Source organism: Orcinus orca, chromosome 11 (assembly GCF_937001465.1).
Source record: "Orcinus orca chromosome 11, mOrcOrc1.1, whole genome shotgun sequence".
NCBI lineage: Eukaryota > Metazoa > Chordata > Mammalia > Artiodactyla > Delphinidae > Orcinus > Orcinus orca.
The window spans coordinates 37554512-37675760 of NC_064569.1; the positions used below are offsets into that span (position 1 = coordinate 37554512).

The 121249-nt window shown below is 39.3% G+C and overlaps 1 long non-coding RNA gene across 3 annotated transcripts; it reads left to right on the top strand.

Annotated features, from left to right (window-relative positions):
• The first annotated feature begins 17847 nt into the window (after positions 1-17847).
• LOC117203022 (uncharacterized) lies at positions 17848-100514 on the top strand. 3 transcript variants are annotated; one of them, XR_007470016.1, is made up of 4 exons: positions 17848-19091; positions 21911-21961; positions 49262-49398; positions 91414-100514. It is a non-coding gene; the product is annotated as an uncharacterized LOC117203022 (long non-coding RNA). The 3 variants fall into 3 exon arrangements; XR_007470014.1 differs by lacking the exons at positions 49262-49398; positions 91414-100514 and adding exons at positions 23339-23508; positions 30924-33736; XR_007470015.1 differs by lacking the exons at positions 49262-49398; positions 91414-100514 and adding an exon at positions 30924-33736.
• The last annotated feature ends 20735 nt before the right edge of the window (positions 100515-121249 follow it).

Consider the following 121249-nt stretch of genomic DNA (forward strand, 5'->3'; position numbering starts at 1 on the left):
TGTTTGATTGCTATGGCTAGGACCTTCAATATTATATTGAACAAAGTTACAGGGAGTGGGCATCTTTATCTTGTTCCTGATCTTAGGGGAAAAGTTTTCAGCTTTTCACCATTGAGTATGATGCTGGCCATGGGTTTTGCATACAGCCTTTATTATGTTGAGGTATGTTCCCTCTACACCCACTTTGGGAGACTTTTTATGATAAATGAGTGTTGAATTTAGTCAAAGGCTTTTTCTGCATCTATTGAGATATCATATGATTTTTCTTCTTCAATTAGTTAATGTGGTATGTAACATTGATTGATTTGTGAATACTGAACCATGCTTGCGTCCCTGGGAGAAATCCCACTTGATCATGGTGTATGATCCTTTTAATGCAATGCTGAGTTTGTTTTGCTACTATTTTGTTGAGGCTTTTTGCATCTATATTCACCAGAGATATCGGCTTGTCATTTTCTTTTTTTGTGGTGTCTTTGTCTGGTTTTGGTATCATGGTGATGCTGGCTTCCTAGAGTGAGTTCAGAAGTGTTCCTTTCTCTTCAATTTTTTGGGATAGTTTGAGTGGATAATGTTAACTCTTCTTTAAATGTTTTGTAGAATTCATCTGTGAAGACATCCTGGACTTTCATTTGTTCAGAGTTTTAAAATTGCCAGTTCAATTTCATTAACTGGTAATCAGTCTGTTAATATTTTCTATTTCTTCCTGATTCAGTCTTGGGAGACTGTAGCTTTCTAGGAATTTATTCATTTCTTGTAGGTTGTCCACTTTATTGTTGCATAATTATTATTCATGGTAATCTCTTATGATCCTCTGTATCTCTGTAGTGTCGGTTGTAACTTCTCCTCTTTCATTTTTGATTTTATTAATTTGAGTCCTCTCTCTTTTTTTCTTGACGAAAGTTTTATCAATTTTGTCTGTCTTTTCAAAGAACCAGCTCTTAGTTTCACTGATCTTTTCTGTTGTTCTTTTAGTCTCTATTTCTTTTACTTCTGCTCTAATCTTTATGATTTCTTTCTTTCTACTAACTTTAGGGTTTATTTGTTCTTTTTTTTCTGGTTTAGACATAAGGTTATGACAACCAAAATTATTTCCAGACATTGCCAAATATTCCCTGGGTGGGGAGGGCGGGGTGTGAAATCTTCCCTGGTTGAGAACTATCCTTGAGAGTCTAAAATAGTGTTTGTGGAGGCATCCACTAAGATGTTGCTTTGTACATGTTCTAAGGTGCTTTTCTTAGGTTTAAAGATTATTTTTCCAAACAGATCACACAAAACTTATCTGACCTTACTTTGGTGCATAATGTGTATATAGTGTTCTGTGCATGGTGAGAGGTCAATAATTGCTGTTTACTTTTTCAGTTCTAATTTTCACCACCCCCAGCTTTCCTAGGCTGTTAGTTCACAAAGTAGAAGGGGTTGTTCATCACGCCTCACTCTTTCCAAATCTTGGAATTTGGCCATCACTGTCAACAGTGTTGTTTTTATATACGTAGGCAGTGCTTTGAGTCAATTAATCATACCAGACTTATTGCCAGGGACAAAGTCTGCAAAACTGTCAGTATATTAACGTCTGAGGAAGTGCTGAACAACAGCCGGGACCCCTGCAATAGCCCAAAGATACTATAATAGAAGCTCACTAATTTTGGAAGAAATGATTTTCATTTTGGTCACAGCTGTTGGCATTCCAAAGGGCTCGCATTCTATCTGTTGAAATGAGGAGGCTCTGTTTGAGATTTTGTTCTGTCAGAGGATTTGGTGATATTGTTTAGAGAATTACTAGGCTGTCAGTGAATATGTTTTATGTACAGTGACTATTTAAAACTGGTTTATAAAGATAGGGATGGGATTCTAAAAGCTGGCCAGGAGTGGGTTCTCAGAGAAAAATGCATCATTTATGAGAGAAGTTCCCTAAACTGAAGGAGGGGAGATTGCTCTTCTGGAGAACATTCAACATCACTGGCCCCTCATGTATAAAAATCTACTGAGGGCTGCAGCAAGACTTGTTGGCCCCATAGCTATACCTCTGACCCTTTCCTTCATGCCTCGAATTTCAAGCATTTGAGTAACTTGGTAACAATTTATATAGTTATAGTGGTGGCATTTCTTTTGAAACCATGGCTATGATACGGTTAAGATAAGTTGTATCTTATCTTAATGGCTAAGATACGGCTAAGATACAGTTGTATCTTAAGAAACCTCTCCATCCACTGCCACAAACTTTGTAGATCTCACTATTTGCAGGGGCCCTAGCAGTTCTGTCTCATATTGGACAGTGGGTCAATTTCTATCCTACATTCTGGCTGAACTCCAGATATGCTTAGAAACCACTCTGAATGGGGACTGTGGTCACTGACTATTTGTTTATCATCATCAAGTCTGTGGGTAACTGTACTTGAACTTAGTTAGATTTAGCTCATATTTTAATAAAAAAGAATTTTCTACTCTCTGAAAGGGGAGCATTGCTTGGATTACTAGATATTTCTTCTAAAATGTATGCTAGTTTCCTTTTTGTTAATTTGAAATCTGGATTTGTTAGGCCAATATTCACTACCAGGGCTTTAAGTATGGCTGTTTAATTGTTGACCCCTGTCATGTACTTTGTTACCATGTAGAGAAAATTGTTTAGGAGAAATTCTACTCAGAATGCAATCTTTTTGGTTTAGAACCTAGAAATTGGAGAGTTCCAAATCAGGTCACACCTAAAAGTTGTTCTTTCGGTTATGATCTTAAATGATTAGTGTACCTATTTCTGCCAATAGTATGAGTGCAGTAAGCGAAGGAACCATGTCTTCAGGAATAGAGCATGCTCAAAAATGTTTCAAGTAAATATTTTGATGTATCAGAAGGCAATAAGTTTTCCATGGTATTGGAAAGGGAGAGAAACTAGATACATCATGGATTCAAAATATTCTACTTCCTAGACTTGTTGATAATAAACCGTATTGCCATCACTCAGACCTGACTTTTAACAAAAATAGAAAGCAAAATAGCAAGACTTACCCACTTGCCTCAAGTCTAATTAGGGTACTTGAATTTACCACCTGGGTTTGTGTCTTTTTTAAAAAAATAAATCTCAGAAATGAAGTTCTGACTTGAGCCCCTCCCACCCTCAAAAAAGAAAGAAAGAAAGAAAGAAAAGAAAAAAGCCCAAAACAACAACAACCCACTCATACCCTGTCCTCTCCCCAAGAAACAATGGTCATCATTGCTCTCTGAGCATTTAGAAACCATCACTGGAAAACAGTGAGACCGGGAAATTTAATCAAGTTTAGTGTCAGGCATTCTACAAATTGGCTACGGTCTAAACTTGGACACAAATCCACTTGCATTTGGAAGTCACTTATACTTGGCTACATAAAATACAATTTTGTGTAATTTGAATGTTTTGGCCGATATTAATCTGTAACTGCCAATATCAATTTAAATAATAGGGTTACACCAAATTTCAGGGGCCACAAAGTACTGTTTTACTCTAAATTTTAGTAAATCATAGAGTATCCTTTTTTGAGCAAGCAAATAAGATAAACAGTAATAGAAGTAACCGCCTTATTTTGACCACTCTATTTTGATTCTATCATTTTTCTCAGTCCTCAAATTCCACAAAATTGTTTATAAAAACTGTGCTTGCTCAAAGAGAGATTTATTTATCAAATGTGCCTACTGAGTGCAAAGTACATCCAGGTTTTTTCAACTCTGATTGCCTGAGCCACAGCCTCTTGCTTTGCCTTAAACTCTGTTTTGTACTGTTTTGCTTTATACTGCAGTGAGTCACTTCATAGGTGTAAGTTTTATTTTCATTCCACCTCCGTGGCTAACCAAGATTATAATACACCAGAAGATCAATGCCCAGTAGCTTTTATATAGTTTGTATTCCCTACGGCACTGAAAAGATCATTCTAAGCCCATAACAGGCCCAATGATCTTGAATTGCCAATGTTAATTTCATAAAGACAGGGATTTTCATTGGATTTGTTCCCTGGTAAATCTTTGATGCTTTTATAACAGTACCTGACATATTATAAGTGCTCAGCAAATATTTTTTTTGAATGCGTAAATGAATTAACCCACAGTGGTCATTTATACTAGTTAAACCTTTCTTTAAAATGCAGAGGATAGTTCATTCTGGCACTATTGGCAAGTATTATTGGATTTTTGAGCATTATTCACTTCTTTTTATCACACTGATTTAGTGGGCTTTTTAGATCAATACTATGTAAATTATTTGAGAAACCTCATGTTTATTTTTGCATTAGGCTGGACCCGGCCTTAGAATCCTCACTCCGTAGAACATTGCAGTCAAAGAAAGAAAAAGGAAACATCCCACCACCAGAGGCAGTCAGACAATAAGCACTCAGTCAGGAGAGGCACCAGAAAGGAAGACAGGCACCAGCTCTAAGTAAAAGGAATCCCATATTTCTTGATGTGAGAATGAGAGATAATTCCCTCCCTAAGCTCTAGTGGGTGAAAGAAAGCTGGTTTAGATATTTTCTTTCTTATCTATCAATTGTCTATCTATCATCTAATCTATCTATCTATCTACCTACCTACCTATCTCATCTTTTTATCAAAAAAGGACCAAAGATTGAACTGGTTCATTGGTTGCAATGATTGCTCTTTATACACACCTGGTGTGTGTTCAACTTTGTTCATGCCACTCATATAATCATAGCTAAATTTATTGAATTCTTTCTACCATTTTGACCTACATGGAAAAATATCTCTTTAACTCTTCAAACAATTCATGAAGTAGGTACTATTTTTTATCACCTCTATTTCACAGGTGAGGAAACTGAGGCTCTGAGCAGTCAATATATGTGGCCCAAGGTCCAGAGACCAATACATGACCAAAGTGGGATTTAAAGCTGGGAGGTATGACACCACTGTGTGAACTTTTAATGCTAGGATAAAATGCCTCAACAGTGCTTCTATTGTTGTTTGTGTTTCTCTTACTTGATTGTGAGAGTCTTGAGGGCACGACTGGGTTTTGTCCATCTTTATATTCCTCACAATACCTTTCAACAGATCAGCACCTTGAACATAGTGATACCCAGTAAATGTATCAGATGGAAGACAATGCTGTTACCCTTGAAATTTGGAAACCTACGTGCAGTTAACAAATGACCTTGTCACTCTGAATCTCACTGGTTTAGAGTATTTATGCATATATTTTTAATTTTTTAATTAAAAAAAACAAAAATAGGGCTTCCCTGGTGGCGCAGTGGTTGAGAGTCCGCCTGCCGATGCAGGGGACACGGGTTCGTGCCCCGGTCCGGGAAGATCCCACGTGCCGCAGAGCGGCTGGGCCCGTGAGCCATGGCCGCTGAGCCTGCGCGTCCAGAGCCTGTGCTCCACAACGGGAGAGGCCACAACAGTGAGAGGCCCGCATACCACAAAATAAATAAATAAATAAAAATAAAAAGAAGAAAAGAACCAGCACACTCAAAAATTCAGTGATTCAGTTTTAATCTATCATCTTAATCAATTTCCCTCTTGCTTCTGGTCTTCTTTTCTTCATAACATGGACTGTGAAACCCGCTTGTGAGTCGTGGTTTTCCAGGAACATTTAGAAAAGCATGTGGGCTTTGTTTGCTTTTGACTTGGAGAATTGCATGTTCTCCTGGAAGATAAGCTTTGACTTGGGGGTATTCACAGGGAAAGTATAGTGTGGCTGCTGTTCCAGAGGTGGTGAAAATATCCTATAAAAACTTTGGATGAGCTGGACTTGGGAACATTTTCCCCTTCACGCTGGAATCAGATAGGTAGGAATTGGCCAAGAAGGTTTGTGCTCAGTGGCCTTCTCCGATCTGGGCCTCTGCCAGTGAGGTCCTGAGGCAGTTTTAAGTTCTTATATTGATTTCAGATTTCCCATATCATGTACCCTAGTCAACATTAATATGGCTCTAACACAGAATCAGTAGCAGCAACTGCACAAGGTGATAACGAAGGAGCCACTAAAGTGATTGCTTAGAGTTCAAAACATTGACTAAGGCGTGTTCACTGGTAGGACCACTGCAGTAAAAGGCACTGCATATTCAAGCACGCTCTCCTATTCTGCCTCTGCTCTTACATCTCTGGGTTACTGAGTGAAGACAAGTCTTCTGTAAAGATTCACTCTCTTTCACTGTCTTTCTGAACATGCTGGTTTACAGATTTTCATTTATAATGGGAAATAGGGTACTCTATTTTGGCCTGCTAAGTTAGATCCCCCCAAATCTATGACTGAAAGTTATTTCTTGGCATTGAAGGCCCTTGATCAGCTTTTAGTAGCACGGGGTTCATGCAGTATATGTTTTCTCAGAAGCATGCAAGAAAGAGGGATGTTTGGTAGAACAGGATTTGGCGTTTTGGGATTCCTGGTTATCATGCTATCTAAAATGCTGAAATCCTATCTAACCTCTACCAACATTGTCAAAGTTTATAACATTATCCTGACATTTCAGGATTAATAAAATACAGATAGTTTCTATCTTAACACATGTTGGTAAGCAATGGTGGGAGTTATGTAATCACACGATGGTAGTTTGGCAAGTACAGGCTATAAATAAATAGGTTTTTGGTGGATGGGTTTATAGAAACAGAATTCATTTGTTGTATAGACCAAGGACATTTTTCCTCCATTCCTGAAGGTCTGGTTAAGGGAAATAGGTAGAAAGGTTCCCAGTATAAGATGCATTTTAGATTGGAATTCTGCATGGATTACAGAATGTGGTGAGGTGAAAAGAGAACAGGTTTGACAGCCAAAGAACCTGGGTTTCTCTCATCAACTCATCTTGTGAATTGGAACAAGGGACCATATTTGGGGGCTTCAGGGTCCCCATATGCAGGGTGGAGAAATTGGCCATGGTTTCTATATTGCTTTCCCCTTCAAGTACTCTATGCCCGAACTGCCCCTGTTTGAAGGGGAGCATGTCTTAGACTGAAATATACCTGCTGGGGAAAAGATTGTATTTCAGAAATGGAAAATTTTTTTATTGTTCCTGACATTCCTTCATCCCTCCTTCTTCCTCCCTCTTGGTGAAACTTGGATGCACACATAGTAAGGAAACTGTCATTTAAGAAATGAATGTCCTTAGCTTTATGGAAATCTTTTCTCTTTTTCTTCCCCTGGTCAGCTGAAAGTTAGGGCCATTAGCTCGTTTATCCCACTGCCCCCTTCCATTCCTTAGCCTTTCCCTGTATTAAGGTCTCAGTGATAAGCTAGCTATCTTTTAATATTTAAAAAAAAATCCCAGAAATGTTAGATGTAACACCATGCATGGGTGACAATGATAGGTCCAAGGGCTTGTTCCCAGGGCCCAGGAGTCATGATGGAGGGAATGCATTCCTGGAATGAGGCCCAATACAACACGGACAGAAAAATGTTAAGTGTATGTTCGGTTTGAGGCATGGAAGTCTCTCCAGAAATAAGTACATGTGGCTGGCTTTAACTAGGTGTGTGCTTCTGAGGTTGTGGGAGCACCTAGGTGGAAATGCTGGACACTTTAAGAGCCTGAGCCCCTATATCCTGCCTCTTTCCTCTCTCATTCTGCGAGTAAAAATAGCCTTGAGACCTGGCCGTGATCTTAGTCAGTCCTTGCTTGTCCTTTCTCTCCTTCTATGAGCTATTGTTTATTCTGTAGGATTTTTAAAAAGACTCTTGTAAACAGGGTACCTAATGACATTTTATTTTAGAACTACCACACAGACAAACTTTACAGGAATTTGTCCACATTTAAATCTGGCCCAGCACATCCCCCCCCTCCCAGTACAGCAGAGATGACCCAATCCTTCTTCTGTTATGTTAGTACGAGAAGAAAACTCCTGGCTTGTTTTCTGGCAGCATGGCATGCAAGTACACTTAACATCTTCAGTTTTGGTAAAGTTGGATCTTCTGATTTATTTTTTACTTAGAAACAAGCTAACAAATCAAAACACACAGATTTTTTGTTTTATTTCATGAGAAGAGGGTGTTGAAATGAGAGGATTATTTTTTCTTTTCCCAGATCCCTACAGAATAGAGTGTTCCACCTCAATGAGATTTTAAATTCTGTGGAGGAATCAATCATGTTTTCCAGTTTGTTGGTCATGTGGTCCTGTGACGACTCCAAGGATGATGTTCCACTTTGTGACACAACTTCAGTGGACGGTCACAAGCACATCCGGCTCGAGACTTAGGCACACAAGTCTTTTGGAGGTTTGGGGGAGCAGCAAAACCACAGTCGAAAGCACATAACAGTGAGAAAGACCTGGAGAGTCTCTAGACAGCTAAATATTTATAATGTGCCTTTCTGGATATGGTGTCAGGCTTGCTGCAAAGTAAATACCTCAAGGCCAGGCTTGCACCAACCTGAACGAGTGGAACATTTTCCTGGTGATTCAGTTCAGTTCAACAAGGATTTATTGAGCTTCAGAACACTGTTTGCTATGGAAAATACAAAAGAAGTCCAGCAATTGAGGGCATGATTGCAGCCCTTAAGCAAATTTTGATCTGCTTGGGAAGACAAAATTTAACAATGAAAAGTGCAACACAATATTTAATTAACTTTGAAGGCCAGATACCTTTCAACTTCTTAACATTTTTCACATCATGATACACATAGACAAAATATTTAAATAGTATATGAATAGATTTGGAAGTAACTGAGGGTTACATATATGGGATTTGGTAAAAAAAAAAAGCTTAAACACTTTTATAATGTATAATTGTGATAAGAAAAATGTAACATGAAGTATTAGAGGATATATTAAGTATTGAATGTATGAGAAACTTCCAAGAAATATTTTCAAATATTTTAAGGAGAAACTTGAAATTGCTTTTATTTTTATTTATTTTTAAAATTTATTTATTTATTTCTTTGGCTGCGTTGGGTCTTTGTTGCTGCGCGCAGGCTTTCTCTAGTTGTGGCGAGCAGGCTTCGTTGCGGTGTGTGGGCTTCTCATTGCAGTGGCTTCTCTTGTTGCAGAGCATGGGCTCTAGGCGCACGGGCTTCAGTAGTTGTGGCACGTGGGCTTCAGTAGTTGTGGCTTGCGGGCTCTAGAGTGCAGGCTCAATTCTTGTGGCACACGAGCTTAGTTGCTCCGTGACATGTGGGATCTTCCCAGACCAGGGCTCGAACCCATGGCCCCTGCATTGGCAGGCGGACTCTTAACCACTGCGCCACCAGGGACGTCCTGAAATTGCTTTTATAAACATAATTTTTTTTTTCTATACAAGTAAGTTTGAAATGGCTACATGCAATTCCTGATCAAGATATTCTACTTTTTTTTAAACAACTTTATTGGAGTATAATTGCTTTACAATGGTGTGTTAGTTTCTGCTTTATAACAAAGTGAATCAGTTATACATATATCCCCATATCTCTTCCCTCTTGCGTCTCCCTCCCTCCCACCCTCCCTATCCCACCCCTCCAGGCGGTCACAAAGCACCGAGCCGATATCCCTGTGCCATGCGGCTGCTTCCCACTAGCTATCTACCTTACGTTTTTTAGTGCCTCTCTCTCGCCCTGTCACAGCTCACCCTTCCCCCTCCCCATATCCTCAAGTCTGTTCTCCAGTAGGTCTGTGTCTTTATTCCTGTCTTACCCCTAGGTTCTTCATGACATTTTTTTTTCTTCAATTCCATATATATGTGTTAGCATACGGTATTTGTCTTTCTCTTTCTGACTTACTTCACTCTGTATGACAGACTCTAGGTCTATTAACCTCATTACAAATAGCTCAATTTCATTTCTTTTTATGGCTGAGTAATATTCCATTGTATATATGTGCCACATCTTCTTTATCCATTCATCCGATGATGGGCACTTAGGTTGTTTCCATCTCCGGAAATATTCCATGAACATTTTGGCACATGACTCTTTATGAATTTTGGTTTTCTCAGGGTATATGCCCAGTAGTGGGATTGCTGGGTCATATGGTAGTTCTTTTTGTAGTTTTTTAAGGAATCTCCATACTGTTCTCCATAGTGGCTGAACCAATTCACATTCCCACCAGCAGTGCAAGGATGTTCCCTTTTCTCCACACCCTCTCCAGCATTTATTGGTTCTAGATTTTTTGATGATGGCCATTCTGACTGGTGTGAGATGACATCTCATTGTAGTTTTGATTTGCATTTCCCTAATGATTAATGATGTTGAGCATTCTTTCATGTGTTTGTTGGCAGTCTGTATATCTTCTTTGGAGAAATGTCTATTTAGGTCTTCTGCCCATTCTTGGATTGGGTTGTTTGTTTTTTGATATTGAGCTGCTTGTAAATTTTTGAGATTAATCCTTTGTCAGTTGCTTCATTTGCAAATATTTTCTCCCATTCTGAGGGTTGTCTTTTGGTCTTGTTTATGGTTTCCTTTGCTGTGCAAAAGCTTTGAAGTTTCATTAGGTCCCATTTGTTTATTTTTGTTTTTATTTCCATTTCTCTAGGAGCTGGGTCAAAAAGGATCTTGCTGTGATTTATTTTTATTTATCAAACTCCAAGAGTTTGATAGTGTCTGGCCTTACATTTAGGTCTTTAATCCATTTTGAGTTTATTTTTGTGTATGGTGTTATGGAGTGTTCTAATTTCATTCTTTTCCATGTAGCTGTCCAGTTTTCCCAGCACCACTTATTGAAGAGGTTGTCTTTTCTCCATTGTATATTCTTGCCTCCTTTATCAAAGATAAGGTGACCATATGTGCGTGGGGTTATCTCTGGGCTTTCTGTCCTGTTCCATTGATCTATATTTCTGTTTTTGTGCCAGTACCACACTGTCTTGATTACTGTAGCTTTGTAGTATAGTCTGAAGTCAGGGAGCCTGATTCCTCCAGCTCCGTTTTTCTTTCTCAAGAGTGCTTTGGCTATTCGGGGTCTTTTGTGTTTCCATAAAAATTGTGAAATGTTTTGTTCTAGTTCTGTGAAAATTGCCACTAGTAATTTGATACGGATTGCATTGAATCTGTAGATTGCTTTGGTAGTAGAGTCCTTTTCACAATGTTGATTCTTCTAGTCCAAGAACATGGTATATCTCTCCATCTGTTTGTGTCATATTTAATTTCCTTCATCAGTGTCTTATAATTTTCTGCATATAGGTCTTTTGTCTCCCTCAGTAGGTTTATTCCTAGGTATTTTATTCTTTTTGTTGCAATGGTCAATGGGAGTGTTTCCTTAATTTCACTTTCAGACTTTTCATCATTAGCGTATAGGAATGCCAGAGATTTCTGTGCATTAATGTTGTATCCTGCTACTTGACCAAATTCATTGATTAGCTCTAGTAGTTTTCTGGTAGCATCTTTAGGATTCTCTATGTAGAGTATCATGTCATCTTAAAACAGTGACAGCTTTACTTTTTCTTTTCCGATTTGGATTCCTTTTATTTCGTTTTCTTCTCTGATTGCTGTGGCTAAAACTTCCAAAACTATGTTGAATAACAGTGGTGAGAGTGGGCAATCTTGTCTTGTTCCTGATCTTAATGGAAATAGTTTCAGTTTTTCACCATTGAGGACGATGTTGGCTATGGGTTTGCCATATATGGCCTTTATTTTGTTGAGGTAAGTTCCCTCTATACCTACTTTCTGGAGGGTTTTTATATAAATGGATGTTGACTTTTGTCGAAAGCTTTCTCTGCATCTATTGAGATGATCATATGGTTTTTCTCCTTCACTTTGTTAATATGGTGTATCACATTATTTGATTTGTGTATTTTCAAGAATCCTTCCATTCCTGGGATAAACCCCACTTATTCATGGTGCATGATCATTTTAATGTGCTGTTGGATTCTGTTTGCTAGTATTTGGTTGAGGATTTTTGCATCTATGTTCATCAGTGATATTGGCTTGTAGTTTTGTTTCTTTGTGACATCTTTCTCTGGTTTTGGTATCAGGGTGATGGTGGACTCATAGAATGAGTTTGGGAGTGTTCCTCCCTCTGATATAGTTTGAAAGAGTTTGAGAAGGATAGGTGTTAGCTCTTCTCTAAATGTTTGATAGAATTCATCTTTGAAGCAGTCTGGTCCTGGGCTTTTGTTTGCTGGAAGATTTTTTTTTTCTTATGAAGTTTTTTTTTTTTTTTTACATCTTTATTGGAGTATAATTGCTTTACAATAGTGTGTTAGTTTCTGCTTTATAACAAAGTGAATCAGTTATACATATGTTCCCATATCTCTTCCCTCTTGCATCTCCCTCCCTCCCACCCTCTCTGTCCCACCCCTCTAGGTGGTCACAAAGCACTGAGCTGATCTCCCTGTGCTATGCGGCTGCTTCCCACTAGCTATCTATTTTACGGTTGGTAGTGTATATATGTCCATGCCACTATCTCGCTTTGTCACAGCTTATCCTTCCCCCTCCCCATATCCTCAGGTCCATTCTCTAGTAGGTCTGTGTCTTTATTCCTGTCTTACCCCTAGGTTCCGCATGACATTTTTTTTTCTTCAATTCCATGTATATGTGTTAGCATACGGTATTTGTCTTTCTCTTTCTGACTTACTTCACTCTGTATGACAGACTCTAGGTCCATCCACCTCATTACAAATAGCTCAATTCGTTTCTTTTTATGGCTGAGTAATATTCCATTGTATATATGTGCCACATCTTCTTTATCCATTCATCCGATGATGGACACTTAGATTGTTTCCATCTCCGGGCTATTGTAAATAGAGCTGCAATGAACATTTTGGTACATGACTATTTTTGAGTTATGGTTTTCTCAGGGTATATGCCCAGTAGTGGGATTGCTGGGTCATATGGTAGTTCTACTTATAGTTTTTTAAGGAACTTCCATACTGTTCTCCATAGTGGCTGTACCAATTCACATTCCCACCAGCAGTGCAAGGGTTTTCCCTTTTCTCCACATCCTCTCCAGCATTTATTGTTTGTAGATTTTTTGCTGATGGCCATTCTGACTGGCGTGAGATGATACCTCATTGTAGTTTTGATTTGCATTTCTCTAATGATTAATGATGTTGAGCATTCTTTCATGTGTTTGTTGGCAGTCTGTATATCTTTTTTGGAGAAATGTCTTTTTAAGTCTTCTGCCCATTTTTGGATTGGGTTGTTTGATTTTTGGTTATTGAGCTGCATGAGCTGCTTATAAATTTTTGAGATTAATCCTTTGTCAGTTGCTTCATTTGCAAATATTTTCTCCTATTCTGAGGATTTTCTTTTGGACTTGTATATGGTTTCCTTTGCTGTGCAAAAGCTTTGAAGTTTCATTAGGTCCCATTTGTTTATTTTTATTTCCATTTCTCTAGGAGCTGGGTCAAAAAGGATCTTGCTGTGATTTATGTCATAGAGTGTTCTGCCTATGTTTTCCTCTAAGAGTTTGATAGTGTCTGGCCTTACATTTAGGTCTTTAATCCATTTTGAGCTTATTTTTGTGTATGGTGTTAGGAAGTGATCTAATCTCTTACATGTAGCTGTCCAGTTTTCCCAGCACCACTTATTGAAGAGGCTGTCCTTTCTCCACTTTACCTTCCTACCACCTTTATCAAAGATAAGGTGACCATATGTGCATGGGTTTATCTCTGGGCTTTCTATCCTGTTCCGTTGATATATCTTTCTGGTTTTGTGCCAGTACCATACTGTCTTGATTACTGTAGCTTTGTAGTAGTCTGAAGTCAGGGAGACTGATACACCCAGCCCCGTTTTTCGTTCTCAAGATTGCTTTGGCTATTCGGGGTCTTTTGTGTTTCCATACGAATTATGAAATTTTTTGTTCTAGTTCTGTGAAAAATGCCAGTGGTAGTTTGATAGGGATTGCATTGAATCTGTAGATTGCTTTGGGTAGTAGAGTCATTTCCACAATGTTAATTCTTCCAATCCAAGAACATGGTATATCTCTCCATCTATTTTTATCATCTTTAATTTCTTTCATCAGTGTCTTATAATTTTCTGCATATAGGTCTTTTGTATCCTTAGGTAGATTTATTCCTAGGTATTTTATTCTTTTTGTTGCAACGGTAAATGGGAGTGTTTTCTTGATTTCACTTTCAGATTTTTCATCATGAGTGTATAGGAATGCCAGAGATTTCTGTGCATTAATGTTGTATCCTGCTACTTTACCAAATTCATTGATTAGCTCTAGTAGTTTTCTGGTAGCATCTTTAGGATTCTCTACGTATTGTATCATGTCATCTTAAAACAGTGACAGCTTTACTTCTTCTTTTCCGATTTGGATTCCTTTTATTTCCTTTTCTTCTCTGATTGCTATGGCTAAAACTTCCAAAACTATGTTGAATAACAGTGGTGAGAGTGGGCAACCTTGTCTTGTTTCTGATCTTAGTGGAAATGCTTTCAGTTTTTCACCATTGAGGATGATGTTGGCTGTGTGTTTGTCATATATGGCCTTTATTATGTTGAGGAAAGTTCCCTCTATGCCTACTTTCTGCAGGGTTTTTTTTTTTATCATAAATCGGTTTTGAATTTTGTCAAATGCTTTCTCTGCATCTATTGAGATGATCATATGGTTTTTCTCTTTCAATTTGTTAATATGGTGTATCACGTTGATTGATTTGCATATATTGAAGAATCCTTGCATTCCTGGAATAAACCCCACTTGATCATGGTGTATGATCCTTTTAATGTGCTGCTCGATTCTGTTTGCTACTATTTTGTTGAGGATTTTTGCATCTATATTCATCAGTGATATTGGCCTGTAGTTTTGTTTCTATGTGACATCCTTGTCTGCTTTTGGTATCAGGTGATTGTGGCCTTGTAGAATGAGTTTAGGAGTGTTCCTCCCTCTGATATAGTCTGGAAGAGTTTGAGAAGGATAGGTGTTAGCTCTTCCCTAATGTTTGATAGAATTCACCTGTGAAGCCATCTGGTCTTGGGCTTTTGTTTATTGCAAGATTTTTAATCACAGTTTCAATTTCAGTTCTTGTGATTGGTGTATTCATATTTTCTATTTCTTCCTGATTCAGTCTTGGCAGGTTGTGCATTTCTAAGAATATGTCCATTTCTTCTAGGTTGTTCATTTTATTGGCATAGAGTTGCTTGTAGTAATCTCTCATGATCTTTTGTATGTCAGTTATTACTTTTCCTTTTTCATTTCTAATTCTATTGATTTGAGTCTTCTCCCTTTTTTTCTGGATGAGTCTGGCTCATGGTTTATCAATTTTGTTTAACTTCTCAAAGAACCAGCTTTAATTTTATTGATCTTTGCTATCATTTCCTTCATTTCTTTTTCATCTCTTTTTGGTCGGATTTTTATGATTTCTTTCCTTCTGCTAACTTTAGGGGTTTTTGTTCTTCTTTCTCTAATTGCTTTAGGTGCAAGGTTAGGTTGTTTATTCAAGATGTTTCCTGTTACTTAAGGTAGGAATGTATTGCTATAAACTTCCCTCTTAGAAGTGCTTTTGCTGCATCCCATAGGTTTTGGGTTGTCATGTCTCCATTGTCATTTGTTTCTAGGTACTTTTTGATTTCCTCTTTGATTTCTTCAGTGATCACTTCGTTATTAAGTAGTGTATTGTTTAGCCTCCATGTGTTTGTATTTTTTACAGATCTTTTCATGTAATTGATATCTAGTCTCATAGCATTGTGGTCAGAAAAGATACTTGATACAATTTCAGTTTTCTTAAATTTACCAAGGCTTGATTTGTGACCGAAGATATGATCTATTCTGGAGAATGTTCCATGAGCCCTTGAAAAAATGTGTATTCAGTTGTTTTGGGATGGAATGTCCTATAAATATCAATTAAGTCCATCTTGTTTAATGTATCATTTAAAGCTTGTGTTTCCTTATTTATTTTCATTTTGGATGATCTGTCCATTGGTGAAAGTTGGGTGTTAAAGTCCCCTACTATGAATTTGTTACTGTCAATTTCCCCTTTTATGGCTGTTAGTATTTGCCTTATATATTGAGGTGCTCCTATGTTGGGTGCATAAATATTTACAATTGTTATACCTTCTTCTTGGATTGATCCCTTGATCATTATGTAGTGTCCTTCTTTGTCTCTTCTAATAGTCTTTATTTTAAAGTCTATTTTGTCTGATATGAGAATTGCTACTCCAGCTTTCTTTTGGTTTCCATTTGCATGGAATATCTTTTTCCATCCCCTTGCTTTCAGTCTGTATGTGTCTCTAGGTCTGAAGTGGGTCTCTTGTAGACAGCATATATATGGGTCTTGGTTTTGTATCCATTCAGCCAATATGTATCTTTTGGTGGGAGCAGTTAGTCCATTTACATTTAAGGTTAATATTGATATGTATTTTCCTATTCCCATTTTCTTAATTGTTTTGGGTTCGTTATTGTAGGTCATTTCTTTCTCGTGTGTTTCCTGCCTAGAGAAGTTCCTTTAGCATTTGTTGTAAAGCTGGTTTGGTGGTGCTGAACTCTCTCAGCTTTTGCTTGTCTGTAAACATTTTAATTTCTCCATCAAATCTGAATGGGATCCTTGCTGGCTAGAGTAATGTTGTTTGCAGGTTCTTCTCCTTCATCACTTAAAATATGTCCCGCCACTCCCTTCTGGCTTGCAAAGTTTCTGCTAAAAGATCAGCAGTTAACCTTATGGGTATTCCCTTGTGTGTTATTTTTCCCTTGCTGCTCTTAATATGTTTTCTTTGTATTTAATTTTTGACAGTTTGATTAATATGTGTCTTGGCATATTTCTCCTTGGATTTATCCTGTATGGGACTCTCTGTGCTTCCTGGACTTGATTAACTATTTCCTTTCCCATATTAGGGAAGTTTTCAACTATAATCTCTTCAAATATTTTCTCAGTCCCTTTCTTTTTCTCTTCTTCTTCTGGAACCCCTATAATTCGAATGTTGGTGTGGTTAATGTTGTCCCAGAGGTCTCTGAGACTGTCCTCAGTTCTTTTCATTCTTTTTTCTTTATTCTGCTCTGCAGTAGTTATTTCCACTCTTTTATCTTCCAGGTCACTTCACTGTTCTTCTGCCTCAGTTATTCTTCTATTGATCCCATCTAGAGTATTTTTAATTTCATTTATTGTGTTATTCATCATTGCTTGTTTCATCTTTAGTTCTTCTAGGTCCTTGTTAAATGTTTCTTGCATTTTGTCTATTGTATTTCCAAGATTTTGGATCATCTTTAGTATCATTATTCTGAATTCTTTTTCAGGTAGACTGGCTATTTCCTCTTCGTTTGTTAGGTCTGGTGGGTTTTTATCTTGCTCCTTCATCAGCTGTGTGTTTTTCTGTCTTCTCATTTTGCTTATCTTACTGTGTTTGTGGTCTCCTTTTTGCAGGCTGCAGGTTCGTAGTTCCTGTTGTTTTTGGTGTCTGTCCCCAGTGGCTAAGGTTGGTTCAGTGGGTTGTGTAGGCTTCCTGGTGGAGGGGACTAGTCCCTGTGTTCTGGTGGATGAGGCTGGAGCTTGCCTTTCTGGTGGGCAGGTCCGTCTGGTGGTGTGTTTTGGGGTGTCTGTGTACTTATTATGATTTTAGGCAGCCTCTCTGTTAATGGGTGGGTTTGTGTTCCTGTCTCGTTAGTTGTTTGGCATAGGATGTCCAGCACTGTAGCTTCCTGGTCGTTGAGTGAAGCTGGGTGCTGGTGTTGAGATGGACATCTCTGGGAGATTTTTGCCATTTGATATTATGTGGAGCTGGGAGGTCTCTTGTGGACCAGTGTCCTGAATTTGGCTCTCCCACCTCAGAGGCCAGCACTGACTCCTGGCTGCAGCACCAAGAGCCTTTCATCCACATGGCTCAGAGTAAATGGGAGAAAAAGTAGAAAGAAGGAAAGAAAGAAAGAAAGAAAAAAGAAAGAAAGGAAGAAAGGAAGGAAGGAAGAAAGAAAGAAAGAAAGAAAGAAAGAAAGAAAGAAAGAAAGAAAGAAAGAAAGAAAGAAAGAAAAAGAAAGGAAGGAAGGAAGGAAGGAAGAAAGAAAGAAAGAAAGGAAGAAAGGAGGCAGGGAGAGAGGGAGGGAGGAAGGAAAGAAGGAAGGAAGGAAGGAGTGAAGGAAGGAAAGAAAGAATATAAAATAAAATAAAGGTAAAATAAAATGAAGTTATTAAAATAAAAAATAATTAGTTTAAAAAAATTAAAAAAGAAAAAGAAAAAAAAAGAACAGACAGATAGAACCCTAGGACAAATGGTGGAAGCAAAGCTATACAGACTAAATCTCACACAGGCATACACACACACACTCACAAAAAGAGGAAAAGGGGAAAAAATCATAAATCTTGCTCTCAAAGTCCACCTCCTCAATTTGGGATGATTCGTTGTCTATTCAGGTATTCCACAGGTGCAGGGTACATCAAGTTGATTGTGGAGATTTAATCCGCTGCTCCTGAGGCTTCTGGGAGGGATTTCCCTTTCTCTTCTTTGTTCTCACAGCTCCCGGGGCTCAGCTTTGGATTTGGCCCCACCTCTTCATGTAGGTCGCCGGAGGGCGTCTGTTCTTTGCTCAGACAGGACGGGGTTAAAGGAGCAGCTGATTCAGGGGCTCTGGCTCACTCAGGCCGGGGGGAAGGAGGGGTACGCAGTGCGGGGCGAGCCTGCGGCGGCAGAGGCCAGCATGACGTTGCACCAGCCTGAGGTGTGCCGTGTGTTCTCCTGGGGAAGTTGTCCCTGGATCACCGGACCCTGGCGGTGGCCGGCTGCACAGGCTCCCCGGAAGCGGGGGTGTGGATAGTGACCTGTGCTCACACACAGGCTTCTTGTTGGCGGCAGCAGCAGCCTTAGCATCTCATGCCTGTCTCTGGGGTCCGCGCTTTCAGCCGCGGCTCCCGCCCGTCTCTGGAGCTCCTTTAAGCAGCGTTCTTAATCCCCTCTCCTCGCGCACCAGGAGACAAAGAGTTAAGAAAAAGTCTCTTGCCTCTTCAGCAGGTCCAGACTTTTCCCGGGACTCCCTCCCGGCTAACCGTGGTGCACTAGCCCCTGCAGGCTGTGTTCATGCCGCCAACCCCAGTCCTCTCCCTGCGCTCCAACCGAAGCCCGAGCCTCAGCTCCCAGCCCCGCCCGCCCCGGCAGGTGAGCAGACAAGCCTCTCGGGCTGGTGAGTGCCAGTCGGCACCGATCCTCTGTGCGGGAATCTCTCCGCTTTGCCCTCTGCACCCCTGTGGCTGTGCTCTCCTCCGCGGCTGCAAAGCTTCCCCCCTCCGCCACCCACAGTCTCCACCCGCGAAGGGGCTTCCTAGAGTGTGGAAACCTTTCCTCCTTCACAGCTCCCTCCCACAGGTGCAGGTCCGTTCCTATCATTTTGTCTCTGTTTATTCTTTTTCCTTTCGCCCTATCCAGGTACGTGGTGACTTTCTTGCCTTTGGGGGGGGGTCTGAGGTCTTCTGCCAGTGTTCAGTAGGTGTTCTTTAGGAGTTGTTCCACGTGTAGATGTATTTCTGGTGTATCTGTGGAGAGGAAGGTGATCTCCACGTCTTACTCTTTTGCCATCTTCCCCCAAGAACCTGTTGGAAGATTTTTAACCACAGTTTCAATTTCAGTGCTTGTAATTCGTCTGTTCATATTTTCTAATTCTTCCTATTCCATCTCAGAAGGTTGTACATTTCTAAGAATGTTTCCATTTCTTCCAGGTTGTCCATTTTATTGGCATAGAGCTGCTTGTAGTAATCTCTCATCATTCTTTGTGTTTCTGCAGTGTCAGTTGTTACTTCTTTTTCACTTCTAATTTTATTGATTTGAGTCTTCTTCCTTTTTTTCTTGATGAGTCTGGCTAGTAGTTTATCAAATTTGTTTATCTTCTCAAAGAACCAGCTTTTAGTTTTATTGATCTTTGCTATCGTTTTCTTCATGTCTTTTTCACTTATTTCTCATCTGATCTTTATGATTTCCTTCCTTCTGCTAACTTTGGGGGTTTTTGTTCTTCTTTCTCTAATTGCTTTAGGTGTAAGTTTAGGTTGTGTATTTGAGTTGCTTCTTGTTTCTTAAGGTAGGAATGTATTGCTATAAACTTCCGTCTTAAAACTGCTTTTGCTGCATCCCATAGGTTTTGGGTTGTTGTGCTTTCATTGTCATTTGTCTCTAGGTATTTTTTGATTTCCTCTTTGATTTCTTCAGTGATCTCTTGGTTATGAAGTAGTGTATTGTTTAGCTTCCATGTGTTTGTATTTTTTACAGATTTTTTCCTGTAATTGATATCTAGCCTCATAGCATTGTGGTCAGGAAAGATACTTGATACGATTTCAGTTTTCTTAAATTTACCAAGGCTTGATTTGTGACCAAAGATATGATCTATCCTGGAGAATGTTCCATGAGCCCTTGAGAAGAAAGTGTATTCTGTTGTTTTTGGATGGAATGTCCTATAAATATCAATTAAGTCCATCTCATTTAATGTATCATTTAAAGCTTGTGTTTCCTTATTTATTTTCATTTTGGATGATCTGTCCACTGGTGAAACTGGCGTATTAAACTCCCCTACTATGTTTGTGTTACTGTCGATTTCCCCTTTTTTTTTTTTTTTTTTTTTGCCATACGTGGGCCTCTCACTGTTGTGGCCTCTTCCGTTGCGGAGCACAGGCTCCGGACGCGCAGGCTCAGTGGCCATGGCTCACGGGCCCAGCCGCTCCACGGCATGTGAGATCTTCCCGGACCAGGGCACGAACCCACGTCCCCTACATCGGCAGGCGGACTCTCAACCACTGCGCCACCAGGTAAGCCCCGATTTCCCCTTTTATGGCTGTTAGTATTTGCCTTATGTATTGAGGTGCTCCTATGTTGGGTGCATAAATATTTACAATTGTTATATCTTCTTCTTGGATTGATCCCTTGATCATTATGTAGTGTCCTTCTTTGTCTCTTCTAATAGTCTTTATTTTAAAGTCTATTTTGTCTGATATGAGAATTGCTACTCCAGCTTCTTTTGGTTTCCATTTGCATGGAATATCTTTTTCCATCCCCTCACTTTCAGTCTGTATGTGTCCCTAGGTCTGAAGTGGGTCTCTTGTAGACAGCATATATATGGGTCTTGTTTTTGTATCCATTCAGTGTGCCTGTGTCTTTTGGTTGGGGCATTTAATCCATTGACATTTAAGGTAATTATCGATATGTGTGTTCCTTTTACCATTTTCTTAACTGTTTTGGGTTTGTTATTGTAGGTTTTTTCTTTCTCGTGTGTTTCCTGCCTAGAGAAGTTCCTTTAGCATTTGTTGTAAAGCTTGTTTGGTGGTGCTGAATTCTCTTAGCTTTTGCTTGTCTGTAAAGCTTTTAATTTCTCCGTCAAATCTGAATGAGATCCTTGCTGGGTAGAATAATCTTGGATGTAGGTTTTTCCCTTTCATCACTTTAGATATGTCCTGCCACTCCCTTCTGGCTTGCAGAGTTTCTGCTGAAAGATCAGCTGTTAACCTTATGGGGATTCCATTGTACGTTATTTGTTGTTTTTCCCTTGCTGCTTTTAATATTTTTTCTTGTATTTAATTTTTGATAGCTTGATTAATATGCGTCTTGGCATGTTTCTTCTTGGATTTATCTTGTATGGGACTCTCTGTGCTTCCTGGACTTGATTAACTATTTCCTTTCCCATGTTAGGTAAGTTTTCAACTTTAATCTCTTCAAGTATTTCCTCAGTCCCTTTCTTTTTCTCTTCTTCTTCTGGGACCCCTATAATTCGAATGTTGGTGCATTTAATGTTGTCCCAGAGGTCTCTGAGACTGTCCTCAGTTCTTTTCATTCTTTTTTCTTTATTCTGCTCTGCAGTAGTTATTTCCACTATTTTATCTTCCAGGTCACTTATCCATTCTTCTGCCTCAGTTATTCTGCTATTGATCCCTTCTAGAGAATTTTTAGTTTCATTTATTGTGTGTTCATCATTGTTTGTTTGCTCTTTAATTCTTCTAGGTCCTTGTTAAACGTTTCTTGTATTTTCTTCATTCTATTTCCAAGATTTTGGATCATGTTTAGTATCATTATTCTGAATTCTTTTTCAGCTAGACTGCTTATTTCCTCATTTGTTAGGTCTAGTGAGTTTCTACCTTGATCCTTCATCTCCTTTTTTTTCTCTGTCTTCTCATTTTGCTTAACTTACTGTTTTTGTGGTCTCCTTTTTGCAGGCTGCAGGTTCAAAGTTCTTGTTGTTTTGGTGTCTGCCCCCAGTGACTAAGGTTGGTTCAGTGGGTTGTGTTGGCTTTCTGGTGGAGGGGACTGGTGCCTGTGTTCTGGTGGATGAGGCTGGATCTTGCCTTTCTGGTGGGCAGGTCCACATCTGGTGGTGTGTTTTGGGGTGTCTGTGACCCTGTTATGATTTTAGGTAGCCTCTCTGCTAATGGGTGGGGTTGTGCTCCTGTCTCGCTAGTTGTTTGGCATAGGGTGTCCAGCACTGTAGCTTGCTGGTCATTGAGTGGAGCTGGGTCTTGGTGTTGAGATGGAGATCTCTGGGAGATTTTCGCCATTTGATATTATGTGGAGCAGGGAGGTCTCTTGTGGACCAATGTCCTGAACTTGGATTTCCCACCATAGAGGCACAGCCCTGACACCTAGCTGGAGCACCAAGAGCCTTTCATCCATACGGCTCAGAATAAAAGGGAGAAAATAAAGAAAGAAAGAATGAAAAAGATAAAATAAAATAGAGTTATTAAAATAAAAAATAATTATTAAAAATATTTTTAAAGTAATTAAAAAAGAAACAAAGAAAAAAGAAAGCAACTAAAGCAAAAAAACAAATCCACCAATGATAACAAGTGCTAAAAACTATACTAAAGGAAATAAAACAAAAGAAAACGGACAGACAGAACCCTAGGACAAATGGTAAAAGCAAAGCCATGCAGACAAAATCACACACAGAAGCATACACATACACAGTCACAAAACGAGAAACAGAGGGAAAATATATATATATCGTTGCTCCCGAAGTACACCTCCTCAATTTGGGATGATTCGTTGTCTATTCAGGTATTCCACAGGTGCAGGGTACATCAAGTTGATTGTGGAGATTTAATCCGCTGTTCCTGAGGCTTCTGGGAGGGATTTCCCTTTCTCTTCTTTGTTCGCACAGCTCCCGTGGTTCAGCTTTGGATTTGGCCCCGCCTCTGCGTGTAGGTCGCCTGAGGGCGTCTGTTCTTCGCTCAGATAGGACTGGGTTAAAGAAGCCGCTGATTCGGGGGCTCTGGCTCACTCAGGCGGGGCGGAGGGAGGGGCATGGAGTGTGAGGCGGGCCTGCGGTGGCAGAGGCCAGCGTGACGTTGCACCAGCCTGAGGCGCGCCGTGTGATCTCCCGGGAGAGTTGTCCCTAGATCACAGGACCCTGGCAGTGGCGGGCTTCACAGGCTCCCAGGAAGCGGGGTGTGGATAGTGACCTGTGAACACAGGCTTCTTTGTGGCAGCAGCAGCAGCCTTAGCGTCTCATGCCCATCTCTGGGGTCCGCGCTGTTAGCCGCAGCTCGCGCCCGTCTCTGGAGCTCCTTTAAGCAGCGTTGTTAATCCCCTCTCCTCGCGCACCAGGAAACAAAGAGTTAAGAAAAAGTCTCTTGCCTCTTCCACAGCTCCAGACATTTTCCCGGACTCCCTCCCGGCTAGCCGTGGCGCACTAGCCCCCTTCAGGCTGTATTCACGCCGCCAACCCCAGTCCTCTCCCTGCGCTCCGACCGAGGCCCAAGCCTCAGCTCTCAACCCCGCCTGCTCCAGCGGGTGAGCAGACAAGCCTCTCGGGCTGGTGAGTGCCGGTCAGCACCGATCCTCTGTGCGGGAATCTCTCCGCTTTGCCCTCCACACCCCTGTGGCTGTGCTCTCCTCCGCGGCTCCGAAGCTTGCCCCCTCCACCACCAGCAGTCTCTGGCCGCGAAGGGGTTTCCTAGTGTGTGGAAACCTTTACTCCTTCACGGCTCCCTCCCACTGGTGCAGGTCCCGTCCCTATTCTTTTGTCTCTGTTTTTTCTTTTTTTTCTTTTGCCCTACCCAGGTACGTGGGGGGGTTCTTGCCTTTTGGGAGGTCTGAGGTCTTCTGCCAGCATTCAGTAGGTGTTCTGTAGGAGTTGTTCCACATGTAGTGCCGCGGACCAGCCGGAGAGAGAGGATCTCTCTGCCCAGGGTCAGAAGGGAAGGGGTAAGGAACTGAAATAGCACCGACGAATGGGGTCAGAAGGACCAAGACAACTGATGGTTGCAAGGCAAATTTTATTATGCTACAGTTGCAGGTTATATAGACTAGAAAAGGGAAGGTTGCCAGATGGTGGTTTACATTATCCAATGACTGTCTCGGCTCAAGGTTAACTTCCCTGGGAGAAAACCCATAAACCCAGAATCATCAAAAATAACCTGCATGTGCAGGGGGGAGACAGCTTTGCTTGTCTCATTTTACATTCTTTCTGATTTCTGGGCCCTGGTGATTTATCTCCCATGGAATGGAACAAGGAGGGGAACAAGTAGGGACAGTCCCTTCGAGCAGCGGCGGCATGCCTGGCATGTCCGCAGCCTGCTCTCAAGGCTGACTGCTTCCCACAATGTAGATGTATTTCTGATGTATTTGTGGGGAGGAAGGCGATCTCCGCGTCTTACTCTTCCGCCGTCTTGAAGCTCCTCCAAGACATTCTCCTGATAATCACTTCAAGATTATTGAGAACCAGCATCAGTGAGAAACCTTGTTCAAACATACATGATACAAAATACAAAGCAAATTTTAACACAACTGAGAAGTTTGCAGTAGTTGAAATTACATTTAAAGACTTTAACAGCTCTTTCTTTCCTTTTACTGACAAAGGAAATTAACTTTTCAAGTTTTTCAAATAATGGTGAAGCTCTAATTTTTAGAATTCAAGTGAACTTTTTCTTATCGAGGTGAAATTAACATAACACGTGATTAACCTTTTTAAAGTATACAATTAAGTGACATGTGTACATTCACAATATTGTGCAACAAATACCTCTCTCTAGTTTCAAAACCTTTTCATCACCCAGGAATAACACCTCATACTCATAAAGTAATCACTTTCCTTTCCCCTCTCCTTCCAGCTCTTGTCAACTACCAACCTGCTTTCTGTCTATTTGGATTTGCCTGTTCTGAATATTTCATATAAAAGGAATCACACAATATGTGATCTTTGTGTCTGGCTTCTTTCACTTAATGTTTTTGAAGTTCATTCAAGTTGTAGCATGTCACAATACTCCGTTTCATTTTATAGCCGAATAATATTCCACTGTATTTGTTTATCCATTCATCTGTTGTTGGCCATTTGTGTTGTTTTCACCTTTTGGCTACAGTGAATGTTATGAACATGCATGAACAAGTTTAGTTTGAGTGCCTATTTTCAGTTCTTTGGGGTATGTGCCTAAGAGTAGAATTTCAGGGTCATATGGTAATTCTACATTTAACTTTTTTGAGGAATTGCCAAACTGTTTCCACAGAAGCTGTACCATTTTACAGTCCCACCAACAATGCATGATGGTTCTTATTTCACCTCGTATTTGTCATAATGGCCATCATCAAAAAGACCACAGATAACAAATGCTGGTGAGAATGTGGAGGAAAGGGGACACTTGTACACTTTTGGTGGGAATTTATGGTGGAAATTTACCAATTTACGGTACAGCCACTGTGGAAAACAGTATAGAAGTTCCTTAAAAAACTAAAAATAAAACTACAATATGATCCAGCAATTCCACTCCTGGGTATATATCTGAAGAAAATGAAAACACTAATTTGAAAAGATACATGCTCCCCAATGTTCACAGCAGCTCTATTTACAATAGCCAAGACATAGAAGCAACACAAGTGTCTGTCAACAGCTGAACAGGGAAAGAAGATATGGTCTATATATACAATGGAATACTACTCAGCCATAAAAGAATGAAATTTTGTAATTTGCAACATGCTGGATTGACTCACAGATGCAGAGAACAAACTAGTGGTTACCAGTGGGGAGAGGGTGGAGGGAGGGGAAGACAGCAGTAGGAGATTAAGAGGTAGAAACAACTATGTAGAAAATAAATGGGCTACAAGGATGTATGGTATAGCACAAGGGATTTGGCTAATATTTTATAATAACTCTAAGTGAAGTATAATCTATAATATTTTGAATCACTATGTTGTACACCTGAAACCAATATAATATTATCAACTATACCCCAAGTGAAAAAAAAAACCATGAAAAATCTGAAATAAACAAACCAACTTTCCACCTCAAGGAACTACAAAAAGAATAAACAAAACCCAAAGTTAGTAAAAGGAAAGATATAACAAAGATTAGAGTAGTAATAAATGAAGTAGAGACTAAAAAGACAATAGAGAGGATCAATGAAGCTAATAGCTGATTCTTTGAAAAGATAAACAAAAATGACAAACTTTAGCGAGACTCCCTGAGAAAAGTAGAGAGGACTCAAATAGAATCAGAAATTAAAGAGCAGATATTACAACTGATACCACAGAAATACAAAGGTTCATAAGAGATTTCTATGAACAATTATACCCCAACAAAGTGGACAACCTAGAGGAAATGGATAAATTTCTATAAACATATAACCTATCGATACTTAATCATGAAGAAATAGAAAAATTTCAACAGACCAGTAAGGAGATTGAATAAGTAACCAAAAGCCTCTCAACAACAAAAGTCCAGGACCTGATGGCTTTGCTGGTGAATTCTACCAAACATTCAAAGAAGAAATAACACCAATCTCTCTCAAATTCTTCCAAAAAGTAGTAGAGGGAGGAACTCTTTCAAATGTATTTTACAAGTCCAGTATTCTCCTGATACCAAAACCAGACAAGGCTGCCTGCCACAAGAAAAGATAATTATTGGCCAATATCCCTGCTGAACATAGGTAAAAAAAAATCCTTAAAAAAATATGAGCAAATCAAATTCAACAATACATTAATGGGTCATACACCATGATCAGCTGGGATTTATTCCAGGGACCCAAAGATTGTTCAACATTTGTAGATCTGTCAGTGTGATACAGCACATGAACAAAATGAAGGATAAAAATCATGTAATCACTTCAACAGTTGCAGAAAAAGCACTTGACAAAATTCAACATCCACTTATGAAAAAAACTCTCAACAAAGTGGGTATAGAGGGAATGTACTTCAACATAACAAAGGCCATATATGACAAATCTATAGCCAATATCATACTCCATGGTAAAAAGCTGAAAGCTTTTCCTCTAAGACCAGGAGCAAGGCAAGGATGCCTACTCTCACCACTTTTTAAAAACAATTTATTTATTTATTTGGTTGTGCCGGGTCTTACTTGTGGCAGGCAGGCTCCTTAGTTGCAGCTCGTGGGCTCCTTCGATGTGGCTCCCCAGCTGTGGCATGCGGGCTATCCAGTTGTGGCATAGGAACTCCTAGCTGCATGCATGTGGGACCAGGAATAGAACCCAGGCCCTCTGCATTGGGAGCACAGAGTCCCAACCACTGTGCCCCACCAACCACGGAAGATCCTCACAAAAATGGGTAGAAGATCTGAATAGACATTTCCAAAGAAGACATACAGATAGCCAACAGATACATGAAAGGATACTCTACTGCATTAACAATCAGGAAAATGCAAATTCAAACCACAGTGAGACACCACCTCACACCTATTAGAATGGCTATTTTCAAAAAGACAACAAATAACAAATATTGGTGAGGATGTATAGAAATGGGAACACTCGTGCACTGTTGGTTGGATTGTAAATTGGTGTAGCCACTGTGGAAAACAGTACAGAGGTTTCTCAAAAATTAAAACTAGAACCACCATATGATCCAGCCTTTCCACTTCTGGTTATTTATCCAAAAAAAAAAAAGAAAAGAAAAGTAAAGAAAACACTATTTCAAAAAGATATATATACCCCATCCGCATTGCAGCATTATTTATAATAGCCAAGATATGGAAACAACCTAAGTGTCCATTGATGGATGAATGGATAAAGGTACACAATGGAATATTATTCAACCATAAAAAAGAATGAAATCTTGCCATTTGCGACCACATGGATGGACCTCAAGATCATTTTGCTATGTGAAATGAGTCAGACAGAGAAATATAAATACTGTATGATCTGTCTTACATGTGGACTCCAAAAGAAAATCTTGAAAACCAAGCTCATCTATATAAAGAACAAATTGATGGTTGCCAGAGGTGGAAAGTGGGGTTAGGAGGAATGGTTGTTTGTTTTTTTTTCAGTTTAAACAAATAGAATAAAATAATTAAAAAATATTTGGGGGGCTTTCCTGGTGGTGCAGTGGTTCAGAGTCCACCAGTCAAGGCAGGGGACACGGGTTCGAGCCCTGGTCCGGGAGGATCCCACATGACGCGGAGCAGCTGGGCCCGTGCGCCTGGAGCCGGTGCTCTGCAACAGGAGAAGCCACCGCAATGGGAAGCCCACGCGCCGTGGCGAGGAGTGATCTCTTCTCGCCGCAACTAGGGAAAGCCTGTGCGCAGGGACGAGGACTCAACGCAGCCAAAGATTAAATAAATAAATAAATTTATTAAAAAAAAATCGGGGCGGGGGCTTCCCTGGTGGCGCAGTGGTTGAGAGTCCGCCTGCCGATGCAGGGGACGCGGGTTCGTGCCCCGGTCCGGGAAGAGCCCACATGCCGCGGAGCGGCTGGGCCCGTGAGCCATGGCCGCTGAGCCTGCGCGTCCGGAGCCTGTGCTCCGCAACGGGAGAGGCCACAGCGGTGAGAAGCCCGCGTACCGCAAAAAAAAAAAAAAAAAAAAAAAAAAATCGGGGCAAGAGCAGTAAAGATGGAGCTTCATCATGTACAATCCTCAATCCACGTGGGTTGTTTTCAGCTAATGATGCTATCTCATAACATTTTTTTTTCCTCATCAAATAGATGTGTCTGTTCTTTAAACATGAAGTTCAAACAGTGGAGAGGAAAGTGCTCTGAGTACAGTCAGAGGACCAAGTTCTTGACCTGGCTGTGTGATCTGGGGCAATTCTTACTCTTCTATCATGACATTCCTTCTACATTCCCAAATTTAGCTCATCTTCTCAGAGTGACGGACCCAAGGCAGGCCTCAAATTTCTTTTGTTGATTCATTACTGGGTCCATTCATTATATTGCGCATAGTATTTTAACCCTTGGATGTGTGAAATATATTAGGGCCATCCAGGCTACAAACGAGAGCAACAGAATTAAAATTCTAAAATTTATTCCACTACTTTAAAATCACTACAAATGTTCCTCCTGTTTTGATAATCCATTGATTATCAAAAATAATGTTGGCACGGTTGGCAATTGAAGAGTCTACAAGTATACCAATTATTGTTTGCTTTAAAAGACACCATTCTTAATCCAAAAAATAACACAAATGAACTTATTTATGAAACAGAAACAGACGCACAGACATAGAAAAGAAACTTATGGTTACCAAAGGCGAAAGGAGGTAGGAGACAGATAAATTAGGAGTTTGGGGTTAGCGGATACACACTACTATATAAAAAATAGATAAAGAAAAAGGTCGTGCTGTATAGCACAGGGAACTCTATTCAATATCCTGTAATAAACCATAATGGGAAAGAATCTGAAAAAGAATATGTATATATATGTATAAGTGAATCACTTTGCTGTATACCTGAAACTAACACAACATTGTAAATCAACAATAGTTCATTTTTTAAAAAGACACCATTCTTAATCATTCAGGATATGAAAGTTTCTCTCGGAATTCTCTCGGGGTCTGAACTTTAAGTAGTCTCTTGGTGGGCTTCACCTCACCAAGAGTAGGGAATTTTCAGTATAGGGCAGTTGGAGAAATGACGGCTCTGGGAGTCCATTCTTTTTGTCTGTTGTTTTTGCTTTCTGTCTCCAAGGAGTGCAGCTCCGATGGACCAAGAGGCCTTATTCGCAATGGCGAAGGCATGGAGTAAAAGTAAATTGCTAGCAGGCCTAAGCTTTGGGAAAGTCCTGGCTCTGCTCCTTTTATTGCTCGTTTTAGGTGAATTAGGGTTGGAGTAGGAAACTGGGAAGAGTGGTTTTTTTTGTTGTGGTTTTGTTTTTGTTTTTTTTTGCGGTACACGGGCCTCTCACTGTTGTGGCCTCTCCCGTTGCGGAGCACAGGCTCTGGACGCGCAGGCTCAGCGGCCATGGCTCACGGGCCCAGCCGCTCCGCGGCATGTGGGATCTTCCCGGACCGGGGCACGAACCCGTGTCCCCTGCATTGGCAGGAGGACTCTTAACCACTGTGCCACCAGGGAAACCCAGAAGAGTGTGTTTAAACTAGAATCAGATGACAAAGGATAATTATTGCACACGCTTTCTCCAGTGAGGTGGAGTAGATTATACATGTGGTTTTAGGGACATCAGAACTTTCTAGAAATTGCTCAAAGCTCAGGATTTGCATATAACCACATGAAGGTTGCTGCTTGGGGAGCAAGAGAGTAGCTGATCCTCGGCTCCTTCAGAAGCGGGTAGCTGTTTCCCTCGATTGACTCAGCCATCGGAGTCTCCCTGCCATTCCCCTTGTGCTGGCTTTTGGATTTTTTATCTGCTTATTACCTCCTCTACTGAAGAGGACGGGTGGCCAGGGCTGGGGGGAGGGCCCGGAAAGCAACCCCTATTAAAGATTTTGTTTCTTGTTTTCAATTCTAGCCTAGGGGTCATGGTAAAAGAGGCTGATGTTCATAACCGTAGGATGTGGTTTGGGGGCTACACATAGATTTAATTTATCCATTCTGCCCTTCTCTCTCTCCTCCCTTTCCACATACAGCCATGAACTGACTGTATAGCAACACTCTTATGCTCTGGGAAAATGCAGTTTGAGAGTGTGTGTAGAGGGGGAAGAGGACAAATCTCCTTTTTTCTTTTCTACTCTTTAAGTGTGCAGTGTTCTCTCAACTGGGCTGAGTTATTATCAGAGGACCAGCAGCTTTCCTCTTTCATAATTGCAATGAAAACAGCTGCAGGGAGACAGTTTGCAGTTTGGAAATGTGTTGTTACTGAATTTAGTTGCAAAATGGTAGCAGCTTTAGGAGACGAAAAAGGTATTTACAACATTGGCCTTGTGTTGAACTTTGGCTCCTGACTTACGAGATATGACTTTGCCCCTGATCAGAGATGTTTATTTTCATTTCTGTCTATGGGAACTACCTTGTAAATGTTTTAATCAAAATATGTCTTCCTTTCTATTGATATCAACAGGTACATCCTGGTGACTTGGGGGTTTGTGGATAGATTGATGACTGAGTCACAACTTTGTAGATTCTATCTTCAAATATCACGCTAATGGTGATGACAATAATGAGGATGATGAAGATGAATGAAACCTACATTCTCACCCGTACAAATTCACCTGTCCCCGAAGTCTCCATTCAGTGGAAGCTATTGAACCTGAGGGAAGCAGAGAGTTATTGGCATCAGACAGACCGACGTAGCTATTTGCCATCTCTGTGACCTTGGGCAAGTCAGTTAACCTTGCTAAGCCTACGTTTCCTGATGTGAAAAATAGGGATTATAATAGTGGAGATATAATATTTAAAGTGGATGTTTGTCATTATTTTTGGCTGTCCAACACGTGGACTCTCCCTCCTATGTTTAAGGAATTCTTTCACAATATAATGCCACCTACTTGCTCTCCTAGCCTACCTTGCAACTAGGGTATAGGCACCTGCCCTAGAGGTGCAGGTCAAAAGGGAATTTTTACAGAGGATTGTGGCAGAAGGTGCCCCAATTTTCTGGGGCAGTGTGGTGGCAGATACGGCAGTGTCAGGGTACAGGTTGCACTGGCCACTTCCCAGGTCAGCGATAGTTGCCTCACCAAACTTGTTCAGTCATAAGATTTTAGGTGGTGTTTCTGCCTGTAGAACCTCAAAACTGGTGTTTCTGGTCAACAGATCTGAGATGCTGCGAACTTTTTAGGGAGAGATTTTGAAGGTAATTGCTGGAAGGAATCTATAGGTGCAAACTTGATTTTCATAGAATTGACGGGAAGAGACTGGACTTAGTCCAGCTTTTGCATTTACAGATGAGGAAGGCTCAGGGACATGAAGTGAATTACTCAGTGCCACCTGCTAGTGGCAGAGCTGAGCTAGAGCCTGAATTTTCTAAATTCTGAGCCTTTTGTTCTTTACCCCACACACTGCCTCATGCTATTTCTGTTTAAGTGTTTAACAAACATATGTGGCAGGTATGGCTTAGGTTCTATGACGAATTGTAAAATAACTATGGGTGATACTCTGGCTTGTTCAATGAAATAATCGAATATACACATAACCAGAACAAATAGAGACCAGAGGCGGAATATACACATCACCAGAAAGAATAGAGACCAGAGTAAAAGAGCACGGCACACACTTGTCCCTGTGGCTGTGGAACCACAGGGCAGGGCATTCTTCATGGGCTAAAGTCAGCGAAGGTCTCATGGAGAGAGTGAGAATTGAACTGGTTGTGTGGGTGCAGATTACTTTTTTTTTTTTTTTTGGCATGCACAACATGGCTTGCAGCACCTTAGCTCCCCAACCAGGAATTGAACTCATACCCTCAGCAATGAAAGCACGGAGTCCTAACCACTGGATTGCCAGGGAATTCTGCAGATTACTTTTTTAGAAGAGGGTTAAGGTGAAGCCAAAGTAAGATATTTACTTGTGGGTTTATTTTTTTGTTTTTGAGAGAGCATCAGGGTAGATCTTTTAAAAATACCATGGAAATGATAGGATATGAAGTATGATGCTTAAATAAAACAAAACTTTTAAATCTCTGCTATAAACGCTTAGAGGATGTCCTGTTGATTGTTTGTCTTAATCATCTTTGGACATTTAAGACGCATTCATAATAAATTGGAAATGTCAGTGAAAACATCTTTATGGCATTTTTATATCATTTGGTGGTTTTTAAGGTATATTTATGTGGGACTTCCCTGGTGGTCCTGTGGTTGAGAATCTGCCTTCCAATGCAGGGGACATGGGTTTGATCTCTGGCTGGGGAACTAAGATACCACATGCCAGGGGGCGACTATGCCCAAGCACTACAACTACTGAGCCCATGCGCCACAACTAGAGAGAAGCCTGTGCACTGCAATGAACAGCCTCCAGTATATTCAAGTCCAGGCACCTCCTAAGCGTTCAGTAAATACTTGCTGGTGGCTGTATTTTCTCTGTAATGTGGGATGCCTGTAGCCTCAGCTCTGTCATAGGGCAAGGTCATTACTCTGTCATTACCTCTTACCTCAGTTTCCATCTTCTCCTTCTTCACACTTCAGAGCAAGGGTCAGAGAACTTATGTTTTTGCAACAATATCAGAGACAAAATAAACTGAGAACTCATTGAAATAATCCATGATACACAATTTCTATCTTAGCTCAAAAGATGCAGGAAGGACAAGAGCAATTATGGTAGTTTTCATCTAAGCATACATACAGACACAGATAAACACATACACAATTATAGGTACACTTATGTGCACCATGAATAAACACATACATACACACACACACACACACACACACACACACACACACACATACACACTCTGTACCCAGTGCCTAATTCAATTCAGGCTTGGGACACAGTAAATATTTGTCGAATGAATGAATGAAACAATACCTTATCAGATTTGCACAAATTATTAGTTGCTTGTGTAACTCATTTGCAGGTCACCAGAAAATGAAATCAAAACAAAACAAATCTACTTTCTAGTTAAGATACATTCTTAAAGAATTCTTTTTCAAAATTATTCTAGGAAAACATTTATCCTCCCCAAATTCTTGGAGTCAAATAAGACTACACTTCTTGAATTCCACTTTCCTACTCTATACCTGTATACCTCCAGTTGCTATGGTCAGAGATAAGTATCCTTTTCTGCTTTATAGATTAGGAAACTGAGGCATAGTCAAGTCTTGTAGTTGAGACTTGAATTTAAGCTAGCAAAACTAAATTCAGAAAAAGGCAGGAAATGTCCTGTAATTCTGATTTTTCTTATCAGTAACATACCCCTCAGACTCACTGATATTGTAAAAAATTCACAGCCAAGACTATATATATATATATATATATATTTTATTATTTTTTTTTTTTGCGGTACGTGGGCCTCTCACTGTTGTGGCCTCTCCCGCTGCGGAGCACAGGCTCCGGACGCGCAGGCCCAGCGGCCATGGCTCACGGGCCCAGCCGCTCCGCGGCATGTGGGATCTTTCCAGACCGGGGCACGAACCCATGTCCCCTGCATCGGCAGGCGGACTCTCAACCACTGCGCCACCAGGGAAGCCCCAAGACAATATTTTTAAGAGTTCAATTCTCCCTAAATTGATCTATAGATTTAATACATCCTTTTTTTTTTTTTTTCTTTTTTGCGGTACGCGGGCCTCTCACTGTTGTGGCCTCTCCCGTTGCGGAGCACAGGCTCTGGACGCGCAGGCTCAGCGGCCATGGCTCACGGGCCCAGCCGCTCTGCGGCATGTGGGATCTTCCCGGACCGGGGCACGAACCCGTGTCCCCTGCATCGGCAGGCGGACTCTCAACCACTGCGCCACCAGGGAAGCCCGATTTAATACATTCTTAATCAAAATCTCAGCAGCCTGTATTGGCAGAAATTGAGGACCTGATTCTAAAATGTATATGAAAATGCAAATGACCCAGAATGACCGAAGCAATTTTAAAAATGAAGAACAAAGTTGGAGGTCCCATACTACCAAATTTCAAGACCTAATAAAGCTACAGTAATCGAGACAGTGTGGTATTAGTGAAAAGGTGGACATATAGATCAATGAAACAGAAAAGTTCAGAAATAGGCCCATATATTTATGATCTGTTGACTTTTTTTGAACAAAAATAGCAATTCAATGAGAAAAAATTTATTTTCAATGAATGGTGATGGAGAGATTGTAGATTTGTAAGAAAAAAAATGAACCTTGATTCTTACCTCACACCATATGTAAAATGGATTACAAACCTAAATTCTAGAAGAAAATATAGGAAAAGAAATCTTTATGTCATTGAGGTAGGCAGAGTTCTTAGATAGACATGAGAATCATGAACTATTAAGAAAAAATAATAAATCAGGCTATCAAAATTAAAAGCTTTTGCTCTTCAGAAGACACCCTGAGGAAAATGTAAAGGCAAGCCATAGAATGGGGGAAAATTTTTTGCATATTTGTTAGTTATCTATTGTTGCATAACTAATTACTCCAAAACTTAGCATCTTTAAAGGACAAACATTTATTATCAGTTTCCTGTGGCCGAGAATCTGGGAGGGTGCAGTTAAGCTGTTGGCTGGGGTTACAGTCATCTCCAGACTTGACTGGAGAAAGGTTCACTTCCAAGCCTACTTATATGGCTGTTGGCAGACGATCCACCAAGACTTCTCGGTTCCTAGTCACGTGAGACCCTCCATAGGCTGTTTATCAGTCCTCAGGACACAGAGCTGGCTTTTCCTAGAATGCGTATCGAGAGAGAGAGGGAGAGAGCACACCAAAACAGCGGCTACAGTCTTATTTATGACCTGCCTTCCAAAGTGATATCTCATAACTCTGTCATATTCTATTTGCTAAAAGTGAGTCCCTAGATGCAGCCCACCCTCAAGGGAAGTTGAACTAAACTCCATCTCTTGACAGGAGGAGTGTCCAAGAATTTTTGGACTAGCTTTAAAACTACCACAACATGCAGCTTACGCAGAATTTGTGTACAGAATATACAGAGAACACAAACTCTATAGTAAGGAAACAACTCTATAGAATATAAGTAAAAGAATTCAACAGACACCTTAAAAAAGACGATATTATAATGTCTAATAAGCACATGAAAGGATGTTTAACATCACTGGTCATCAGGGAAATGCGAGTGAACACCAGTATACACCAAGGGTGAAATTAAAAAGACTGGACATTTTGACTAAATGTTTGCAAGGGTGTGAAGACTCTGGGACATAACATTGCTGGTGGGAATGTGAAATAGTATAACCACTTTGGAAGACTGTCAGTTTCCTAAAAAGTGAAACATGCACATAACATACGGTCTAGGCATCCCACTGTGGCTACCCAAGAAAAACAAACAGATGACAGCATAAATGTTTGTACACATGTGTTCGCAGCAACTTTATTCACAATAGCTATAAGGACTGGAAATAACCCAAATGTCTATCAACATGTAACAGAGAAACAAAATGTGGCACATCCGTACCATGGAGTATAATTCAGCGACACAAAGGAACGAGCTACACGAAATACACAAAACAACATGGATGAATCTCAACATCATTATGCTAAGGGAAAGAATCCAGACACAAAGGGGTACACACTGTATGAATCCAATTGCATAAGATTCTAGGAAATGGAAACTAATCAACAGTGACCAGAGCAGATCAGTTTTGCCTTGGGCTGTGGGTCCAGGGAAGAAAAGCCGACAAGGGAGCACAAGGAACCTTTGGGGGGCAGGTGGAAATGTTCTGTATCGTGATCGCTGGGATGGATTTGAAAGTGTATACATCTGTCAAAGCTTATCAATTTGTATACCTTGAATGGATGAAGTCTCCTGAAAATGAATTCTATCTCAATAAAACTGACTTTAAAAAGATGAGTTTGGGGAGGATGTAAAAATCGATAATTTTGCATCTCTAAAACTGTTAAATATCACTTTGTACGAGTACATTCACCACTTGCATAACTTGTGGCTTGGCAAAGCATTCAATTATCTGAATTTCAATGTTCTTGTCTGTGAAATGTGTGTATTTGGCAGAGGTGAAGGCAGATGGACGGGGAGGGAACGTTTGCCCTGTTGGATTAAGTGATCTCTGAGGCTCCGTCCAGTTGTTGCAAAATCCTGTCTCCCTACAATGTGGACAAGAGCCCATGCCTTGGAATTCAACAGACCTGGATTCAATTCTGGCTCTGCTATTTCTAGCAATGTGACCATGGACCAGTTACTAAGTCTCAGTTTCCTCAGAGGTAAAATAAGGATAATATTACTTACGCTGAAATGAATTGACATATAAAACACCCAAGACACAAAGAAGAAGGCACAGAGAAGGCGTTTGATGAATATTCATTTTCTTCCTTCCCCTTCCAGAAAGGTCTTAACACAATCAAATTTGAAATTATGGGTCCTAAGGAAATTAGGACAATTTTCAAGAGCATTAAGATGTCAGCAGAATCTGTACCTTTTGACTGTGCAAAGTATAATGGCAAACTGAAGAATAAAAATACATCTAAGGAGGAAAGTAAAATAAGAATGAAATCTTTGTTTCAAATCAGTACTTCAAATTCCAAAGAGATACAAGTCACTTCTTCAAAACAGGAAAATGCATTGTAAGTAACATATATATATCACCACACTTATTAACAAGCCTAACTTGAAAAATGGAAGTAGTTGTTGGAAGTGGATAGTTGATGATAAGTACCCTCACCCACGAAGCGTTACAAGAAAACCTAAAGCATATGCCCATTGCTAAGCTCCAAATAAAACAGACGCATGATTTATTGAGTGATTTATTTATGATTTATTTATGATTTATAAGTGTGTTATACTGTCTACTTTACCTCCATGAATGTTTTCAGTTTTGTTTCGTTTTGTTTTTTTGCCAAATTGGTGAATATTATCTATTACTTTCCTGGTCTAAAGTCAGTATGAGCTATATAATGTTTATATCAGAAAAGCAAGTATTGCATATTGGGTACAGAGTGAGAAATGCAAGAAAAAATACTTTTAAAAATGGAAAGGTAGTATCTCCTGATTTAAAAGAGGGGGTCAAGAAAATAGTTAAATTGATTGTAAGTATTTGAATTCTTTTAATGGTTTTTATTGCAATTTGTTCAATATTTCACTCAGGAATTTCAAATGTTAATGAGGAATGCTGTTCTTTCGTCTCATCCATCACGGCATGAAGCCAGGAGTTTGTTTTTGGTAGTTGGTGCAATAGTTTATTGTCAGTTATGTTAAGACTCATTTAAACCAGCTAAACGGGAGTAAATGCTCCTTAAAACAAATGGAGCTTTCAGAAAATAATTGAACTCATGAAGTAGCTACTGAATGCCTATTTTGTGGGACTGTAGTGACGATGTCTCCCGGTTTCTGTTCTACCACTTCTTTCTCATGTCATTTCCTTTTGTTCTACTTTTCTTTCTTTCTTTCTTTCTTTTTTTTTGGTATGCGGGCCTCTCACTGCTGTGGCCTCTCCCATTGCGGAGCACAGGCTCCGGATGCGCAGGCTCAGCGGCCATGGCTCACGGGCCCAGCCGCTCCGTGGTATGTGAGATCCTCCCGGACCAGGGCACGAACCCGCGTCCCCTGCATCGGCAGGCGGACTCTCAACCACTGTGCCACCAGGGAAGCCCTCTACCTTTCTGTTTTAGATTGCATGCTCCTTGTTGGGGAGCAGGTTGGGACTTACTTTGCCAGTGGACACCTGCACCCATGAATGCCCTATATGCAAGTGGCGTTCAGTGTGGAGTGGCAGCAAGCTAGAAATCCATTTCCCCTCCATATAGAACATTTGATGTATACCATGTCTCATATCTTCTTTTTTTTTTGCTCACACCCACTATTCTTTTCTTTTCTTTTTTTTTACATCTTTATTGGAGTATAATTGCTTTACAATGGTGTGTTAGTTTCTGCTTTATAACAAAGTGAATCAGTATACATATACATATGTTCCCATATCTCTTCCCTCTTGCGTCTCCCTCCCTCCCACCCTCCCTATCCCACCCCTCTAGGTGGTCACGAAGCACCGAGCTGATATCCCTGTGCTATGCGGCTGCTTCCCACTAGCGATCTACCTTATGTTTGTTAGTGTATATACGTCCATGCCACTCTCTCACTTTGTCACAGCTTATCCTTCCTCCTCCCCATATCCTCAAGTCCATTCTCTAGTAGGTCTGTGTCTATTCCTGTCTTACCCCTAGGTTCTTCATGACATTTTTTTTTCTTAAATTCCGTATATATGTGTTAGCATATGGTATTTGTCTTTCTGACTTACTTCACTCTGTATGACAGACTCTAGGTCCATCCACCTCATTACAAATAGCTCAGTTTCGTTTCTTTTTATGTCTGAGTAATATTCCATTGTATATATGTGCCACATCTTCTTTATCCATTCATCCGATGATGGACACTTAGGTTGTTTCCATCTCCGCGCTATTGTAAATAGAGCTGCAATGAACATTTTGGTACATGACTATTTTTGAGTTATGGTTTTCTCAGGGTATATGCCCAGTAGTGGGATTGCTGGGTCATATGGTAGTTCTAATTGTAGTTTTTTAAGGAACCTCCATACTGTTCTCCATAGTGGCTGTACCAATTCATATTCCCACCAGCAGTGTAAGAGTGTTCCCCTTTCTCCACACCCTATCCAGCATTTATTGTTTCTAGATTTTTTGATGATGGCCATTCTGACTGGTGTGAGATGATATCTCATTGTAGTTTTGATTTGCATTTCTCTAATGATTAATGATGTTGAGCATTCTTTCATGTGTTTGTTGGCAGTCTGTATATCTTCTTTGGAGAAATGTCTAGCTATACATATACATATATCCCCATATGTCCTCCCTCTTGCATCTCCCTCCCACCATCCCTACCCCACCCCTCTAGGTGGTCACAAAGCACAGAGCTGATCTCCCTGTGCTATGCGGCTGCTACCCACTAGCTATCTATTTTACATTTGGTAGTGTATATATGTCAGTGCCACTCTCTCACTTCGTCCCAGCTTACCCTTCCCCGTCCCCATATCCTCAAGTCCATTCTCTAGTAGGTCTGCATCTTTATTCCTGTCCTGTCCCTAGGTTCTTCAGAACCATTTTCTTTTTTTTTTAGATTCCATATATATGTGTTAGCATACAGTATTTGTTTTTCTCCTTCTGACTTCACTCTGTATGACAGTCTCTAGTCCATCCACCTCACTGCAAATAACTCTATTTCGTTTCTTTTTATGGCTGAGTAATATTCCATTGTATACATGTGCCGCATTACCTCTTCTTTCCATGTAGACAGGTGAGAGGTGTTGGAAATGAATGCAGGTGGAGTTTAGGACCCTGACTCTTGTGCTCAAACAGGTAATGAATGCTTGTCATCCATGGCTTCAGCTGCTTAGAATGTTCTCTGCTGGGAAGCACAACCACAGTGGTGAGTGCCAACAAACCAGAGGCCCTTTGTAAGTTTCAGGGAGCTGCTTCTCTGACTTTAGAAGAGAAAAGAAAATTCATATTCAACTAGACCACCATTTCCTCTCCAGTTTTTCCAGTAGAGTGAATGAAAGTGATATCCAGGCCCAATCATCTGAAGCACTGAGAAGGAATTCAGCAGCTCAGCTCTGCAAAGATGTAAATTTCCTCCCCTGAGGTTGAAAGTACGGCCACCAGGCTGTAAAATTTGAGCTCTGTGATGTTTGCCTCGGCCTCTGAGAAACATGCAATGGAACTTGTGTAAATAGAAAGCTGAATAGTTTGTTTTGTCCGGGATGACTTAGGCGTAGGGCTGCTTAGAAATGAGAAAGGTGGACCAGATGACCCCTCAGATTCTCCCAGGAGTCTTGTATTTATGAGTCCTTGGCAGACTTCCAGGTTCTCCCCAATTGTCTCCAAACTGTCTGCCCAAATTCATGAACCTGATTCCTTCATGTAAAAGTTCTATTTCTGTCAATTTGATATTTTAATAATAGCCTGTTCATCTACCCCTTTTGCCTCCATACAACTTATTTATTTATTCAACAAATGTTTACTGAGTACTTACTCTGTGCCAGACACTGTTCTAGGTGCTGGGAATCCAGTAGCAAACCAAACAGACAAAACTCCCTGCTTTGTGGAATTTACATTCTAGAGGAATTAAAAATGAACAAGATTAATAGTTAAAATGTAAGGTAGATTATATAGTGATAAGTACCAAAGGGAAAATCTAAAGAGGAAAAAGGTAATATATAACTTTAGTGGGTAGCCAGGGTTGAAAGTCTATATAAGGTAGCCAGGGGAGGCCCCACTGAGGGTGGGTTTTGAGTAAAGACCTGAAGAAGTAAGGGATGAACCATTCACACGTTGAAGGGGAAGCATTCCAGGCGGAGGGAACAGCACATGCAAAGTCTCTGAGTACATAAGTTGGTCTGTGTGCCTTTCCCCCCCCCCACATATTCTTTTCCTGTCATGCTCCTCTCCCTTCCAAATTGTACTTCCTTCAAGACCTCACTTTCTGTCTCTTTACTTCTTCCACAGAGCCTTCCCCATTCAATACTTGGTCTCTTCCAAATCCAGCTTCTTGAGGCATTGTTTTGGGTATTTACCAATTCTGTAGCGCTTAGGATAGGCTGTCTTCTTAATTTAATCGTGTGTTTGCAAGTATGTATATGTATGTCTAACCAAACAAAGAGCAAGCCCAGGAAGGACCGGGCCGTGCATCCTGAAAAGGACCCCAGAGGGCAGGGGTTCAACGTGTTACTTGATACCACTGGTGCTTACAAAAATGTAAGGATATAAGGTTTCACCTTACATTTTAATTTATGGCTTGCTCCATTTTAATAATTAGCCTCTTTTAGAGTTTCCAGCAATGTAGACGAAGGTCCTAGATCATTCCCTTGGGAATGATTTTCTCCATGATCGTCTGGCAAACTTTAAACAGTAATTGGAAGCAAAAATCTGGAGAATTTCACTCCAGAAACAGTTTTGAGCTGGCTGTTACTTTCCTGTTTTTTTTTTCAAATTAATTTTTATCAGAGTATAGCTGATTTGCAATGTGTGTTAGCTTCTGCTGTACACCCAAGTGACTCAGTTATACATATACATATATCCACTCTTTTCTAGATTCTTTTCCCATATAGGCCATTACAGAGTATTGAGTAGAGTTCCCTGTGCTATACAGGAGGTCCTTATTAGTAATCTATTTTATATAGAGTAGCGTGTATATGTCAGTCTCGATCTCCCAATTTATCTCTCCTCCCTCCCCCTTGGTAACCATAAGTTTGTTTTCTACATCTGTGACTCTATTTCTGTTTTGTAAATCAGTTCATTTGTACCAGTTTTTTGGATTCTACATATAAGCAATATCATATATTACCTGTCTTTCTCTATCTGACTTTACTTCACTCAGTATGACAATCTCTAGTTCTACCTATGTTGCTGCAGATGGCATTATTTCATTCTTTCTTATGGCTGAGTAATATTCCATTGTATATATGTACCACATCTTTATCCAATCATCTGTCAATGGACATTTAGGTTGCTTCCATATCCTGGCTTTTGTAAATAGTGCTGCAATGAACATTGGGGTGCATGTGTCCTTTTGAATTATGGTTTTCTCTAGATATATGCCCAGGAATGGGATTGCTGGATCGTATGTAGTTCTATTTTTAGATTTTAAAGGAATCTCCATGCTGTTGTCCATAGTGGTTGTACAAATTTACATTCCCGCCAACAGTGTAGGAAGGTTCCCTTTTCTCCACACCCTCTCCAGAATTTATTGTTTGTAGATTTTTTGACGATGGCCATTCTGACCTGTGTGAGGTGGTACCTCATTGTAGTTTAGATTTGCATTTCTCTAATAATTAGTGATGTTGAGCATCTTTTCATGTGCTTCTTGGCCATCTGTATGTCTTCTTTGGAGAAATGTCTATTTAGGTCTTCTGCCCATTTTTTGATTGGGTTGTTTGTTTTTTGATATTGAGCTGCATGAGCTGTTTGTATATTTTGGAGATTAATCCCTTGTTGGTCGCTTCACTTACAAATATTTTCTTCCATTCTGTGGGAGAAATTTTCACTCCAGAAAAAATTTTGAGATAGCTGTTACTTTTCAAAGACTGCGGACACTTTTTAATAAGGAAGATTTTTATTAAAGGAGTATGCCATTAAGGTTTGTTTTTTCAGTTTGTCATTTTACTCTTTCCTGATAATGTGTGTGTACATATATGTATAGATTTGTATATATTTTATATGTGTGGATATATTGTATATGTTATATCACATATATTATGACAATTTATTTTGCAATGTATATTAGTGGCATATTCGTATATTAGACAAACAGACTGAACTCAAGTAACCATAAGGCAAGCACTATTGGACATACCATTAAACTAATCAAGCCACCGTAATGAAACTTTAGATACATCATTGGTACTTTCAGTTTATTCTTAACAAAAGGAAAATTTAGGCATAAGAAAAAGTCTTCTTTTAGTTTGTTATGACTCAGATGTTTGGTGGTTGAAATCTTAAGTCTGGGCTTTTTATGTATTCAGATCAGTTTCCCATCTTTCACTCCAGCCATTGCCTCTACTTCTTCTGCCATGTGGCTTTCGTGAGTGGTCATCCTCAAGGTGGGTCCTCTCATCCATGCAACTGTGAGCTAAATCTCCACCAGGAGAACCCCTTTCGAGAGACCTCTTTTCAATGAGGAAAGAATCCTACTGGGAGTTTCAGAAACTTGTATTGTACAGAGTACCAATAAATTTTTGGATAGGTGGAGGCATTTTCCACTAAGTGATTCCTAAGACTGGATGCCCAGTTGAAGAGGTCTCAATAATGCCATGCCAGGAAATGATGCTTATTCAGTTCAGCCCTGTGCTTTGGATTGCTGCATTGTTTATACACTGGATTCTTAGAGTCTTGTCTCACACCAACTATGATGACTTCATTGTTATTCCGTCCCCTCTCTAGTTACTCTTGAATTTTATCCCTTGCCTTCCCTAAAGTAAAGGGCTCACCTGTCTCCTAGGCACTCCATCCATTCATTTAATCAATATTTATTTGCATCTATGATGTGCATTGGGACTGCCACAAAATGATGAAATGGTAGTTTCAGCTCCCAAAAGTTCATAAGCTACCGGAGTTACAGGCTGGCAATTCCAACACAATATACTAACCACCATAACGGGGATTTGGCCAATGGAAGCAGAAACAAAAATGATGCCTTAAGCTTGAACAGGGGCAAACCCAGGGAAGACTTCCTAAAGGAAGCAGTGGTTTAGCCAAAACTAAAAGTCTGTAGGAATTTCCTGAGTGGAGGGCTGGATGGTAGGAAATTCCAGCCAAGAAAGTATAGGCTGGCCTAATCAAGGAGTGGTACGCTGGACGGTGTGGCTCAGTGCCCTGGGAAGAATGGTAGAAGATAAAGCAGGATGAGTAAGCAGAAACTTCTTTGTGAATAGCATCCTATGCTTAGATTTTTTTCTTATGGGAGGAGAAAATGGGAGGATTTGGAGGATGGTGACAAAAGTACATTTGCATATGAAAGATAATTATTCTAGGATGGATTTCCAGGAAAGGGTGAGACTAGAGATCAGGAGACCGGTTAGTAGATGATTGCTGCAAGTAAGCGGTAGAGCCAACTACAAATCCAGTGACCTGGCTCCAGACTGAGTACTCTTAAGCACGACCTAGGCTGCCTCTCTTGCACAGAGTTCAGGAGTGGAGGCTCAGAAGGCCATCTGCTTGGGTTCAAAACACTACTCTGACCCTTAGGTGGAGTGGGATTTTTGGCAGATCAATTTGTGTGTGTGTGGGAAGATTAAGTGGATAAATATTTATAAAGTCCCAGTAACAGTGTCCAGTATATAGTAAGCTTTATGTAAATGTTGGCAATGACGACGATGATGGTGATGGTTATTGTGATGATGATGGCAAATGTGTCTCTCAGCAGCTCCCATGGGAGGCAGCTCAGCTGGTGTTGACACTTTGCATCATCAATTTCCAGTACATAATGGATTTCTGGAAATTGTTGGAACTGATCAGTTGCTCTGGATAGGAAAGTGGAGTCATTTGTCAAGTTCTCCTGAGTATGACCTTGACAGTGTATTGGCAGTGAGGTTTCCAGTGAGTTTCTGGAACACTAGGTACACCATATCCAGAAGCAAGTTGAACTTTTCCAAAAGGCAATGCATATAGATGGTTACCTGATTACCTCCTGTTGTAGGGTTCTCAAACGCTGGGGAGCATCAGAATTGCCTGGAGGATTTGCTAAAACAGATTGCTGGTTCTCACTTCCAGAGTCTGTCATCAGTAGATCTGGGGTGGGGTCCAAGAAACTGCTTATCTAACAAGTTCCAGGGTATGCTCATGCTGTGGTCTGGGGTCCAGATGTGGAGGACCGCTGCACCGGTGTGTGCTCTGCAGCTGCTCACTGAAGGAGACACAGCATTCCCAGCTTCCTGCTGCACCCCAGACCCTCCCGCTGAACAGCTCTCCACTCCCTCGCTGTGTACATGCTCCGGCTCTGACCCTCCCGGGGGCTGTGTGCTGCCTGGATCTTTTCTTCATCTGTATCGTCAAGAGATTGGCCCAAATCCCCAGGCCTGCAGAATCAGAATTTAGAATTTCTATGGCCGGGGCCCAGGTACTTGCATTTGACCAAGTGCCCAGGGGATTCTGATCCATATTAAGAGTCTGAGAGTTATAGGACTAGATATTCCCAAAACCCTTCCAGCTCCAGCACTGCAGGATTCCAGACTCCTTCCATGGGAAGCTCCCATGCTGCCTCTGGGGCCAGGTTCTGCCTTTAAAAAAACTGAGATATAATTGACAGAAAAGATTATGTTAGTTTCAGGTGTAAAACATAACAATTGCTATTTGCACAATCATCACCACAAGTGCTATTTGTGTGTATTGCACAATCATCACCACAAGTCTGGTTAACACGTGTCACCACACATAGTTACAAATCTTTTTTTGTGATGAGAACTTTTAAGGTCTATTCTCTAGCAACTTTCAGATATGCAATACATACATATATATATATATATATATATATATATATATATATATATGTAGAGAGAGTCACCATGTTGTACATTACATCCCCATGACTATGTTTTCTTTTATTTAAACTGAAGTATAGTTGATGTACAATATTACATAAGTTACAGGTGTACAATATAGTGCTTCACAATTTTTAAAGGTTATACTTCATTTATACTTATAAAACATTGGCTCTATTCCCTGTGTTATACAAAATATCCTTGTAGCTTATTTCATACATAGTAGTGTGTATAACTATTTTATCAGTGGAAGTTTCTACCTTTTGACCCTCTTATCCAGGAGCTGCCTTCTGATGGTGCGAGATGGAGCTACCCCTTCTGACCCTGCTTATACTTGGGGCCCAGGCGTCTCCCACCCAGGAGACAGAAATCAATCGGCTGAATCTGCTGGAATCGCAACTTTATGCACCCCTCTTGATAACACACGCATTCACCCCGTGCTCTGATGCCATCCTCCTGCACGTCTCGCATTTCTCTGGCCCTCGCGGTATGTTTGCCTGATCTGCCCCAGCTGCTTCTGCCTCACGTACTCATTTCTAAGAGGCAGTCCAGGCCTGCCCACCTCCACGCCCCAAGTGGGCTAGCAAACCTCCTTTACCTGGTGATTCCCGCTCAGCTGGCAGTTCGGGGCAGGACCAGTACAGATGAAAATGGCTGAGAAACCGGTGAGCCAGCTGTTGAGTGAGCATTTACTGTGCCCGTGTGACATCCGGTTCTGTTCCAGGCACTGGGGACACATCACTAAAAAGACACAGACCCCACCTTCAAGATCTTACATTCTAGTGGGCCAAAGACAGAAAATAAATGAGTAAACAACAAATAAAAATGAGGATTTTGGATGAGGTTGACCAGGAAGGAATCTGTGAGTCCCTGCCCTGCAAATGGCTTCTCACTGTTGCACTCCACAGTCCTGTGAAAGTGGACGCATTATCCTCGTCTTATGGAGACGGGACCTGAACTGAAGCTTGGAGATAAGTAACTTACTGTGGGAATACATAAATACTGGCAATACATACAGTTCCCACAAAACAGGGAACTCTAAGTATGTTGTTAAGTGAATACAGTATCACTGAAGAGTATTCACAAAAGGATTTTATAGATAGGTTTTGATCATATATTATGGATATATATGTGTGTGAGTATATATGCATACATATATATATATGTCATGGTTATATACATGTGTCTATATACACACACAGGAAAAAGATCTGAATGAACATACACTAAAATTTCCATTGGGAATATCTCTGGAGAGGAGAGTGGAATTGCTGGGAGTGAAGGAGGACCAACCCTTTTTCTTACCTTGTTCTGTATTGTTTGAGTTGCCTAAAATGAGCATGTATTCATGCAGTCCTTTCTTTTTTAAAATTTATTTATTTTTGGCTGCGTTGGGTCTTCGTTGCTGTGTGTGGGCTTTCTCTGCTTGCGGTGAGCAGGGCCTGCTTTTCGTTGTGGTGCGCGGGCTTTTCATTGCGGTGGCTTCTCTTGTGGAGCACGGTCTCTAGGCATGCGGGATTCAGTAGTTGTGGCTCGCGGGCTCTAGAGCGCAGGCTCAGTAGTTGTGGCGCACGGGCTTAGTTGCTCCGTGGCATGTGGGATCTTCCTGGACCAGGGCTTGAACCCATGTCCCCTGCATTGGCAGGCAGATTCTTAACCACTGTGCTACCAGGGAAGTTCTTGCATTCCTTAGCTTAAAAAAATAAATAAAATATTTAAGAAACCTTCTTCTTGTCAACATCCATATACAGTCAGTGTTGCTGGAAAGAGATCTGAATGTGGATCTAGTGCCCTTTTAACCCCACCACATGTCACCCCCAGGCAGACGTGGAGGCACTGTGATGCTCACTCTTGGGCAGAAGAATTGTGTGTGGGACACCCCGGTGGGAGAGGCTAGGACATCAGAAGCCAACCTGCATGATTCTGCAACTCATTGGAATCACTTGCTGCTGAATTGCCTACAGCTCTCTGTTTTGGAAAAAAACAGGCAACTCTGACATTTTTCATTTGTGAGTTTGATTTTTCATCCCATAGTTAACTAAAGGATCACAGACCAAAGTCTGTCAACATCCCTAGGGGATCTGGGCAATGAATGCGAAACAAACTACTTTGGCACCTCAGTGACTCTGATAACTGCGGCCAGCCAGGGTATGGAGGGTTGGTGTGTCATTCTCTAATTTGAATTTTCAGGATCTGTTTCCTGCCACTTGGCCCGCTTGCTGGCTGTTCTTTCTGTAATGCTGGGCTACAGGATGGATCCCTGGAACGAAAGCCTGGTGAAAATGACTGGGCAATTCTTAGGATGAGACAGAAGGATACATTTATAATACTTCAGGTTGCTGAGCAGCTTCTGTACCATTAAAGACAGTTTTTGCAGTGGGGCAGGTAGGATTACAGTGACACATTACATAACCACCTTCTGAGGGAGGGCGGGTACATTTCAGTGGCAGAAAAAGACAATCACTCTGTTCTACCATGATTAACTGCTATTAATGATTTAAATGTTGCCTGATCATATTACATCATGTATTTCTGCTTACATCCAGTGACCTACATAAGGAAAGCCTTAAGTACTAGGCTTTTGGTCAAAATACTCGTTTCTTAAAAAAAAGCATACATGCTCAAATTCCAACTAAATTCTTTCACTGAGATCTATTAGAATATTTCTTTTTGAGGCTTTCAAGTATTTTAGAATAATAGACATAAACATTAATCTTAGCAGCATGTTGGTAATGGTGGCAGGCTAAGCATTTTGTCTCTATTCAGTTCAGTTCTTGAGTTCCTACTGGAGCAGAGCACAGTACTAGGTGCTGTGGAGGAAAAAGAATGCTCTTGCCTTTTCACTGTTTAATGGAGGATTAAACAGTTACACGTGTATACTGCAAACTGAATATTTAATGTATCAGAAGCAGTACAAAATGCGACAGAGGCTGAGCAGACAGAGGGAGCGTTTTTGTGTGGTTGTGGGGTGTGGAGGGGTGTTAAGGGGGAGGATGGTGATTCGACAGGTGTGGCTGAGGGAAGGGACATCTGTTCTGGAGTCGGGGAAGCCGATGTTTTGGGTCCGTGTGAAGTCACTGCAGAACAACTCCCATGAGGCTGGTCTCGAGACACTTCTTCTCATTTCCACCCAGAGGCTATCTCCTGACTCCCACAGACATCCTGTCTTAGAGGTAATGGTCATATCTCAGAGCTCACTGTGTGTGAAATGACGGAGAGGCAGCCACCAGGGTTGAGCTTCAAGATGGGTTCATTTCCTTCATTCTCTTCGTTCTCTGGGGAAGGACTGGATGTGTCAGTTGGTAGCTTACAGAAGCCCACTTTGGCTCTTTCAACCTACCAATGCTGCACATCTGCTGGAGTTAAAGTAAGCCGAGAAAAGCTGGACTTCTGGCATCTCTTGAAATGAGAGTCGGGCAGGGGATGGGTGTTGCTGTGCCTGGGAAAGTTTGTACTGTGAACCGGAGAGGCACTGGTCACACAGTGCGAGGGTAACGTATTAGTGATAGGAAGTGGGGTGCAGGGTGGTCAGGGCTGAAGCCAAAATGTCTTTGGTCTTTGTTCTCTAGAAGTGGGGTGGTCTGTGGGGAGCAGGCTTAAGTGACAAACATCTTTGCTAGGCAAATTAGGCTTGGGGGAAGTCTTGCCTCCCTGGTACGTGAGTGGGGACGCTTCAGAAGTAACTCAGGACATCCTGTTTCCCATAAAAGCGGTCCCCAGGATTTCTTCTGTTCATTTCCCTGAATGGCGTGAGGCAGGTTACACGAGAAATAGTTCATCAGATGTCAATCTCCTAAAACCTTGCTCTTTTAATCCATATCACCAAGAAGGCACTGAGCGGCACATTTCTGCCTTTGAAGCAAGTCTCAGTGGGGCTCAGAGGCCGAAAAGCACCTGATTGCCGGACACCGTGTCAAGAAAGATGGTTAAACTTTTACTGAGTTGAGATGGGAGCAAGAGATAAGTGAGTATTCTTCCCACTCCCTGCTTTATTTTATTATTATTATTTCTAACTGGAATATAGATGACTTACAATTTTATATTAGTTTTAGGTGTACAAATGGTGATTTGATATTTTTATAGATTATACTCCATTTAAAGTTATTATAAGTATTGACTACATCTCCTGTGCTGTGCAATATATCCTTGTAACCTATTTGATACATAGTTGTTGGTACATCTTAATCCCTTTTCTCTATCTTGCCCCTCCCCCACCCCTCTCCCTACTGGTAACCCCTAGTTTGTTCTCTATATTTGTGAGTCTGTTTCTGTTTTATTATATTCATTCATTTGTTTTATTTTTTAGATTCCACATATAAGTGAAAACAAACAGTATTTGTCTTTATCTCTCCAACTTATTTCACTAAGCATAATACCCTCCAGGTCCATCCATGTTATTGCAAATGGTAAAATTTCATTCTTTTTATGGCTGAGTAATAATATTTCATTGCATATATAAACCACATCTTCTTTATCCATTCGTCTGTTTATGGACACTTAGTTGCTTACATACCTTGGCTATTGTAAATAATGCTTCTATGAACGTTGGGATGCATGTATCTTTTATAATTAGTGTTTCATTTTCTTTGGATAAATATCCAGGAGTGGAATTGCTGGATCATATGATACCTGTATTTAAAATTTTTTTCGAGGAACCTCCATAATGTTCTCCATAATGGCTGCACCAATTTACATTCCCACCAACCGTGCACGAGGGTTCCCTTTTCTCCACATCCTCGTCAACACTTGTTATTTGTTGTCTTTTTGATGACAGCCATTCTGACAGGTGTGAGGCGATCTCTCATTGTGGTTTTGATTTGCATTTCCCTGATGATTAGTGATGCTGAGCATCTTTTCATGTGTGTGCTGGCCATCTGTATGTCTTCTTTAGAAGAATGCCTCTCCAAGTCTTCAGCCCATTTTTTAATCAGGTTGTTTGTTTTTTTGATATTGAGTTGTATGAGATCTTTATATATTTTGGATAGTAATCCCTTATCAGACATATTATATGCAAATATCTTTTCCCATTCAGTAGGTTGTCTTTTAGTTTTGTTGAGTTTCCTTCACCGTGCAAAAGCTTTTAAGCTTGATTAGGTCTCATTTGTTTATTTTTGCTTTTGTTTCCCTTGCCTGAGGAGACAGATCCAAAACAAATATTGCTAAGGCCAATGTCAAAGAATGTATTGTCTATGTTTTCTCCTAGGAGTTTTATGGTTTTCCATCTTACATTTAAGTCTTTAATCCATTCGGAATTTGTTTTTGTATATTGTGTGAGAAAATGTTCTAGTTTCATTCTCTTACATGTAGCTGTCCAGTTTTCCCAACACCATTTTTTGAAGAGACTCTTTTCCCCACTGTATATTCTTGTGTCCTTTGTCATAATTTAACTGTCACAATTTGCAGATGACATGATACTATATACAGAAAACCCTAAAGTCTCCACCCATAAACTATTAAAATGAATAAATCAATTCAGTAAAGTTGCAGGATACAAGATTAATATACAGAAATATGTAGCTTTTCTATATACTAACAATAAACTATCAGAAAGAAGAAGCAAAAAAAAATTCCATTTACAACAGCACCAAAAGGAATAAAATACCTAGAAATAAATTTAACCAAGGAGGTGAAATATCTATACCCTAAAAACTGTAAGACATTGATGGAGGGAATTGAAGATGATACAAATAAATGGAAAAATATCCTGTGTTCATGGATTGGAAGAATTAATATTTTTAAAATGTCCCTACCACCCAAAGCAATTTACAGATTTGATGCAATTTCTATCATAATACCCATGACATTTTTCACAGAACTAGAACAAATAATCCTCAAATTTGTATGGAACCACAAAAGACCCTGAATAGCCAAAGCTATCTTTAGAAAAAAGAACAAAGCCAGAGGAATCTTGCTCCCTGACTTCAAACTATACTACAAAGCTAAAGTCATCAAAAGAGTATGGTACTGGCACAAAAACAGACACATAGATCAATGGAACAGAATAGGTAGTCCACAAATAAACCCACACACATATGGCTGATAAGTATGTATTCTTATCTTTGTTGGCCTCTTTGTTTTTAAAACAAACAAGTATAAAACATGTATTATAATTTGTCTAATCTTGGTTATTAGAAGACAATTTTGGGTGTCTTCCATGGAGGGAAGGGACTAAGAAACAAGGGAAGGTACCAGAGACCTGTGTCTTCCCAATAGTGTCTCCTACACTTCATCCTAAACTTTAAACCTTCATCTTAAACCTAAAAGTATTCTCTAAGCTTTATTTCATTTTCTGTGCAAATATTGCTGACACTTTTTATTATTTTTATTGATTTATTTTACTAATATTGATGGTAACTTTAGAAATCATTTTGTATCACTCTAAGATTCTGGGTTTTTAAAATAAATTAAAAAATTTTTGTGTAAAAAATAGGCTTTTATTTCAAAAGATAGGTAATTTTATGCAAATATTCTTGATGAAAACGGACAACTCTCTCTGATATTTTTCAGTTTTGTGATTTTGATTTCCACTCCACAGTTAACTGATTGAAAGAATCACAAACCAAAGTTCATCAAGATCAGTAGTTAATCTGGATAATGAATGCAATACTAACAATTTTGACAATTGAGTGATTCTGTTAAGTGTGTAACTCTGAAAAGCACTTGAGTCAGTGGGAAGGAGAAAGTCAAGTTGGAGAGTTTGGTGAGGTGAAAATGTTAAATTATTTTCTGTCACTAATGTTGTTTTTCTTACGTTAACTAGGACTTACCCTTGTATCATTCTTTCTTTGTATCTTCAAAATCATATTATTTGCATTCTGTAGTTTGTCCAGGGAAAATAATTTAATCTCTCTTCTTTTAAGCTAAATCAGAATGCTATCAGTTACCTTATTTACCTGAATTTAACAGGCATGTGAAGTTTAACTCCATGGGCTGCATGCACAACCTTCTGACATTTATTAATTTACTGAATGGTGAGTGGAGAAACAGCACTGCTGCTGTCCCCATGATTTTAGGGATTATCTCTGGTCGAGAATTGGCTTGGGCCCTAATGATTTTTTAGGTGGTTGTGTTTGTCTAGATGGGACCCGGCAGAGATAGCATCATTCCATTCCCATCACGCCTGATTTAACTTGGCTTTGGATGATGGATTCGAACCTTTCACAGTAGATTACATCTATTTAGCCATTATTTCAAGATCTTATCTTTTTGTTTGAACAGCTGAGCTCCAGAGATAACATTTTATAGACCCATGCTCCTTCTAAACAAATGTCACTCTCATCTGGACCTATTCTGATGTCTCTCCCATGGACAATGGATTTTACTGAGTCATCCTTGGTCTGACCTTTACCGATTCCTCACTGAGTTATTCGCGATAGAGCTGGGGCCACGAGTGAAATCTCTGAGTTTTGGCCACTGATTTTCTCTGTGCAGACCAGAATAGAGCAGACAGGGATAAAGCCATTAAAGAAATTTTTCACCACCATGCTGGGGAGCACAGGCTTATACTGCATTAATGTACAAGGCAGGGGGTTTGTGTTGGAATTGAGTTTGATCCTTATTACATGGTTAGGATAAAATCTATTTGGGTAGTATAAAATTGCTAAAGTAATGTCCGTGGAAGTAAATAGCTGGTTGATAAAAGAGTTTTGGCTGGTACTTTCATTCAAGCCTCTGAACAAAATCCAGTGATAAGGGCTGGGTTAGGCCATGACACTTGGGTTCCTGGTGACGGGGTGCCAGCTTTTTGTTGTTGAGATAGTGTCCATTCCCCACTTCTTATTTGGCAGCAGAGAACAGCTCCCATGGGCCAATAAAGCCAGAGCAATTTGGAAAGTCAAAATTTAAAGCTAGAGCAGCCAATTTAGACAATTTAAGCAAAGGATTATTTTCTTTGAGTATAGGCTGTCCAAGGAGACTCAAATTCTGTGCCTGGCTCTGCTATTTTGTTTTGGCTGGCTGACTTAGAGGTTCTGTTTTTCTCCCTTCTCCAAAGTAAAAATATTGACACATATGAATTCAATGATATGATCAGGGGCGAGGGATAGATGTGATGATAGCCAGCAGATTCTGAGATTCTATAAACATCACGCTGCTTTGGGAGACTTGGGCATGATTTGATGTCTCCTAATGGGAAAGTGAAGCACCCTGGGCAGCCAGTGGAACGCTCCAGCCCTGTTCTGTCTGTTGCTCCCCTCCTTCTCTAAGAGCTGAGGCTATGTCACTGCCACCTTCAATGAAGTGTCACAGCTGTGCTTGCCTCCTGGCCAGGAGTGTGTCCTAGCTCTCATCGGGGCTCCTCTGTTCACTGATGCTCCCCAAAGCTGGGACTTATGTGTGTACCCCACCTCTAGGACCCAGAAGATATGCCAGGATGTCCCCAGTTCAGTCCTCAGGAAAACCCTGAGCTTAAAAGAGGGGGTGGCTCTGTGTACCAGCAGACCGTACATTTGATACAGGAATTAAGAAACCTGAGTGCTCTCCCCAAATCTGCTGTGGATTTGGACTCTCCACTTGCAGAGTTACATTGCACAGCTTATGATAAAGCTATCCTTTGATCTTACGACAAGTCTCCTGCCTAACTAATTCAAGAATAATGAGTTCCAGGTACCGAGGTTAGGGGAGGCGGTTGGAAACTCCTTGGCCTGAGCTTCTTATTTCCCCTGAAAAGACTTCCGTTAGTCACTCTCCAGGTGCCTCCACTCATACTACTGAGATATGGGCTGGTCAGCTGGGTGTGGATCAGCCCTTCCTCAATCTCTCTACTCATTCCAGTCTGCTTTTCCATTTTATTTTATTTTATCTATTTTTATTGGAGTATAGTTGATTTACAATGTTGTGTTAGTTTCAGGTGTACAGCAAAGCGATTCAGTTATATATATATATATTCTTTTCCAGATTCTTTCCCATTATAGGTTGTTACAAGATATTGAATAGAGCTCCTAAACCCTTGTTGATTATCTATTTTATATAGAGTTGTGTGTATCTGTTAATCCCAAACTCCTAATTTATCCCTCCTCCCCTTTCCCCTCAGTAACCATGTTTGTTTCTATGTCTGTGAGTCTGCTTCTGTTTTGTAAAGCAGCTCATTGGTATCATTTTTTTGTAGATTCCACATATAAGCAACATCATATGATATTTGTCTGTCTCTGTCTGACTGACTTAGTATGATAATCTCTAGGTCCATCCATGTTGCTACAAAAATCAAGCCCTACACTTCAGAGCGGGCACTTGTGGTTTTCCTGGCACTGGCCGTGACTGTGGCTAACTCTGGAGTTTGGCATCAGGAACACCATTGTTCCTACACAGGGAGCTGCCTCCTCCAGCCTAGTCTTTTTCAGTAATGAGGCTGATATCTTTTATCTACATCTGCCTTACTCTTCGTCTTACCCCTCATTTGGTTTAGAGCTCAGGTGGGGAAAACAGAATAGTTGACCCTCCATATCCACAGATGCAGAACCCACAGGTACAGAGGACCGGCCCTACTACGCCATTTTATATAAGGGACTTGAGCGTGTGTGGATTTTGGTACTTGTTGGGGTCCTGGAACAAATTCCCTGCAGATACCAAGAGAGGACAGTATACTTTACTGGGCCCCTAACACTGTATTTGATAGTCAAAGATGATTAGAATAGTCTCTACTCTCAGGAAGCTCACAGAACAGTGGTGGGGAGATGGGGTAGATGGAAATGGAAGCAAAAAGTCATGAATTAGTGTAAGTGGGGGGCAGTGTAGAGTAAAATTCAAGAGCTCCAGTTCTGGATTTATTTAACCTTGGCTGCGTTCCCACAGGTGCCACTTCCTAGATGAGTGATCCCGGGGAAGTTAATTTACTTCAAAGCCTCAGTTTTTCCATCTGTAAAACGGAGATAGTAATAACCACCTCACAAGTTTGTTGTACAGTTTCAATGAGATAATATATATATGTAAATTGATTGGCACAGATCTGAACACACAGAAGATATCAGACTTTTGGGCCACTGTTATTATTAGAAGTATTATGCATACCCTGTGGAATCACAGGAGGGGCACCTGACTCTTTGTGTGAGTACTATTATCCCCAAAGAAATAGAAAATAAGTCTGCTCATATCATGAAGCGATGATAAGAAAAGCAACCCCAGACTGTACCTAATAATATCTTTTGAGCATCACTCTGTAGGTTCTACTTTGGTTTTCATTAATAATAGTTTGTACTGGGCTTCCCTGGTGGCGCAGTGGTTGAGAGTCCACCTGCTGATGCAGGGGACGCGGGTTCGTGCCCCTGTCCGGGAAGGTCCCGCATGCCGTGGAGTGGCTGGGCCCGTGAGCCATGGCCGCTGAGCCTGCGCGTCCGGAGCCTGTGCTCCGCAATGAGAGAGGCCACAACAGTGAGAGGCCCACGTACCGCAAAAAAAAAAAAAAAAAAAAAAAAAATAGTTTGTACCAATTGAGTGGTAGCTGTTGTCTAGACTGGCTTCAGGCAACAGACAGAGGGTAGGGCCATCATTGAGTAAGTAGGTCACTAATCTATATTTGTTTACTAAAGCAACTGTTTTCCCAAATGCCAGAGAAGAACAGAAGAAAGAGAAAAAGGAGAAGGAAAAGGAAGAGAAAGGAAAGGAAGAGAACTAAGGGAGGGGAAGAGAAAAGAAGAGAAGAAAAAAGTATACAATTCGATTCCTTCCCATAAATATGGCTGTGTAATAGTTTACACTAATATCACAAGAGTAGTGAAATTAATTTATAGACTTATAGTATAATAATTCAAAATTGACAAAGGAAATCATATCCCAGATTAGGATGGACAGAGTACAGGTGGAAAAGGGGTATGTATAAAAGATGAGGGGAAAATCCCCATAAAAAATAGAAAGGAACAGAGAACTCTACTACCATTTTTTTTCCTTGTCCACTTCTGCTAAGATATATGGTATCTTGTCCTCACAGTCACATATATACTTTTCCATCCATAGCATCTCTACAAGAGACTTAGTCTTGTGAGGTGACGGTTTTCGTATGCACGTCTTGCTCTCATTTCAGTGTGCTGGTACTAGTTTGCAGTGGGAAGAAGGAAGCCCTTTTACAATCCTCCTGATTAATCCCAAGGTCCAACCGTCTGCTTATGACGTCGTCCCCACCATCCTCACCCGGCTGCCCTATTCCCACCTCCTCCTTGCTCTGCAATCATGACACACACAATTGCACCTCAGTGTGTGAGGTTCCCTCTGCCTGGAACATTCATCCCCAGGCTGCCACACTTCTCACACTGTTATTCCCTTTAGGTCACTGCCAATGTCATACTTATCGGAGAAGCTTTCTCTAACCATTTCATCCAAAATGGGACTCTCATGTCTCCCAGTATACCCTTCCTCTTTCCCTTGTTGTATTAGTCTCCAAAACAGTAATCACCATCTGACATGGTATACATATACATGTTTAATTGTTTATTATTTTCTTCTCTTCTGTGTTAGGTTGGGTTTCCTAAAAGCAGAAGCGGAAGGAAGGATTCAAATACATATTGAGGGAATCTTCAGGAAAAACTTTTAAGGGAGTGGGGAAGCAGCCAGACAAGGATGTGGTTTCAAGGAAAGTCTGGTCTTGGCAAGGAATTTTTTGGTCCATAAAATGCACCTGGAGACAAGGAGCTGGCCCTTTGACTCTATCAGTCAGTTATTGGCTGTAGACCAGGAGAGGGCATTGTGACATTTTGGCTGAGTCAGCGCCCCTCAACTGAGGTTGGTTCTCTTGGGAGTGAAGGCAGCTGAGAGCTGGAAGCCAATACACATAGAAACTGGGAGAGGATGTGCTACCCGGGTTAGGGGGGACAGGCAACTGAATGACATCTTACATGCCTCCACTACAATGTAATTTCCATGAGATCTGGGGTTGACCTTTTTTGTTCCATGCTGTATCTAGCATACAGAATAGAGGAGGGTACATAGTAGGCCTTCAATAAATACTTGTTGAATGAATGAATGAACTTAATTGGACTGGCACAACGCTAGGTCCCGGGATACAGTAGTGAATGAGACAGTTTCCTGCCCTCATGGAGCTTATGGTCTAACGGGAATTCAGATGCAGGGAATTAAAATTCAGTTGGATAAGAGACATCATAGGAAAAGCAGAGGGGGTTAAGAGCACACAGTAGGGATACTTACAGTCCAGAGTTTGGAAGGAGCAGGTATTACATTGTGGTATGATCAAGGGATGTCTTTTCCAGGGTAATTATTCACAGTCAATGGAGTACACATTGATAAAGTTGGGAAAATATTGTAATGCCTCTAAGATTGTATCATTACTATGAAGATTCCAGTTCAGTTGTCTTTCACCTTGATTTGTGTCTCAAATAGAGTGATTAAAAGGAGAACAACCTGAGCCAAGACCTCTCATCTGTCTATGTATCTGTTTCCTCACCTGTAAAATGAGAGGGTTGAACTGTGAGTTTCCTTTGGGAACTGACCTTCCTCAAGAGCCTCTACACTCTGTCCATTGTATGGGAAGAAACCACAGAATGCCAGAGAGTCCTTTCGTGCCTCTAACTAGCTGGTATGCTTTGGGATTGAAGAATTCCCTTGGATGTTTGGTAATTGGTGTTTTTTTTTTTTTTCCTCTGAATGCACCAGTGTGGTATTTAGCTTTAATGCTCAGTAAGTCTGTTTCAAAAAAAAGAGAACTTAATTCCCTGAAGAAAACAGCTACCACAGTGATACTTTGGCCACTGCTGGTACTCTGTCAACCCTGTTGATGCATGAATTCACTCACATGGTCTAATCTAGCTGAGGGATTCTATACTGATGAACAGGAAACACCTTCCTCAGTTTTTTTCCAATTTGCTTTTTTGTTGTGTGTAAGGTTCCACATATTTTGGGGAGTGGTGTGTGTGCGTGTGTGTGTGTGTGTGTGTGTGTGTGTGTGTGTGTGTGTGTCGTGTCCACGGGTGCATGAGCTTGCGTCTAGCTGGGGAAGAGGTAGTAGGAGTTGGCTTGGGTATTGTCTTCAGCTACAACGTGGCTTTCAATGTTTGAGTCATGTGCCTTAAGATGCTTTCATAATTCACCTTGGAGAATGGGAAAAAAATAGGTTTGGGTGAAATAGAAAAAGTCTTTTGAAATTTCACAGTGTGGTTATGTAACAGTGGATTATATAATACCTGAGGGTGAGGGCTGGAGAGGGACATTTTTCAGATATTTCTAGTAATTTGAAGTCATTAAAAAACAACAATGTTCTCGGGCATTATCATGTTTGTTGCTAGCTTTTGGCGGAGCTGTTTTGATGGTTGCAAGCTCTCCCCAGGCTGGGCAGTCAACCCGAGCACAGGAGTGGGTCTCTGGCTCAGAATATCTCACCTCTGCCCCATTCCTGCACTGCTTTTTCGCCCCTCGGTGGGTGCTCTTATTGGCTGGTCTGTCACCCACCCCTTGGAACAGTTGCTTTGACGCCTGCCATGTCCGATGGAGCCCACCCCACTCATTTATTTTTCTGGGTTTGTGCTTGAATTTCTTCTATATTTAGAGCTTTGATTGAAGGGCTATAATATGTCAGAAAACTAGGTAGTTTGATTTACTAAATACTAATTTTTTGCAAGATGATAGTTCCCTGAATGCTAGTTAGTTATTAAATATGCTTTATATAAGTTTATTGAACGTGAGAATATTTGTGAAAATAAAAGGTGGGTGCCTATTGCCACGGTCATGAATTGAATGCTGACCTAAATAATGGTAATTTGGTGGAATGGGAGAAGTCCTGGAGTAAGAAGCAGGAGGGACCGGTTCTTGTTACTGCTTTGATGTGGCGTCTGGCAAGTTGCTTGATCTCTTTTGGCCTCAGTTTCTCCATGGGACTAGGTAAACTTTTAAGGATCCCTTTAACTCTATGAGAAAAATTCAGATCTATGTAGCTGGAAAGCTTGCAAAACCAGCAAGGATATGTGTTTTCATTCAGGTATCTTAAATTAGTCTCCTAGAACTTTGGGTCAAACTTGGACTTGTGAACAATGGAACCAAGCAGGGATGGCTCTGGCTTATCAGACCCCCTAACTTAATTTTGATCAAATGCTGTTTTTTTTATGTAGTAGATTACTACAATAATAATGTGCTTGGGTGAAGGGTGTTGGCTCCAGACAAAAGGATTATTTTTCAGTCCTCCCACTTCTTCTAAGGGAAAGCTGATCTCTTTATCAAAACTGGGTGTGTTCTCTCTTGAGAAAGCCCTCTCCATAAAAGCCAATACATATATTGCCTTGGACCTTAAAGGGAAATTCTATACTGGAGACAATCAGAAATGTTCACAGATTTCCTTTTTTCTTAAGCAAAAACAGAGTTTCCTCAACAAATTCAGAAAGTTGTCATATTTGCATTGTTTTCCTTTTCAGAGGAGGGGGAGAGTACCCAGTACTGGATAGCGGGAGGAAGACTTCGAGGAAGTGGGTTTTAATTTTTTTCGGCAAGGAAGAACCCACTTTTGAGGCACCACTGTCATGAAATGTCACTTATATGATGGCCTATATACAGAAACCCTGTCCCTTTGCAGATGGGTATGTGTGTTAAGTGACATCTAGTCACACTTCCTTCACATCTAGTTGCAGACAGAGACACCGTTACGGCCATTCGCTGTTACTTATACTAAGCAGAATAGCATAAACAGAAAGCTGTCCAGAGTGTCTAGAGTGGGTTAGTTGTTTGGGTTATTCCATTAATCCTAGATCAGAATTACCTTCATAAGCTCTTTGCTCTTCCAATGTGCTCATACACCTCAGCTGGAGTGGGTGGCACTCGGCTGATCTACAGGTGGGAAACAATCCCCAATCCTATGGACATTTCCATACAAGGGCTTGAACTAGCCATAGAGACATTTCACACAATTTCAGGTTGCTTTTTTCCAACACGATAAATATGACAAAGAGAATTACATTAATTTAAAATATGGTAGTTTATTTAATGGTATAACGTGAGCCTAACTGCACTTTTAGCCATTCTTTTGGACATGACTAATGCAAGATGAGATGACCTTGGCAAGTCAAGGGTTAATGGAGTACCAGAGAGGGAGCAATTTTCCCCCTCACCTCATAAGGAGGAAAAGCCTCAGTCATGGCTTTTTACTTCCCTCCTTGATTTATTAGATTTTAAGGGAAATTTAACATGGTATGTCCTTTGTATCAAATCACTAAATGATGGTATTTCACTTTGAGGAAATCCTATACACTAAAAGAGGAATTTAGCAATTTGTAGGGTACAATTCACACTGCTAGCAAAAGTTTCATTACTTCACAAAAGGCTCTTTTAGTGAGCTACCCCCAGTGCTTTAAAAAGAACATGCTAAGTGAGGAACTATATAAGCCTGTTTCCTGAGTAATGACTTCAAGTAAATTGACGCAAACAAGGCCAAATGGTCTGCATGCCGGGCAGGCCCCAGGAGACATCAGCTAATTTATAATTATAATACCCCTGTGCACTGGCATCAAACCTTTCACCTCGCTCGGATGCAAAACTGTACTTTAGTGCTCAGAAAGTTGCTGTTGTTGATTTTTTTCTTGACCGTGCCTCTAAACAAGAGGTTCTTCTAGGTAACACCTTTTTATTTATAAGAAAAACATTTGCAAATCTTTTATTTTTTGTTGAACTTTGTTTTGACCAGAAAATAAGGGCCCATGTACGGTGTATTCACGGAGACCAAATTAACTAATAGGGTTTCACTGTGGGTTGAGTGTTCTGGGGGCAGTATTTGGGAACTGAACTTCCAAACAGAAGGCCAGTGTTCAGGGTCCCTAGGGAAATAATGACGGCCTGCTCACTGAACATTCTGTGCTTTGGGCGGGGCAGCCGAGTGTGGCAGGGAGGCCAAGAGCAGACCAAGTGTGGGTACAGGTTAGAGGGATGTTTTGACCCACGCAATTGATAGGTATTTTTTTTAAACAATGATATATCCAAGTTGTCATTTGGAACAACTGATGAAATCATGTAATAAATATATTTGTGGACGATTGGGGTTGGCTGTTAAGGGAAATCCAGAGCTGTCTTTAAAAATGCCTTGCAGACTCTGGACTCCTGGGATGCTGTTTCCAAGCTGCTCACAGCTCAGCTACCACCTAAGTGAACTTCTTTTTATCTCTGAGCTGGTGACTCTGGAGGAGTTTTTCTTTTAAGTTGTTGTGTCAGAACCTTCTATTTTGAACCAACGGGCAAATGAGAACAAAGTAGAACTGTCTCTGGCTCAAGAAAAAGAGAAGATACAGCTAAGAAAACCTTAAACCACTCTTTGTTTTAAATATAGGAAGCTTTTATTTTTTGCTTTTCTGTTTATACATCTATATCACCTCCCACCTGAAGTGATCAGGGTGGAGTTTGAAGAATCAAGACAACTTTTTAGAACAAGCATTCTATTTTTGTCAATTGCAAGCACAGAGAACAAAACAGAGCATGGCCTTTGTCCTTGGTCTTCTTCATCCCCCTTTTTGCCCCATTACTTCCTCATTTAGTCTGAATTTTAATACGTAGTATTCAGGTGCACTCCTAATTCTCATTTCCTTTCAGTGGGATTTTCCAGTAAACACACTGACTAGATCGTTCATAGGAAATTACCCAATTGGTGGTGGGCACTTATGTGACTTACATACATCTGTCACTCAGGCATCTGCTTGTTGTTTTTTTTTTTTTAATAAACATGTATTTTATTTATTTATTATTTTTGGCTGCGTTGGGTCTTCGCTGCTGTGCGCAGGATTTCTCTAGTTGCGGTGAGCGGGGGCTACTCTTCGTTGAGGTGCGTGGGCTTCTCATTACAGTGGCTTCTTTTGTTGCAGAGCACGGGCTCTAGGTGCACGGGCTTCAGTAGTTGTGGTACACGGGCTCAGTAGTTGTGGCTTCCGGGCTCTAGAGTGCAGGCTCAGCAGTTGTGGCGCATGGGCTTAGTCGCTCCGTGGCATGTGGGATCTTCCTGGACCAGGGCTCAAACCCATGTCCCCTGCATTGGCAGGCGTATTCTTAACCACTGCCCATCAGGGAAGCCCTAGCCATCTGCTTCTTGTCTCCAGCAACCAGATCTACTTATTGGACAGACCGTCTCTGTCTCTATTTCTATATTCATCTTAACAAACAAAGGCAAATTTTTACTTATTAGGGGACATGATTTGAATAATTGGTTTGTCATTTTCATTCTTGCAAAAACGGATTTTAAGTGTTAATTAAAATAGAAAACTAGCAAAAACACTTTTTTTTTTTGAAATGACAATAACATAGGAGAGTTTTAAAGCAGTTCTAGAGAGAACATAAGCATAGCTGTGTAGAGTGTGCCCAGAGGGAGTGAGAGGAAGAAGTCTTTAGAAGAAATGTAGCCCCCAGAGAGACCCTCCTTAAAGAAAGAGCTCACAGGGCTAATAGACCAGAGAGGGAGGAAGGTATGGGGAGAGGGAGAGAGAGAAGACATTCCACCCACCTTCAAGGAGGCAGATACCAACTTGCCCTGGGGGCCAGGGCAGTCTTGTTTGTATAGAATAAGTACAAACATAGTTTACCTAAAAGGTTTTCCAAGGAGAATTTTTTAGGTAAAATATTAAGATAGTAAATGTTTTAGTTGGATAGTTTCTAAGCACAATTAAGCACGAAGTGATCACAAACTCATCAATTTATGCCTGCTGTCTGTCATCATTAACACCCCCTTTCACTCTCAGAAATGTCTCAGTGTGTGTAAAAAATCATATGCTAGTCAGGATCAGCCTTTGGAAAGGGGACCTTTATTGAATTAAGTGTTAGACCGCAGAATCCCATCTTCGCTGTTAAGGATTTTGCAATCTAAAATGTAAAATTCTAGAAATAGTATTGAGTGTGAAGGGAGGGTGAATACTTTTCCTCGTGTTAAGGACAAATACAAGGGGTGACCTCAAGTTCTCATTTCTGACTTCCTTTCCTGCTAACTCCTGCCCGGGTATCTCTAAGAGATTTCATCTTCCTTTGTACAAGCGTCAGGAAAGAAACAGGGGACAAGCGTGTATACGACATATGTACATAAATATCTTTTACATGAGAAAGACAAATACAAGTTACATTTTCTTGCTAAACTTATACAGTGAGGCTGCCAGAAGTTTCCATCTCAGGATATTGGCAAAGACACAGAGAGATCTCCGATCGTTGGGATTAAAGTCTAGAACCCAGTCGATTAGAAAATTCAGGGGGAGTTGGTTATCTTTCTGTGGCTGTTGCAGTAATGATGAGACACACTTGTAAATATTGATGCTGCCACCTAACCACAGCGCTGAAATAGAGTTCTTTCCTTACAGCCTTGGACTGCTTAGTAATCCTCAGAGGACATCTGCTCTCTCCAAGTCTCCCCCACCGAAGGGAACACGAGGACAACAAATGCAGTTTAACAATCCATCCAGTAGGGAGAAGCCACCAGCACAAATACTGGTCTTAGTCTCCAGTTTAGTTCTTTCCGAGTTTCCTGCTGGTTCGGTGTCCTCTAGTGGTAACTTGTCTCATGAATGAATAAGCTGGCACAGCAAATTGACTGTGAGATTTGTAGAGATCATGGTCTTTTCATGAGTGTTTTATAATGAATACGAAACCTGAGGGCCTACAAAATCCTAAGTGCCAGGTAGTATGTCCTCTCAGTAACCCTCTGAGAAAGAGACTAATTACACCATTTTACAGGCAAGAAAACTGAGGTTCAGGGAGCCTAAGTGATACATTGTAAGACTCAGAGGCAGGATCTGAAACAGAATTCCTGAGCTTTCATCCTGATGTTTTTGTTTTGTTTGTTTTAATTTTCATTGTATTTTACTTCTTCATGATTCTAACAAGATAGACATTTTCTGGCTACAAATGAGTCACAGAGGCAATGGAGGGAGGAGCCTCCAGAAGACTGGGTTTATCCTGCTGCACTTCAGGTACCCCTGACCTTCCTGACATGTGAGCCCCGGGGGGCCACAGGGTAGAGTGAAAATAGAACTGGCTTTGAATCCAGATACACCTGGGTTTAAATTCTAGCTTCACAACTCCACCATCCACCCGATAAATACTCTATGTTCTACTGTGTTCTAAGCCCCAGAGTACAGTTTCGTACAAGAAGGAAAATATTCCTGGTCAAATTTTTTATTCTAGCTGATCCTCAGTTTTGTCATCTCTAAAGTAGGGGTGACAGTACCCCTAAACATTCGTGGAAGACAATCTTTAAAGTTATTCAACATATTATGGAAAGAAGGATCTACGGTAATTGAGGGCAAATGACGACCATGATGACCCAGTGCAAAGAAGGTTTTGCAGGCTGAGGACAATCTGATTGGTCCACCATTTTTAGAACCCCCCTTCAGACTGGCTGTCTCAGGATATAAGGACGTGCATCTTCACATATTTCAAGTAGCCAAACCCTGAATTCTTTTTGTGATATTTAAAGGAATGAGTTGTCTCTTACTCCACTTTGTATAGACTGAAGAGTCTGTGTCCCCTCAAAACTCGTATGTTGAAATACAAAAAAAACATGTTATAGTGTTAGGAAGGGGAGCCTTTGGGAGATAAATGCCCTTGTAAAAGGGACCCCAGGGAACTCCTTTGCCCCTTTCACAGTGGGACACAGTGAGAAGGTGGCTGTCCGTGAACCAGGAAGTGGACCCTCACAAGACACCAAATCTGCTAGCGCCTTGAGCCAGCCTCCGGAACTGTGAGAAATAAACTTCTGTAGTTTATAAGCCACCCAGTCTATGTTATTTTTGTTACAGCAGCCAAAGAGATTAAGACACACTCCAACTCTGGAATCTTCCAAAATGAAGATGGTTTGTGATTGTAGAATTCAAAGAGTTGCGTGTCAAAGAGTTGCCACCAATACAGTGGAAAAATTCTGTCTCTTTCCCAGAGAAAGGTTGGTATCTAGATATCTACGATGGTGTCTTTTGAGAGATATATTTAGCAGACTGATTGGGAACAGATTTTTTTTCTTTCCTTTTTTTTTTTTGTGTGTGTGGGTGTGTTTTCAGCATCATGATTTAATTAAGGGAGCATATTCATTGTAGAGAATATATTGATGATTGTAAGTGTGACTCCTCATTACAGCCTTAAAATTTTTGAAACACCAAAGCACAAAGATGTCAATTTTATATAAATAGGTACAAAACAAGTACATGTATTTTCCATGCTCCAAAATTGAGTACACACTATACTGTCATTGGGAAGGTGTTTACCAATGAAGACCTGACAATAAGGTACTCAAGATGGATATATCAAAATAAGATATAAAATAGGAGTTTATAAAAACAAGTTTGACAATAGCAGAGAGGACCCTTTTCGTTTCTGAGCAAAAATGCATTTCATTATATGTACTCTCTCATAAAATGAATAAACTGGTCACTTGAGAATGCTCTATTTATTTCTTCTATTATAGTGCAACATTCTCCATGTCTTTTGAAAAAAAAATATTGTGCAGGAACTGTGGGATAAGCATGCATGTGGATGGAACAGCACAATTACACTGGTTCTTACAACTCACTTCTAGATAAGGAGAAAGTGTTATTCATTAGTATGGCCCAGTCTTAGCCAATATTCAGTTTGGAAATATACTGGGTTAAGATCAGAATGATCTGAAATTCCAAGTTCTACAATTGATGATCTTATATGCCATTGTATTGGTCAGGCTTCTTTTTTTCTTTTCTTTTTTTAAAATTCTTATTGGAGTATAGCTCATCCACAATGTTGTGCTAGTTTCTACTGTACAGCAAAGTGAACTGGCCACACATACACATATATCCACTCTTCTTTACATCCCCTCCCATACAGGTCATTACAGAGTATTGAGAAGTGCTCCACGAGCTACATAGCAGGTGCCTATTAGCCATCTACCCTTACATATAATAGTATGTATATGTCAATCTCAATCTCCCAACCCATTCCCCCCCCACTGCCCCCTACCCCCTGCCACCAGAAACCACAAATTTGCCCTCCACATTGAACAGATGTTTTTTTTTCTATGAACAACGCTTTAAGTTCTAGTGATGATAAGCTCATATTTACTTAAAACTTTTGGTCTCTCAGATGCATATTGTTCCTTAGCAACTTTTTCTTTCCTTTTTCTATTATAATGATTGAGAACACTGACCTAGGAAACTAAAGAATCATAGAATGTTAGAATATGAAGAGAAGTTAAAGATTTTCTGATCCAACCTCTTCGTTTTACAGATTGGAACACAAGTGGGCTTGTGAGTCTTGTCCAAGGTCTTCCTTTAATTCATTCATTCCACAAGTACTTATTGTGTGCCTAGCAGGTGCTAGGTACTATTCTACATGATGGGGTTATAGCAGTGAGCAAAACAGATGTGGTCACTGCTTTCATAGATTTATATTCTAATGGGAAGGGGAAGATTCGATAAAAATTAAACAAATATATAGTAGGTCAGGTAATGGTAAGTGTTAAGAAAACATGATTAAGCAAGGTAATGGACAAAAGGTGATGAAGGACAGTGCTCTTTTAGGTAGAATGTTCAGTGAAGGTGACATCTGAGCAGAGTCCTGAAGGAGGTGAGGGAATGAACTATGTGACGATCTGGGAAAAGAGCATTCCAGGTGAATAGAATAGTAAGTGCAAAGGCCCTGAGGTAGACTCACACTCAAAGGTCAGTGTGACCAGAATGGATAGATGGAGGAAAGTGTGGCAGGGAATGTGATCTGAGAGAGTAGTGAGGGGAGAGGACACATCATATAGAGCCTGATTGGTACGGTACCAGCTCTGGGCTTTTAGGCCCTGGAGGATTTTGAGGAGAGGAGTGACATGATTTATTTGTATTTGAAAAGGATGACAGAAGAGCCAAGCTTGGACCAGAATCCAGGTCTCTTTAAGGCAGAGGTCATAGGTGCCCCCACTCTATCATCCAGCTCTACACACTTGCAGTTGAACCTAAAGAACAGATCTTGGAAAATTTTAGGAAGTCTCTGTATTTACAGCATTACCATAATGGACACTTTCAACCAGAGTTTGGTAAATACAAGGTAATAAAAATTATGCTCACATCGACATTCACAGAAAGATAGACAAAATAAAAAGGCAGAGGACTTTGTACCAGATGAAGGAACAAGATAAAACCCTAGAAAAACAATTAAATGAAGTGGAGATAGGCAACTTTCCAGAAAAAGAATTCAGAATAATGATAGTGAAGATGATCCAGAACCTTGGAAAAAGAATAGAGGCAAAGATTGAGAAGATGCAAGAAATGTTTAACAAAGACCTAGAAGAATTAAAGAATAAAGACCTAGAAGAATTAAAGAACAAACAAACAGAGGTGAACAACACAATAACTGAAATGAAAAATACACTAGAAGGAATCAATAGCAGAATAACTGAGGCAGAAGAACGGATAAGTGACCTGGAGGACAGAATGGTGGAATTCACTGTGCAGAACAGAATAAAGAAAAAAGAATGAAAAGAAATGAAGACAGCCTAAGAGATGTCTGGAACAACATTAAACACACCAACATTTGCATTATAGGGGTCCCAGCAGGAGAAGAGAGAGAGAAAGGGCCCAAGAAAATATTTGAAGAGATTATAGTCGAAAACTTCCCTAACATGGGAAAGAAAATAGCCACCCAAATCCAGGAAGTGCGGAGGGTCCTAGGCAGGATAAATCCAAGGAGAAACATGCTGAGACACACAGTAATCAAATTGACAAAAATTAAAGGCAAAGAAAAATTATTGAAAGCAACAAGGGAAAAACGACAAATAACATACAAGGGAACTCCCATAAGGTTAAAAACTGATTTCTCAGCAGGAACTCTACAAGCCAGAAGGGAGTGGCATAATATATTTAAAGTGATGAAATGGAAGAATCTACAATTAAGATTACTCTACCTGGCAAGGATCTCATTCAGATTCGATGGAGAAATCAAAAGTTTTACAGACAAGCAAAGCTAAGAGAATTCAGCACCACCAAACCAGCTTTACAACAAATGCTAAAGGAACTTCTCTAAGTGGGAAGCACAAGAGAAGAAAAGGATCTACAAAAAAAAAAAAAAAACCCATAACAATTCAGAAAATGGTAACAGGAACATACATACCGATAATTACCTTAAACATGAATGGATTAAATGCTCCAACCAAAAGATACAGGCTCGCTGAATGGATGCAAAAACAAGACGCATATATATGTTTTCTACAGGAGACCCACTTCAGACTAGGGATACATACAACCTGAAAGTGAGGGGATGGAAAAAGATATTCCATGCAAATGGAAATCAAAAGAAAGCTGGAGTAGCAATACTCATATCAGATAAAATTGACTTTAAAATAAAGAATGTTACAAGAGACAAGGAAGGACACTACATAATGATCAAGGGATCAATCCAAGAAGAAGATATAACAATTATAAAAATATATGCACCCAACATAGGAGCACCTCAATACATAGGCAACTTCTAACAGCTATAAAAGAGGATGAATATATAAGCAAAAATCCTCAACAAAATACTAGTAAACAGAATCCAACAACACATTAAAAGGATCATACACCATGATTAAGTGGGATTTATCCCAGGAATGGAAGGATTCTTCAACATATGCAAATCAATCAATGTGATACACCATATTAACAAATTGAAGAATAAAAACCATATGATTTTCTCAATAGATGCAGAAAAGGGTTTTGAGAAAATTCAACACGAATTTATGATAAAAACTCTCCAGAAAATGGGCATAGAGGGAACCTACCTCAACATAATAAAGGCCATATATGACAAACCCACAGCAAACATCATTCTCAATGGTGAAAAATTGAAAGCATTTCCTCTAAGATCAGGAACAAGACAAGGATGTCCACTCTTGTCACTACTATTCAACATAGTTTTGGAAGTCCTAGCCATGGCAATCAGAGAAGAAAAAGAAATAAAAGGAATACAAATTGGAAAACAAGAAGTAAAACTGTCACTGTTTGCAGATGACATGATACTACACATAGAGAATCCTAAAGATGCCACCAGAAAACTACAAGAGGTAATCGATGAATTTGGTAAAGTTTCAAGATACAAAATTAATGCACAGAAATCTCTTGCATTCCTATATACTAACAATGAAAGATCAGAAAGAGAAATTAAGGAAACAATAACATTCATCATTGCAACAAAAAGAATAAAATACCTAGGAATAAACCCACCTAAGGAGGTAAAAACTAATACTAATAATACTAAAACTAATACTAATCCCAAACTCCCAATCCATCCTTCCCCCATCCCTCTCCCCCTTGGCAACCACAAGTCTGTTCTCAATGTCTGTGAATCTGTTTCTGTTTCATAGATAATAAGTTCATTCAGTTCCTTAAAGTTGAGATTAATTTTTTCTTTTTACTCCTTAGATTTAGTCAGTATTTTTCTTTCATTTAAGGCAATAAAGTTCATTGAGTTGTGCTGAGTTCAGTATTGCATTATTGTTACCGGATTATTGTTTTTCAGACATTCTCTAGGGTGATAATAGTAATAGCTGCTGTGGATTGAGAATCTTTTTGGAGCTAGACCTCTTGCATGCATCACCTACAGGGTGCATGCTGTTATCCCCATTATACAGGGAACCGATGCTCCCAGAGGTTAAGAATTAATCCACATCTACTTAGTCACCAAGTAGCCAATATTTGAACCCTGTCTGGCTTCACTGCTGGCTAGCTTTCTGTCCATTAATTGAGGTGATTTAATGGCGTTAAGATGTCAAATGTGCCCTCATGGTTGGCTGCTTTTAAATACTTGTTTAGAGTAAAGGAATCACAGGATTCAGGTTGGGAGAGACTTTAAAGGTCATTTAGTCCAAACTCCCTGTGATTCCTGCAAAAGCCTTGTTGAATGATCCACCTTCCCCCACTCACCACTCCCTGCCATGCTTGTGCTTCTCTAGGGATATGAAACTCCCAAGGCAATGTTTCCGTTATTGAGCTATTTTGAAGATTATGAATTTTTTCCTTGTACTGAGTCATTATCAGTCTCCTTTACAGCCTCTGAAGCATGAAGAGTACAGCTTACCAAGTACTGGAAGATAATATTCGTATTCCCATTTGGACTTCTATACTTGATTAGTTTTTACTTGATTTTTTTTCACATGATATAGTTTGAGGTCAAGTTTCCAAATCCTGCTTAATTTCCTCTTCACACATTTGAGTTGACCTCTATCCCTTTTCACTAGGGACATCCAGGGCGCAAGACAGCTTTCTTGGTGAGGTCAGACCATGTGTCTGCCACTGAGTGTAAGGTCATGTCACTGTTGATTCATCCTGAGGTTACCACTGACTCAAGCCCTGCTGTCTGTTTTGCCCATGTTACTGCTAATAAAATGCATCTACCTTATCCTGTACTAGTCCAACTTTTATTTACACTTGCCAGAATTTATCTTTATTCAGTTTCTTTTATTAGATCACTCCATTGACCAAAATTATCAGGACATTTTGAATTTTAATTTCTAACAAAACCTACTTCAAGTCATTTTGCTTCAGAGACAAATTTTTATTTCTTTTGAATGATGTCATTTGTTTTCATTATACAACGAATGTTTTGTAGCACAGTTGGAAATTTGTTTTGCATTGCTCTGAAAGTTGAGGGAAGTGCTGGACCACCTTCACAGTGAGTAGACTGCACATAGGGGTCTAGAGATGCTCTCTGTTTCCTGGCAGATGAGTCTGCAGAAGTTTAACCTTGCTTGCAGCAAAATGTTGAGTGTAGAAGAACTGGGGATCTCAAAGGACATGTGAAATTCTTAAAAGCCTTGCCAATGTCCCATTCCACTGTGAGCTATTCTAATTTTTAGTATTTGAAACAAGGATGAAAATGGAGCTTTGCCAATCTGCAACACAAAATGAAGTTCTTCTAGTAGCTCGATTATGACTTTTTACAGAGAGAAATCGTTAAAAGGTAGAATGAGAATAGATAACAAACATTACCTATAACTGAGGTTTAATCATTGACAAATGTAGCAATTACTGAGGCCTCAGCGTAGGCAAATGGGAATGACCTTAGGTCTAACTGATTTTTCCAAAATCTGGAATAGACAACACCTTTATTTCTTACCCTAGAAGGAAATATATCACAAAACAAATCTTGTTTATAGAGATATTTTCTTTTCTGTATGTTTTACTATTACCAGCAACATTGTAGATGTACATGTCCAGAATGAAAGTGCAACAAAATTACATGTTTACCATTTAGTTATCTAGGTATCAGCTCAAATATTTTCTGAAAATATTATAAAATTAAAAATTTCTCTGGATAAAGAATAAAAAGAAAATTTGGTGAATGGTGATAGTACTTGAGTTAAGCTAAAGTTAACTCAAGTTAACTATAGGTTGAAGGAACTAACTTGTGGTATTCAGTAACTTAGGTATATACAACAAAATAGTCTTGGCAAAAGTCACAAAATAAAAGCTATTCACAAGTTTATCCAAACATGTGCAGTGGATTTTTGAGCATTCCAAAAGTGACTCTATCAAGAGCTACAAAGGAACATATATTTCTGTTGTTTTATTTCAACATCATTGCCATTGTTTTTATTATTATAGCTTTGTGGTATATATCCTAGTGAACAAATATTATAAGATAATGGAAGTCCCTCTATTTAAAAAAATTGTTATTTATTCTTGTTTATTTTCCAGATGAAATTTGTAATTATTTTTACCAAACTCTAAAACATTCATTCTTAGGTAATTGAGTAGAATATCATGAATTTTATACATTTATTTTATATAATATTTTTAATACATTTTAGTAACTTTAATCTGGAAGAATTAACAATTCTATAAAATAAAATCTTCCCACCAAGTTAAATTGGATTTATTCATGATTATTTTTAATTTATTCCTTTTTCTTTGGTAAAACCTTGAAATTTGCTTCAAAAAAATTACCACACACTTCTGTTAAGCCAATTTCTATGTAAGATCTTGTTTCTGTTATGAAAACTATCTTTTCCATTATGTTTTCTGAGTTTTGTTGGTGTTTACAAAAGCATTTTAATAAGGGATCACCTTGATGAATTCCTATTATAATTTTTGAGTTAATTCTCTGGAGTTTTCTAGGCAGAGAATCTACTGGTATCATAATTTGGTCTCTCCTTTAATCATAGTTCACAATCTCTTCTCTGCAGTTCAGTTTGACAATGGAAAGTTTATAAGTTTAGGGACTAAAATCTGATTTGAATGGATGTGGGACTGTTTTTATGTTTCCATTCTGTTAATATTCACACATTTTAATGTAGAAATACCATTAATTACAGAAATATGCATCAGCTTTTGTTAATACATGATATATAGTAAATTAACTTTTCTAAAATAAGAAAACTTTAAAATTCTGGAATACACCCAAACCCAGAGTGAAAAAAAGAAGGTAGATAATATTTATTTCTACTTTTCTTATTGCTTTGGCAAGAATTTTCAGTGTTGAGTGAGTGATAACTTGTATTTTTTATTGTTTTTGACTTTAATAAAAAGTTAAAACCCCTGAAATTCCTGAAATAATAAATGCTTATTATTATTTTAACGTAAGTCTGGATTCTATCTGCTCAATTGTTCATTTAGAACTTTTGAGTCTGCATTCATTGGTTATATTGGTCTATTTTATCTTGCTTGGATTAGGATTTTAGGATTATACTGTCAACATAAAATGTATTGGGATATTTCTCTAACACAACCCCAATAGACAGCAGTGTACCCCAAATGCTGATCCACAGCAAAGTTCTCATAAGTCCCTGGTATAATGAGAAAAATAAGGAAAATATAATGGGTTTGAAAACCTAACTTGGTTTAATTCAAAGGATAGTTCTTAATTCTCAGATTATGTACCTCCTATACTCTCAGTGTTAGCATTTTTATTCTTTTCAAAATGATTGTGATGATAAGTGGTAATAAAGAATGTTTCTACTAGAAAAGATTAAAAGCTGGTAATTCCATCTTGGTCTCTCCAACTTTTCCCCTCAGCTTTCATGGTTTGTGAAATCCAGAAGTTTGGAAACTATTATTCCAGAGCAATTTACACAGAATGCAATAAATATAAACTTGTTTGTGTCTTGGGAATTGGAGTTATTCTGAAGCAGTGTAAAATAGTGTTTGAGAACATGGGCTTTCAGCTGTGTGACCTCTAGCAGTTATTTAACTATTCCAAGAATCATTCCTCTTACTCATGGAATAGGGCTAATAAGTAGGTGCCTCATAGGTCTGTTGTGAAGTAATATGTTACAATGTTTTGCATAATATTGTGCATATAGTAAGTACTCAGTAAAGATTCACTATTTACATTACTAATACTTTGATATTTTTCTCTGGGTTAAATATATTTTTCCTTAAAAAGTTTTCTGTTCTTGATTACATTTTAAAAAATGTTTAATTGAAATATAACGTATCTATTGAGAAGTACATAAATCAAAGTGTATCACTTGATAAATTAAGGTAAATTGAACACAGCCATGTAACCACCAGGTCAAGACATAGAATATTACCAGCATCTCAAGACCCTCCCCACCCCATACAGATATACACAGCACTTTACCAATGAAAGAAAATCATTCTCCCTAAAGGTAACCACCATCTTAGTTATTAAAACCACAGAGTATTTTGACGTTCTTATAAATGGAAGCATACAATATATACTTTTTCTTTGTATGGAGTCCTTTGCCTAACATTCTGCTTGTGAGAGTCAAGTGTGTTGGTTCATGTAGCTGTAGATTTTTCAGATCTATTACTGTATTATGTGCAGAGAGCATGATTCTTTAAATTCATTCTAATATTGAAATGCATTTAATTTGCTTCCAACTTCATGATTAGTATAGTCAAAGGTATAATTATCTAATTGGTCTCATTGAGAACCAACTCTTGATTTTATTAACATACAGTTTATTTTGTCTACTGGTTTTATGCAAACTAATTAAGATCAGCTCTTATCTTCATTAATTCATTTTTTCTTCTTCCCTGCAATTCTTCTTCCTAAACTTAAGTTGGCACTTAATTCATTTACAATTCATTTACTTTCATTTGGTGAAGATGTGTTTGCTTGTCTCAAGTGTACTTCTTTTCATGAGATGAATTCTAATTCTATTAGTAGGCAAAGCTTGGGTATATTTTTCTGAACACAACTAGATTGTATTTAAATATTAGTTTATGGTGTTCTGAGTTTCCATATTTTTCTTTCTTCATACTCATTTTACTGGGGAGTTGGGAAAGGTTCCACAGTTGCTGCAACCAAACCCTTTATGAAGCTGTAAGTCTGCTGTACTGAAAATTTGCTAGTTGCACCCACCGTCCTGTTCATCTATCCACCCATCCTCCCATATATATGTGAATCCTCCCATCCATCCTCCCACCCTCCCTCCCATTCATTCATTCATTCAATCATCCATCGTCCATCCATCTATCCATCCATCCATCATTATTATGTGTGACAAATACCACAAGGTGCTGGAAAAATTTAGGTGAACAAGATAGGTTTTCATAAAGGTAAGATGTAGCGACTAAATGAATTAAACAGGGACTGACAAGACAAATATACATTTGAGAGAGGCAATTCTGACTGTAATGTGGAGAATGAATTTCAGTTAAGTGAATTGGAGTTTAGGAGCAGTTCTTCAAAGGACTGGGTGACCTTCAGGTGTTCACTGCTCATTAAGAGCTGCTGGGATATGGCAGTGGTGCCCAGAAGGGAACCCCTTTTATTACAGTAAATCTTTACCATGCACCAGACCTGGATTTTTGGCATGAGAATTAAGAACTCTGTCTTCAAAGAAAATGAGGTCTCCAATTGTTTTTTAAAAATTCTTATTCTAGTCTCTAATAGGAATCATTAGAAATTATTATCATTCTAACTAGAGGCAAGTAGTAGTTATGAAGTCTTGAAATTTCCAGAATTGCTTTAAGCTGAATCTTAGCATTAAACTATTTATTGCCTTTTTCTGTGACTTTTTAAATACTAATTGTCACATTCTTAGCTCTTTTCAGAATCCAAATTATATTTTATAGGGAATACTTTAAAATCTTTGAGGCAGCTTGCTCAACAAAAGCATTAAGAATTTTAACTAGATAATTGAAGACCAGTAAAAAGATATGTGATATGCAGTAATAGAGCCAATTCCAGTCAGCTATCCAGGAAGATTAAGCTTATTAATTTAATGCAGTATCATATAGCTTAATCTTTAAAAACCTCTTTTGGGAATAAAGACCCCATACACACGACGACTGGTCAAAGCTGGAACATTTGGCAGTGATCTGAGAGGGGATTAGAAGAGGTGTAATCTGAATGGGCATCCTGCTGGATATGCGGGTTAAGGAACAATTTGGTGATTAGGTTTCTGAATCTGCACATCGTATAGCCTTGTGCTCATGGGAAGTAAAAGGGGCTGCCTGTGTGCAGCACAAGTTTAAGAAAATGCCAGAAGTGCCTTAAAAGAGTAGCTGGTTATTCAGCAAAGCTCTGAGTCAGGCCCTACCCACAGGTCTGGTATGGCAACTGTGGGGCTATGGGCTATTAAAAGGGGCTTGATTGAACCAAAAGGAAAAGGGGAGAGGGAAGGATAAATAAGGAGTTTGGGATTAACATATACACACTACTAGGTATAAATAGGTAAACCACAAGGACCTACTCTACAGCACAGGGAACTATACTCAATATCTTATAATAACCTATAATAGAAAAGAATATGAAAAAGAATAGATGTGTGTGTGTGTGTGTATGTGTATATATATATATATATATATATATACACACATATCACTTTGCTGTGTATCTGAAACTAACACATTATAAATCAACTATACTTCAATGAAAATTTTTAAAAGGGGAGGGGCTTGATTGAAAGAAATTATAAGCATGGAGGTCTTAGGTCTCAGTTTTGAATCTCCTTTTCTGTGTACACCATTTTCATAGAGTTAACTGAAATGCTCTAAGAAAGGTTGCAATTTGTAACCCTAAGCAAGCTGTTAATGATTTTGTGCCCTGTCTTTTTCCTGCTCACTTGCTAACGCATTTAGTTACGATGTTGTTACATCGTTCTCTCGCCTTGATTTAGAAGAGAGCAGTGGTCACTGGCTGGAAAGGGGCTTAGATACTGCTCTTGGGGGTGGCAGGGGTGGGGCAGTGGTGAGGGCAGGATGGGGAAGTGGGAGGCAGAAGGAAAGAAGGGAGAAAGGAAACGGCAGGCTTAGTCTGATACATCTAAAAAGGTGTTTGAGTTCCGTCAGTGAAGTCTGTTGAATGAAGGAATCATTACACGGTATCTTTTTGAGCAAGTATGATAACTGAAAAAAGTAAGTGAATTCTTAGTCTACTCTTATCTAATCAGAGTTCAAAATTCTTATTTCTTTTCTTCAATATGTGGTCTTAAGAATTTTAAGAATTCATCAGAGATGAATTGTTCAGTGCTTTTCCAGAGGTTATGAAGAAAATATGAAATCAAAATAATTAGCACTGGCAAATTATAGTTGGTAGCAAAAGGAGAATATTGGAATTCTCCGAGTAATTTATAAGACCTCAGCAAGGGGGTTTTTATTATCTATTTTTTTAGATCACTGAGTACCAATATCTTCCAGTAGAGGGGGGTAGAGGGTCAATTCATTTGACTCTGGGGCTCAGAAAATCCAACTTAAAAACAATTTAAAATAAAAAATTCTAGTCTCTTAGGGCAAAATTTCAGAACAGCCGTCCCTTGAATACTTGCCAAACCTAAGTTTTGCTTAATTTCTTGATTTAGTGGTGTTAGTAGATGTATTCAATATTTGTATAATTTGCTACGATACACTAACCCACTGAAACACATGGTGATCAGCTATCATTCTAGAACACTAAACAATATAATATTATCACTGAGAGAAATTTTCCTTTTTTGAGATTGATAACTTATTCTAGGAATGGGTTTGACTTCCCTGGCCACAGTACCTCTGCCAGCACCATTGTTCGAAGGCTCACGGAATGTCTGAGATACCAACAAATGATTCAATATAATATGTCCTCACATCAAAGAATCCATTTAGTGGTGACGAAAGCAAAATAATGGGCATGTGTTTACTGGTTCTATAATACAGCACTTCACCTGGAAGCTACTGGCCTCATAGAACACGGGCATGGTCTCTGGCTAAGAGGCAGCACCTTTCTGGATTGGGCGATATTTGCCTTTGATGATGGAATATTTATGTTGAACCAAAGGCCATCATATTGTGCTATGTCCCCCACAGCTAGAAGACATAGGTCTGGAAACCAAGAGAAAATCAATTTTTTTCCTTAACCATCAATTCCAGGGATCCACTTGGGAAATCCATGCTTCTGGTCCCTGAAGCACTATGCACTGATGATTTAGAAGTTCTGATTCCTTGAAGATGGGGATGAAGTGCCTCTACCAAAGCACATAGTAAAATTTCCACTAAACTTAAAATTACATTTACCATTCGGTTAATTTAGGTTCCTCATGCTGGTAGGTCAGTAGGGGGAGAAAAGTAATTAATGACAGCAGAGCTAAAGAAAATTTTCGATGGGATTCACTGAGTATAAATAAGTCCCAACTAAACTTGAAAACATGTCCAGGGACCAGGCAATTTTTTCCCGGTGCCTGAGATGGAAGATTCTCCTTAGCTTCATGTTATGGAAGGTAGTTCCATAGCTTGCCCTAAAAGGAAAGAATGGAACAGAAAAGACTGAAAATTCAGGCCAGGTTGCATGGGGTGAACATCAAGTGTGGAATTTAAATGCTAGTAATCCTTTTAAACACTGGGTAAAGGAGTAGTATGTTGTGGAAGAAGCAGCTGACTCTTTCTATTCCAGCAAATTTGTTCAAAACTTTCTCCAGCAGTGTGTGGCATTCTAACTGGTCACTTCTCTTCAGTTTCCTCACTGGCAAAATAAGGATTATTTTCAACCAATTAATATGTAAATCAAAAAGAAAAAGAAAAGGGATTGCTGCCCCCTCCAGGTTGGAAGGGAAAGTGTGATGTAATCAGCTTGCCACCACGTAGATTGTTGGTCTCCCACAAGGTGGTCCCTCACTGGTCTCTGCTGTTGACAGGAAAGAAAATAAACAACAGCAGTACCTAGATCAATGTTGATGAGAGGAAGTCTGTGCGGTTAGACCTATAGATAGTCGCCATCCCTGCTACCATAGCTACTCTGTTCGTGGACCCATTCTGCAAGCACTTGGGTGGCCAAAGACAGAAGTTAGCTGATATCCACTGTGCGAGTCACCCCGTTGAAAAGATTATTCTGTGCCTCCTCTGAGATGGATGGGCACTTAATAGACATTAACATAAGAAAAGAGTCTGTACTCTTTGTGGCTGCTGCTAATTAATGGTCTAGCCACATGCTAGACTAGACCTTCTGGTCTCCAGTGTTCTAATCTTGTTCCTTCCAGATTCCTAAACCCACCAGCCAGGATATTTGTCACTGCCCATGAGTTTATCCTTACTTCACACCATTTCTCCCTCCACGCAAGGTGGATGGCCACATGTGCCATTAAAAGCTCTGTGTGCTGGGAAGATTCCCCTCACTCCTTCCTTCCAAGGCTACTCCTGAGTGAGACTTCAATGCAGCAGCATCAGTCTTTTTTATGCTCATACCAGTATATGCATTAAGATGACCCACCTGTGACTTAGGCCTGAGTATCTTCCTCTTCTCCTCTTACCTTGTTTTAAGAAAACTCCAACAAGGCCACAGGTGTGAGCTAAGGGAGAAGTAGTAGTGCAGCTGGGTAGGTGAAATGCAGGTCGAGGCTGTTTATATTTTATATTTATGCCCTTGGACCTGCTTTGGTCTGATCCCAAATGTATCTCTCTCATCAAACAATTGATTTCTTCTGTGCCTATCCAAATATATAACTCTATGAATCTTATAAGGCCCAGGTCATGATTGGAACGCTCTGGTTTAGAGTCATTTGATGTCCAATGACCAGAGAGTCTACCTAGCAGCATACCTGAAGCTGATTTTTTGAATGGACAGCAGTGGTCTGCTGCAGACAGCAGGGTCTTGCTGCAGAACTCTGAGTGAGTCTGTGTTGAGACTTTCCCACTGGGGTTTGACAGAGACTCCGACAGCATCCTTATCTTACTTCTGTCCCATGGGATCTGCCTTAACGGCAAGACAGCTTGCACTCCACACTGAATGTTTGCAGAGCCTTTATTGCTCTGCGTATTACTCAAAACTGACAGTCTCTCCAATCACCTGATAAAAGGGTTGGAGCTGTATTTTGAGGTATGAATTATGGTGTCTCCAAAATCCAAAGAGGTCTACCAAGGGCTGTGTCTCTTTCATAGTGGTAGGAGTTATAATGTGCAACAACTTATCTTTCACCTTGGAGGAGATTTCCCAAACATGATGCCAGAACTGATTAAAAGGCCCCTCAAAGAGGTTTCATAGCCCTTCCCCACTCTCTGACATGAATCTCTCTTTCCAGGGCATAAAAGAGTATTTACCATTTCCTGCTCACAAAGTGTATTAACATAATGTCAGCAGGACAGCATGATATCCATATTGATTATGTGTTCAGGGACCAGGAACAAGATGAACAAACACATGGAGTTCACTGGACCCACTCTAAGGTAGACTTGGGCCAGGACTCTATCACCTGGCCTCCATATGCTTCACTCTAACAGGGAGACCATCATGGTATCTTGCCCATTATTTTTCCCATTATTATTATTATAAGCTCAGTTCATATGTCTAATAGCCCTTGAAAGATCTGAGTATTACCCTCCACAGGTCTCTTTAGGTGTAATTATTGCACATACTTAAGTGGTGGCACCGCAGAGTCACTCTTCAAAGGGACTTGTCCTCCCTTTCAATCAACGAGCTCTGGACCTGAGAACTGACTCAGGTCTGCCAACTGGGTGAAGGCTCATAATTTTCCATTACTGCGGGTTCTATCAGCTTTCTGCTCACCCACTTTGGAGCTCTTTGGAGCTCTGTTGCAAAGTCAAGCAACACCCTCATTAGTTGTCCGTCTATCTCACTTCATGCTCTTTTTTTGCCTTTCTGGCCTAGTTCCCATTATGGGAATGATGCCCACCTTGCCTCTTATGGTTGTCTTCCTCCACCCGATCTCTGATATTCCAGAATCTTCTCATCCCATTGCCACTAGGGAGCCCAGTAAAATAGCACCAGCTCTGGCCACCATCAGCACTGGCCCATGGAAGTCCTGAACCTCTTAACAGTGGTGACACTCCTCCTTGGTGCAGTCTACATTGTTTTGGTGAAGGAAGTGCCCTTGGGTTTTCTCAGGAAATATAATAGTAAGCTGGTGGGTTCTCTGTTCTTTTAATGTAAATCCATTCGAACATGTCCACCTCTCTGATTCTTCTGGCAGTTTTCTCAAACTCTGCTGAGGAAGTTCTGGTATCTCCACCTCATTTTACCGGGAAGCTATTCAGGCAGTGACATTAGGACTGGCACCAGGTATCCTTGCTCAGATGCTAGATGCTAATTCATGGGAGAGTGCCCCTATGTCAATCAGTGCTCCCTACGTCACCTTATCCTCCAACCCCTTAGACCAACACCCTCAAGGTGTGTTCCCATGTACGTTATGCTGGTTCCTTTGAAACGTGTTGGCTAGGTCCATTTCTTCCCACAGCAGGGACTGTACTTTCCCAAGGGTCCTCACTTTTCAAAGAAACATTCAGTCTCTTTTGTAACTCTGCCAGCCTCAGACAGGGACAGAAGGACAGCCAGTAAACGGTGCATTCATGAACAAGTTATCACAGTGAGTGACCGGAGCTGATACCACCAATGACTCTGAGAAGTTCTGTATAAGATACCTTGCAATTGTCCCATTGAGGGTGAGGTAGCTGGAATATTTATCCACCAACCCCTACCCCTTGGTGGCTGGGGCTTGCTCCTGGGGGTGTTGACTTACCCACTTTTCTGGCCTGCCCTGCATGCAGGCCAAGAAGACTCTTAGGCAGTGAGCTTGAAGAGGAAGTCACCAGCGTGTATGGAAATTGCCCCCTAAAGCCACATGTGACCTCCAGAAAAAAAGCACAGGGTGGGACACTGACAGTGTCTGCCACAGGTACAAGATTTCTTCTTATCTTATTTAGAGCACTTAGCCTTGTCTCACTCTCTGAGTAGTTTTCACTATTCTTTCATTCGTCCAATAAATATTTATACTGAGTACCGCTTATTAGACTAAGAAGCTAGCTCAATATTTTAAACCATCTATTGGCTTCTTTAAAATATTTTAATAAAGCAGAATGGCTTTTTCTGTTCTTCTTAGTTGTACGAATTTTCTTTCCAATCCATATCTAGTAACAAATGACCTTTGAATCTGGACACTTTGAGTTCATGTAATGCTTTTATTCCCACTCACTTAGTTTCATCTCTCTTCTGCATTAATTATAAAACAATGAAAACTAGATCAATAGGTTTAGTCTCCAGGCAACAGAAGAAACAACAATCAATTTAGCCTTAGGCAGAGCCTTTTGTAATCCCAATTCTTTAAAACCACTGGACTTTTAAAAAAATTATAAATGTAACCAGTTTTTGAACATTTGTTTTATTTGATATTGCCTTTTACTGTAGGTAAGAGATCTTAGGAATATAAAGCACTTAATAAACAAGTTGAGTCAGTCAATGTTAAAAATTTATTTAGAACTAAATCTTTTCATCTTCAAAAAAAGAGTCTAAAAATGTGAATATCATGAAAAACAAAGTCAGGTTAAGGATTCATTCCACATTAAAGGAGACCAAGGAGATATGAAAGTAAATGCAGAGCAGATCCTGGAGTAGATCCTGGACCAAGAACAAATGCTATAAAAGACATTATCAGGACAACTGGAGAAATTTGAATAAGGACTAAAGATTAGAAAATAGTACTGTATTCTGTTAAATTTCCTGATGGTCTTAGAAAATACACTCTGAAGTGTTTAAGGGGAGAGAGAGAGAGAGAGAATGATAAAACAAGTGGGACAAATACACTTAAATGGCAGAATTGGGTGATGGGTATCAAATAATTCTTTGCAATAGTTCTGTGAGTATTTCTGTAAATTTAAAATTATCTCAAAATAAAAAAGCAAAAACAGCAGAAAACCAAAGTTATAAAGATGGTACCAGAGAAGAGTCCTTTGGTGGAAATCAGAACTGAGCTGCTAAGTGAAACTTCTCTTTCATCTACCTTACACTTCTTATTGTGGATAAATATGTTACATTATCCTGGACTCAATGTAGCATAATAAAACTAATTTAGCTCTTTTATGGTTAATGGTGGATTGTAAGTTACAGAAGTGTGAATTTAATTAGGGTAACATGTGACAGAGCCTGACACATATTAGACGTACACTAAATCTTGGTGGCCTTTCCTCCTTTGCTTCCTCTTGCAGCACTTCTCAACTGGATATTGGACACGTAAATTTGATACTATTGGTTGTGATATCTGGCAAGTGTTGGAGGAGAATTATACATAATGCTCAGACCCAACTCAGAAGCATTTACATCAGTTTTTATATTTATGAAAGTGTCTCATGTATGAATCTGGGTTGAGGAGAGAAAAGGCTTGAGAATGGCTTCCTCACAATATTGATAAGCTTTCAGTCATATTTCTTTTTCTCTGAAATAATTTCTTATAAATTTCACATTTTAGGTGTAAAGGGAATGGAGTTGTTTCTAGTGAGTCTAGACAGTTTTCTTTTATATTCTATTAAGATTCCCTTTATTTTATTTACATATTTTCCAAGTCTTTTCTGTAACATGGGTTAAAAGTGAATAAAAGCAGAATCAGTATTTTCTCTTAAGGTGGGAAATAGGTTATCTGAATAAAGTGGCCACTGTTTTCTAAATAGAGGATCAAGAGACATAACCTGACAACACGTTGTTTAAGACACAGTCTAGGAGATATAGTCAAACTTTAAAATGTTGGGAGCTTGAGGACATCTTGAAGGTATATGGGAAGAATATATCTTTGAAATTAGGATTTACCTAGAGAATTGGGTTCTATTTTATTTAATTTAACAAATATGTACCAAATAGAATTCAATTTCCTCCAGTGTATTCCCATCATTATTTCTCTATTTACTGATATAATAAAGGCAATGGTGACACATTTACTTTTCACTTGTGAGGAAACAATTTTATGTATTTTTTTAAAACTTTCTTAAGGTCTACGTAAATATTTATTTAAATGGTATGATGTTATGTTTTAGCCCAGAATATTGTACCTCCAATCTGTGTCAATGACAAATTTGAATCACATTCTATAATAGGTTTTAAACGTTTAACAAGTCATGTGGTGAAAATTAGAAATAACTCCAGATCTTTTAAGGGCAATATTTAAGAAAAGGAAAACACAGTGCGCTTATTGGAAATGGCCAGTTGCCAGATTTGTTGGTGGCATATGTAGAGGTGGTCTCCTGTTCAACAGATCTGAAGGCAGAGCCTCATAGAGTGGTCCCTGTTAGTGTTGTAAAACTAGCATGAGCACCAGTTTTAAAATATTCCCCAGGATATTTTGATTGTCAGTTAAGTTTGGGTAACACAGTTGTATAGTATAAATCTTCAGAGTTTTCAAAATAGTTTTGGGTGCTACATTTATATAAGATACTATGTTAGACTTGATATCCGGGGAAAAGTTTATGACTTTAATTCAACAAACATTAAATAGCTACTCTGCTAGGAAGTTTAATGTAAGATGTCATGATATTCAATATAATGGCATTCACTGAAGGGAGAAAAAATCTAAATAAATTTACATAGATTAAAATACAAAGTATGTTCTCTGACCACAGCTCTCTGACCACAGTTCAATGAAATTAGAAATGAATAACAATAAAATTCAAAAAAAAATCTTACCTTAAATGCAGAAAAAGCCATATTATTAAAAATAAACTTTAAGAAAAGAGAAGTGAATAACAGAAAGAAACACAGGAAACTCACGAATAATGTGTAAATTAAACAACACACTATTAAACAACTGAGTCAAAAAAGATATCACAAGAAAAATTAGAACATACTATGACATGAATGAAAATGAAAATACAATATACTAAAGTTCATGGATATAGTTAAAACCGTAAGCAGGAGAAAAGTATAACTGTAGATGTCTGTATTATAAAAGAAGAAAAGCAAATCCATACCTTAACTTACAACCTTAAGAAACTAGAAAGAGAAGAGTAAACTAAACCCAAGACAAGCAGAAGGAAGAAAATAATAAAGATAAGAGCAGAAATAAATGAAATGAAAAATAATAGAGAACATCAACAAAACCAACAAACCCAAAAGTTTGTTCTTTGAAAAAATTTACAAACCTTTGGCTTAATTTACCAAGATGAAAAGAGATAAGACTCAAATTAATAAAATCAATAGCAAAACAGGGAACATTCTGACCTTATGGAAATAAAAATGATTAGAAGGGAATATTGTATGCCTATAAATGTGTTAACAGATAAAACTGACAAATTCCTAGAACACAAACAACTGACTCAAGAGAAACAGAGAATCTGGATAGATTTCTATTAAAGAGATTGAATTAGTAATCGAAAACTTTCCCACAAAGAAGTGTTTAGGCCCAGATGACTTCACCAGTGAATTCAACCAAATGTTTAAAGAAAATTAACAGCAAACTTCCACAAAATCTTCCAAAAACAAGATGAAGAAAGAAAACTTCACAACTCATTCTATGAGCCCAGTATTATTCTCATACCAAAACCTGACAAAGAAATCCCAGGAAAAGAAAACAATAGACCAATATCTCTTTTGAATATAGACACAAAAATCCTCAACAATATACTAGCAAGCCAAATTTAACTATGCATAAAAAGTAATGTATACACCATGCCCAAGTGAAATTGATCTCAGGAATGGATGGTTGGTTCAACATATGAAAATCGATGTAATATACTATATTAATAGAAAAAAGGGCAGGAAACACATGATTATTGTAATAAATGCAGAAAAAGCATTCAACAAAATCCAATAATGATTCATGACAAAACAGTCAGCCAACTAAGCATAGAAAGAAATTTTCTTAACATGATAAAAGGCATGAACAAAAAGCCACAGCTAACATCATATTTTAAGGTGAAAGACTGAAAGCCTTCCCCCTAAGATCACAAACAAGACAAGCATGTCTGCTCTCCCCACTTCTATTCTACATTGTACTGATGTTCTCACCAGGGCAATTATTCAAGGAAAAGAAACAAAGTCATCCAGATTGGAAAGGAAGAAATAAAACTATTTTTATTCACAAATGACATTATCTTGCGTATGGAAAATATAATATATCCACAAGAAAATTATTAAAACTAATAAACAAATTTAGTAAGACTGCAGAATAAAAGATCAATATACAACAATCAATTATATTTCTGTACAGCAACAATGAGCAATCTGGAAATAAAATTAAGAAAACAATTTCATTTACAATAACATCAAAGAGAATAAACTATATAAAACAAATTTAACAAAAAAGTGCAAGACTTGTATACTGAAAACTACAAAACAGTGTTGTAAGCAATTAAAGAAGACCTAAGATAAATGGAAAGACATCTCATATTCATGTGTTGGAATACTTAGCATTATTAAGATGGCAATGCATCCCAAACTGATATACAGATTACTGTAATCTCCATCAAATCCCATATGTCTTTTGTTTGGTAGAAATTGAGAATTTGTAAAATTCATATGGAAATGCACAAAACCAAGAATAGTCAAAACAATCTTCAAAAAGATGAAAGAAGTCTTGAAAGTTCCCAATTTCAAAACTACTACAAAGCTACAATTATAAAGATAGTGTGGTATTTGCATAAGAATAGACATATAGATCAATAAAATAGAATTGTAAGGCCATAAATAAACTCTTAAATTTATGGTCAATTGAGTTTTGACAAGAACGTCAAGACAATTCAGTGGGGAAAGGGTGGTTTTGTCAACAAGTGGTGCTGGGATCATTGAATATCCACATGCAAAAGAATGAAGCTGGACTCTACCATATACAAAATTAACTCAAACTAGATCATACCTAAATAGGATACAGTATTATAAAACTTTTAAAAGAAAACATGAATAAATTTTCATGCCTTTTATTAGGCAAGGGTTTCTTACATGTGACACCCAAAGCAGGAGCAATGAAAGAGAAAGTTGACAAGTTGGATTTCTTCATGGTTAAAAACACTTGTGCTTCAAAGAGTATTGTCAAGAAAATAAAAAGACAAGTCAAAGAATGTGATATTTTCAAATTGTATATCTGATAAGGGACTTTTAACCAGAATATATAAAGAACACTTACAACTTAAAAATAAAAAGACAACACAATTAAAAAATAGGCAAAGAATCTAAATAGACATTTCCCCAAAGAAGATATACAAATGGCCAATAAGTACATGAAAAGATGGTCAACATTATTGGTCTTCAGGGAAATGCATATCAAAACCCTATGAGATACCACTTCATGCCCACTATGATGGCTATAATTTAAAAAACCAAACAGAATAAAATAGAAAGCAACAAGTGTTGATGAGGATGTGAAGAAGTTGTGACTCTCTGACCTTGCTGGTAGGATTATAAAATGATGTACCTGCTTTGTTAAAGAGGTGGATAGTTCCTCAGAATGTTAAACATTGAGTTACCATATATCCTTGCAATTCCAATCCCAGTTACATTCCCGAGAGAACTGAAAACATATGTTCACACAAAATTTGTACATGAATGTTCATATCAGCATTATTCATAATAGATAAAAAGTGGAGACAATTCAAATACCCATCAACCGATGAGTGGATAACAAAATGTGGTATATCCATGTGATTTGGCCATAAGTGGAATGAAGTATTGATGTATCCGATAACATTGTTGATCCTGAAAATATTACTCTAAAGAAGCCAGACACAGAAGGCCACATATGATATGATTGCATTCATATGGAATGTCCATAATCATAGAGCAGAAAGTGGTGACCAGGGATTTGGGTGAAGGGGGAATGAGGAATAACTAGTAATGGGTAGGGTTATTTTTTGGGAGGGGTGATATATATGTTCTGGAATTAGATAGTGATGATGGTTTTACAATTCTCTGAATATACTCAAAACCACCGAATTTTATACTTTAAAGGGGTGAATTTTATAGTATCTGAATTATATATCAATTTTTAAAAGATACCTAGATTTTATTTTGTTTCCTAGGTACCTTGCCCAGGTATACCTTCTGGGAAAATCACTTAACTTCTGCCCAGAAAACAGAGTTAGAATAATGGGATAAACATTACAAGAAGAAATATTTCATGTCAGTACCATTTGATCATTCAAAAAAGTAAAAGAAAGGGCTTCCCTGTTGGCACTGTGATTAAGAATCTGCCTGCCAGTGCAGGGAACACAGGTCAAAAGACCCAATGCAGCCAAAAAAATAAAAAAATAAAAGGCTTAGTGATGGATTCTTTCTTGCTAGACAGTAGGGATGTAGTTTGAGCAAGACGGGAATGCATCCTGCTTTTAAGTGGTATACAGTCTAGTCAGTGAATTTCCTGAAGTTGGAGTTGTCCAATAATAAAATGGCCTCCCTCCAGAGATGTTAAGATGTCCTTTCATTACAGATGACCACCTTTGGGGATGTTACAGGTGGAATTCAAGTCCTGGTTAAACGCCAAAGACCTTTGAGGCTCCATTAGACCTGAAATACTGATCCTCTGACAAACCTCATTACTGTGCCAGTGATTGCTAGCTTGGTTTATAGTATAAAGAAAATTTAAAAGTGCTGCAGGGTTTTGGTCTTATATTTAAAAAATACTTATTGCAGAATTGGAGGCATTAAGAAGAGAATGCATATGGTGTCTACTGCAGTTATAACTACCTACTTTTCCCTTCCTTACGTATTCTGTTTGTTCCCATTCTGCTTAATCTATGTAGAGGTTTTATTGTTTTGTTTCTGCCTGTATGATTTGCCTACCCTTTAAAATTTATTGCAGTAGTCGTCATCTGAAAAGGAGAGTAGTCAGCCTTCAAGGATCTCTTTGAAAAGAAATGGGGCCCTCAGATTGCTTCCATGTCCTGGCTATTGTAAATAGTGCTGCAATGAACATTGGGACGCATGTATCTTTTCAAATTATGGTTTTCTCTGGGTATATGCCCAGGAGTGGACATGGAAGCAAACTAAATGTCCGTCAACAGAGGAATGGATAAAGAAGATGTGGTACATATATACAATGGAATATTACTCAGCCATAAAAATAACAAAATAATGCCATTTGCAGCAACATGGATGGACCTAGAGGTTGTCATACTGAATGCAGTAAGTCAGACACAGAAAGACAGATATCACATATCACTTATATGTGGAATCAAAAAAAAGGGTACAAATGAACTTATTTACAAAACAGAAGTAGAGTCACAGATGTAGAAAACAAACTTATGGTTACCAAGGGGGAGGGAGGAGAGATAAATTGGGAGATCGAGACTGACATATACACGCTACTCTATATAAAATAGATTACTAGTAAGAACCTGCTGTGTAACACAGGGAACTCTACTCAATACTCTGTAGTGGCCTACATGGGGGAAAAAAAAGAGAGTGGATATATGTATATTTATAACTGATTCAGTTTGCTGTACACCTTAAGCTAACACAACATTGTAAATCAACTATACTCCAATAAAAATGTTTAGAAAGCCAAAAATGGGGTCCTCAGAATGTTACTGCTGAACAGGTTTGAAGTCAGATAGACTCAACTTTAAATCATGGCTCCTCCTTTTAATAAATGGATGACCTTCCTCAAGTTATTTTATTTCTCAGAGCCTCAGTGACTTCATCTGTAAAAACATTTAACTTGAAAGTCTGTTAAAAGCTTTAAAAATTATTAATAATCTTGGCACAGGGGAATGGCAAATATTATCATCGAGATTTTTTGGATTAGCACAAAAGTGAATTAAGAACTAAGGATGGTCTCTTTTCCTTTTTACAAGATTTTTATTCAAAATATGCCTCTAATTTTGAATATGAAGACCAGCCAAATTATTCTTTCTAGAATAGAGAAGCATTTAAGTACAGAGAAGCCGTGTAGGATATTAGAAAGAACGTTGAGGCTGAATTTGGAGATTTAAGTTCCATCCTTAACTTTAATGTAAGTAATTGTGTTGTCTTAAATAAATATTTTATATTTTTGAACATCAGCTCTCTCATCTCCTTAATGTGAGGGTTACACTAGGTCAACGTTTTGCAAAACAGTTTTGCTCGATTGAGTCAATTGTTGGAAACTCTGAGTTGAACAAAATCAACTTAAAAAAAAATAATACATCTCAGAGCCTTTTTATGACAATATGCATTGTGATTCTCAAGTAGGGAATATAATATGCGGTGTTTCTTAGATTTATTGGAGCACTGCACCCCTTGCTATAGAGCATCTCACAAAACCAGTGAGGCACAGAACACACACTGGGAAATCCTGCCCTTCCTAATATCTAAGGAAGCTCCTTCCAGCTCTTATGTTAGGTGAGCTGCCTCCTGCACCTAAGAGTTGTCTAAACTCAAGGGAATATAAACCTCTTTGAGTTTTGGTTTTATGTCTATAAAATGAGGACAATTGCTATCTGTTTACTTCACAACTTGGTGGGAGGACTAAATAAATAATGCATTTGAAAGTGCTTTATAAACTATAAACCACTTTACAGATACAAGGATCTTTCTCTTATTCATATTATGATGAGTTTTAAAAACATGAAGTTTTACTAAGAATATTCAAAAGAATACAAACAACAAATGTATGTACATGTTTATACCGAATTCAAGACGAGAGAACTATGCCCCACACCAAGGAACTTTGATGCTTATTGTTTGGTCTTGAGTTTATTCAATAGGATGCATTATGTATTTGTGATTTGCCACACCCTCAGAATGCCTGCTAATATAATTAACAAGTGATTAGACTGTGAAGGCTCACTGGGCTCTGTGATTGCTGAGGGAGCACTCATACATATTGCGTTTCCCATGTGCAGTTCTCAAAGAATAGATTCAGTGCCTTTGGACGTGAGAAATAGAATGGTTATAGGAGGCTGGCGGGTAAAGATATATAAAGATATGTGACGAAATGGAAAGAACGTGTTTGGAGCCAGAAGACCTGAGTGTGGTTCTGATTAGTCCTTTCGCTGGCTGACTGATTCTGGGCAAGCCATAACCCTCTGATAATCAGAACTTTCCTCTATAAAATTTCCTCATATATTGTTTTCTTAGGGGTAAAATATTATATGGCTGTTGTGAAGAAACAAATGAGCAAATCCCTTGTACTTCTAATTTGCTATAAAAATACTAGGTTTGAGGCTTTGATAGATATTTGAAGTATATGCTGCATTTATGAACAAGAAACCATCAGAAAATTCTGATTACTTAAGTATCTACCAGCTTCTTTGACTCCATTTTGCATTAAAAAGCACATGAAAATATAATATACCACACAAAAGCACACAAAATATATAATATACTGTATAAGAAGATAACTATTATCACATGGAATTCAATACTATTTAGTCTATGGTGGATTTATCTAAATCGATGTTTTTATATTCTTGATCTTATAGTGTGGGACATCCTCTAAGAATGATTTTACTATAATACAGATATAAAAAGAGCATTTAAAAAAAACTAAAATTTCTAAGTAATAGTCAGTGCATCTCTTCCTTCTTTACTTATAAGACTCTCCCTATATCCATAGACAAAATAAATACTTACGAAGTATAAAATACTCTCATTCACACTAACAATATGCTATATTTCTGGAAAAAATATTCTCAGCAGCACTTTAATATGATGTTTGTCTCCACAGAAATAGGATTGGACTTAGGTTATTTTTTCTGAAAAGGAACTGGTTACTGGCTTTTTAACTACAAACTCCTTTTTTCCCTATAAATAATATTTCTTTATGCTACAAAATAATCAATGGATATTTCTTTAGAAAGTTTGATGAAGGAAGCATTACAATAACCAGTTATATAAATTACATTTAATGAGTCTGCTTCATAGTAAACCATATAAGATTCTTAATTTTGAACAACTGTTTAGTGCGACAAACGTGAAGACAAAGAATTGCCTTTATAAGGTTGGAGAAGTGGATTGAATATTGTCTATTTTGCTCTTTTTCTTACAGTGAATTTCAAGATCAGTTTTTCTGTTATTGAAGGAGCTGGAATCAATTTTCTTTGCAATGATGAGTACTAATACATATGGAAAAAACATTGTGTTAGAGTGGAAGTTGGCATGGTCAGATGGACATGGTCTGTTAAAAGCTAGTATGAGCGTTTGTGTGGACAAGAACCCAGAAAATGAAACAGATAAACAAGTCGCTAAAGGAAGCAAGAGCTTCAATGGCCACTTGAGAAATTAGATACAACTCAGATTATAACTTACAATGCTGTCTACGCATCTGGCTCTCTAGGCAGTGTTCCTTGTGCAATTACATCATCACTAAAGTTATATGATCACCTGAGGGAAAACCTAAAAATATCAGTTTCTTGTCACATGGGCCTCTGAGCAGAGCTGCTCACAACATGGCAGCTTACTTCCCCCAAGTGAGAAATCCAAGTGAAAGCAAGTGAAAGATGACTCCCCCAAGGCCGAAGCCGTGGTCTTTTTTTAACCTAATCTTGGAAGTGACATCTTATTACTTCTACCGCATTCTGTTTGTTAGAAGCAAGTCACTAAATCCAGTCCACATTCAAGGGGAGGGAATCGCACAAGTCACGATAGCATGAAGCAGAGATCATTGGAAATCATCTTTGGCATTGCCTAATTTATACACTCTTATAAAAAGACCAATGTTTCTGTAGCCATGGAAACAAATAACCACCATACCAATTTTAAACCCATTTACTAGATGAACTACAACTTGCCTCATTAAACCTGCTTTTGCAAGCCCAACCCATGCGTATTATTAACATCTCACTTTTGTAAATCAGTCAATCTGGAATAAATTCACTCCAGTTAGCACACCTCTGAGCAACAGTCTCATTCAAGTAACCATGATTAAACAGATGATGACCATGAAAATCCACCCATCTTTGAACTTCACTGATTTCCCCAAACTCTCTGTAAGATCAGTAGTCTGCTCTGCTTGGATAGACTGTTCCTGATCAACATAGCTCTTCCCTACTATGTCAGCAATAAATTCAGTTTTATGTTTTGGTTTGTTTGAGGTATTGAGTGCAGGTCTATCACCCTCTGACAATCCAATACATACTGTTTTAAGCTTACTACTAAGTTTGGGTAGTAAGTTGTTAGGAAGCAAAAGCTAACTCATACACTCTGGCAAACAACAGGTCCATCACAAGTCGTTCCAGTTTTCATCCTAAAAAGAGTAGGATCCTGGCTCATTTGACATGGAAGTTGGAGAGTATAGATTGCAAATCACTAATGGAAACGATGGCTGTAAGAGCAGTGTCGACGTAATCGCTGTCATGAATTCAGCTTAATTTGTGATTTAATACATTTTATTTTCTCACTCCTATTACAGCCTAGAATTACAGATGTCTTCAGTGTTTCTGGAGGAGTCCTTTCAATTTGGCTTTGAAATGCATTCAGGGATTTGATCTTTTCTCTTAAAATACTAAAAATGTTAGTGTTGGTCTTGTGAAGGCACATGCTCTCACACAACTGCAGCGTGATTTCTGAGATGTCGGTATCTGGAAGGCATGTTTTAAAAGCTCTGATTTATTTTTATGGTGAAAGAAAGAGGAATTATTAAGAAATTCTTGGAAGTGGGATATGAGTAGGATTTTTTCCTCCAACATTTATAGGCTTTCATTTGAAGCTCCCTTAATGCAACACTGGTCAAAACATGGTCCATGGTATCTTGTGCTGATTTTCTTGAAGAACAGCACATTTTAAAAATTCTGAGGTTTGTCACAACCAGATGATCAGCAAACCCTACAAAGGAGGAATATGGCAAGAAATAGTCTAAGAAATAAAATTGATATTCCCAAAACCAATTGTATTCAATACTCATTTAACATCTTAGTGTATGAACAGGACTGGGTTTAGGGGCTGGAATTGGAGATAAAACCAGGAAGGTTGAACCTTAAATGCCGTAATAAAGAACCCTAAGTATATTTTTAAAGAGCACAGGGAGCTTTTGGAATGGTTTAAATACAGCAATGACATAATTAGATCTGTGTTTTAGGAATATCAATCTGGTATATGTGTAGAATGTATAGGATGAATAGCATTGGGGAGATAATGGAGGGAAGTAAACCAGTTGGGAAACCATCATGGTACTCCAGGTCGTGAGTTCATATTGCCGTTCTACCACTTAACAAATATGTAACCTTAGAAGCCACCTAACAGTTGCACTTCAGTCTCTCCATCAGCGAAACTGGGTGAGATTGATCTATATGATCCATAAGATCCTTTATAGAACCTAGAAAAGCAACACAAAACTCTTTAATTCTCTGGGGTTCTAGGAAGCAAAATGAAAGCAATGTAAGAATTTGGGTCATTGAAAGAGCAAAAACAGCCTTGATAAGTGTGGGTCAAGGATAAACTTCCTTTATTACTTTAACCCTCACCCAATGCAGAAATATCGCCTACGTACTGGTTGGCAGATGGCCCCCGGGCTCTGCTTCGGTACCTCCAGTGATAGAGGACTCTGAAGGGTACCATTTCATCCATTGCTGGGCAGCCCTAATTGTGTTTTCATTTGCTTTTATATTGAGGTGAAATTTGCTCATTATTATTAGGTCTGGAATTACACTGAATAAGTCCCTTTTCTTTCTTCTGTGTGACCATTAAACTTGAGCCTAGTCCGTCCCAGCTAAACATTCTGAAGTATTTTTAACTGTTTTCTGAGGGTGTGGTTTGGGACCCTTCACCATCTTGAATATCCGGGGTGACATGGGTGTAGTTTCCATGATCATCAGAATGCTGCAGTGACAGCCCCTGGGTCCTCCACAACCCCCCATTGCTGTTGGAGCGAGAGCAGAGCTCAGACTCTCCCTCCCCAATCAAAACTTGTGGTTCTCCAGTGTGCAGGCTCCAGGGATGATGCTTGTGCAATGATCCAGGACGTCTCTGTAGATTGTTAACAAGTGGGCTGGGACTGAAGGTCCCTCTTTTCCAGTGGGAGGGGCTGCACCTGAACCCAACTTGCCAAGGACATGGTGGCCTCTGGACTGGTAGCTTCTTTCCCATAGCAGGAGCAGCTGTGAATTCCCATGGGCACTGGGCGGGTACCATTTCTCAGTTCTCCTGCAATCAGCAAGCACTTAAGTTCAGTCAGCTCAGCACCTGAGTCCAAAAGAGTTTGTCCCCCCACCGACTTTTAAGTCCACTTTCAAGACTGTACAATAAGAAGGACAGGGCTCTCCAAATGTCCTTGGGTTTCATGTTTCCCCAGTACCTTTATGCCTAGTCTGAAGGTATGGTATTCACCCTCATCCACTTCACCATAGAGTTATAGTACACACACACGGTTCCCCTCCTAATTTCTTTTTGCTGAGAGATTAGGTCCCAGTTTTAGCACTGGATATAATTTCTCTTCTCCACACCATGTGTGGATTGAAGTTTTCACTTAATGGGTTTTCTGAAAGCAAAAGATTTAATCCCAACCACCTGTCTCTTACTCAGAGGCGATCCATGCCCTTAACCCAAAGGACACAGACGTATCCCACAGATATATGAACCAGCTAGAGATAAGGTCTGGGGGAAGTAGGCTCGGGGCCCCAGAACATCCCTCTGTGGGTGGCTCCTCGATACATCCAGCCTCTGGAGAGCAGCCGTGAAGGGAACAGGAACTGGAGCTTGCCTGGGCAGGTCTCTAATCTCTGAATAGTCGTTTCAGAGGGCTCCGGTAGTTTCTTTGTGAAAGTGAGGATTTTAGTTCCTGAAAATCTGAACTATTATATTATTATTCAAGCTGATCTCTGGCCACTTAGTCATCATTCTGTCTAGCACGATACCGAGGCAGGAAAAAAGTGGGCTTCAGGCTGGACACTTACAACTAGCCTCCTGTTTGCATTTCCTGAGACAGGAGATAGGTGGGGTCCAGGTTAGGCACTTACAGTCAGCCTCCTGTTTGCTCTCTGAAATGGAAGTAACAACAGAAACATGGTAAATAACCAGGCTTTGTCTCCTGTGGACACCTTAAGATAACAGTCATGGCAGGAACAGAGTGGGGCTAACCCTTGTTTGAGTAAAGGATCAAGACGTCATATATTTCCCAACCTTCGGGAAAGGGAGACATTGCACATGTGCAGAAAGTCTTCTTGGGGGTCAAAAAAGAGGGGGCACCACCCCAAAATATATGATGCTAAGGCTGCCCCATAGGCCTCTGGGCTGGAATCCATCTTGGAAAAATGTTGCGCACGCATGTTGGGGAGGGTCCTAGGGCAGGTCAGGTGTGGAAAAAGAAACCAGATAATTGGCCAGAGGTAAACAAAGACCCAGAAGAACTGCCCTGTATAAGTGACTTAACGGCCTCTTTACTGCACTTCTCCTCATTAGGGAGGACGCCCACACCCTTTCATTCCGGGTGGGCGTCTCTGCCTTGTTTCTGTCTTAACTAAACAAACTGTTTCTCTGTGTGCTCTCCCACTTGTTGTTGTGCTATGTCTCTAATAATAAACTCTGTGCCTGTTTTTATAGTTTTTGCTTCCATGAGAAATGCATTTTTCGCTGGGGGCAAGAGCCAGGGGGTGTGGTGACTGGTTTTCATCCAGGCTATCTAGATTCAATTCCTGGCCAGGGAATTAAGATCTCTCTCCACACCAATGCTCACTGCTGCCTCTCCGAGATCAATACCCTTGGTCCTCTAACCACCAGCAAGAAGGAAGAGGTGACGTCTGCTATTGGCAGGAGGTTCCAGTCGGCAGCTGACAGTCCTCCTTTGGGGGTGGAACTAAGGAGCCTCATGGAGGTGGGGGGTGCCTACAGGTATCATCCAAAGAATAGAAAGTCTGAGGAACAGTTCACACCTGTTCTTTTAAGAAACCTCCGCTTATCTCAATCAGGTAAATGGCAGAGCCGTTTCTCATATGGGAAAGGCCCATTGACTTGGTAAAGGCAGATCAAATGTCCTCTGAGTGGCATGCATTTGTAACCTGCCTTCTGGCTATGTCACTTCAGGATGAATATTTCAGCCTGCTAATAGGAGCTGGCCAGCTTTTATTGGGCATTTACTATGCGCCAGGCACATTTCCAATTGCCTTACAAATTTTAACCCTTTTAATCCACAGAAAAGGAATACGGCAAAGACATTCATATTAACTTCATTTTATAGGTGAAGGAACTGAGACACGGAGTTAGAAGTCTGCTCTGGGTCACACAGTGAATAGGCAGGGCCGAGCCAGGAGTGAGACCTAAACAATCTGGCTCCAAAGCTCAGGCCTGACCACTGCACCACCCTGCCTACCCAGATATTGCTGCCCCTTCAGTTTGGCCCCTACTTACCTTTCCAAGTCCATCTCTTTACTTCCAAGTAGCAAAACTGGAGCATTCGCTCTTTCCTTGACAAAATCCATTCCCCACCTCTGTGTCCTCTCATGATCTTCTTTCTGCCCAAAATGCCTGTCTCCAGGCCCCTTCTCTGCCTGAAAACCTCACACCCATTTTGGGGAGAATCCATCTCAAAGATACCATCAAAGCAAAAGAAACTAACATTTGCTAAGTTCCCACTATCTTTGGGATACTCTACTAAGGAAATTCACATAAAATATTTTGTTTAATTCTCAGTCCAACTCTTTGTGGTAGGAGAGACAAGAAAAGGCTCTGAGATGAGTTTTCTGCTCAGCTAGGAAAGGGCAGAGCTGCACGGACCCTTGTGTAGAGTGTGGTCAAGGGCACTAGGGGTGTCCTTTCTTTTCCTTGTTCCTCTCACAGAGCACTTTGTCCATCTCAGGATGCATTACTATACCTTATAGTACAGGGGGTTGTGTAATGCCCCTATCATAAGACTTCTGATAGCAGAAGTTGTGTCTATGCTCCCTTTCCTCCCTGAGGCACCCCGCCTAGTTCTTTGAACCTAAATCAATTAATAAATATTTGTGTAACTGAGTAAAAGTGAATTGAGGATCAGGGAGGTAGCCTTGGTGGGGAAGACAGGCTCACACTTGCCAATTCCAGGGCTTCTTCCAAGTTCTGAAATAATGAGCTGTCAGTTTCCTTGAGATGATAAGCCTTTGGGGAAGGAAGCAGTGAACCGAAACGAGCAAGTATATGCCTCAGTCCACCAAAAGAGGAAGCTCCTGTTCTCAGACATGACAAGTTCCCAAAATATGTGGTGTTAATTCTAATAGCGTGCATTTAACACAACTTGTGACTGCACGAACATGTGGGAACAAGCTCGGGACAAAGAGACATCCTCACCCAAAGGTGCCAGAATACATGAAAGCACCACAAAAGCCATTTCACTTGAATATTACATGGCTTCTGCAAAGGAAAAAATTTGTTTGGTAACTTTCTTTTATCATATGCTGTGTTTTTACTTAAACGTGTCTAATGAGCCTGTGTTTGTTGTGTGCCAGCTGTGTAGGTAATTCTATAAAGAGCCCAAGTCACTTGCCTATTCCACCATCGCTGGATCCTAAGTTCAGGAAAATAGAAAACAACAACAACAAAAATATATGTTCCTCTTCAATTCCTGCTGCCTTTTCCTCTCTCATTCTGAAGCAGAGGGCTGAGAGACATAAAGATAATCCAGCCATTCAGGGCTGGCAAAAAAAGTTTCAAGATGCCAAGACTCTTTATCTTGTCCTGATGCCATAGAGCTGAAAAACACAAGCGGCTTTAAAATACATAAACCTGATGAAACCATGACTCATAAAATACTGAAGGACAACCAAAAAGGGAACTTAGCTTACATTTTATCCTACACATCAGAACACAGGGAACTCAAGGGAGCATGGTGTGGTGGAAATTGGATTTGAACTTGTTCAAAAAGGCTGTACGTGTGAGTGATACATTTCAAGGGGGAAAGAAAACAGATGCAGGGAAACCAAAAGAAAACAATGGCAACTACTTTCTAAAAGTTGATAAGGACATCCTAGGTCAGTGTTAGAAGGAATGATGAGGCAATATCAAATCTGGAAAGGATTTGGTAGGTATTGGGAAAGGGCTTGTAATTGATTGAGGATTGGTGAGGGGTGAAGGATGACTCCCTTTCTGCAGGCTTGAGTGACGGGGTAGGAAGTGCTGTTACCACATGAAACATATCAACAGAATATAGGAGCAGCGGAAGGGCTGAGGAGAAGACCATGCCGAAGTTGTAGCAGCTTAAAGCTGCTTGCTCCAGTGAGAAGCAACGCCATCAGATAATAATGAGAAGACTGGCGTGTGTTAGGGACTTGAGGATGGTCAAGGTTTACAGCGGTAACTGAATATAGAGAAGACGGTAAACAAAGGGAGCACAAAGATTGAAGGGCAGAACTGAGGACTCAGCAGAGCGTAGAGAGCACAGATTGGCGGAGTAGTATGGTTTTCTCCACCTGTGTCAACAGTCCAGCTGTTGGAGGAAGGAGAGCAGAGAGTGGCACAAATTAACCAGAAATGAGTTTCAAAAAGGAGCCATTCTGGAAGGCATGATGATGACTTGGTTGAGCGTACTCTGATTACCGAAGTCTTCACTGAGATAGGTAGTTTCTACCCAGGCCAGACACGTAACCCACGTGATTTGTGTTTCAAGTTAATCACTGTAGGGCTTCCCTGGTGGCGCAGTGGTTGAGAGTCCGCCTGCCGATGCAGGGGACACGGGTTCGTGCCCCGGTCCGGGAAGATCCCACATGCCGCAGAGTGGCTGGGCCCATGAGCCATGGCTGCTGAGCCTGCGCGTCCGGAGCCTGTGCTCCCGCAACGGGAGAGGCCACAACAGTGTGAGGCCCGCGTACCGCAAAAAAAAAAAAAAAAACAAAAAACAAAACTGTATAAACTAATGCACTTAGAGAAAGAGTTGAGGGAGCTAGGCCTGGAGGAAGGGAGACTAGCCTGGAAGGCGGTCTGTGTGAAAGAGAAATGGTTCTGGTCTGAGGCAATATTAGCTGAGCTATAAATTTGGGCCTATGAAGTCAATAGAAAGGTGGATTTTTGTTTGTTTCTTTCAGTTTTTTTTTGTTTATCTGATTGTCTGCACTAATGCATGACTGAATCCTTAAAAGAGAAACAAATGCAGATGTATTTTTAATTTTTATTTTTAAGAGACAGTATGATTTGGCAGGTAAGAACAGATGCTCTGGTACACAAGCTCCCTGGGTTTAAATACCAGCTCTACCATGTAAGAGTCGTGTGATCTTTGACAAGTTATCTCAACTTCATCTGTAAAGTGGAAATAATGAGTTTACTTAATTATATGGTTGTTGTAAAACTTAAAGATGTTAATATGTTGAAAGAGCTTGGAAAAGTTGTACATATGAAGAACTCAATAAATATTGGTATTATTCTTGTATATATTTAATTCAAGAGTCATCATCTCAAAGAGTCATTTTGTTCTTGATATTAAAATTAAAATGGCTAAAGGGCCTATCTATGGTACCCTCCCCCGGATCTGTGTGCTTTCCTGCATATTATAGCAGCTCTTGCTTACAAAGCCGCCATTTACTTCTCACGTCCTGTGGCTGTTCTTTGTTCTACCAAGAGACAGTTTCTTGTCCTAGATTTCCCTGAAGTATCTCCAGCACAAGGCCAGTTAGAATAATTTCATCCAAGGCTTAGAGGGTAACAGCGGCAGTATACCACAGTGGCTGCAATTTACCATGGACTCTCAGACACCCCTGTTTTGGAAAGTCCATGGGACATTCCCATTTCCAGGAAGGTGTGCTTGGCCACTACTTTGTCTCACAGGACAAGTTCCTAAGCCTCTTCCTCTCTCATTCAGTTTCAATTTCTCATCTTTCTTCCTTTTTTAGTCCAGTCTCCTCAGATCCTCCTTCCTGGGCAACCAGAGGACCTCCATCTTTTTTCCTTTATTATTCACAGCAGTTAGTGTTCTCTTTATTTCACACCCCTATCTTCCAGAAACAAGGCCTATCTGAGTGTTTTGTCAGATAAAAAATGAAGTCATGTTTTTAAAATAATATATTAGCAGAATATGACTCCATTCATCAAAGTGATCCTGGTTAATCATTTCTAAACGATGATTGACAGCCAAATGCAATTAATATTAACTGAAATGGTTAAAAATTAAATGTTTTTCACCAGTGAGGACACCACCATTAGCCTTTGTTCACGCCACTGCAAAACTGAGTTAAAATTTGTAGCTGTAAGTAAGGGCAAATACAACCACATTGATAGAATATAAAAATATAAGAATTATTAGCCTTGATTTCAAGGCTTTACACAAATATTGCCTTACTTTGCAATTTAATCTAACTGTGACACTTTCTCCATATATATAATGGGAATAAATACCATATTATTCCTACTGCTTTCTCTTTGAGATATTGTAATGTCCAAATAATTTTGGTAAAAGGTCTTTATTTTGACATTATATAAGAAAAAGAAGAAATGCATATCCACTTAAGAACAATATTTTTAAAAACCCATATATTAACACTAATAAAATATGTTAATATTGCATATCCTATACTAACTAAAGAACCATTTTTTTTCTTAAACAAGGTGGGAAAAACAATTAAAGGACTAATAAACCAAAAAAAAAAAAAAAAGATTGTCTCACTAGGAAAATGCTGCTGTTGACTTTTCAAATAAATGTTTCCTCATTAAATGTACTTATGTAAACAACAAGTAGTTGTTCTAATATAAATGTCTAATTCCTTTGTATATCAGCGAGTCACAAACTCTAGTGAAAAGTCTATTTTTATTCAATTTGTGGAGCATTTTTGCATCTTTGTTCATGAGATTGATTTGCAATTTTCTTTAATTGCAATTTTCTTCACAGTTGTTGGGGTCAAGGTTACACTGGCCTCAGAAAATGAGCTGGGAACACTTATACATTTTTCTTCTCTGGAAGAATTTGTATAAAAGTATTGTTATTTCTTCTTTAATGTTTGGAAGAGTTCACAGAAACACTGGACCTGGATTGTGTGTGCGTGAGTGTGTGTGTATGTGTGTGCGTGAGTGTGTGTGTATGTGCGAAGGTTTATTGATGAGAACTCAAACTGTTTTTATTTTAATTTTTCTTCTATGTAAAAAAAGAAAAATTAGTTATAAACTCAATATGGCCCATCATTCCTATACAGATGCAAGAACAAAACCAAATTATATGCTAAAAATCAACAAAGCTGTAAAACAAAGCTGTAAAACCTGCAGTATTCAAAATTAACAATATTATTTCAGTGTGATGGGTAATTGTTTTCCTTGGCTAAGTTGCAACCTAAATGCGTGTTGTTTGGGGCTTCCAAGTTTGCCCTCCCTAAGCTTTCTTGTGCCAAGCGATGACTCAAGTCTCCCACCCCTTTCTTCATTCAAATATAAGAAATTTCTCTCATAAGGTACACAATGACATCATCTGGTCTTCATTTAGCAGAAATTAAAACCCGGACTAAAACCCTCAGCTGCTCTTTTTTTACACTAACCTGGAATCGTGAGACTAGTTCATTATATTACGTGGTAGCAGGAGGTTGTTTCATATTGTCAAATCAAGCTCATTTATTAACTAATATTAAAAAATTGAAATAGCACACTATGGAAAATTTTTTAATTGAAAGCAATCATTCAAAAGAGAACCTGCGTGTTCATAACTGGCAAAATAATTCAATTTCAAACTGAGAATAAGGGACAGGCATTTCTGTTTTGATATTAGGACACCTAAGGTCTGGCTGCTGATCTAGTATCAGGCAAACATGCTTCCAATGCGTTGAAACTTAAGTGCGGTCACTTAAAATGACTCCTTGTGGCTACTGTAAACACAAATGGAGTAAGAACTAAAACTGCACGATGGTATTAGAGGATAAAGTGGTTGTCTAGATGATTACTAATATGTTTGTAGTAATTTTTAAGATTATCATCAATCAGAAAATATAGACTTAAAGAATTTCTGTAGGGAATATGTGGATCATTGAAAATGCATTTAAAGTAGAAACAGTAGATCACAGTAACAAATGCTAATATGTATAACTCAGTTCTATTGTTCTATAATAGCCAACAACAGGAGTTTGTTTCTGTAACCAGAAATTGTGGGAGAAAGCATATATACTATACAGTGACTATATTTTTGACAATAAATGATTAAATGAAAAAAAGAAGAAAGTGCACTTAAAGAACACCGTGAGTCTAAGACCCCCAGCTGAGAAACACTATTCCATATAAAGGAATCAAGTTTTACAAATTCTGGTACTGTCTGGTGACCTATTCATTCATCATCCAGTTCTGTCGTCCTTTCCTCTGTGTGCTCTGCTGTCTTGTCCCAGAGCCAATGTTTACTTTTAACAGGGCCCTTGCTATTGGGCACAGAGATTTTAGGCTTTGCATCTGCACATGCAGTCTACTCCAAGTGTTGAGCTAAGACAAAGTGAGAGAGTGGCATGGACATATAGACACTACCAAACGTAAAATAGATAGCTAGTGGGAAGAAGCCGCATAGCACAGGGAGATCAGCTTGGTGCTTTGTGACCACCTAGAGGGGTGGGATAGGGAGGGTGGGAGGGAGAGAGACGCAGGGGGAAGAGATATAGGAACATATGTATATGTATAACTGATTCACTTTTTATAAAGCAGAAACTAACACCATTGTAAAGCAATTATACTCCAATAAAGATGTTAAAAAAAAAAAAAAAAGATGCCTTAGCTGCCCTGTAACAAGTGCTGTAAAGGAATAGCTACCAGCTATAGGGCAAGATCACATTTGTCCATGTGGTTTTTGTTGTTTATGTTATTTGTTTACCCTGTAACCTTCTCCTCTTGGGGATAGAGGATTTTATTGTCCCCCAAAGAAATCAGCACAGGAGAGCAGAGAATAAATGCATTAAATCCTTGCTTTTTAAGTGTTAAAAAGCCTATCCTATTGAAACTACTGAGTGGTTCACCAGCCCTTCTGCTCCCGGCAGGGGAGGCGTCTTAGATAGAGAGTAAATTTAGAGGACAAGCAGAGAGCAAGCTGATGATGATACTCCCTGAACAGGTGTGCTGTGCCCTGCTTCCCTACTGTGTGGTTAACTTGGTGGGTGGCTGGCAAATAGAATAATTCTCCCAACAGTGGGAAACCCTGAGCAAAGGGGCCAGGTGCTCTTTTTTTCTCTCCAGAACCCTGAGAAGTGCTCACTCAGCAGCAGCATCCTATGAAAATCTGAGATGGCTGACAGACTTGTGGTTGTCAAGAGGGAAGGAGGTGGGGAGGGATGGAGTGGGAGTTTGGGATTAGCAGATGCAAACTATTATATATAGGATGGATACACAACAAGGTCCTGCTGGGTAGCACAGGGAACTATATTCAATGTCCTGTGATAGACCATAAGGGAAAAGAATATAAAAAATAATGTATATATGCATAACTGAATCAGTTTGCTCTACAGCAGAAAGTAACACAACATTGTAAATCAACTCTACTTCAATAAAATAAATTAAAAATAAAAAGAGATAGCTGTATGGGGAGTAGGGCTGGAGGGTCTGAGGTAGCCCCAGAAGGCTTCCCACAATGCATTTTAAAATAGGAAGGAGTCAGAAGGAGTTGCAAGGAAAGCAGGATTTTTCCACACCCCAAGAAAAGCACAAATACTAGTTACGAGCAAACTGACAGACATGAAGTTGTTATATCAGTTGTAAGCAGATGTCTTCAAAGGACCTCAAAAGACAATATGTCTAAAAATCAGGGAGAATGTGACCTCTTAGAAGATGCTGGCATAAAGGGGTGATGCCATAACAAGGTGGGACAATGGCCATGGTAATGAATGTCAATGTGGACAGGTGACTAACATCTAGATGCCTCCCCTGATGCCATGATTGTACCTGAGCCTCAACATAGATGCCACCTCAGGAGAAGGAGGGCAGGGAAAATCCCCAATGACTGACACTAGGACTAAATTTATCTGGAGTTGACGAATCTCATTTTTTTTTTTTTTTTTTACTATTTTTCAGTCTCTAAATATAGCAAAAATTCAAAAGAATCATAAAGTGAATTGGTAAGTTTACTTCCGTAAAAATATTTATCAAAGAAAAATATCCTGAATGCAGGCAAAAAGACACTATCTGAGAAAATATCTGGCCTTCAAAATTTTTCACACTTCAGTATAAAAATATTGAATCAAGAATAGCTTCAGGATCAAATGACTCCTGTGATCTCAGAGACTTAAACTGAATCATTACAGCCACCAGCTGTGTGGATGAAAGGCTCTTGGTGCTGCAGCCAGGAGTCAGTGCTGTGCCTCAGAGGTGGGAGAGCCAACATCAGGACACTGGCCCACAAGAGACCTCCCAGCTCCACATAATAAAAATGGTGAAAATCTCCCAGACATCTCCATCTCAACACCAGCACCCAGCTTCACTCAACGACCAGCAAGCTACAGTGCTGGACATCCTATGCCAAACAACTAGCAAGACAGGAACACAACACCACCCATTAGCAGAGAGGTTGCCTAAAATCATAATACATCCACAGACACCCCACAACACACCACCATACATGGACCTGCCCACCAGAAAGACAAGATCCAGCCTCATCCACCAGAACACAGGCACTAGTACCCTCCACCAGGAAGCCTACACAACCCACTGAACCTACTTTAGCCACTGGGGACAGACATCAAAAACAACGGGAACTACGAACCGGCAGTCTGCAAAAAGGGGACCCCAAACACAGTAAGATAAGCAAAATGAGAAGACAGAAAAATACACAGCAGATGAAGGAGCAAGATAAAAACCCACCAGACCTAAAAAATGAAGAGGAAATAGGCAGTCTACCTGAAAAAGAACTCAGAATAATGATAGTAAAGATGATCCAAAATCTTGGAAATAGAAGGGACAAAATGCAAGAAACATTTAACAAGGACCTAGAAGAACTAAAGATGAAACAAGCAATGATGAACAACACAATAAATGAAATTACAAATACTCTAGATGGGATCAATAGCAGAATAACTGAGGCAGAAGAACGGATAAGTGACCTGGAAGATAAAATAGTGGAAATAACTACTGCAGAGCAGAATAAAGAAAAAAGAATGAAAAGAACTGAGGACAGTCTCAGAGATCTCTGGGACAACATTAACCACACCAACATTCGAATTATAGGGGTTCCAGAAGAAGAAGAGAAAAAGAAAGGGACTGAGAAAATATTTGAAGAGATTATAGTTGAAATTTTCCCTAATATGGGAAAGGATATAGTTAATCAAGTCCAGGAAGCACAGAGAGTCCCATACAGGATAAATCCAAGGAGAAACACACCAAGACACATATTAATCAAACTGTCAAAAATTAAATACAAAGGAAACATATTAAAAGCAGCAAGGGAAAAACAACAAATGACACAAAAGGGAATCCCCATAAGGTTAACAGCTGATCTTTCAGCAGAAACTCTGCTAGCCAGAAGGGACTGGCAGAACATATTTAAAGTGATGAAGGAGAAAAACCTGCAACAAAGATTACTGTACCCAGCAAGGATCTCATTCAGATTTGAAGGAGAAATTAAAACGTTTACAGACAAGCAAAAGCTGAGAGAGTTCAGCACCACCAAACCAGCTTTACAACAACTGCTAAAGGAACTTCTCTAGGCAAGAAACACAAGAGAAGGAAAAGACCTACAATAACGAACCCAAAACAATTAAGAAAACGGGAATAGGACCATACATATCGATAATTACCTTAAATATAAATGGACTAAGTGCTCCCACCAAAAGACACAGATTGGCTGAATGGATACAAAAACAAGACCCATATATATGCTGTCTACAAGAGACCCACTTCAGACCTAGAGACACATACAGACTGAAAGTAAGGGGATGGAAAAAGATATTCCATGCAAATGGAAACCAAAAGAAAGCTGGAGTAGCAATTCTCATACCAGACAAAATAGACTTTAAACTAAAGACTATTAGAAGAGACAAAGAAGGACACTACATAATGATCAAGGGATCAATCCAAGAAGAAGATATAACAGTTGTAAATATTTATGCACCCAACATAGGAGCACCTCGATACATAAGGCAAATACTAACAGCCATAAAAGGGTTAGTAACACAATCAGAGTAGGGGACTTTAACACCCAACTTTCACCAATGGACAGATCATCCAAAATGAAAATAAATAAGGAAACACAAGCTTTAAATGATACATTAAACAAGATGGACTTAATTGATATTTATAGGACATTCCATCCAAAAACAACAGAAGGCACATTTTTCTCAAGTGCTCATGGAACATTCTCCAGGATAGATCATACCTTGGGTCACAAATCAAGCCTTGGTAAATTTAAGAAAATTGAAATTGTACCAAGTATCTTTTCTGACCACAACGCTATGAGACTAGATATCAGTTACAGGAAAAGATCTGTAAAAAATACAAACACATGGAGGCTAAACAATACACTACTTAATAACGAAGTGATCACTGAAGAAATCAGAGAGGAAATTAAAAAATACCTAGAAACACATGACGACCCAAAACCTTTGGGTAGCAGCAAAAGCAGTTCTAAGAGGGAAGTTTATAGCAATACAATCCTACCTTAAGAAACAGGAAACATCTTGAATAAACAACCTAACCTTGCACCTAAAGCAATTAGAGAAAGAAGAAGAAAAAAACCCCAAAGTTAGCAGAAGGAAAGAAATCATAAAAATCAGATCAGAAATAAATGAAAAAGAAATGAAGGAAATGATAGCAAAGATCAATAAAACTAAAAGCTGGTTCTTTGAGAAGATAACAAAATTGATAAACCATGATCCAGACTCATCAAGAAAAAAAGGGAGAAGACTCAAATCAATAGAATTAGAAACGAAAAAGGAGAAGTAACAACTGACAGTGCAGAAATACAAAAGATCATGAGAGATTACTACAAGCAACTCTATGCCAATAAAATGCACAACCTGGAAGAAATGGACAAATTCTTAGAAATGCACAACCTGCCAAGACTGAATCAGGAAAAAATAGAAAATATTAACAGATGAATCACAAGCACTGAAATTGAAACTGTGATTAAAAATCTTCCAACAAACAAAAGCCCAGGACCAGAAGTCTTCACAGGCGAATTCTATCAAACATTTAGAGAAGAGCTAACACCTATCCTTCTCAAACTCTTCCAACATATAGCAGAGGGAGGAACACTCCCAAACTGATTCTATGAGGCCACCATCACCTTGATACCAAAACCAGACAATGATGTCACAAAGAAAGAAAACTACAGGCCAATATCACTGATGAACATAGATACAAAAATCCTCAACAAAATACTAGCAAACAGAATCCAACAGCACATTAAAAGGATCATACACCATGATCAAGTGGGGTTTATTCCAGGAATGCAAGGATTCTACAGTATATGCAAATCAGTCAACGTGATACACCATATTAACAAATTGAAGGAGAAAAAACATATGATCACCTCAATAGATGCAGAGAAAGCTTTTGACAAAATTCAACACCCATTTATGATAAAAAGCCTGCAGAAAGTAGGCATAGAGGGAACTTTCCTCAACATAATAAAGGCCATATATGACAAACCCACAGCCAACATCATCCTCAATGGTGAAAAACTGAAAGCATTTCCACTAAGATCAGGAACAAGACAAGGTTGCCCACTCTTACCACTCTAATTCAACATAGTTTTGGAAGTTTTAGCCACAGCAATCAGAGAAGAAAAGGAAATAAAAGGAATCCAAATCAGAAAAAAAGAAGTAAAGCTGTCACTGTTTGCAGATGACATGATACTATACATAGAGAATCCTAAAGATGCTACCAGAAAACTACTAGAGCTAATCAATGAATTTGGTAAAGTAGCAGGATACAAAATTAATGCACAGAAGTCTCTGGCATTCCTATACACTCATGATGAAAAATCTGAAAGTGAAATCAAGAAAACACTCCCATTTACCATTGCAACAAAAAGAATAAAATATCTAGGAATAAACCTACCTAAGGAGACAAAAGACCTGTATGCAGAAAATTATAAGACACTGATGAAAGAAATTAAAGATGATACAAATAGATGGAGAGATATACCATGCCATGTTCTTGGATTGGAAGAATCAGCATTGTGAAAATGACTCTACTACCCAAAGCAATCTACAGATTCAATGCAATCCCTATCAAACTACCATTGGTATTTTTCACAGAACTAGAACAAAAAATTTCATAATTTGTATGGAAACACAAAGGACCCTGAATAGCCAAAGCAATCTTGAGAACGAAAAACAGAGCTGGAGGAATCAGGCTACCTGACTTCAAACTATATTACAAAGCTATAGTAATCATGACAGTATGGTATTGTCACAAAAACAGAAATGTAGATCAATGGAACAGGCTAGAAAGCCCAGAGATAAACCCACGCACATATGGTCACCTTATCTTTGATAAAGGAGGCAGGAATGTACAGTGGAGAAAGGACAGCCTCTTCAATAAGTGGTGCTGGGAAAACTGGACAGGTACATGTAAAAGTATGAGATTAGATCACTCCCTAACACCATACACAAAAATAAGCTCAAAATGGATTAAAGACCTAAATGTAAGGCCAGAAACTATCAAGCTGTTAGAGGAAAACATAGACAGAACACTCTATGACATAAAACACAGCAAGATCCTTTTTGACCCACCTCCTAGAGAAATGGAAATAAAAACAAAAATAAACAAATGGGACCTAATGAAACTTCAAAGCTTTTGCACAGCAAAGGAAACCATAAACAAGACCAAAAGACAACCCTCAGAATGGGAGAAAATATTTGCAAATGAAGCAACTGACAAAGGGTTAATCTCAAAAATTTATAAGCAGCTCATGCAGCTCAATAACCAAAAGACAAAAAACCCAATCCAGAAATAGGCAGAAGACCTAAATAGATATTTCTCAAAAGAAGATATACAGACTGCCAACAAACACATGAAAGAATGCCCAACATCATTAATCATTAGAGAAATGCAAATCAAAACTACAGTGAGGTATCATCTCACACCAGTCAGAATGGCCATCATCAAAAAATCTAGAAACAATAAATGCTGGAGAGGGTGTGGAGAAAAGGGAACCCTCTTGCACTGCTGGTGGGAATGTGAATTGGTACAGCCACTATGGAGAACAGTATGGAGGTTCCTTAAAAAACTACAAATAGAACTACCATATGACCCAGCAATCCCACTACTGGGCATGTACCCTGAGAAAACCATAATTCAAAGAGTCATGTACCAAAATGTTCATTGCAGCTCTATTTACAATAGCCTGGAGGTGGAAACAACCTAAGTGTCCATCATCGGATGAATGGATAAAGAAGATGTGGCACATATATGCAATGGAATATTACTCAGCCATAAAAAGAAACGAAACTGAGCTATTTGTAATGAGTTGGATGGACCTAGAGTCTGTCATACAGAGTGAAGTAAGTCAGAAAGAGAAAGACAAATACCGTATCCTAACACATATATATGGAATTTAAGAAAAAAAAATGGCATGAAGAACCTGGGGTAAGACAGGAATAAAGACACAGACCTACTAGCGAATGGGCTTGAGTATATGGGGAAGGGGAAGGGGAAGCTGTGAGAAAGGGAGAGAGAGGCATGGACATACAGACACTACCAAACGTAAAATAGATAGCTAGTGGGAAGCAGCCGCATAGCACAGGGAGATCAGCTCGGTGCTTTTGACCACCTAGAGGGGTGGGATAGGGAGGGTGGGAGGGAGGGAGACGCAAGAGGGAAGAGATATGGGAACATATGTATATGTATAACTGATTCACTTTGTTATAAAGCAGAAACTAACACAGCATTGTAAAGCAATTATACTCCAATAAAGATGTAAAAAAAAAAAAAAAAAGAATAGCTTCAATTCAGCAACATTTTCTTGGAGCTTACCAGGTACCTCAATGCCTGTAGAGAGAGATTTTCTCAGGTAGACAAAGTTTACAGAACCGAGTCATTTAAAAGTATTAATCATTTCAAACCTATAAACCGTAAAATGCAAATTTGAGGAAAATTTTAGGCATAAAATTTTGTAAGCACCTTATTCAAAAAGATAAATTCTTCAAATGATAGCAAGACATGATACTAAAGATACTAATGCTAAGAAAGGGATTAAAGTTTGTGAATAAATAGAAAATGAATACTTTTTACATATTTTTGCAAGGAAGAGATTTAATTTAAAAGTTTACTTGTGGATAACATAAATATAGACATGAGCAAAATCATAAGTGTAGAGTTTATTGAATTTTCATAAACTGAAACCAGCAGCCAGCTGGTAAAAACAGGACACACCCAGGACTGTTCCCCTCCACGGAGCCCCAGAAGCCCTCCTGCAGTTCCCACCTACCCCTCTCAAAGTAGCCAGTCTTCTGTCTTCTATCACCATAGATTAGTTTTTCCTGTTCTTGAATTCTATTTATGCTTTCTTTTGTGTCTGTCTTCTTATGCTCAGCGTTACATTTATGAGATTCATCCGTGATTTTGTGTGTAGTTGGATTTTGTGTATTCCCATTGCTTTGTTCCTCTATTGTATAAATACACTACGATTTCTTTTTATTCTACTGTTGATGGACACTGTGGTGTTTTCAGTGGGAAGTTTTTATGAGGAGTGCTGTAAATGAGTGTATTCTTGTATATCTTTTGATTTACACTTTTCTGTTGGGTTTATTCCTATGAGTGGAGTTACTGGATCATATAGTATACATATATTCAGCTTCAGAAGATGCTGCCCAACACCTTGCCAAAGCAGTAGTATGAATTTACGTGCCCATGTGCTGTATCGGTAAAGTCTCATGTGCTGAGTGTATCCTTATTAACATTGGCTTTTCTTCTCCCATTTCTTCCTTTTCTCAATCTTCTCTGTCTTCTCCCCCTCCTCCTCCTCCTTCTATTCCCTCTTCCTTCTTGTTTCTCTTCCTTTCCCCCTTCCCCTTCTCTTCTCTTTCTCTTCCTCCTTCTCTTTCTCCTCTCCCTCTCCTCCTCTCCCTCCTCCTATCACTCCCCATCCTCTTCTTCCTTCTTCTTTAGACCTTCTTTCTGGTGGGTGTCTACTGGTAACATAGCATGGATTTGATTTGGATTTTCTTGATGTCTAAAGAACTTGAGCATCTTTTCACTGTATTGGTCATTTGGAGATGCCCTTTTGTGAAATACCATTTAGAAAAACTGGGTTACCAACCTTTTTCTTATAGTTGTGAAGTTCTTTATAGAGTCTGGATGTGAGTTCTTTGTCAGATACATGTATTTCAAATATATTCTCCCACTTGAAAGTTATTAAACAATTAAAACTCTGACATATATTGTAAGTTTTAATAAATACTCTATGAGAACACAAATTTCCTTTTTTAGTTCTAATTTGCTTTTCGGTTCTAATTTGCTAAAAGTTTATCATAAAAGAGTGTTGCATTTTATTTTATTTTATTTTATTTTTGCGGTACGTGGGCCTCTCACTGTGTGGCTTCTCCCTTTGCGGAGCACAGGCTCTGGACGTGCAGGCTCAGAGACCATGGCTCACGGGCCCAGCCGCTCCACGGCATGTGGAATCTTTCTGGACCGGGGCACGAACCCGTGTCCTCTGCATCGGCAGGCGGACTCTCAACCACTGCGCCACCAGGGAAGCCCTCATTGTGAGTTTAATGTCAGTAGGATCCATAATAGTAGTCTCTTTTTCATCCCTGATACTGTAATTTGTAATTTTTTCTCCTTTTTCTCGATCAGTCTTCTGAGGAGTTTATTCTTTTCATTAGTCTTCAAAGAGCCACCTTTAGATTTATTGACTATTTCTATAGTATACCAGTTTTCTATTTCAGTAATTTTGGTTATTTATTATTTCTTTTTATCTACTTCCTTTAGGTATAATTTGCTGTATTTTTAAACTTCTCTTTACGGGTACTTATGCCTTTTTAAATATGTGCATTTAACACAATAAATTTTCTTATAAGCACAGCATTAATATCATCCCACATGTTTTGATCTGTAATATCTTTCCTAACCTTTAGTTAAAAATATTTTCCAATTTCTACTGTGATACCTTCTTGATCCTTATTTAATTTCTAAGCATTGGGAGATTTTAACTTATCTTTTGTGATTAATTTTGAGCTTAATTTCACTGTGTTAAGAACATACTTTGTATGATTTTGATATTTGAAAAGTCTTTGAGGCCTATGAGTAATTGGGGTAACTATTCCATAAACAATTATAAAGAAAGTATATTCTGCAATTGTTTGTTCAGAGCTCTGCATATGTATTTTAGGAAAAGTTTGTTAATTGTGTTGTTCAAATTGTCTAGGTCCTTTCTGATTGTTAATCTGATTATATCAGTTACTAAGAGATAGCAGCTAAAATCTTCCATTATGTTTGTGGATTTATCTATTTCTCCTTTCCATTCTGTAAGTTTTTTTCCACTACCACATGAACAAACCCAGGCTATGCTATTGGAGGATGAGAGACCATATGAATATTCCACTGCCACCCCAGCCATTCCGGCTAAGATCTCAGACATGTGAGTGAACCCAGGCATAAATAGTTGATCCTGGTCCAGACTAGAACGATCGCCCGGCTGTTCTTAGCCCAAACTGATAAAGACAGACTCATAAGCTAGGTAAAGCTTTTGTTGCTTTAAGCCTCTAAGGTTTTGGTTGATATGTTATGTAGCAATAGGTAAATTAATTAGCAAAGTTTTGTAATTTGGGGGCCATGTAAGCATTTCCTTCCTGGATTTGATTTTCTAATTGGTCTCCTGGGGCATGTTGGGATGCAGTTAAGCATCTGAAAGAAATGAGAGGTGGTATAGATGGAACGTGAGGAGACTTCAAGCAAGAAGTATTTCAGATAGAGAATGAGAGGGTGATTTTCTTGTCAAAGAATGATCAGTAGAGTTGGGGGGATTCAGAACTATCTTATCCTCCCAAATGTCACCATTCTAATTTTCATGGTTCCACTCTTTCTCAGTCAATGCTCTGCTTTCACATAAAATTGTAAGACTTAATTTCCCAAACCACACGATGACACTCTGCATCAGATCTTTCATATATTTTTCTTGAGATAAGAGATTATATTAGGGTAATCTGAGAAATTCCCTGGTTCTCTGATCATGCCTTGATCTAAAAACTTACAACACTGGGCCTTGAATTTCCTTTCTTTAAGCTCCAAAGTGCAATAGAAGCATCTAGCCCTCAGTACTGTCTTGTATTTCTTGTGCCTCTCATACTGTGCTATGGAAGTAGTCCCCATCTGTCAAAAGTGCCAACAGGCACTTGCTCCATATGGCTTTAAAGATGGTTTAAGCAGCTATTTTGCCATGGCATGTTGTGAATAATAAGTATTCTATTCTTTAACGGCAACTGGGTCGTCACTACCTTCCAATCTACCAAGTCAGATAACCAGTCCCAGTCAATCGAGGTACCCCAGTGAGAGGTCAGCATAGTTAACTGAATCCATTCAAGCCAGTTTAAGCAGAGATTTAGGGTAGAGAATTAGATGCTTTTAAAACTGGAGGCTGGAGTAACAGGCTCTAGGCTCAGCTTCTAAGAATGACTCCTAAAATGGTCCTGAAGAACTGGCCCACGAAGGGAGCTTGTGCCTCGACCACAACCAGGAATCTGGGAAGATTGGAAACCGCCACCACAGCTACTGGTTCTAGAATGTCTCCTACCCCTGACCTCTGCCATGATGTGGGCAAGTAAATGTATCCCCTTGCTCCCAGTACTCATAAAGCTAGGAGTGGGCCTAAAAGACCAGCCTCTTCTATATCTGACACAGAAATACCCCCAAGGCACCATTTTCCAGAAGAACTAATAGAGCACAACTTCTCCCTTTCTAGATACCCTAGAATATTTTTTTTTAATGGAAATGTATTTCTTTTATTTATTTATTTATTTTATTTTACTTTTGGCTGTGTTGGGTCTTCGTTTCTGTGCAAGGGCTTTCTCTAGTGGTGGCAAGCGGGGGCCACTCTTCATCGTGGTGCGCGGGCCTCTCACTATCGCGGCCTCTCTTGTTGTGGAGCACAGGCTCCAGACGCACAGGCTCAGTAGTTGTGGCTCACGGGCCTAGTTGCTCCGCGGCATGTGGGATCTTCCCAGACCAGAGCTCGAACCCGTGTCCCCTGCATCGGCAGGCAGATTCTCAACCACTGCGCCCCCAGGGAAGCCCATACCCTAGAGTTTGATCTTCCAAATCTCATACAGGTATATCTGTTGGCCTAAGCTGTATGACTAACTGAACTCTTAAGGAATCACGGAAATGTGGTCTTTCACTTTTCATCTCCTATTTTCTGACTGCACAAAGTATATCGGTAGCTCAATGGCATCAGCAACATTAGTAAGGGAATAGAGGTGAGCAAGCCCATTGCAGAACCTGACCCAAGGGCTAGAATAGTTAATACCAGTGTCAGTGATATGGGTGATGGTCAGTACATATTATCTGCTTTTATTGTTATTGGTCTGGCATTGCTCATCAATGGGAAAAGGCAGACTCCAGGGTAGGGGAGCCTGAAGCTTCTTCAGGCCAGAGTAGAAACAAACCTTTATGTTGTTTTCTTTTTGCTGTGAGTGTCATGCTCTTACAAAAGGCTTTCCCAAAATACTAATGCTAGAAGGGGGCTAGTTTTTGATGAGTAACTTTTCATACTGTTTCTCTCTCATCATTAACTTTCTTCATCATTTAACTCCCCTCTTGAAAAAAATTCCACTTTCTAGCTCTCCTTACCTGGTCTTTCTGTTTCTGTTTCTTGGTTCCCTGCTCTCCCTCCCCTCTTTCCTGCCCTTCCGCTCCCTCCTTCTCTCCTTTTCCTGACTTAAAAGTAGGGTTTTTACATTATTAGAAACATTTTATATTATTGTTTTTCTAAAGTAAAGCCTTTTCTAGAGTAAAGCCCTTTTCACTTCACTATAATGAATTAATATTTGTAAAGCATTTAAAATAGTTTCAGGCACATAGTAAGCATTGTTTGTGCCATTTGTTCACTTTTATTTATTTACTGGTTTAAAAAAAAGACATAATTTAGGAATACTCTGGAGCCCACCTTGCATCATAGGGATTTTTCTTTTAAATCTTTAGGAATTAAACCACTTTGGATAGGATCCTATTTTTTTTACAGTTATAAATAATAACTGTAGATATAATTGAAACATAACATTATATTAGTTTAAGGTATACAACATAATGATTTAATACATGTATATTTTGCAAAATGATTACTGTAATAAAGTTAGTTATCCATCACCTCACACAGTTACAATTTTTTTCTTGTGATGAGAACTTTTAAGATTCACTCTCTTAGCAACTTTCAAATATACAATGCTGTATTGTTAACTGTAATCACCATGCTGTACATTACATCCCCAGGACTTATGTATCTTATAAATGGAAGTTTGTACCCTTTGACCACCTTTCCCCAGTTTGCCCCCTGCCCCGGCATTCACTGATCTCTTCTCCATATCTTTAACTTCAGCTTTTTTAGATCCCACATATAAGTGAGATCATACAGTGTTTGTCTTTCTCTGTCTGACTTATTTCGCTTAGCATAATGCCCTTAAGCTATAACCATGTTGCTCTAATTATTTTATACTAAGTCCTGCCCTTGAGTGAAAAACATAAGAGGGTGATTTCAGAAAAGGACCCTGATGAAAGCAAGAAAGTAGAAGTACATTGATAGAGAATAAACACTTGCAAGTCTGAGAGGATGTAGCAGAACCTGCATTCAGGGCCCATGTCCTGGGAAGCTCATGTCAGGGAAGGCCTTGCCTGTAAAGATGTCCTTTAGATTTGCAGGGGGCAGAGACAGGGGTTGTGAGTGGGAAACCCTGAGTCTGGCTCACCTGGGGCCCTTACAGCTATTAGCTGCTTTGTTTTCCTGCATTTCAAGCACAGTTGAGTTTAATAAGGCTGTTGGATGGTCTTTTCATCTATACATCCTTGCTTATGTTTTCCTCAGCTGTGACCAAGTCAAGTGGACACTGGGTGCCAAGCTTTCAGCCTGTGAGATAGCAATTTATCTTTTAAGTCCCTTCAAAGGAGCATTTTACAGCCCCTGTCTCAGCTTTTTAAGGTGAGGAAATGATCATTTTAAACAAGGGCTGCAATAGACCTCACGTTTGGTACCTTCTTTGTTAGATTTAGCCATTTCAGGAGTAAACAAGATGGCAGAGGAGGAGGTTCTTGACAAGAATAGTCATTAGCGGAGCCTGATTCAAGAACTAACAGATCCTACATGTGAAACTAAAACAACATTGTAAAAACTATACTCCAATTAAAAAAAAAAAAAAAACAACTAACAGAACCTGATGTTTGCAAACTGTTCCTTACTTGGAATTACATACATTCATCAGAACGTAAGTTCTTCAGTAATGCTGAGGAAAACCCATCAATGATTTGTGGCCAAGCAAAGATCCAGCTGTTTTCTCCAACATGACAGGGCTCTATCCAGTGTAGTCAATGTGACTGACAGATGGCTACCTTATAGGCAAGATGACCATTTACCTTCATTTTCCAGGAAAGTGCTGGTTTATGCGTGTAGTCCTTGCATCTATCCAGTTAGTAGCCCCATTCACTCTCATGCATATACAGATTTGGATGATAATTCTTTAATAAACAAACAAGTGGTCAGGAACAAGTTGCACCGGGATATGCAACATCTGCTCTTGCCCTACAGGGTTCCTTCATAAATTGTGATTTCTGCTAATTGAATTGGGAGCTTAATGGAATCTTCAGTGACAGATTGGGGGAGGGGTGCTCCCCACTAACCTGTACCCTCCAGAGCACTGTACCCTCCCTCCAGCCTGCCCTTAAAACTATACAAGACAGGACCATTGACATCATGTTGCTCATTTCCCACCTCCCCACTCCTCTCCTTCATCCTTTGCTGCTGCTGCTTCCCCCTGCTTTCTCCTTCTCCCTCTCTTCTTCCCCCTCCTCCCTCTTCCCCCTCCCCCTCCTCCTTCTTCTACTACTACTACTACAACTATCATTACACACTATTTTTAAATTACATTTTCTATTTTAGGAATCTTTGCTCAACAGTTGGAAAACATATTACAGCTGCACGATAAGAAATTATTTGTCTTAATTAGATGCTTTCCTGGTTACTTGTTCTATTTCTCCTATTCTTGTATTTCTTGTATCCCTTGTCATTCCCCTTCTTGGATTACATTTTTGTTTTGAGTAATATTTTTCAGAGGGGTCTGTGGGTGGCAAAATTTCTAAATTGCTTGCATGTTCAAAATTATCTTCATTTTGCCTTCATACTTGAATGGTAATTCAGCTGGGAAAAGTTTCCAAATCCTTTTCCCTCAGAATATTTTGGGTATTTCTCCATGGTGTTCTAACTTCTTCACTTGCCAATCAGAAGTCTGGTGCCAGATTCATTCTAACTCCTTTGCAACGTTCCTTTCCTTCCACCCTCTCTCTCTCTCTTTAAAAGTTTGTAGAATTTTCTTTTTATCCTTGGAGTCCATGAAAATCACCAAAATGTGTTGTTTGTTAATATTTGCATAAAGCCCACAGTGAGCCCTTTTGATTTGAACACACTTGTCTTTCTTTAGCATAGGGAAATTTCTTCTACTATTTCTTTGATTTTATTTTTCCCTCCATGCTCTCTGTTCTCATTTTCTTGGGTAAAATATCTGGATGTATATTTATCTGGATACAGCTCCAAGTTTATTAACTTTTCATGGTTTTCATTTTTCTTTCTTTTTGAGCTGTGTTCTTGGAAAAGTCCTTAGCCTAAGCTTCCAGGATGCTAAGTGTGTCTCTAGTCCTCCCCGTTCCTATATTCAGTCCTTCTAATGAGTTTTCATTTTAGCTACCAGATTTTTAACTTCCAAGAATTATTTAGTGTTCTCATCCTTAAGTTTCATACTAAACACTTCTCATTTAGTGGATATAACTTTCTTGAATTCTCAGAAAACATTTCTGTAAAGATTTTTTTAGGATTTATTTACTATCTTGCATTAATTTTGCTTCCCTTGATGATAATTCTTCTGCCTCTTCCATTTATTGGCTTTGTTTCTGTTTTATCAAATGCTGGGATCTGGCTCTATAGGGAGTTGTCCGATGTGATAAGTGGGCTTCTTTTGAAGTCCAGAGAGGCTTATCTTTTGAGTGTGAGGCTGTATGTCCACAGAGAAGCCAGAAGTGACCTCGGACATTACACTACCTCTCTCTCCAGCCCCTGGGCTCATGTTGGGCATTCTCTACGAGTAAACCTATTGTCTAGAGAGGTGTTCTTAGGACTTTAACTGGGGCAAATGGTATAGGCAATGGCCTGGAAAGCAGATTCCCAAACTCTATTAGGTTTTGCCAACATCAAAGTCCAGTCCATCTGCTTTATATCATACAGAAATTCCTTAATATTCTGGTCTGCTAAAGTCAGCTTTCTGGTTTACTAGTGTTTCTAAAGATTTGGTTTTTATCCTTCTATGATATTTAGGAGCGAACTATAAGTAGTTCATCCATTTTGAACTTTAAGGCACACCAATTCTCCAACTATTCTCATCTCAAGGAAGGTTTGCCCAATCTGAACAGTATGGGTTTTATGGTTGATAAAGTTGCCCATACAACACCTCTTACTATGTACTTCTATTTACTGCTTTCTAATTATGTCTCTAATTCTATGGTTTTTTAAAGTTCTAACTCATTAATGTCGAAGGAAATCCTATCATATGCTACAATAATATTACGACGACATTATGCTAAGTTAAATAAGCCAGTAACAAAAAGACAAATACTGCATGATTCCACTTATATGAGGTATCTAAAGTAGACAAACTCTTAAAAACAGAGACTAGAAAGGTTGTTGCCAGGGGCTGGGTGTGTCCAGGATGAGGGGATTGTTCAATGGGTACTGAGTTTTAATTTTGCAAGATGAAAAATGGTTAAGGTGTGTTTTTAACCACAACAAAAAAATATTAGAGCTTTAAATCACAGTTTGAGAGAAGATTTATATGTAAATACTCCAGGAAGAGGGAAACAACTGGCTTAAATTTAGCCATAGCTGTAACTGACCAGTATCAGACCCTATTCTAACAGCAGGTTTGCAGAACAGGAAGGGTGGCTGAGAGTTTGACTCTGTGGGGCTTCTGAAGAGGCAGGGTGGGCACAGCATGATACCAAAGGGTTAAACAAATGCTGACTGTTACACAGGAAAGTCAATGGTATTCTGATGTTGACATTTAGGAATAGAGCAATACAGATTTGATTGGTAGTTCAGTTTCCTACAAAATTCCTTCAAGGAGTCAAAGGATGTTTGGAAAACGAATCCTATGGAATCCTCTATGTAATTCATGAGATTATGAGCTTCTTTTGAAGATTATCTTGTGTATGTGAGTGTGCTCTGAAAAGCTAAAAATATACAAGGTGGGTATTCAGGGTGACAAAATCAGCAAGAAGAAATTGTTTTGACCTGCTTTTCCATTTTAAATCCTTAGTCATCTAACTTGCTAAAAGCTAAATTTAAAAAGCCTCTGTGTTACAGGATAACTCTTCACCCTGCTGTTCTAAGTGCATGCTTCCAATTTCATGGCAGTGACACCACACTGAGCATTAAGGAGAAGTTACAAAATATCAAAATTCCAAATGAACTAATATATGAAAATTAAGAAATACTAATGTTATCTTTTGATGAAAGATCATGAAAACAAAAATGGAACACTCAAATTTCTAAACTGTAACCTTATTTGGAGCAGGAGAATTTTCATTACATAAAGTTAATGGTTTTAAACACCTCAGGACAAACTAATCCAAAAGCAACTTTTTATTTCAGAAGGGTCTTGCTTAAGTGGTTTTCTATCCTCTTATCTTCTCATTATTGTGAATATTTGCTTTATAAATATATTCTCCCATGCAATCAAGATCAAGTTATCTGCAGGTCTGGTATCTGGTGAGAACCCTCTTCCTAGTTTGCAGATGGCTCTGCTTCTTCATGGCAGAGAGAGAGAGATAGAGAGAGAGATAGAGAGAGAGAGAGGGAGAACACTCTGGTCTCTTCTTCTTATAAAAACACCAGTCCCATCATGGGGGCCCAACCCTCAGGACCTCATCTAAACCTACTTACCTCCCAACAGTTTTACCTCCAAATACCAACAAATTGGGAGTTAGAGCTTCAACATATGACACTGGCAGGGGTACAAACATTCAGTCCACTGCAGTGTGTGTGTATTACTGATGAGTGATACATGGGACTGGGGTGTGAAGAGTTGCATAAACCAGGAAGCTATGTCCTGGCCCTCTACTTTAATGCGAGATCCTGCCCAAACTGTTGGGCAATCTGTCTTTCAAGGAGATTTTGAAAGTATCACAGGAATACAGCAATTTTGCAACTTTCACTTGGTAAGTTTTCCTCTAAATTTTCCTCTAGCTGAAGGCGCCTTTGTAGACTCAGCGGGTGCCCAGGGAGGATCTGCTTCAGGTCATTTGTGTTTCTGATGGTAGGGCTTTGAGGCAGGGGGCTTTCCCAGGATCCCCTGGCAGGGGGTGGTAACGACCACTCAAGCCTCCAAAGCCTCACTTCTCAATTTTTCTACTTTCCCATCAGCAGAATTGGAGTTGGAAGTAAAATAATTTAATTTAGTTAACTCTTATTCTAAACAAGTACTGAAAATAATTACATAAAGTTCTACTAAATAGTACTTCATTTTATAACATTATCAAATAGAAAATTATCTACGTGATGAGCAACCTCCATAGATAAATAATTATTTTATGAAATAGCCCATCTTCTTCTTTTCCTTTTCCTACACAGCAAGATGAAGACTACTGTCATTTCAGCAGCAGCAATACTCATCCAGCAACCCATCAGCAGCTGGCTAAGATTTGTACCTTTAGGAAGAGATAAATGCAAAATGGCAACCGTTTTTGGTTCTCTTTAAGTTCCTGAGTTAGCATAGGCTATAAGAAATGCTGATTACCCATCTAGGAACAGAAGTTTGGGCTGCAGACCAGGTTTAGACAATGTTTTACTCACCAAG